At 42.4% G+C, this 122,955-nt stretch overlaps 1 protein-coding gene across 1 annotated transcript; it reads left to right on the forward strand.

Moving 5' to 3' along the window:
* Positions 1-23,244: 23,244 nt before the first annotated feature.
* On the forward strand, positions 23,245-121,514 carry GPD2 (glycerol-3-phosphate dehydrogenase 2). The gene is made up of 17 exons (XM_066611997.1): positions 23,245-23,482; positions 41,082-41,193; positions 50,796-50,967; positions 56,062-56,186; positions 58,489-58,586; positions 62,699-62,862; positions 87,880-88,044; positions 88,942-89,086; positions 95,958-96,151; positions 103,971-104,105; positions 104,382-104,557; positions 106,440-106,571; positions 106,911-107,069; positions 108,317-108,429; positions 109,594-109,672; positions 109,788-109,886; positions 117,852-121,514. Exons 2-17 carry the CDS (start codon positions 41,092-41,094, stop codon positions 117,975-117,977), a joined length of 2,184 nt encoding a protein of 727 aa, XP_066468094.1. The 5' UTR covers positions 23,245-23,482; positions 41,082-41,091; the 3' UTR covers positions 117,978-121,514.
* The last annotated feature ends 1,441 nt before the right edge of the window (positions 121,515-122,955 follow it).

Here is a 122,955-nt window from a genome sequence, read left to right on the forward strand (position 1 = left end):
AATAATTAAATAAGCAGAAGCCAGCCCTGTTCCTCCAAGTGAATTTCCTCTGCAGCCTGCTCGCAATAAACCGCCCCCTCCACAATCTGTAAGGTTATTAGTCGTACCCAGTGCCCAGTTCAATTAAGAACTTCTGTTTAAACCAGATCACTATCAGGATCCACCTGGCTTTGCAAGTCTCAAAAATGTTCACCTTATCAGCTGATGCCTCTTTTGATCCTTTTTAGTGGGGGGGGGGGGGAGGCTGCCTTCTGGAGCACTTGTTTAGCTGCAGGTGCATAGGATCAGGACCATTCTGGTAGCCTTGCACTCTCCTTCACCTGATCTTCCACACCAGCCAAGGCACGTTTGCTTACTCATGCGTAAACGTGACCATGAGGCTTAGTTTCGCTTTCCATAGGGCTCAATACCTTCATCTGCTTGGAGGGAGGGACATCCTTCTCAGGTGTTTTTTGGGGCTGATTCATTGGATCAGGACCATTCTGGTATCTTTGGATTCCGCTCAGCCTGCCCTTTCTGACAGACTAAGGCAAGTTTGCCAACTCACGAGTAAAAGCGCGATACAGCTCACTTTCACTTTCCATAGAGATTCATGCATTTTTTGTTCTCCAGTTTTTTGGCCATAACTTTTGACAGAAAGGAGATATTTCACTCTGGTTTTATGAATTGCCTTCTGCTCGAAATTCCACATCCAACAGTATATAATATGATGGGGTTACACCTAACCACCACAATTTTAGCATGTCACCCCCCTGTGCGCGTCACCCGGTGCTGATCGCACCCCCCGCACTGTCCTATCGACTCCACTGCCTCCCAACACTCAATTTTAGTGGATTTCCCCTGGTTCTGAGATGACAAAAGGGACCAGAGGGGAGAGATAGATGAGGGCAGCAAGAAGTGAAGATGGGAAGAAAGAGAAAAGGCAGAAAGAAAGGTGAAGAAGATGATGGAAGAAGGTACATGACAGAAGGTAATGGAGAAGAGATGCCTGGGAGGGCAGAAGAGAAGGAAGGAGAAGAAAGGGGAGGACCAAGAAGACTCCCCAGAGAGAGGAAAGAAAAGAGGAGGTACTGGAGAGAACAGACACAGAGGAAGACTGAAGAACTCTGGGGGGAAAGGAAAGAGTCATCTAGCACCCCAGTCCAGGACAGGAGGTGCCTGATCTAGCCGTCTATATGGTGTATTGCTCCCACTTTGCACAAAGCCTCTCTTCCCCTCCACCTGCATGAATGTAATATCAGGGGAGGGAAACCTTTCTGGACCATAGGGGGTGGATTTTCCTATACTAACCACATCGCTTCTTTTCTATACTTGGAATGGTTCAACCACAGGATCTTACACATTGTGAGAAGGATTAGACAGGCAGCCTCATTACTGAGACAATGGAAATGCCTTTCCTTGGGAGGTGGAGACAACAGGGCATGCACGTTGGCTCACCAGGAATATGATGGTTTTGCTGCCTGTTTGGGCCTATAAACATGGCTTGGAAATTGTTCAGGCCCAGTGTAGGTCTTAATTGAGAGATACACACATACAGCAGAGGGAAGACTGGTATCTTTCTGTGCGCCTAGTCATTCAACAGATGGTTCATATCAGATTTTACTTTATTGATTACCAGTTTGAGAAGAATTTGGCCAGAATCCAAGCCACACAAATCGTATTATGGTTTCTTCCCAATGTGCAGACACATGCAGAAGTGGTGCATGCTCGTTATTAGGTTATGTGTGATTTGGGAAGATTGCTTGCATTATATTCAATTACTAAAACATGCAGAGGCACTGTAAGTAATGTAATTTTGATTCAAAAGCAAATATTACCACCAGCGGGCCATTCTGTGGGCAGTACACTTTTAAACGTGTATACAGAATTAAGCAAGAACTTCATTCCACATCTGTTACACTTCAATTAAATGAGTTCTGGCTATTCGATATGAGAAACCAGATGAGTGATGATATGAAAATTGATTTCTATTTAATATTATTAGTGAAAACAAACATATTGCTCTTCAGACCAAATAACTTTAATAAATGAAAAAAATGAATGACACTAAATCAAAACTGCTTGTTATAGTCATCAGATAATTCAATAGAAAAGCCAACAAAATTAGACTCTATTGATATGATAAGCAAATGTGAATGTATTAGTTTCTCCATCATAAAATTTCAATATTCAAGAAAGATAATTAGAAAACAAAAATCAAAATTGTGTTGCTGTTATTTTTACAGTAGCCAATTACAGTTAGACTAGGATCATATTATTCCTAATTAGGGTCCCATTGACATATTGGAAGTTAAATTCAGATACATTTTCAAATCCCCTAACTTTAAACTAAAAGCAGTACTAACGCAGTAGTACTCATTTCACTGGTATGGGTCTGAGCAGACTCACATTGTGCTGGTTGGGGCTTTCCCTGGGCAAGAGGGCAAATGTCCCCTTACCTTGAGGAGACTTCTAGTGTGCAAAAATACCCCTGTGGGATACAGCACCAGCCACACTGGTGCTGATGCATCAGCATGAGGGTATTTGCCCTGCATTGGGCTGCCTAATATCATATTTGTTCGTGCCTTTAACAAAGCTGAAGCTGCACATTCAGTCATGGCCCAACCCGATGGGCCTGCTGTTCTGCTGGAACTCATGTTCTGGAAGCACAGCACATTCTACAGTATTTTCAAAATGTGACCTGCTTTTCTGTGCAGCCAGATCAGTGCTGCAAGCAGCTGCGGTGGCATGCCACCAACCTCCAGAAAAGCCACGGCACTAGTAAGTTGGCATCAGGGTTGTGGGGGAGGGCAGAATGGGACAAGGATGGGGAGGAATGAGGTGGAGAATGCAGTGTGGAGGGGCATGTATTGTAGCCAGTAAAGGGGCAGTATCAGTGGCAACAGCGCCTCCAATATCCCATCCCCCTTCCCAGTCTCGATCCACTGTCCTGGTACTGGTCTCGGTAGACCCATCACAGCATCAGTGGCCTACCCAGCACAAGGGAACCAATGCTCCATTACCTGGATGAGTGAGGCCTTTCCACCCCTGCAGAATGCAGCTCCATCTTCACTGGCACAGCTGCATTGGTCGGGGTGGTTTACATTGATTTACAGGATTGGGCTGTAAATCTATAAAAATAATAGAACTGCTCATACTTTTGACTTGATTAAACCACTCCAAACAACTAATACACACAACCGATATTTCGCTCCCCCAATATCAAGTCGCTGAATTATAAAAATAATAATTTCAGGAACAATTGTCTGACAAATTGTAGGAGAAAAATATTAATTTAAATTCAGACTAACTAAACATTTCCACATTTACTATTTATTTGTTTTGTGCCATATATGGAGGATGTATTTTTTTTAATTCAGAATATCTACAGCATGCCTTAAAATATTCCTTTTGTTGTGCATGCATTATTGAAGAGATAGAATTTAAGAACATCAATAAAACAAGTTGATGCTTTAAAAAAATATCTACATACTGTAATTAATTGTATATTTCCCTAGAATTTGAGCAAAGTGTACTGCAGAGTATTTTAATTGGGTATTCTCCAATCAAATATGAAATATCTTGTTTAATGATCTATCATAATGCTCTGGAATGCTCTGTTGATTTCTCAGTATGTTTCTGTTTTTGCCTTCACGTGTGGGATTATAAATTAGAGGCCTGTAAAAAGGCAGTATCATTTAACTGTCTGGAAACTTCTGCTTTATAATCTGTGTAAATCTGTGTAACTATCCAAGCCTCCTTATATTTGACTTTTACAGCAGCATTTCTCTTGATAGCAAAGCCTTCAGAAGTGGAATCATACTTTTTATTCTATTGAATAATCAAAAGTTCTTGTCATTCAGCCTTTTAATTGTGTATATTGGATGAATTTTTCCTCTGATTCTTTACAGCAATGGTTTTCAAACTACACAGGGCCAGCCTAAGACCTTCTGGTGCCTGAAGTGGTGCAGCAGATGTTGCCCCCTTTACCTGGTGTATGCCAACTGCTACCTCTGCCACTCCTGCTGCTCTGAGTGTAAAAAGGAGAAGAGAAATGGAGCAGAATAAGTGTGGAGCAAAGGAGAGGCGGGTATGGAGGTGGACATCCCAATACTGTGCCCTGGGGCCACCATGAAGAACAGTAGCGCTGAAATGACTGCTGCTGTATCCTGTGGGGCTGGAGCAACCACAGCAGTCTCTTTGGGGTAAGGAAATAAATGTTTCTTTATCCTGTGTCAAGCCCCAGCAGCCTCAATGGGTCGCCTCAGAGCTGTGCCACCTGGCACAGAACTGAGGAGGCCTGCATAGGGTTCTGTGGCTCAGGAGGGGACACAGGATTTGGCGTCAGACTCTGCTGCCATCTATGCCCCAGTCCTGGGCCTTATTTTCCCTCTGGCCCTGCCTTCACCCCACCTTCCCCCTGCCCTGAAAAGCTTCCCACCACCTGGAGGGGATACTATTGGTCACAGGTCCTCCTGGCACTGAGGTCAAGCAGCAACTGTTGCTGGCCTCAACGCCAACCTAGCCGGCTCACTTCCAGCGCTGGAGTGCCTTATGGCAATTTTGTGATTGTTGGAGCTACCAGAAGCCAAGGAATGCCAGCACTGCAGCCCATACAATTGGGCCCTTAGTAGCTTTTCTTCCCTGGCAATCTCTTTCCAGGATAGCAAGTAGCCCACCCCACCTAACTCTGGAGCCTCTACCCAGCTTCTCTGTTCAGGGATGGTGGGTGTCCTTCACGATCAAAACCCCATTAGCCAAATTTCTAGGCTGGCATGCACAAATTATCTGGTCTTTCACAGAGTTTAGGGAATATGCTAGCTCCTTTTCCATGGGTATTGCAGGGGGCTTATGCCCTGACAACCCTCATGCTCCTTTGTGAGCAAACAACAGCTGGAGAATTGGCTTCAGTTATAGCTGCACCACTTTTTCGTGTGTGCAAGCACTTTTTTTTTGCCTCATGAAAGGGTTGGTACTCTATAAAATTTGCACTGGAAACCTGGCTATGGACTCTGGCCTGTGCGTGATTAGTCCTTGCTGGGTTCGCAGAGCTCTTGTGAGTGATGGGTTTTCTCCCAGGAAACCAAACATGTCCCTTGACATCTGGAAATATTTCTAGGGTCCCAGGAATGAGTTAATGATAGGAAGGAATTGTAAAGAGACACTGCTCTCTTCTGAGGTCAGCATGGAAATCCAAGCTCACACAGTGGTCCATTTAGTCTCACGAGAATGCTGTTGTGAAATCTGAATGTGTCGTTCTCACTGTTACCCAACAATATATATTTTTTTAAGTTGCTCATTCCAATAATACAATGCATTTCCTGTCAGACATCTGGAAGAGGGTGTTGCAGCTTGAGATATTCCAAACAACGATGAACATGGAGCAGGAGAGATGTGTATCACATGAAGGGAGCAACCACACTGGATTTAAGAAACCAGCAAGTTGAGAAATAGTGGGTTTTTAAAAAAAAATTTAAAGTATGTGACATCCATGCAAGATTTACATCTATAAAACATGGGCTGGGACCATCTGTAAACTCATGGGTTAGTTAGAGAGACTGCAGAGATGAGAAGTTCATAAGTGATTTCATGTTTTGTGTGAATCAGTCACCCCTTCCTCCAGTACAATAAACTAGATTGAAGCAAAGATATATAAAAAAGAATGATTGATATAGAAGTGTTCCATATTAGAGAGTAGGAAAAAGAGCAAGGAGGAGCTGTCTTCAATAAACAAAACACTAATCCGTCATCAAATTCGAGTAAAATGCACTGTTGGTTGATGAAATGCAAAAAAAGAAGGAAAAAAAAGGACACGCAAAAAAGACTAGACTGAAATGTCAAAGCAAGGTCAGCTTTAGCATTAAGATAATGTAGACAACTGCTTAGAGTAGCACCAGGAAACAGGGCAGCATTTTTACTGCAAGCAGCAAATGAAAGAGGTGCTCCTTTTCAGTGCTGCTATAGTGGCATGAGTTTCTGCTTCTTATGGACAACAAGGGACAAAAGAAAAATGGAGAGCTTTATGCAAAGGAATGGCTGCCAATACAAAAGGAAGGTCTGGTAGGTCTGTGAGTTAAGGATAAAGCACAGGTGGATGAGTAGCCTAAGGTCCTCATCAAGATACGAGCACGGTTTGACTGGGAGGTATGCATGGATGATGTGAACATGGGAGTGCAACAAGGAATGCCTGTCTGGAATAGGTGGATAACCTGTGAGGAAAGATCACCAAGTTCAGCAGCTTCAGGATAGGGGAGAAGGGGTGCAGGATTGGCCTGGAGTCTCAAGGTGTCTAGTGAAAGCAATTCTGGAGATTTTAACAGGACAGCCACAAGAACTTCCAACAATGCATCATGCTGGGGGGGGGGAGGTATTCAGGAATAGCTTTAGTCACAGTTGGCAACCCTATCTGTAGGCCCATGAGGTTTTCATTACCCTGTTACCTTATAGAATTCATTACCTTATAGAATTCTTTGAAAAGGTCAACAGGCATGTGGATGCGGGAGAACCCGTGGACATTATATATCTGGACTTTCAGAAGGCGTTTGACACGGTCCCTCACCAAAGGCTACTGAAAAAACTCCACAGTCAGGGAATTAGAGGACAGGTCCTCTCCTGGATTGAGAACTGGTTGGAGGCCAGGAAGCAGAGAGTGGGTGTCAATGGGCAATTTTCACAATGGAGAGAGGTGAAAAGCGGTGTGCCCCAAGGATCTGTCCTGGGACCGGTGCTTTTCAACCTCTTCGTAAATGACCTGGAGACAGGGTTGAGCAGTGAAGTGGCTAAGTTTGCAGATGACACCAAACTTTTCCGAGTGGTAAAGACCAGAAGTGATTGTGAGGAGCTCCAGAAGGATCTCTCCAGACTGGCAGAATGGGCAGCAAAATGGCAGATGCGCTTCAATGTCAGTAAGTGTAAAGTCATGCACATTGGGGCAAAAAATCAAAACTTTAGATATAGGCTGATGGGTTCTGAGCTGTCTGTGACAGATCAGGAGAGAGATCTTGGGGTGGTGGTGGACAGGTCGATGAAAGTGTCGACCCAATGTGCGGCAGCAGTGAAGAAGGCCAATTCTATGCTTGGGATCATTAGGAAGGGTATTGAGAACAAAACGGTTAGTATTATAATGCCGTTGTACAAATCTATGGTAAGGCCACACCTGGAGTATTGTGTCCAGTTCTGGTTGCCGCATCTCAAAAAAGACATAGTGGAAATGGAAAAGGTGCAAAAGAGAGCGACTAAGATGATTACGGGGCTGGGGCACCTTCCTTATGAGGAAAGGCTACGGCGTTTGGGCCTCTTCAGCCTAGAAAAGAGACGCCTGAGGGGGGACATGATTGAGACATACAAAATTATGCAGGGGATGGACAGAGTGGATAGGGAGATGCTCTTTACACTCTCACATAATACCAGAACCAGGGGACATCCACTAAAATTGAGTGTTGGGCGGGTTAGGACAGACAAAAGAAAATATTTCTTTACTCAGCGCGTGGTCGGTCTGTGGAACTCCTTGCCACAGGATGTGGTGATGGTGTCTAGCCTAGACGCCTTTAAAAGGGGATTGGACGAGTTTCTGGAGGAAAAATCCATTATGGGGTACAAGCCATGATGTGTATGCGCAACCTCCTGATTTTAGGAATGGGTTAAGTCAGAATGCCAGATGTAGGGGAGAGCACCAGGATGAGGTCTCTTGTTATCTGGTGTGCTCCCTGGGGCATTTGGTGGGCCGCTGTGAGATTCAGGAAGCTGGACTAGATGGGCCTATGGCCTGATCCAGTGGGGCTGTTCTTATGTTCTTATGTTCTTATGTTCTTATGTTCATGTTTGTAATCGGGGCAGCTTATCTTACAAAACAGGAAGCAGCAGTATCCCTTCTTTTTAACCATTTAAAATTAAAAGGAGTGGCAGAACGTCTTTTGTTGGCAACTGTAGATGGTGGCATCTACAGAATGGAGCAGTGATGGGATAGTGACTCATGCTGAATCCCAAACGTCTTCTAGGGCCTAATCCACCTTCCCAGGTCAACATGGACTTGCTCCAGCAATTGAGCTGGTGCAGGTCCAAGCTGACCCATAGCGGCTGCAGGGACTCACCCTAGGGCAAGGGGACGAATGTCCCCTTATCCTGAGGAGACCTCCAGCAGCTGAAAATACCCCACAGGATACAACAGTATCCATGCAAGGGCTGCTGCAATGCCACATGGAGATTTAAATAGGATTGGGCTGTGTGTCATATAACGCTAATAAAGTGGACTACATTAGAATAAAATCTGACCGAAATGACATGCAGGTCAGGAAAACATTTAACAAGTGGATCATTGTTTACAAATGAGAGGAATGGATACCAATCATATATCACAGACTATGCCAGTCGAACAGTTGGTAAAAATCAACAATGTGTAATTTATGCTACTGTTACTTGTAATACTTTCCAACAGTGTGGAAAGCAGAGTTAATTTTGTGCTCCATATTTGTGTTCTTTAACCCAATGGGGTTGCAAAGCCTCAGTTGTGGGGTTGTGGCAACTTATGGGAGCAAAAAAGGTTGAAGACCACTGGACTAGAGCATCACCAGGTAGAGGGGGAGACATCTGGTGTACCTCTTCAGATACCAGAAGACATCTGTGTCCCAGTCCTGATCAGGTTCTTAGCAATTCTGCTAAAATAGCTTTCACTAGTGCCAGGCTTCATGGTAACTTTTTCTGCTCTCTCCAGTAAGAATATTTGGTTACACAGAACAGTGCTGGGAGGGCATTACAGGGGTGGGAATGGGTGTTGACGGGTGCAGGGAGTAGGCGAAGAGGGTTCCAGGAGGGGGATGGGACCAAAGGCTGGTCCCCAGTCTCACACTTTATTTATTGGGGTTGTGGCATAAAAAGGTTGAAGACTGTTGCTCCATAGGATTTTGAATTTTCTATCAAGCTAGGATCATGACAGTCATGTTCTGCCACACATTACATATCAAGGAGCCACGGTAGTGCTCCAATTTTTCAGAACAAAATTTATATACAGAAAATCAAAGAAATAAATTACATTTTAAAGGTGTTTGTCACAGACTACAAAGTGTTTTTTTTCCACAGACAAATGTTCAGGTACCTCTGTTACCTGAGGGTTTTCAATGTGGACTGGGACCAGGCCCTAGTCTACAGTTCATGCAGTATTAGGATTAAGATTAAGGGCCCAATCCTATCCAATTTTGCAGCGCTGATGCAGCTACAATGCAGCCTTGAGGTAAGGGAACAATGCCTCCATGTAAGGGATGGAGCCTCCACGACTGCCCCCCATGGCAGGATGCAGCACATGCACCATTGTCATGGTTGCATCAGCACTGAAAAGTTGGATAGGATTGGGCCCTGACAGCACAATCCTATCTTGCGCTGGATCAGGAAGGCCAGGAGGCCTGAGCTGTACCCAGCGCAAGAATGGGGCCAGAAGTGGCTCAGCTGGAGGCAAGGGGAAACTCTTCCCCTTTTCCCCGGGTAAGCCACCACAGCCCCAATGGGTCTCCTCAAACTGGAGGTGGCGTAAGCCCGAGGAGAATGGAGCCACTTGTAGCCGCTCCGTGCTGCTTGGGAAACAGGGTTGGGATCCGGCATAACAGCCAGGTCCCAGCCCCACCTTGCGCTCCCGGCTCGCCCACCCCTGGGACCGCCCTCCCCCGCCCCGTAAAGCCTCCTCCCTGCCCTCCAAACATCCCTGCTCGGCCGATGCAACCATCCCTTCCCAAGTTGATGTGGAGGCTGGATACAGCCTTTGTGGGCCAGTCCATGCCCCTGCGCCAGCCCAGCAGACTCTTGAGGGGGCAAAGCGCTTTACGGCATGTTTGCAACCTTCCTGGGCTAGTGCAAGGGACTTGTGCCGGCCTAGGGCGCAGTAAGGATTGCCCCCTCAGTCACTTAAAGGTCTTCTGTATTTGACATGATACTAGCAGTAGAGCTATGGGGGGGTGGGTTTGTGGGTAGTACTGTACATGATTTTATTGGTTCAACTTGAAACCGTTATAAGATACCTCCAGTTTAGGAAAGGCAAGGTAGAATGTTTCAAATCAATAAAAGTGATGCATTGTAGTAGTTAAGGAAGTGAACATTGAGGCAAGAAGTATCTGGCTTAAATCTCATATCAACTATGAACCCATTCGACTGCTTATAGGGAAACTGCTATAGCTGAGTTTCTCCATATCACAATATAGAGATAATAATATTAACCTACCTTTTAGGGCTGTAGCAAGGACTATTGAGATAAAGTATTTATGTGCTTTGAACACTGGAAAATACTATAGAAATGCTAAGTCTAACTTGAACTAGTTAGGTCTGAGGAACGTGGGGGGCAGGGAGGCAAAATCTATGGGGCCCAGGCTTCTATGACAAAACAAACTACTGTATATAGCGCAAAACAAATTTGCTACAAAATACATTCTGATAAATGTTTTCATTTAGTTTCAATTTAGTTAGTTGTGATTATCCTTAAATACTCTTTGCATTTGTCTGTAAGTAAGGTTTTGTCTTTCCAATAATCTATTTTTATTGTACGCACCGCTGAAGTAGAAATGGGCCCTGTGCCAATAAGATGGGATAGATAAATGGAAAGAAACAATCTGATATTATTTTGTACAAACCAAACACTACACTCTTAACAGAATTTTTTTTTTAATCATACATAATGGTTGCTTAAATATGAGGCTTTTTGTAATACCAAACCACAGGGTAAAGAGTCATCTAATAAGAATAAATCTTATTCAGTCTGATTTTTGTCCTATCTAAATCACACAGTGAACAGACAACCTCTTGTGAGATAAGGCATTACAACGTCAGATCACGCTGCATTATAATGGAGCAGGATGCTTTCCCCCCAGTTCAACTTCTTGCTGAAGATGTATTAATTTCCTTTTACAACAAAAGAGCTATGCTACTTGCTTAAATGAAGTCTGGCCTGGTAGCTTTTCCTTCATGAAGATAACGAGAAGAAAAATTACCACAGATGGATGATGAGAAGCAACGGAAGCGAACCTCCTACAAGCCTAGTAATACAAGTTGGATAGCTATTGGAAAAAATGTGTTAAGGTGACAGATGAAAGTCAGAGAATGGTAAAGACACACCATTGAAGGGGCTTTGGTGGGGGTAACAATACGGGTGTTTAATACTGTGGCCTGCATACGAAGAACCCTGCAACTGGTTTCATGTGCTGAAGGAAGCTTCATGCTGCCTTGGTTATTTGCTTTTGAAATTGAGAAGATTGCTGAGATGGGTCTTGTTTTACTCTGGTAGGTGAAGCACTAGACCAGCAAAAGGGACACATAATCAAATGAACACCATGATTATAGAAACATGAAAAGACAGTCTATTGAGACACAACTCCTGAGACACAGAGGGCGCAATCCTAACCAGCTTCCCAGCACTGACATAGCTGTGCCAATGTGGCATACACTGCATCTTACAGTGGGGAGGCAGTCAAGGAGGCCTTCTCAAGGTAAAGGCATGTTTGTTACCTTACCTTGAAGCTGCACTGTGGCTAGGTCAGTGCCGGAAAGTTGGTTAGGACTGCGCCCCGAATGAAGCGGATATGGGTTAAATAGGCCTTCCACAAATAAATGACCGCTACAGTTTAAAGGCACAGCTTGCCAAATAAAGTATACAGAGAGCACAGGAACAGTGGAGAAATGAATTTCTAAGATGCTCAGGGACTGAGATGCCTTGAAGTACAAAGCAATCTTTAACAGCTATACAGTATATGCAAAAAAGAGCAACTAACAGCCCAATCCTATGCACACTTTCCTGGGGGTAAGCCCCATTGATTCTAATGGGACTTACTTCTGAGTAGACATGCATAGGATTGGGCTCTAAGGCTGCAATCCTAACCACACTTTCCTGAGAGTAAGCCCCACTGAACAAAATAGGACTTACTTCTGAGTAGACCTGGTTAGGATTGTGCCCTAAAATGATTACTGGGCTGGGGCACTTTCCTTACGAGGAAAGGCTACAGTGTTTGGGGCACTTCAGTCTAGAAAAAGGTGCCTGAGGGAGAACATGATTGGGACATACAACATTATGCAGGGGATGGATAAAGTGGATATATTTTTCCCCCCTCTCACATAACACCAGAACCAGGGGACATCAACTAAAATTGAGTGTTGGAAGAGTTAGGACAGACAAAAGAAAAATTTCTTTACTCAGCGTGTAGTTAGGTAGCATGTAGTTAGTCTGTGGAACTCCTTGCCACATGGTGTGGTGAAGGCATATGCCTTTAAAAGGAGATTGGACAAATTTCTGGAGGAAAAGTCCATCACAGGTTACAAGCCATGATACATATGTGCAACCTGCTGAATTTAGAAGTGGGTTACCTCAGAATGCCAGATGCAAGGGATGGCAACCAGATGCAAGTCTCTTGTTGTCTTGTGTGCTCCCTGAGGCATTTGGTGGGCCACTGTGAGATACAGGAAGCTGGACTAGATGGGCCGATGGCCTGATCCAGCAGGGCTCTTCTTATGTTCTTGTGACACTCTTAATTTCCAGCATACTGTTTTATCTCTATGCTTCTTATCCAAGGATATCAACTCAAATCTTGAGGCTCACTCCCAGGTTGGATTTAAATCCTGTCAGAGACTTGGACTTGACTTGGGACTTTTTTTGTCCAGGTTCCTATATGTGTGTGCATTCTTGCTTACCGCTGTTCATAGAATCCAGCATTTTTGGCTCATCCCAGCTGTGCCTTGATTCACAGAACTCCATGTTTGGTGTCTTATTTCTGAATTAGCAGTTCTCAAACAGGCCTTCTCAAGAGCCCACAAAACCATAGATTCCTATGCCTCAGTTAAGACAGACTTTATAAAACAGTTAAAATGGCATGGAGGATCAGCTGTTAAAAAGAAACGGCAACTGAGCATGTCTGAAGTAGCTCTTTGGATCCCAGCATTTGTATATAACATACAATTTAAGGTATGTCTTTTTGTGTAAATAATTGAAAAATACATATCAACAAGCTGATCTTTAGATCAAGGCCTTAAATCTTAGATGGAAGTGACTTTGGCTAGAGGTACCATGTCAAGATTTTCATGCATTTATAAAAATGTCATATACCTTGAGAACCCACTCATTTCATGTATAGTTTATTTATATCCATTATTTTGTGTAACTTCACAACACCTACTTAAAACCATCCCAGCAGCTAGAATATAGAAGTGAGTGAGAAGGTGGTGAACAAAAGTTGAGAGAGAGGAATTGAATAGCTGAGGTCAAGAAGAAGCAGTGAAATGGAGAAGGACGCATGGAACATGGAAGAGCAAAGGAAGGTGAGATGACAGAGAGAAGGGCTGAAAGGTTTAAGCATGTCTGAGGGGCTTCTCTTGATGAGATGCAAAGGGCACTTTGTTCGATTTGTATGCATTTGTTTCAAAGACATGTGGAATGAATTACATGTTTAATGTCACACTTTCTACCTGATTAATAACTACTTTTAATCAACAGAGCCCTTGGTGATTAAACATGTGGGTCCCTGAGGTGAGAGAAGTTGTCAGTCTTGAGACAGATGACCCTATATAGCCTGCAAAAAGCGAAAAATAAGGACAATGTTTTGAGTTTTTTTATTTTTTATTAATTTTTATTATTTATTTATAAGTGATTATTTTTATGATCACTGGGTGTGCTTATCACAGCCACGCAAACACAAGAATTATGAAAATAGCCCTTTGTGCCCTGCTTGCATATCTCCCAGAGGCATCCAGATAACCATCACGGGGCACAGGGTGCTTGGCTAGATGCACCTTTGATCTGATGTTGTTATTGTGTGCTTCTCACTTATGCCCTTTGTAGGACAACATGCTGTTTAATATTATTAAGCAGTCATTCGTTTATAGTTATGTTGGCATCCTTCAGTCTCGGAAGACTATGGTATCACGCTCTGAATGGTGGTTCTGGAACAGAGTGTCCTCTCCAGTGCGCGAAGCCTGGGTAAAGTAGGTATGGAGGATAGGCTGTTACCCATGCAGCAAATCCCCCCTCTCCATGTTGCTGAAATGGTCCAATGGAAAGGCAGAGGCCAATACGGTTGGTTCCAGCGGCGTCGCAGGAGTTGCCAGAACGTGACTGTGTTCAGCCATGAACTGCCTCAGGGACTCCGGCTCCGGATTTTGCCTCAAGGTTGACTCCTGAAGACTTTTCCATAACTGGATGTAGCCACAAGGCAGTGGAGGTTTGGGATCAGAGTTTTCCTTCTCTCAGATGAGCTGCCTTCCCAGGCTGACGAGTCCCATCTACCCGGTGGCTGTTTAGTCGCCTCTTAAGACAAGTACAGCCAAACTGAGGGCCTATTCTTAGCCCCAGCCCCCAGGGAATTTAGAGAGCATGTTATGTACACTGTACTTGTAAGCCTTTTTCTTCACAATAACCTATCATAGATTTTACAGTGGGAAACTGTGGTCCACTTTTGTAGACACACAAACAGCAGTGTAATGGTCACTTCATGCAGGCGCATCGAGGGTGGCAGCATACTGAGGGTGAACAGCATTCCAAATCCACCACCCCTGCAATCTGCTGCTGGTGCAAGTCACATCAGGTGGCCTCACGGGTGGGCTAGCAGTGATAATGAGGCTTAAAAAAAAAGAAGCAAGGGGCAAGCATTGGAGGCAGCAAAGATCTGAGAAACAACAGAGGAGACAACAAAGAATGTGTTGCAGCAGATGATGACTGATAAGCAGGGACTGAGAGAAAGAAAGGCAGAGAAAATCCAACTAGGAACAAGGAAAAAAAAACCCTTGAAACATGCATTCTCTTTACAGCTATGCTTCCTTAAACAACGCCACTATTTTGTGGGCTTCTTTCAAGCTTCTAATTATGTTTTACTGCTATTGAAAACAATATCGGAGTGCCAGGGGTTTGGTAAGTCTAGCTTAATTATCTGTTGTTTTTGTTTAATTCTCCTGCCTCACACTTGAGTCCGACACAAATTACAAAGCTTGAGCAGCCAGGTACTCGATAAAAATCTTTTAACAAGATGAAACAGATGTTTTGCGACAATTAGATTTATTCAAAGTCTGCGTTAGAATCGCATATTGACACGGTTTCCTGGATATCACAAATATCAGCTACAACGTAACATCTCTCCTGCACAGGTATAGCCATTGTGCGTTTTAACAACTCCTAGAGTGGCTTTTAGGCTCTTCGAGGTATCTATCTGGGTAGACAAACAAAATAAACAGATGCTGCAGAGCCTGTAGCAAAGTCTAGTTTATATAGGAAACCAGCAAAACAATTGTTTATGGTAAAATTTGTCATGTAGAACAACTTGTCAGTGTGGCTTAAAGTTTTTAAGCCCTACCTATTCTGACGGTGTCCCTTGAAGCACAGCGAGAGCGTAGTGGCTTATGAAACAGTAAAGGTCACAAACACCCCAATCCCAGATACACTTACTTAGAAGCAACTCCTTTTGATTTCAGTTCAACTTAGTTCCAACTAAATATGCTCCAGATCCAAACGTATTATTTGCAAGCAAGTCCTAAGGAAATTAAAGAAGTGAAATTTTATTGAAACCAACATGTTTGGGACGCAAGGCTAGAGGTGTATCTTGTCTGTAGCACATTTTAATGTCAATTTAGTCTGTCCCAGTTAGTAATGAGAATACATAATAAAAATAGTAACAGGCACTATTGAGAGCAAAAAGGCATATGGTGCTAAGAATAAAATCAAAGGAGAACTATCTACCTTGAGCATTGTTTAAAATTATGTTACTATCCGTATTTTACATGTAAAAACAATTTTATCCCTTTCAGAAACACAGATAGAAAATCAAGTGAAAAGACACTGGGATCTTCTTATTCTGTTTTATTTTTAGCTGCATTGGGCTGTAAAGCTAAAGGTCATCAAAAATCGTCAAGAAGCATAAAACATTTGTTTTAGGTAGGCTGTGTATTTTTTTGTGCTAAAAAAAATCAAAATTCTGTGCTGAGATATGTTATATTCTATGACTGAGAATATGGGTAGAGTGGCCAGATGCAAAGGAAGATTTGTTGCATGTGCCTTTAACGGTTGAGCAGAAGCAGGAATTTTGACAGGTGCAACTTGTGATGCAAGGTTGTGAAAAGCTGGACTGCCAGCATTCCGTCTTGCACACAGCTCTCAAAGTTACAGGGTCTGTGTCATATCACTCTTCTTTAAAAGTCAGTATTGTTCCTTCATCACTAACTCCAGTGAGAAGAACACAAAGAGTGGCAAGGTGTTAAAATGCATTTTTAAAACTGAAACAGTCTTTGTATGGGCAAGACTACATAGCCCTGGTTCATTGGCCAAGAACAGATCAAGGAGCAGGAATGATACAAGTACCTGTGGACTTGCTGCCACCACCTCTGCCAAGAAGGAATATGAAAGGTAGCTGTGGGAGACAGATAAGGGGGCAGAAGGCTGCTCTAAAACCCTTGAGTGGTGGTTGCATGTAGTCCTTGGACTGCCAAGTGAAAATAAATGAGAACGCAAAAAGAAAAAAACCAAAGCCAGTTTTAACAGAAGGCATTCCAGTTACATAATGAGCTATCAACAAGGCAGTAGAGCTTTATCTCCCTCTCTTTCTCCTGATTTTATTCCAATACAAAAGCATCTCCTTGACTGCTGGTTGGATCCAATTTTACAATTCAGGGATGAAGAGGAAGAATCACAAACAAAATGAGTATAATGGTGGAAAAGGAAGGGAAATTTTTGACAAAGTTACCATTCCACAAAATGCTGTTGCTTAATGTCTTGCACTCAAAAAATAATTTTTCCAAAAGCTCAACAGGAAAGTATGGCTGGATGTTGCTCTGGTGTGGCCATATTTTAAACAGGACATGGTTGCAGGCTTGTCAGCTGAGAAGTACTTCAAAGAGACCTAGTTGTTAGAACAGAAGAATGCAAACCCAGCAAAAAAGGAAGTCTGCTTGTTCCTAATTCACTCTGCATTTTGCTTAATGTGGTTAAAATGAAAATACTGACCACTGTGTTCATATCTTGCACTCTGAAATAATCCTATGCAGGACAAAGAGACAACTGGAGCACACTGTGTTCCAGCAAGATGCCGAGATCATAAAGGCCTTGCATAAAAAAGACTATGTTGACAAGGCTTTCCTCCTTCCTCAATTCTCTGACATGATGTTGAAGGGTACATTACAGTTACTTTTTACTCAAGGCTGGCCTCTGTTACACAGAAGAAATGATATTTTGGGCAATTAGAAAAGATGAACTCTAGGTTTCATATTAGATCACATCATATAATATCATATTGTAGCAAGAAGAAAAATTGATGGCAGTCTCAAATTATTTGAGAATATACCAGTCAAACAAATACTGGTGCTGATTAAACAAGTTCAGTCTAAGGTGAGTGGAAGAGTATGAAATAATTTCCTACAAAAATTTCCTGCTCTGTAAAAGCCTTTGAAAGTTAGCACTGATGGGCGTGGTTTCTGGAAGGGGAGAAGAGAGAGAAATCAGAGTGAAGGGTAGATAGGTGCTGAATCAGGGAGAGAAAAAGAGACGCAGTGGACACTGGAGGAAGATGAGAGGAGACTATGGGAAAGAGAGGTCAGAGTGAAGGCTGGATGGATGCGGGTTTCAGGAAAAGAGGGAAAGAGTCCTGGTGAAGACTGGAGGGAGATGGGAGAGCGGAGACAAGAAAAGAGGGAAGGGAGACGTATGTTGCATTGATGGAGGGGAAGGAAAGAGAAGTGGTGGAGGACCCTAGCAGCAGAAAGTATACTTGCTGGTGCACCCTAATCATGCTGCTGTGCCACTGCAGCCTTCATGTAACACATGCAGTCTGGGTAAGAGCCCTGCTGCCCTAATTGACTCAGAGCACCTGATTGGAGGCTGTGTTGTGGCAGGGAAGCAGGACTGGAGTGACTTGGTGGAGCAGTTCCAGCCCACAGCCTATAGCTGGCCCTCTGCACTAATGGGAAACATCCCTTTCATGCCTTTGTTGGATGGAAGAGTTGTAGATACTGGAGTTTTTAGGCACAAGTGTATATATGTATGTATGTATGTATAAGCGTGACTTATCCTATATTGACTTAACTGATTTTTGTTATTTGTTACCATAAACTGTTTCATATTCACTGTATTGTATCATAACCAAGTAAGTGCTATCTAATTTTCAGTAATGATGCTCTAATGAACTGCAGCAATGGGCTACATGATCCTATTCATTCTAATCTGGAAGTAAGTTCCCACTATGTTCAGGGGGGCTTAATTCCAAGTTTGGGATGGCAGGCTTAGTGTCATCAGATGCTATGTGATGTAGTGGGTAGCACATGCTGGGCTTAGACCCAGGAGGACTGAGTTCAAATCCTTGCTCAGTCATGAAATACATCAGAGTAACCCTTGGCTAATCATTTGCTCACACTGATTTTTATCCCGACAATAGGCTTGTTATGAGAATAAAATGGAATACCCTTATGTACACCTCCCTTGAAGAAGGGAACTGTTTATATAAATGCATAATTACAAGCTTCCCCCGCCCATTAAAGTCTCAGACCCATCCTCCACAGGTCAGACTCTGGAACTGCTAGGAGACTTTGCCTGGTCTGACTCTGGAGTTGCTAGGAGAGTTTGACAGAAACATTTTGAATTTTCTTGTGAAGACAGCCAATTAGGTTTAGGGACTTCTGACCTGAAATTGCTTTGGGAATGACACTGCCTATGATTGCCTGCAGCTGTGCTCCCAGGATACCTGCTCGACCTGTACGCTTGTTTTAAAAACACACACCCCTACAGATTGTAAGAAAGACATCAGAAGTCTCCAGGGCTTTCTCCTCCAAAGGGAACTGGCCTTTTAAAGGCTGCCTTGAACATCCCACCGCTCTTGGAAGAAGGACTATGAGACAGTAATTTCTTGAACTTGACTTGCTCTTGAATTTTTCTTGCACTCTGAAGACCGCTGTGTTTGGTTTTTTTGCTGCTCCATGTGGCTCTGGAGAGTTTGCAAAGAAAAAAATTGAAAGAACATGCATTAATAAAACACCCAACTTCTAAAGAGTACATTCAATATCCTATATAAAGAAGTGTTCTGCCAAATTCTCGACTCCTGCCGACCACGGCAATTTGTCCCGTTCAAATATCCCAACTCCCTTTTAATGCCCACTTTTTGGCTAATTAACACCCTCCTTTTCCAGGAACAACAGCTGCAGTGTGCAATGGAATGAACACAGAACTCCTTATCCATAGCAAATAACAAGAATTTATTGCTACAAACACAGCCACTCCCTGCAAGTCCCCTTGTCCAGAGGCTTTCCCTCCCCAAAACTCCACTTAACTCCGGGGGTAATGTCTGAAGCCTCCAAGTCCAATCCGTCTCCAAAACACAGTCCAGTCTTCTGCAGTAGAGTTCCTCCTCTCCAGCAGTGTGTCTCCTCCAGCAGAGTCCTCTCTTCCTGTAGGTCTGGGTCAGGTAGCCCTCTTGGTCGGCTTCCGGCTGGGTCAGCGTCCTGCTTGGCCAGCCCTTTGCTCCTTCTTCAGCTGCCTTTTATCCTGCAGCCCCTTGTTAAGTCCAACTTCAGCTCAGCTGTGAGCTACCTTGTTAAGTCCAAGTTAGGCTCAGCTGAGCCATCTCTTCAGTCCATGAGTCCATGTCCATTCAAAGTCTCATCAAGGTCAAATGAAGCTCAGGTGTCCATCAGAGTCTCCATTGGCCTTGATTGATTACAGCTGTGGAGGCAGCCCTGCCCTTCCCAGAGCTGTCAAACAGCTGTCAAAACATGGGATCACTGTCAACACCACATCATCCACCTGATGATCTTCTGATCTTCCATTACAAGAAGCGAGTGTCCTGGCTATGAACCAATGGCAAAAGCATGGAGGACTTCTTCTCCCAAATATTCTTCTTTTCCACACACAGTGGATTTTGTGCATTTATAAAATGAAGACTGAACTGCAATGTCACACTCAAATCCTCAGAAGTCAGTTACACTGAGATCTGAGAAATAAAGAGCAGAAGAGTAGCCCTGCAGGACCAGGCCAAGAATCCATCCTAGTGCAGCATTCAGTTCCTGACAATGGCCAGTCAAATGTCTCTCTGAAGTTTACCAACAGGACCCAAAAGCAGCAGCTTTCTCTTGTTATTTGTTTCCAGTGTTTGGTATTCAGAGGCATTCTGTGCAAAGGCTGAAATCCAAAACAGGTCCATTCAATGCAAAAGGACTTCCTCTAAGCAAACAGGCATAGGATTGCATTGTAAGCAGATGTATTTAGAAACCAATACAAGACCTTCATTATAATATCCACAAAATGTGGGGATATTCAGGTTTGACTTTTTAAGTTTAGAGCAAAAATAAGTGGTGAGCAGTGGTATACTTATTTCAAAGATTTACACCTCCCCATTAATGGGATGCCTGGAGCAGCTTATAAGGTTCATTCAAATACAAAGGTAAATTGATAAGTATACAAAAAAAACCCCACCCTTGTACACTGCTTTCTCCATGGAAATTGTGTACAAAAGCACACAACCAATTTCAAAAGAAAACAAACCCACAACTCAGTGTGACAGTAAACCAGCAGAGCAGAACTTCAAACCAACCATCAAAAGCAGAATGAAATCAAATGCCCTTAACTCTCCTTTGTAAAGATAGCATCCAGGAGGGCTCTCTGACTCTTTCCCCCAAGGCAGAAGGTCCTCCTCTCAGGATTCTTCCCCCCCCATCCAACTGCTCTACAAGAAAGGTAACTATATCGCGTCTGGAACTCTTTCCCTTCTCCCCCCCCCTTTTCCTCCCCTTCTCTCCCCTTTAGTTAGCAACTGGGATTGGCAGATCAGGAACCCCTAAAATCCTTCCCTACAATCTTTCCCTTTTTCTAATCTTCTCGGATGCACCAAATACTTTTCACATGCAACCACCATAAGCTAGGTACACTAAATGCAAGTACTAGAAATATATACTTATCATTTTCCATGTGCATTATGTTTACTTGTGTGCTTTTGTAATAAAAATATAATCTTTTATTGAAAGTTATCTTTCTCTCAGTCTCCTCATTAACCTAAAGGGAATTTCTCCGCATTACGCCATCTTGTTATCCAGCCTGCAATCCTGAAGTTCCAAAAAGGGTAGTATATGAATTCTCTTAACCCTGGGGTGTCAAACATAAGGGCCAGGGGCCAGATGTGGCCCACTGAAGCTTTTTATCTGATCCTTGAGCTCTCTACTGCTGAAAGGGTGGCTTGCATAATTGGGCTCTCCCATATCTTGAAATATGATCAAGATTTGTGTATTTTCTCTTTTGTCATTTGCAGCTAATGAGTTCCTAAGTGAGGAAAAAGTGCTTATTTCTGGTCATGACCTGCTTATTTACATCACTTCCTGCCTAACCTCTGGCTCTCAGCAGGTATCATAAAGACTATTCCACCGATGTATGAAATGAGTTTGACATCCCTGTCTTAATCCATTTTTGCCCAGCCCACAGGTGTACACATTTGGTCCCTGTGCATATATTCCATGTTGGGTAGAAATGGCTTAAGCCAGGGGTGTCAAACCCATTTCATACAGAGGGCAGAAGAGCATTCATTATGCCTGCTGAGGGCCAGAAGTGATGTCACTAGGCAGTAAGTGATGTCATTAAACAGATCATAACAAAAAATAAGCACTTTTTCTTACTTAGGAACTCATTGTGTTCCATTAGGAACACAAATGACAGAAGAGAAAATATGCAAATCTTGAACATATTTCAAGATATGAGATAGCCTAATTTTCATGTGTTCTTCCTTTTTAGCAGTAACACCTCAGCACTGCTCAGTCACTGAGAGCCTGAGGGCCAGATAAAAAGCTTCTGCGGGCCGCTTCCAGCCCCCGGGCCTTATGTTTGACACCCCTGGCTTAAGCAGTATTTCTCAAACTGTGGGTTGGGACCCACTTGGTGAGCTGTGACCCAATTTGGTGGGTTCCACAGAGCCTCCAGTTAAGACACCAGTGATGGTGATGGAAAGATCAGAAGACTAAAGCCCTGAGGTTATATAAAAATCAGATAGCAGCTAGCTACCCTACAAAGAGCTGAGCTCCTGCAGTTTGCAAGCCTGTGTAAATGTAGGGAGATAAAAATCTGAGTGTCTTTCTTCTGGTGTGGCTTTTTTTCCATCAGTGACAGGTGGTGGGGCAGCTGAACGCTGGGTCACATAACTGAGCCCCTCAAGCCCTGACGTTATTCATTAGGGCTGTCTCATTATGAGAAATGGATTAAGCTTCTGCAAATAAATAAATAAAATATTACTTGCAAATTAATTAAATAAATAAATAATTTCTTTCCAGATTTTTAAAGGTTTCATAAAGCTAGGGGGATCCCCATAGAGTTTCATTTTAAAAAGTGGGAACAGGTGCTAAAAAATTTGAAAACCACTGCCCTAGAAACTGCTGCAATCCTATGTGTGTTTATTCAAAAGCAAGTCACTCTGACTTTCAGTGAATTTAGGCTACCATCCTATGCACACTTTCCTGGGAACCAGCCCCATTGAATATAATAGGACTTACTTTTGAGTAGACCCACTTAGGATTGGGCTGTGAGTCCCTAGTTAACAGCCCAATCCTATGCACATCTATTCAGAAGTAAGTCCCATTTGTGTCAAAGGGGCTTACTCCCAGGACAGTGTGGCTAGGATTGGGCTGTAAGCGTGCAAAGGATTGCAACTGTACACCTTGTTTTCAGTTACCTGCCCCAATCCTCAGAGAGAGTGGGCTAAAAACCCTAGTAAATACACTGATGTGCATATAGCTCCTGGAAAAAACAAACATGTTTGCCTGTGTTCCCACTTTGTTCCCCCCCTCCAGAAGCCCCTGTGATTGGGCCATCTTTGTCCCCCCACCTCCAGAAGCCCCTGTGATTGGGCCATCTTCTTTTCTCAAGTTACTGCAAAGAAAAGTTGTTGGCAACCTTCAGTCTCAAAAGACTATGGTACCGTGCTCTGACTGTATGGCAAAAAGTCAAATAAAACCACACACTTCACACACACAGGCTGCAATCCTAACCTCACTTTCCTGGGAGCAAGTCCCATTGAACGCCATAGGGCTTACTTCTGAGTAGACCTGGTTAGGATTGTGCCCCCGTTCCTGATTTGGAGCTGCAGAGCTGGGCTGGAGGAAAGAAAGCCCCCTCTTACCTCTGCGCCTGGTCCCTTCCCAAACCCCCCGCCTCCAGCCTGTCCTTTTCAGGGTGGCTCCTCTTCTTGGCAGGAGGGCTGTTTACACCCAGCCTCCCGAGGGCGAGCCAGGGGAGCTCCCCACCCCAGCGCGCCTGGGATGCCCTCCCCGGTGCTCTGCAGCGCCAACACGTGCGTGGAAAGGGTGGGACCGCGGGGAGGCTTCGCCCTCCTCCAGCCAGCCAGACGGGGCATTACGGGCATCGGCTCGCCTGCCGGGTAGTGGCGACACGCCTCAAGGAAACGGGAAGGAGCGTGCTGGGTCCCATCGCCGCTCATTTGTGAGCTCCAGCAGGCGACTGCGCTGTGCGTCTTGCACTGCAAAGCAAAAAGCCCCTGCATGGGGACTAACTAGGAGGTCCCGGGCAGCGAGGAGCCAGGTAAGGGGAGAGCTTGCCTGCAAGTGGGGTGGCTGGCCGGGGGAGGAGATCGCCCTGGGGCTACACACGCCCCAGATAGGCCGGTGGTGCGGAAATAGCAACACTCCCCCCCATTGCAGCTGCATCTGGGCCTAGTAGGCTCCTTCCTGGCTCTCCACCTTGCACAGGCCCCCGTGCAAGCGCAGTGGTTCAAGCCCCCTTGCAGTGGTGCAAGCCCTTGCTCCGAAGCTCAGGCTTCTCCAGCGGTCGGGCCCGGAGCGATCAGGCGTCTCCGAGCTGCCCTGCTCGCACTTCCGCGTCGGCTGTCTGCCAGCGCCCGGGAAGCCCGTGGGTAGTTGCGTGCCAGCCAGCCAGGGGGCGAGGGAACCGGTCCAGCTCGCAGGGGGATGCTGCCTGCCTGCCGCACTGGCTCCTCCTCTCCCTCCCAGCCCAGGCGACCTGGGACTCTCCTCCTCGGACAGCAGCACCGGCGTGGCTGAGCGGGATTCCTGCCTGGAGGGAGAGCTTCTTCTCCAGCCGGGGGTTGGGTAAGTGTGTCGCTTGCGCAGCCATCTCGCTACTGGCTGAACTTCTCTTGTGGGCCTGTTGAGATGCACCTCCTTGGGTGGTCACGATGGGCAGCTGGAGAGAGCTTTCAGCAAAGCCTGTAGGGAATGCCAGATCCCATGGAGAGGGTGCCTCTGCCCATGTGCAGAGCGTGCCTTCTTTCTCACTTCGGAACCCCACTCAGCCTGGCCACATCTCAGTTAGGTTGTGTCCAGGGAAGCTTCAGCCTCTCATTGATTTGGTTTGGAAAGTGATCACTGGTTTTGCTTTGTGTCTTTTGTTCTTGGAGGGGTCGGGATGTGAGAGCAACAGGCCTTCCTCCAGTGCTGAGTGAAACAAAAATGCATTTTTCCTCCCTGGTGAATATTATTTTGCACTTCTCCTGTTGTTTACACTCTGTGTGTAATCTTGGATTTGACCAGGGCAAAATTCTCATTGGGTTTCAGATTCCTAGTTTATAGCTCTTGATAGACTATAGTTAATGTTATCAAATGGTTAGATTACCCCTTATCCCAGTGATTTTCAACCTTTTTCATTTTGTGGCACACTGAAAAGGCACTAAAATTGTCAAGGCACACTATCAGGTTTTTGACAATTGACTAGGCACACCATGCTGCCAGTGGGGGCTCACATCCCCATTGGCCCTACTAATAAATTATCTTCCCCCAAATTCCTGTGGCACACCTGTGGACCACTCGCAGCACACTAGTGTGCCACGGCACAGTGGTTGCAAACGGCCGCCTTATCCGAACATCCATAATCCAGACTATTTCAAAATGCAAGCATTTTTTCTAAGACTGATTTTCTGTCCTGTGAACACTACAAGGTCTTGTGCTCATTTCCATGTACAGTGCAGGTACAGGCTGTAAGTTGGATTCTCTGTTCTTTGCTGTGTACCTGTACAGACATTGTTGAAAAATGTTAGGGGCCAGTATGGGTAACAGTGAAAAAAGCAAGCTTTTTTCATTATATTTATGCAATTTCTGTATTCTGAAATCCAGACAACTCCAAAATCCAAAAACCTTCCCATCCCATGCAGTCCAGATAAGGGATACACAACCTATGTTGTGTACAGTAAGACTATCTCCTTCCCCTCCCCAGTTACTCTCTTTAGCTGCAGTACTTTCCACACTTGTCTGGGGAATAAGTTCCATTGAACTCAGTGAATCTTATTTCTGAGTAGACATGTATTGCACTGGGTGTCGGAGTGTTCCATGGGCTCTGGTTAAGTCAAAAAGGCCTAAAATTAAACTGTAAAAAAAGAAGTGTCCACCTGAAAGTCCATTACACTTGCCCAACTCTTCCCCTCCCCCTACTAGAGTCTGATCTCTCAAAATCTGCTCAGATAGGGAGGAATCTTACTTTGCTTCCAGAAGATAGCTAGGTTTGAATTTTGGCAAGTTACGACTTCCGCACCTGAGAGTCAGGAGCAATCCAGAGATCTGGTTTTATCACAAAGAGGGCATGGCTGAGCTGGTGCATTGTGATTGCACAGAGATAATTCAAAATCCTCTGATATTGTCTGAATTAATAGCAGGTAGGAATCTTTTTAATTATAACTTTGGTACTTGTAGCTTCAGTTTAAAATGTTTGTACAGTGAATGCTTCTTAAATACTTATAATTAACTCACTTTTGCCCAGCCCACATGCGCGCACATTTGATTCTTGTTGGGCAACAGTGGGCAGAAATGGCTTAAGTTATGACCCATTAAGGGTGACCCATTAAGTTATGACCCATTAAGGGTGCAGCCCTAACCAACTTTCCCGCACTGACCTAGCTGCAATGTAGCCCCAAGGTCAGGTAACAAACATGCCCTTACCTTGAGGAGACCCCCTTGACTGCCTCCCCACTGCAGGATGCAGTGCACGCCACATTGGCACAGCTATGTCAGTGCTGGAGAGTTGGTTAGGATTGTGCTCTTAATTGATCACATTGACATGGTCTCATGAGCTTTAGTTGAAGTACATTGGTGTAAAGCAGTGGTTTTCAGACTGGGGCCTCACGACTTTTTCGGCAGCATTCCCACTGCCATTGTAACATGGGCAACATCCTTTACGCCAGTGGTTCTCAAACTCTCAAGGAGAGTTTGAGAGCCACTAAGTCTTTGCTGCAGGCAGCAGGGATGGGGGAAGCCTCTTATCTGGGCACAGGGGTGCGCTGCCACTCACCCCTGCCTGCAGCAGCCTCCTCGGGGTTGGGGGAGCCCAGTGCCAGCCTCAGCAGGGCTCCCCACGCAACACAGAGCCCTCCAGAAGACGACCACCAGAAGTGGTGAGAGTTCAAACTCTCTCCTTGAGAGTTTGAGAACCACTGGCTTAAAGGATGTTGCCCATGTTACAGTGGCAGTGGGAATGCTGCCGAAAAAGTCTTCCCATGACAATTGAACGGATCTGTGCATTGATCCAGTAATGTATATTACTTGCCTCCTCAGTCACGGCCATCCCACTGTGAGTTTCTCTGTCCCTTGGACTAGTGGCTTTCAGGAACAGGGAGGGCAAGAAGATTTGCAGCATGATGAGTGCAGTTCATGAGGTCAGTAGTGAAGTCATAGCCAGTGCAGGGGCTGCACACCACAGGGTGGTTACTTTCAGTGAAATTCCTTTGGAAAATGTCACATGTTCTCTAAATAATAGTATTTCATTCATTCATTCATTCCACCTTTATTGGCATAAACAATTCAACAAGAAAACAAAATTAAAACATTCAGGGTAGCCACCAATCACTTATCAGGCAAAGAAATACAGAGGAATTTACACCTCGAATAAATAATAGTATAAGTGCTATGTTTTTGATTACAGGTGTGCATCACTTTGTGACGGGGATACATTCTCCAAACCGCGTTATGCGATTAGGTTGTTATGTGAACATTCAGCCCGGTCTAGTGCTCTTGTCGTGTAAACAGACACTCCCTGCCAGATACTAGCTGGCTGCACAGACTACTGGAGATAGATTGCCTCTTCTTTGCATTAAGAGCCTCTTTGTTGTGTAAACAGACACTCTGCTGCAGGCTGTGGGAGACCTGACTCCATTAAGAGCCTCTTTGTTGTGCTTCGTAAATGTGGTCCGTCCTTAAGCGGGCAGTTGTTAAGCGACGCACGCCTGCCTTTATACCTGGGCAGGGTCCAAGCCCAGGCTTTTCTAGGAAACAGAGGCCGCACCTGCAGATCAAATGCAGGGCTGCTGGCAGAAGAGCTGCTGCACCTCCTGTTGCCATGGTAATGATGGGTGAGGTCTGTGAAACTGGTGGGCAAGAGCAACATAGCCATGGCAACAAGAACATGTGTGCTGGCCCTCCTCCACAGGAACCCTTAAGGGAGACAGGACAGGAAGAGGAAGGATGTAAGTCTTGCTTTCTTTTATTTCATGGCAGGCAAGTTGGAGCTGTGGGGGGACCCCGTATGGTGCTTGGTGTGCTCTGGAAGCTGCAGGAAGAATATGATGAATCAACTCCCCCTTTGCCAAGAGTTGAGGCCTTGGGAAGCAAGGGGTTGGTACCAGACCCAGAGGTCACAACAGGACCAGATATGTTGCTCTTTGGGGTGGGGTTGGATGCCCGATTACCACGTAAAGGCCACTTAAACTTATCCTGTGGCATACTCAGACTGTATGTAGGGCCAGTCATGAACATCTCTAGCCAGGTGATCAGCAGAAAGTACTGTGCTCTCACAACCTCGTAAAAGTCTGAAGGTTGCAGTACATGACCAGGGGTACAGGTGACTTTTTTTAAAACACAGAGCCAGCATTGGAGAAGTTTTCAGACAGCTATCATGTGATGATTGGTTATCATAGTCATTGACATGGTAGGTTTCCAAATAACATCTCATCTTGGTTTTCACTTTCCAAATTGGCAAATTTGTGTTCACATAGCAACTGTGTTCACATAATTTTTTTAAAATGAATGTTTGAATCTGTGCCCGTGTGTCTTTGCAGAACTAGACCTCGTGTTATGGTTGGAGCAGAAAGTTTTATATTACAGCAAATATAACTTGATTGCTTAACAGCTGCCTCTTTTTGCCTTGTGTCCTTAACCGCTCCAGATCTCCAGTTTCAGGACACTGTGATTTTCTGATGTACTGATACTCTTCAGGCAGCTGTGAAGATAATGTGGAATCCTTAATTAAGTTTTCTAGGTGTGTGAAAAATTTCACTCTTTGTAGCTGTTTGTCAACCTCGATATAATTTTTTTTGAGGGGGGGGGGAGATAATGTCACCAACATACAGAATGAACACTCTATTGATAATTGGATATCAATTATTGGAACTTGTTGGATAATTTATTATTGGGATTTGGCTTCATATCGGTTTCTGGGGGAGTCGTTTGCTCATTAACAATCGATGCTGGCAACAGATGTCCATGTACTATACCTGTTAATATGGATTTTTTTTAGTGAATGCAAGCTGCAGGGCTTAGTTTTTGGGTTGATGGATTTTTGATTTCACACAGTAATTGTCCAGCTAATTTTTTCTTTTTCGTTGCCCTCACAGAAGGAGATTACATTCTACACAACTTAATGTTTACATAGAGTGAGGGACAGTGACTCTTCAGCAGTGCTGTCCAAATTTTATAGTACTCTCCATTGAACTGAACTTGACACTGAAAGTGTGCTGAAGCCACCTACTAGGAAGGGCATACGCACGCTTTTATAGAAGCTTCCTCTTGTTGGAGCCAACAGAGGGCCCAATCCTAGCCATCTTTCTAGCACCGGTGCAGCAGCAATGCAACCTGGAGATAAGGGATCAAATGTTCCCTTACTTTGAGGAGGTCTCCCAGACTGCCTCCCCTACACAGGAAGCAGTGCATACCCCATGGGCACAGCAGCACTGGCACTGGAAAATTGGACAGGATTGGGTCCTCAGACATTCAGAAGAACAACAACTGAGAATACAAATGGTGGATAGCAAGTCTGACAGTTCTCCTATGGAAATGGGAATATATCTCCATGGGAAATATATCACTGTACTGTTCAGTCAGCACTTTAAGAAGTGTTCAGACGTGAACATTTGCTTCCTTTGGAAATATATTTCTGTTGTGACTTTAGGATGGGTTAGTTTCCATGAGTCTCCTAAAAGGTGTACTGTCAGTTTTATAATTTCATTTTGCCAAATATTTTCAAGGTGATCCTTGTCACGTAGATTCAGGTTGCACTTTTGTGCCCTATTTGTTGTGGCTCCTGCCTGTGGCCTCCCCCCCCCCCCATTCCATTTTAATCACCAGTGGTTGTAAGGTTGAGGTTGTTCATGCATCTTTCTGAGTTATGTGTAGTTTCCCTGATCTTCCTTATGTTTGCCTCTGATAGAGTTGTAGGGGCACTATGCTGTTTGGGTGCCTTTCCTTACTCCAACACTTTGGTTGTTCTTTTTTTTTTGTTTTTAAGTTCACCTACAGCACAATAGATGAAAAATGGATGTTTACACTATTTTTGGCACTCCTAGGCTGCAATCCTACCCACACTTACCCAGGAGTAAGTCCCGTTTACTATCATTGTTCAAAGCATATACATAGTAGTCTGTTAAAAGTACAGATCCGTAACATTTCCCCAAATGCAGTCACACACTATGGTAGCATCAAATCTACTATATTAAAAATGAAATAATGAAATGAATGGGGACCCACCTGAAATTGACTTGCGACCCACCTAGTGGGTCCCAACCCACAGTTTGAAAAACACTGGTGTATAGGATTGCAGCCCTATACTTTTTAGTTACAACAGCATAGCTAGGTAGTGCAGTGTAAATGTTTATGGAACCCTTGAATACATGTGAATGATGTGCCACTAGAGTTCTGCTATAGCTGCATGAAGCAAGCAGCATGAAAGCACATTGTATTACTCTGTGTATACACCCTGAAATTCTCTTCTAACTTTCTGCCCTTGTTGAAAAATCTTGACATACCTGCATCTTATTAGGCTCAAGCTCTGATCCTGTACACAGTAACCTAGGAATAAGTCTCATTGAACTAAAAGGGGTTTACTTTTGAGTAGACATGCATAGGATTGTGCTCTCAGTGCAGGGAGGTAGATTTATGTAAAATAGTACTGTGAAGCTCTTCTTAATGAAATAATTTGCTAAGGGGGAAAATGTATAAACATTTGGGCTTTCTGAGGCTATTATATTATTTACTTAAGTGGGTTGTATTGTGCCTTGTTTTCATGCACCATATGTTTAGCTGAAGTCTCTGAAGCCCCTAATAGAAGCTATCTGAATTGAATGCTTGTGACATCACACCTTATGCATTCTTATGTATTGGAAGGTATGTTACTAGTTTTTCTAGGTTTGCCATGGAACAGGAAGGAGAATTCTAGGAGCAAAGAAGCAACTTCACCTAAACCCTCACATGAGTGCAAGCAAAGAGTTGCTTTGGGTGTGAGGTGGGTGTGTTGCCGATACTGTTAAGATTGCCCTCATTGGTGACCTTAAGATATATGTAGGTAGTCATCAGCAGATCTGATTATAACTTGGCAAGAGGCACTTTATCACATGGTATTCTTCTTATATTTAGCAGGGAGTGAAAAACGGTCCCTTTTCACCCCAGCACTGTGCCTTTATCGTTTCAGGACTAAGGCAGCTTATTGCAGGGGAAAAAAAAAATCTTTTATTAGTCCATTTTGAGCTTGTGAGAGCAACTGAAAGCCATGGCAACCCAACATTAATGGAAACAACAGACCTCGCAATATTTCTTGAAAATCAGTATGGAGGCGTGCTTGGGTGTCTTAAAAGGAAGCGCACCCCATCATCTTAGGGCAATGGCTAGGAAGACCCTTTCCCATCTTTGCAGAAGTTTTTATGCTTCTTCGCTGGCCAGACTTTCCTTAGAGTCTCCTCCCTAGATCTAAACCATAGTAATAGTGGTCCCTGGAGGAAAAAGTGGTGTTGACACCTCCTTCATGTCCCTCCTCAGTCACTCATTTAATTTGGGTGAAGCAATCTTTTTAAGAAACACTTGCAGCCAATCTTATTTCTGGTTGTAACAATGGAGGGGACAAAATAGGCCAATATCATTGGGTGGGGGGTTTAGTACTTCTACAGTTTCACTCCTAATTGTGGTCTGCTCTGTGCTCTGTTTTTAATGGGAGAGGGAAAGCTTCCATTGAAAGCCAATGGAAGATTTTTTTCTCCAGTTTAAAAATGTGTGTGATCAGATCAGAACTATGGTGTAGGCAGCATTCGAAGCTCTTCCTATCCAGCTACAGTTTGTCATACATGCCCTGCATGATGTTTACTGGAGGAGGTCGCTGCTGGAAGATATATCTGTGTGTTTAGGGTCACATCTAGTTTGTCCCTAAGAACTTTTGGTCACAACACAATTTATTAAAAGATTAGAATCAAAAGTTGGTATTCTATAACTGCAGCAGTTTGTTATCTCACTTCTGTTTTTGGATGCAGCCAAATCAGGAAGTTGCTTTACCCTACATGGATGCAGTTACACTAATGCTGTGCTCTGATGGTGACAGATGCTCTGAAAGTGAAATACTGGGTCTGGGTGGATTTGTCTTGAGATGACATGGAACCCTTGCTGTTACCAATGTATTGGTCCTTAGTCTGCAGCATTTTAAAAATTTGTATACAGAAATAATTGTTTGCAAAGGAGAGGTGAAGTTGTATCGTAACCCAGTATCAGAGACTTGGGGTGCATGGAAGAGGCTGTCCGTCAGGGCTGTTGGCTTTTGCAGTGTCTTTCCGCTGGGGAGGGTCAATTCCATGAAACTGCATTGACTGTGGAAACCTGTGCTTATTGGAAGCTATGTTTCTCAAGCGATGCTATGGTAAATATCAAAGTCTGTATTTTGTGAGAGCTGTGATATATGTTGGAGCACAATTAAACTTTGAATCGAGGGTTCTATATGTTAGGAAATTATATTTTGGGGTACATAGTAATGACAGTTGAGCAGCTTAATGAGGAATTCTGTGTGCCCCCAAAAACTGCATATGTGCCATTACAAACACAAGTTGTTAAAGTAGTAGGAAGTGATTTCATCCAAGATATTCTGTTTTGCTGATCTCCCCCCCCCCCCTTCTGTCTTTCATTCTTTGGGACTGATGTGGCAGCACAAGTTTGCATCAAGCCCCTTTTTGAAAATCATGTGATTGATGCTAAAGGAAATAAGTTCAGACTTTGTCCTTCATTTACAATCAGTACTGTTACCTTTTAGTTTGCTTATGATAGATTGTTAACTAAGGGGCAAAGTTAAGTAATCTCCCTCTATGACTTTCATTATATTACACTTGCAATTCTGCAGACACTTACTTGGGAGTTCTGTTACACAGGTTTACTTCTGAGTACACATGCATAGGATTACACCAGGGCTGTCCAAACGTTTTGTCGGGAGTGCCACATCATCTCTCTGACACTGTGTCGGGGGCCAAGGAAAAAGAATTAATTTACATTTCAAATTTGAATAAATTTACTTAAATTTACATAAATGAATATATTAGAGATGGAACTCATATGAATGAATGATGGTCTTGCAATATTTTATGGTCTATAAAAGGCCTTACACAAAGCAAGGCCGACCTTTCCTTCACTGCTGTTGCTGCATCACAGATGTGAAACAACAAGCAGTGGAGGGAGCCCTTGTCCCACAGCTCACGCAAGAGGTTGAACAGTCACCCTCACGCTGAGAGCAGTTGCGTCAGGCTAGTGGGGGCTCTAGCAAATCTTCGGAGAGCCAGAGGCTCTTTGGAGACTGGGGGCTCCCTGCGGGCCGGATTGGGAGTCCTTGAGGGCCACAAGTGGCCCCCGGGCTGGGGTTTGGGCACCCTTGGATTACACTATCAGTTCATATCTGCAGAATTGAGGTCCAGCTAGAATCCTTTTGTTGGCTGTCTTCATATTTGGATCTGTGCAAGGTGCTCATTGTGTTAAGGATGAGTGTGATAACTGCGCGTGTCATGAATATTCTGTATAGTCCCTTGAGATGCTTGCGCTAATGGTACTTTCATTCATTTGCTTGTTTGAAGTCTGACTGTCATGACCAGAAACATAGAAATGATAGAAGAAATGGAAAGCAGTCTGGCCTACTGCTGTTAGATCGCTGTCCTCAATGACAGCGTTTGGAGTCTTCTATTCATAACCTAATGCCTGTTGATGCAACATTTTTGTCCTTGTCTGTTTTACAAACCCTCTTGCAACAGTGCAGTCTTAATGCTGGTTTTCCTGCTTCAGTTAATGGCACCTTGTGTGTGGAATTGTTGGGGTAGAGCCACACAGCTCAGCTGCATTTGTTGGAAAATAATGTTTGAAACCCAAGGATACTGTTGCACACATTTGTGATCTTGGAATAAGAACGTAAGAAGAACCTTGCTGGATCAGGCAAAAGGACCATTTAGTCCGTCTTCCTGTATCTCACAGTGGCCCACCCAGTGCTTCTGGGAGCACACAGACAGCCAGATATCCTGTTGCCACTCTGTATCTAGCATTCAGAGATAGGCTACCTTTGAAAGCCAGAGGTTGCCTGCAATCATCATGACTTGCAACCTGTGATTGACTTTTCCTCCATAAATCAGTCCAATCCCCTCTTAAAGGCATTTAGGAACACACCCTGTTGTATTCCAGGCATTCTACATATTAATTACATGCTGGATACTCCTATTCCCTTCCTGCTTTGAATAAGGACTCAGTGCTGCATACCTGCTGAGGTGGGGCTATGTTGTTAAGGTAGCCATTTTCAACCAGTGTGCTATGGCACACTGGTGTGCCGCGAATGGTCTGCAGGTGTGCGGCGGGAGTTTGGAGGAGGGTCATTTATGAGTAGGGCCATTGGGGGATGTGAGCCCCCACCAACAGTATGGTGTGCCTTGTCATTTGTCCAAAAACTGATGGTGTGCCTTGTTTGTTTTACCATGTCAGTGTGCCATGAGACAAAGGTTGAAAATCACTGTGTTATGGTATCGGCAGTGATGGTGGTTCTCATGATTTTACAGTTCACATTGAATTTTCATGCGAGAGATGTACATTTGCTCTGTTTTAACAGAGTTAAAGCTCTGTTTTTCAGTCCTGATAGCTACAGTGTCATTTTAGTGGCTCATGCAGTCAGACTTCTGCTCCTCTGGCCATCCAACATTCTAGTTGTAAGTATCAAGACTTTTTCAAAACCAAAGCTCCAAGCTGACTTATGGTTTAAATTGGACCTTCTAACTTGTTACTGCCAAGGCATTTGTGGCGCACCAGCCATGCACGGAGGCTCAGCAGGAGCTTCCTGCTCTTTGGGATTTCAACATGGTAGGAGTAGGTGTGAGATGGAAGGGAGAAAGATGCCACAGACCTGGCAGGACCCAACGTATGGCTGCGTTCAGGCTGATTGATCACAAGCTGGTGCGGGTCAAGTTTAAATCTATTGAATTCTGATGTTGTAAGGAAGGTGCAGTCTTCTATCCACAGCCATGAGGCCATGTGTTCTTTCCTTGAAAGGAAAACTTGAATGCACAGCAAAAATGCCCAAAAGTGGTGTCGTGAAGATACAGTGTAAAGAAGCGAGAAAGGTAGTGGATAGTAAAAAATGATATATTGATGCAAGTAACTTTTTAGCTTTACAGGAGCTGGCTTTCAGTTAAATAGTCTCCATATTATGACTTGTTAAACATTCCCTGCTATATCAGACATTATCCATTGCTGAGGGAGGGGGGAAAGTAGGGGGGAAAAAAATCTAAAAATCTGAACCTGATCCTTTTCTTTTAGAGTCAGATGTCAAGCTGCTTCCTTCCCTGGTGTCCAAATGCAATCTCTTTTTAATTAAAAGGAGGGGAAAAGCCAATTGCCTGACTTGTGCCCTTGGTTGATAGGAACGAAGAATACAACTTGACTCCCTGCAAACAATTCATTTTCAAGAAAATTCCAAATGGCATTGGCTTGCAGAAAAGACATTTTAGTCATTATGGTTAAGCAGTTGTCTGTGTAGATACCTAACCTTCTTTTCTTTTAACTCACTAGACGTTTTGCTTTCTTACGAAAGCATCTCAAACATTCTTCCCAGCTTGCATCTATCACAGCCCTTTCATTTTTGCAGCCAGGAAGTTTGAAACAGTAAAGGACATGGCTTGCTTTATATAATTTTTAGAGATATGTCCACCTGTTTAATCCACTCTTGTGCTTCTTTCCTTAAAGTTGGCTTGTCAGTGAATTAGGGCAGTTAGTTTTAGTGTGACATTGAAGCACTTACTTATTGCCTGTTGTTTTGTTAGGCATGGAGGCTCAATCAGTGGTGGGACTATGCTGTGAAAAATGTGACCAATAAACTGCTAATATAAAATTGCATCAGTAATTTGACTCATAAGCAAACAGTTGTAGTACTTTAGTTTATCTGAAGTATAGTGAGTTGGAAAAAAGAGCTCTTAATAACGTAAAAAGAGACCTGCTGGATCAGACTCAGGGCCCATCTAGTCCAGATTCCTGTATCTCACAGTGGCTTACCAGATGCCTTAGGGAGCACACAAGACTTCAAGATACTTGCATCTCGCTGCCACTCCCCTGCATCTGGCATTCTATTTACCCTCACGCACGCCCCAGCGAAGACACCACAGCGATCAATTTTTAATGCATGAAGCCTACTGTGAATATCCCTCCCTTGCCAGTCTGGGGTAGGCAGAAAAACTGCCATCCACATCCAATTCGGATGACAGAAAAATATTCCTTCTCTGCACTCATGATGAGTGACTAGCTAATCTCAGACTGTACATGCCCATCATGGCTTGTAACCTGTGATGGAATTTTCCTCCAAAAATCTGTCCAATCTCCTTTTAAAGGCATCCAGGCCAGATGCCATCATCACATTCTCCGACTCTCCGTGAATCTATTAAGATGAGCATCTCTTGTAGCTGCCAAGTGTATGTTTGTTGCAGGGCGGTAGATAAATATTTTGCACTGTAGACACTAGCAGTAAACTTTTATGTAGGTACTAGCCTTGTGCAGGATTTGAGAAAAAAAATATTCAGTTTTTTAAGCCATCTGGCATCCAGAATCTAGTTCTGCTGTTGGATTTGTAATATATAGTTCAACTTGACTTGATAGAGGTTTTAACGATGTGGTTTATTTTATTACTGTGCTAAGTTTGTATTAGCTTGGAGCACACAAGACTTCACGATACTGCAGTTTCAAGCAGCTTATGAGGGTAATGAGTGAGAGATGTTGGTTGCTCAGTAGTAGAGAGCATGTTCTAACTGGGTTCAATGTCTGGGAGCAAGCCTGGGAAAGACCTGTGTCTGACACTATTCATAGGAGCTTGCCGAACAGCACTGACTGGGTAATGTAATTCAGCTCCTTTTAAAAATACAGGTAGCTGGAACATTTCATATTTGAATGAAGTGGGATGATGAAGATGCTTGCATTCTTGGGAGGTATTTACATCTTCTATGGATGTATCCATGGCCTTTTCTCACTGTTAAAATATTTTATGCAATATTTAAGTAAGGTGTTCTTACTTGTTACTCCCTCATCCCAAACATGGCAGTATTAGGGTTTGTATGTATATCTAATTTCAAAGGATATGGGGATGCTGAGCTGCTAGATGTGGGGATACTGTGCCCCTAGATCTGTGGCACAGAGGTCTTCCTGGGAGACAAGCATGTATAAAAACCATTTTTGTGCAGTGGTTTCAGATATGACTTAAGTGAAACATAGGGAAATTTTTGAGAGGGGAATCTCTGTTTGGAAAGCAAGGGTAATTTAAAGCCAGTATTTAAAGTTAGAATAATAATGATCCATAGTTTGAGCTCCTGCCTTGGCAAATAGAATTTTTTTTTCCTTTTGCATATTCTATGGGAAGTCTAATTTTTTTCTTAGCAAGGTTCAACTGACATGTGTAGGTGTTGCTTCTGTAGACGGTTCCCCTCTGTTGAGTAGGAATAGTTTCCAGGCAACCAAGCAGATAAACTTTTTGAAATTGGAAGAGGAGTTTGGGGGAGGGGCCTTCAGGCTGACATATGACATATGTATGAGTTGGCAGGTAGACTGATATACATTCTTGTGAGCTAGTAAGTTGTGGACTCTTTACAAATGAGGCTATTCTATAGCTCCAATAAGCTGCAAGAAAAGGAAAGACTATCTTTACAAGAAGTCTGTACGGTCTATCTCGAAGCATGAAAAATGTGTTCTATAACTTTTTGTATTGATCTTTAACTTTAGAAATGGTAGTGCTTACAGTATAACCCTGAAAGCTCTTCAGAGAGATTCTCTAATGCAGGGGTGTCCAAAGTTTTTGGCAGGAGGGCCACATCAGTTCTCTGACACTGTGTCGGGGGCTGGGGGGGGAAAGAATTAATTTACATTTAAAATTTGAATAAATTTGCATAACTTTACATAAATGAATATATTAAAGATGAACCTATATGAATGAATGAGGGTCTTGCAATAGCTCAATGCCTATAAAAGGCCTTGCACAAAGCAAGGCTGGCCTTTCCTTTGCTGCCACTGCTGCATCACAGATGTGAAAGAGCAAGCAGTGGAGGGAGCTCTCATCCCACAGCTCACACGAGAGGTCAAACAGTCGCCCTCACGCTGAGAGAAGTTGCATTGGGCCAGTGTGGGCTTCAACAAATCTCCGGAGGGCCAGAGGCTCATTGGAGACTGGGGGCTCCCTGAGGGCCGCATTGAGAGGCCTCAAGGGCCACAAGTGGCCCCCGGGCCGGGGTTTGGGCACCCCTGCTCTAATGTATAATACAGTCTTTCTCAAACTGTGGGTTGGGACCCACTAGGTGGATTGTGAGCCAAGTTCAAGTGGGTCTCCATTTCAATATTTTATTTTTAATATATTAGACTTGATGCTACCCTGGTATGCGACTGCATGTATGTAGAAGTTAACTATACCCAATATATAAGCGCACATTTGTATGTATCTGGAAATTTATTTTTATTGTTCCAACATTTCTGCCTTAACTGTATATAAAAATATTCAAGACAGTGTACAAATAGCACAAAATTAAGTAACATAGTTTAATTAAGTAAAGTTGTTTGAAATTAAAGTGGTTCAAAGCAGCAGTTTTTAAAATCCTGTCAGACTAATAATTTATGAATAAATAGATCATTATCTAGTAAAAGTAGGTCTTTCTTTGCAGAATTTAGTTGCAGAGGCAAGAGGAAGAGACATGTGCAGCTCTTGTTGGTGTTTGACAGTGTTTTGAAGTGTGCATGAAATAAAATTGTGGCTTGTGGTGGGGGAGAGGGTAATTCTGGAGTTTTACAAACCCCGCCTTGGAGACATTTGTTTGCATTGGAACACATGTGAAGAGCAATGCTAATATATCTTGTTAAAATAGAAGCACTGATTGGAAGCAGCATTACCTCCTCCTGCATGTAGTTAAACATCTGTATGAAGTCTAATTTATTCTGGTGGGATTAGGGAGATGGATGTGTTAGAAATGGGCTAGGTGATTATAGCTATATCTGACTACAGAAAAATCAACGCAAAATAATTTTCTTGTTGCTTTTGATACTTGTGTAGATGTTCCATCAAATTCTGCCTACACCCCACAGAGCAAGATAGTTAGAAGCATAACATTTGGTGCTGTATTTACTCACAGAATGAGTAGATTTGACATGAAAATTAATATGCTCACTGGTGAATTATTTTGTTCCATCAACATGAAACCTGAGGGAGGAACTCTTGAAGTATTCCAATTACTGTATTGTGTCCCAATTATTATTCATCTCCTGGTAACTACCGAAGCAGGATATTTTGGGGCTGAAGTACGGTTTTGGATGTTTTCTTGTTAAATAATTTGGCATCTGAATTTGGGCTGTTCAATAGTCTGATCTCTAGCCCTTTTCTTTCTTCCAAGCGACCAAACTGATTTTGCTGCCTTCAGCAGCAGGTTACGCAGAAGCCGTTTCTTTCCTTGTCATCAGTAATTTTCCTCAGTAGTGGTGTTAAATGGTACAAGTCAAGATTTCATCATTGTTACCTGCCGTGTGAGGCAGTATGGGCTACTGGTCAGCGAGAGGTGGAGCAGTTCACAACCCACATCAAAACTAATGCATTGCCAACGAAAGCACCCAGCTTAATCTGCTGAACCACACTTCCTGCTTCAAGTTCACAACATGACATCACAACATGTTTGCTGCTATGTTAAGAAGGGTGTTGCAAGATGCTATGATAGCTCAAAAGTTTAGGACAGTGTTTTTCAACCAGGATTCCATAGGAAGCTCCTAGGGGTTCTGTGACCACCTGGAATTCTCGTGCTCTGTCCTTGTCTGTCCACAGGGCAAAGTGCTGGTCTTGGAATGGAAGAAGAAAGCAGAGTAGTAAAGACTAGAGTTTGTGGTCTGTCTAGCCTGCCACTTTTCCTTGTTACCTTTTCTTCTTGTGCCTGCTTTGCCTTTTCAAAAGGCCTCTCTCCCAGGAAGGAACCAGCCTGATGAAGGAGCAGCAGTTGCAGCCACTGCATGCAATAAAAAAGAGCTGGCTCAGAAGGGAGAGGGAAGAGCCGTTACCCAAAGTAAGATGCCCAAGCAAGTGAAAGGTTGGGAGAGGTAGAACAGAAGTTTGAGAGGAGTGGAAAGCTGTGGTGCGGAGGGGAGAGAGAAAAAGATAGGGAAGGGATGGGGGAAGGAGATGAAATACCAGCGCAGGGAGAATAATGTTTGCAAGGTACTATGAACATCTGACGGTGTTTAAATAGGTTTTAATGAGCATATGAGTCTACCTTGTAGTGTCAGAGCATTAGTCCAGCATTGTCTGTACTGGTTAGAAGCAGCTCTCCAGGATTTCAGATCGATGTGGAGACTTCCAACCCAGAGATGGGGGTAGGGAGAAGAGTGCTTCTTTATGGGAAAACACCTTCAATAAAGTGGGGCAAAGAAGGAGAGGAGACACAGAACCAGAAATAAAAGCAGCAATGGGGAAAACTAAAACTTGGCATGAGTTGTGTTTGAAAGAATATGTCCTCTGTGTGCACTATAGTGTGCTAAATTAAACACCAGTTATTAGCAATCCAACCTCAAAACAATGAAGCATGGGATGGGCTTTCTCAAATGGGTAAAGAGGAAGGGACTTAACTTTCAAATTCAGTTTCTTTCTAACTAAAACTTATATTCTAGTTTCTTCTTGGCTTGTTTGTGAAGGACATGGTTTGGCTGTGGGGGTGTGGTTTGGTAGTGGAGTCGAGGCAGTTCCTCACGATGTTGCAATATGTTATAGGGGTTCTTAAAAATAAAAAAAGTTGGAAAACATCAGTTTAGGATAAGTGGAGACACTAACAACCATGTCAATCTCCTATATTTTATGGGCATTTGGTCTCAAGATTATATAGCACTGCACGTAAAGAAGTAGTGTGCCCCGATTGGACTGAGAGCATTCAGCTGTGGGTACCTGAAGGCAGGGAGCTTCCAACTGCACTCCAGGATGCTGATAAGATCAGCATAGTGGTAGACCCTGGACTGTCTTGATCCATTCACTACCAACAGCCTGAAGCCATGGGCATGTAAGATCGTTCCCACTCCTCCAGGAGAGGGAAACTGGGTCACACCCTCTCCCCAGCATCATGACAATGGCTTGGTGCCCTGGGCCTCACAGGTTATGTAGTAAAGCTACCTGGCTGAGACTAAGCAGGTCTAGAACCAGTCAGTTCCTGGGTTTGTGACCACCTGCTCATTCTGTGTATGATGGATTGAGTGCCATGAAAGAAGAAAATCCAGATATGACTGTAAAAAAACATTCTTAAGACTGGGGCAACACATTTGCATGGTGTTTTTTTTAACCTGCAATTTTACCATGATCAAAATTTTAGCTGTCTGTGAGCCTTGCTAATCATTACTCAAACATTAACTATGTAAGCAAGTTACACAAGCTTCTTCGTTGTAACAGCTTTGATGTGAGGTTAAGAAACTTCTTGGTTGGCAGAGTGGAGTATTCTTTCCTGAGCTTCTTGGAAGAAGGGTAGGATACAGGTAAGGTAAAATAAGGGATTTTCACAGCATCAAATGGTGTGGACAACCAAAAAAAATCTTTCTCCCCTTTTTGTATTTTTTCTTTGCACATTTTTCTCAGGTTTCATATTTCTGGTTTGAATGAGTTTCCTTTCCTGACTTCTAACATGAAGAATTCTCCAATTTTTCTTTTCTAGAATTTAAAATATGGCATTTCAAAAGGCACTGAAAGGAACTATCCTCATTGGAGGAGGTGCTGTGGCAACAGTTTTTGGCCTCTCGCAGTTTTCTCAGTATAAAAAGAAGCATGTAAGTATTGGTGATTTTTTAAATATGTGCTAAATCTTTGATCAGACTGCTTAGCTTTCTTGTTCCAAAATGGTGTAAGATGTTATAGAGCAGCGTTCTTCAGCCTTGGGGTCAGAACCCCAATGGGGGTCACAAAGCTTCGGTTGTGGGGTCCCAGCAACTTATGGGAATGAAAAACATTGAAGATCACTGGATAGAGCACCACCAGGTAAAGGGGAAGGCATCTGGTATACCCTTTCAGGTCCCAGAAGATTGTGACCCAGTTCTGGAAAATGGAAGTGAAATGATGTGAAGGTTATCTTCAGAGTGCATAATTTGTTAAAAGTCTCAGGTAGTCACAGGCAGCATTTAGAAGTTATTTACTAGACAAGTGCAAGTGATAAGTACTTGAGGAAGGAGTTTGGTGTATCTGCAGGAAATTGAATGTTTAACACACTTTCTCTTATACTGCATTATAATTATAAGTATGCCAGATGCCTTAGGGAGCACAGAAGACTTTGAGATACTTGCATCTCGCTGCCACTCCCCTCCATCTGGCATTCTATTTAGCCTCACGCACCCCCTAGTGAAGACATCACAGTGATCAATTTTTAATGCACGAAACCTATTGTGAACATCCCTCCCTTGCCTCCCTCCCTTGTCTGGGGTATGCAAAAAAACTGCCATCCACATCCAATTCAGATGACAGAAAAATATTCCTTCTCAGCACTCATGATGAGCAGGGACCAGCTAATCTCAGACTATACATACCCATCAGGACTTGTAACCTGTGATAGAATTTTCCTCCAAAAATCTGTCCAATCTCCTTTTAAAGGCATCCAGGCCAGATGCCATCACTACATTCTCCGACTCTCTGTGAATCTATTAAGATGAGCGCCTCTCTTGTAGCTGCCAAGTGTATTTGTTGCAGGGAGGGTAGATAAATATTTTGCACTGTAGACACCAGCAGCAAACTTTTATGTAGGTACTAGCCTTGTGCAGGATCGGAGAAAAAAAATTCAGTTTTTTAAGTCATCTGGCATCCAGAATCTAGTTCTGCTGTTGGATTTGTAGTATATAGTTCAATTTGTCTTGATAGAGGTTTTAATGATGTGGATTATTTTATTACTGTGATAAGTTTGTATTAGCTTGGAAGGGCCTGTATTGCAGTTTCAAGCAGCTTATGAGGGTAATGAGTGAGAGATGTTGATTGCTCAGTGGTAGAGAGTATGCTCTACCTGGGTTCAATCTCTGGGAGCAAGACTGGGAAAGACCCGTGACTGACACTATCTAGAGGAGCTTGCCAAAACAGCACTGATTGGGTAATGTAATTCAGCTCCTTGTAAAAAATACAGGTGGCTGGAACATTTCATATTTGGATGATGAAGAAGCTTGGAAGGAGGTGTTGTGCATTCTCGGGAGGTATTTTTGTCTTTCTATGGGCACAATCCATGGCCTTTTCTCACTATTGAAACATTTTATGCCAACCAAGAAGTATCTGCAGGAAATTGCATGTTTAACACACTTTCTCTTACACTGCATTATAAATTGGTTTTGTTAGCTGGCCATCTGAGAACTTACTAAATGGGTCTTTTGCCTGATCCAGCAGGGCTTTTCTTATGTTTTTAAGACGTCCCATCACTCTTGGGTCCTGCTCCGAAAATCTGTGTGAATATAGGTTGTTTTGTGGGAATGGACTCTATAAGATTATCTTGGAGTTTCAGTTGGTGATTAGGGAGGGGCCATAACTCAGTGGAAGAGCAGCTACTTTGCATGCAGAAGATCTGGTTGGCATCTCCTGGTAGGGCAGATAAAGATTTCAGTTGTGAAACCTTGGAAAGCCAATTCCTATCTGTGTTGACGATACTAAGTTAGATGCTCTGACTTTGTAGAAGGCAGGTTCCTGTGTTCTTCCTATGACTGGAAGTGTGCCTCATGCTCCCTCTCTTATCCTCCTTGCCACAAAGGTAACAGATAAACCAAGAGACTCCTGTGTTTAACTGAATATAGAAATACTCTTGCCCTGTGGGACAGACTCTTTTTTGCAGCCACAATGGACATGGCTGTTCTTCTGAATTGTATATCCACATTTGCAACTGAGACTTCGGAAGCTTATTCTAATTTGCTTAGTAGTACTAGGTTAAAATATGACTTCTTCTGCAGTTGCTATATACTAACGCTTCACCAGTTTCAACAAAATTATCAGATGGGCTTAATAAAATGAATATATATGGTACCTGTCATCCTTTGAATGATGCACAAACACTCCCTCATCTGCTGGAAATGTGTGTTTATTGTGTCTTGGGGGGCAGTTCCTGCCAGCATAGGTTATAACACATAGTTTGAAACTTTCTCACATGTTCCTAGTGTTTGAACCAGGAAGATATGAGGCATTGGGTGCCCCCTGAGCTGCCTTTGAGTCTGGAGAGACCCACTGCAGCCCATCTTCTTCAGCTGGGCACTTCCAGGTTGAAGCAGAGGGCCTGAAGCAACTTTCCTCAGAGCTTGTTGTGTGGTTATGGGGCTATCAGGACTTTCCCTGCCCCCTCTGCTCCACCATCAGTAGTTTGGTTTTGCAGGTTTACATTTGTGAGGCTTATTAAGAATCTCAGGCTGCAATTCTAACCACACTTTCCTGAGAGTAAAACATAAGAACAGCCCCACTGGATCAGGCCATAGGCCCATCTAGTCCAGCTTCCTGTATCTCACAGCGGCCCACCAAATGCCCCAGGGAGCACACCAGATAACAAGAGACTTCATTCTGGTGCCCTTCCTTGCATCTGGCATAGCCCATTTCTAAAATCAGGAGGCTGCACAGAGACCCATTGAACAAAATAGGACTTACTGCTGAGTAGACCTGGTTAGGATTGTGCCCACAGACTCTTAAGTCTCTGACATCAGATGAGTAGAACCAGCATCTCTGGTTCTGCTTGCAGCATATAGAGACAAAAGGCCTGACAAAAGCATGTGATTCGTATACTCCCACATGTTTCTGACTTGCACATTCATTTTGCAGCATTGTCCCCGTATAGCTACTGCCTCCGCACACCCAATCTAGGACAGCAGGTGGAATATAACTGCAGGGACTGACACAAAGCAGGACAACCCATTTACAGTGTTGACATATCTAAGCTGTGGGCATGTCTGGCAGCCAAACTGTCCTCTTTTTAATAATGCCTGCCAATCACACAGTTGATGGGGAGAAAGACCTTCGCATCTGCAAGATGCAAGAAGGGATGTTGCCCCAAGATGCACTCTAATTGGCTACTCAGTGCATGAGGTCCGTGGCTTTTTCTAAATGAGTCTTTTCAACACACACTGGCACCAAGAGAAGACATAATTCAATTAGCATGCACACAGATTGTTTCCCATATCCCCTAGAAACATCTCATTTACTCTGTAACAAGCTGGCTTTCAGCAGTATGCCATTCACCCCTCTTTTTCAGAAATCAGGCTAGTTTCATTGCTGATGCAGCCCTGTTAACTTGAAAATGGAGCTTTGTGGAACTGTGTACCAACACACTTTTTGGGTACAGAATTCTGGAAATTGGAATAGTAAAATGCTTGCGAACCACGTCTTGCACAGGTTGACTAAAAGTCCTGGATGAATCTGTTTGTAAGGATTCTGCTTATCTCTGACCATGCCATCCTAGCTTCTTTTGCCACAGACCAGACCCTTGGGAACAATCCAGCAAATCTTACCATTACTTACCATGGCAAATTTAACTTTGACAATTCAGTTCACCCTCACGTTACCTGCCATTTGTCCTGCTTGGATGCCGGCTCACAGCTTCATGACTGGATTTGTATTTCTTGTTCCTCACCTCTTTATACTTTTCCTGTTTTTACCGCGTAACTCCATTCCAACTATCTAGTTCAAGACCTTGAGCTTAAGGAACCCTTTCCTCTGCCCCTCCCCCAAAAGGCAAACAAATTAAGCAAGTTTAAGCAGAATATACTGGTTTCATCAAACTGTCATGATTTTCAGTGATTGTGTATTTTTATTTTGGCTGGATAGAGGGAAAAGACTTTTTTTTCTGTGTTGGTGAAATGTGATAGTTATTGAATCTTTCGAGTTGGGGAGCCACGTGAACACCCTATACTAGACATAAAATGTATCTCCTTACTTTGGAGTTGTGAGCGTGCTTTTTCTGATATGAAGTCTTGCTGCTTCAGTTAGCACCTGTGTATTTATAGGCTTGTTTAGGAATAGGAGAAGTCAAGTATTGACACGCATAGTGCTGAGATGGCATAGCAAATGGGGATAGCGGACCCCACCATCATACAGGACAAGTGCTGAAGAAAAAGAAGGCATAGCAAATAGGGGACAGCTGTAGCCGCCCTGGGTCCCTTTAGGGAGAAGGGCGCGATAGAAATAAAGTTTATTATTATTATTATTAGTGAGTAGGTAGCAGCAGGAAATATTTCATAGTGGATTGATTTTTTGGGGTTAAGTTACAGGGCTGCCATCCTATTTGTCTGGCTTATTGGTCGAAGTGTGTGATTCTTGCTTAGGGCGCAAGAGGGCTTGGGTACGTATCCAGTGTAAGTCCTCCTGGGGATGTAGAGAGGATTTTACGTTTATGGGACGGGCCATAACTACATAGAAGAGCATCTGTTTTTCACACAGGTTCAATTGCCGGTATCACGCAGGTTCAATTCTCAAGTTCAATTGCTGGTATCTCCAGGTAGGGCTGGGAGAGTTTCTGTCAACCAGACTCGATATAAGGCAGCTTCTTATATTTCTGTGGTAGTGATGACCAACAATAGTATTTCATCTTTTACTTCCAGAAACTTTTGGACTTCTCATATTTCTTGTGGATTGTTTCGTAAGACAGAAACATTTTATAATTTGCTGGTTTCCCCCTACCCTTTTAATCTAGGATATGGAATCTAGGATAATCATTGTAATGGAGCTAAGATTTTGGCCCAGTTCAGGCATGGTTAAATTTTCCACACTGAGCATTCTTAAGGATATAACAGTGTGGAAGCAATAATGTATGGCAATGATGCTGCTATCCCAGTATCTGCTGTAAAAGGAAGATGGTTTTCTTTGCAGGCATTGCCACTCTAGTTCCCTATGTGTATGTAGGAACATAGCATAGAATACCCTGCCCTACAGACCTGTCGAGGTAATGCTAATTGGAACTTCAGGTAGTTTTCTTTGATCTCCTTCTCCGAATAAGTGAATATGTGAACTTATTAAATGTGAACTTATTATTAAATTATTAAATATTAAATGTGATAATGCATCAGAAATTTTTTCCCCCTGCAAGTGGAGTTGCGGTAGAGTGGATCCCTTTAAGGCTGTTGTTTGCCACCTGTCCCCCATGTCTGTCTTTTCGTATCATCTTACTGAACTAGTTTATATTTGTACATAGCTTATTCAGTATACACAGACATGACTTTTCAAAAGTCCCTCGTGTCTATGACTTGGCATGGAATTGGCAGAGCTGCAGCTTCTGAACAGGAAATCAAGTTTGAAAGATGTATCAATCAAGTTTGAAAGATGTATCACAGAATGCAGTTTAATAGAATCAGATATCCCTGTTTACCATTGTGAAATAACATGGCAAAAATTCAAATTAACCTGTAGGGTTAATTAAAAACCCCATCAATTACAGGGCATTATTATAGTGAAGGGTGTGGTTAGTTTTATGTTGGTCATAGATTCTGGAGTGCCATGTTACCACCCCCTCCCCTTGGGGTGGGTAAAAAGGAAGGTCATAGTTCTGTCTCAGAATGCAGAGAGAATTTAGGAAGTGTGATTTAAAAAGTAGAGGATAAGCAGTTGGGTTTTTTTTGGGGGGGGGGGGGTCCTGACCATTTCCAGATTTCTTTCCCTTGTGTATGATTTCCACATTAATGTATCAAGATCAAAGGCTGATCTGACACATAAGTACATTTTAGGACAAATGAAGTTCATCCTTCAGCTTTAGATTGATATCCATCAGACGCATGAAAATGATGTACTGGCCTTTGTGGTTTTTGATCATATTGGGAAATGTACAACAGGCCAGTATCAGTACTGCAATATAGTGGGGTGCATGGCTTTGAGTCCCTGGCTTTTCTAAGGTCACCTAAGGGCTATTTGCACATTAAACTACCCGAGTACAAACATAGTTAGACTGTACTTGGGTACAATTATTCACATCTTCCATTCAATACAGGTTGTTATTGCCACTTGGACACTTTGTTTAATGGAGAGACCATTCACAAATGCCATATACGTATACCTATTACAGGTATCCCCCACTCATTTGAAGGTTGAGGAACTGGAGCCCAGGTGAAAAGTGGAAACAGTTGAAAAGCAGAACCTGGTCTTTTTTTAGTTTACAAATGCTGCTTCCAATGCAAGAAAATTGCAAAAGCCTTTTTTATCTTGCAAATTCCTGCTGTCACACAAAGATTTCTGCAAATAGACCCTCATTAATGCCTTCAGGAATGAGAATGGAATGAAGTTGGTGCACTCTCTCTCTCACACTCGCATACCAAAACAGTTTGAATCACCATGTCATATGCAGATCAACATAGGGGAGGGCAAGTTTAGTATTTAGAACAGCAGAGAGAGGTTGAAACTGCTGAGCATCCCTTGAATGAATGACTTTGGGGTATAATTGAAATATGTTGAAAGAGCAGATCTTCAAAAATGAGCCATCAGAAAGAGAGGGATACCTGTATTAACTGTACACATACAAAATCTTTGGAAGCTTTAATCCCATTTTTTGTTGTCAGAGTCCTATCCTTTTGCATTGCTTGTATAAATTTTGCTAGGATGGTTTTTCTTTCATACTTCCATAGCAAGCATAGGTTGATCAGCTACAAAGTCAGGATTGGAGAAAGCCTGATATGCTGGCTGGTTGTGAATAGCTTTTATGATAGTGAGTGAGTGAGTGTGAGAGGGATGCTGAGATGGGGCTCAAGCCCTTGGAGATGGAGACGCAAGCACATGTTATTTTGTGGCCTTGCATTTTAAATAACTCTCAGAATAATTAAGGTACTTGGCAACAACCCATTGTACATAAGCTAATTAGTATAAGTATCAGAGGTAGATTAGAACCCATAATGATGGCACTTGTAACGTAGATTATGTGGTACATAACCAGTATTTTTTATTTAACTCAAAGTAGATTCCTAGAAAAGGCCTTTAAAAAGCTTTAGAAAAGACCTGGGTGTATACAGACATAGAGTGGTTGCATTGGCTGATTCCAACTTAAAAAAGGAAAAAAGTAAGCATTTGTATAGCACTTTTAAGTTCCTCTCTTTATACTATTTCAGTTATCCTTACAACACTCCTGTACACAGTACACCAGTATCAATATCACCATATAGTGGAGTGGAGGGCTTGCAGTGAGTGGCTTGTCTAAGGCCACCTAAGGACTATTCACACATTAAACTGCCAGAGTATAAATACTTGGCAGCCCAATCCTGAGCTGCCCAGGTTGCGGGGCTGCAGCGGTACCGAAAAAGGCTGCTGCCACATCCTATGCACTCTGGACAGCCACCGGCGGCCTTTCGTCCCCTTCTCCTCCGTAAAGCGAGTAGACACGCAATGGTGCTACTCGGTTCTCCACCAACCTAAAGGTTGGCGGTGAATCAAGAGCCTCTGTGTTGAGCAGAGAGCCCAACATGGAGACTCTGGATCCAGTGAAACAAAGCTCCAGCTGTCCCGCCTCCCTCCCCGAAATGCCTCCGTCCACGCCTCCGTCCACTTACCTCTCTGCTGCTCGGCAGTACACGTGACTGCTGAGTGGTGGAGCTCCGGTGGCCACCTGGCACTAGCCCAGCACCGGCCAGAGCTGGGCTACCACTGGTGCTCGCCCGGTGGTAGGGCCCGAAAATGTGCCTTGCGGCATGTTTGCGACAGTGTTTACTGGCTGTAAACCGTCGCACACTGTTCAGGATTGGGGCAGTTAGTTTGTACTTGGGAATGGTGCGCCTACTGTTCAATGCAGGTATAAGTATTTTTAACAATACTGTTTTTAACAAAACAGTTACAAAGCACTTTACAGATACAATCAGTATGCAGGTTTCTAGATTGTTGATCTGTAAAACTAAACCTAGGTACAGTCATTCACACAGCTTATGTATACCTGGGGCAGTGTAACTTGTGAACCGTCCCCTAGTGACCTCAAGGCTGAGACAAAGTTTGAACCAAGGTCTTCTTTATTAACAGCTTAGTCTTCTGGCTACTGAACTACATCAGTTCTTCAGAACATAGCACATTTACTTGTAAATAAATTTGACTTGTAATTGGAATTCTGCTGATGTAAGTGCATTCTGACTGAAGTGTAAGGATGAGTATTGCTTCACTTTCTTTTAATTTAGAAAAGTATCAGTCACTTGAATGACATTAGGTTTAAACAAGCCATGTGTAAAATGACATTTTCACAATTATTACAGCTTGCAATTATTTGATGGAGTATGGAGTCATACCTGAACCTTGGGTAGATTGCCCTTTGTTACTGACCTCTGCAGCAGGTTGCAAACTGTGCTAGTTGCCTTTTTTGTTCACATGCAACTGACTATCTGCTCCAAGTTTATGCATGTGAGGGAACATTCAGTGTTTCCCCACCTGTGATAGGATCCATTGTACATTTGCATATTGTCAAAGTCTTCATCACATGCATAACTCGGTCTCTGGTTTGGTGACTTCATATGAGATGGCAGCAGCACGTTCAGTTTAAGGCATTTTGGCTCTGCAGGTATTAAAGCTATTTTACACTTTCTGTGGAAAAACTGAGGGTCGCTTCAGATGCATGATGTTGTTTTTTTGAGATTGTTTCTTCCATATTGTGTGTCTCCACTCAGTTACTTGTGAGAAGTGTGAGTTTCCCTCTTTAGATGCACAATAGGAATAAAATGGATTGCACCTAACTGTTCTGAAAAGACATTGTAATATGGCACTGTCTTTTGTGGCTGTGAATCTAATCTGTTGGAAAAGGAGTTTGTGTATGCCTACACTTAGATGATGGACTTAAAAAATATGTACAATTTAGAGCGAATTCAGACTACATCTTAAAACCCAGATACAAATGCATCAGATTTTAGATAAGTTGGACTGCCAGTTTTGAATGGTGCACATGAATTTACATGGTTAGCTTTTCCTTCAAAAAATGAAAGGGTCAACCAAGAAAGGATCCTCTTTGCCCTATGCTTTCTCTGCTTGTGGTAGAGAAACCTGGTTATCTGAGAATGCATGTGCCATTCACGTTTGGCAGCATTCTTTATTATGCAATTTTAATTAATTATACCAGAGTGTGAAATGTAAAATGTGAATTAGGTCACTCCTTATACAACACATAGGTCTTGTATTAATCTATAATAATTTAATTAATATGTCTGATTTTTTTTTTTCTTGGCCACCTTTCAGATTTAGTTCAGCCCGGCATTTTACATGTAACTTTTTAAGGTATGATTTTAGAAATCCTTTCAACAACCCTATTAATAGGCCAGATTTATTATCATATGTATGGGAATGAGCTCAGAAACTAGTAGGTTGCATACCTACCTAGTGAGTTTGTGTTGAGATTTGAACCCGGAATTTTATAGCTCTTGGAACTATGCAATCTCAGTTTCACTCTTGAAAATTTCCTTGACATTTTGGTTTTTTATGCTTACAGAATAATCTTGTATCTGTTGAAGCTTCAGAATGCAAGACCCTACACATGCAATCTCAGCTTCCCACCAGAGACAATCAACTTGAGGTCCTGCGCAACACCTGTGAATTTGACATTCTTATTATAGGTGGGGGCGCCACAGGAAGTGGTTGTGCCTTAGATGCTGTTACGAGAGGTGAGTTTTGCAGTATGGAAGGCAGCTCTGTGTTGTAAGCATTGCTTTTCCTTCTGAAATCTGAATAAGTGTTGCAGAATCAGTTAAGACCGTCAAATCAATTGTGTCTTTGAGGAAATGAAGAACATCAAACCAATTGTGTCTTTGAAGAAGTGAGGACAATACTTCATGAATCTGAAGTGGGCTCCAGCCCACAGATGTTTGTGCTGAAATAAATGACTTTGTCTTTAAGGTGCTACAAGATTCTTTACACCAAGAAAGTGACCACTTTAAAAGTTAAGCAGGCTTGTGTCTTGCTGGCCGCCCACAGCCATATTTTCTAGACATAGGATGCAGCAAAGTGTCTATTGACAACATGAGATCACAGGGTGGAAAGGCTGTTATATGCTATGGAACATTTTTCTGTTTCTACAAACTTGAAGTCATTTCCTGTTGCTAAAGCAATTCTTTTAATTAAAACAAAACAAAAAAGAGCCTGAGATTAGTAAAAGAAAATCTGGTTGCTACCTACAGCAGCACCTCGATTTTTGTTGCCTTGACTTTTGTTTCTTCTTTCAACTTTGCTGAGTATCTGGAAGTGACCATTGTTGAAAGGGGCCGGGTGTTTAATGTTGCAGACTGAAAGGGGCTGGGTGATTAGTAGAGATTTTTACGTATTTTTTCACAGATTTCATTTTTTCCCCCAAGTTAAAAGTGCAGAAAGTGGTGGATGTGTTTTTATTCCAAGGTCACATTTTTATAAATTATAATAGATTTAAAAGTGTATTAGGTAGGTGATATAGCTGGCATACTGTCAGTAGGTACAGCCACATTACATAGTCAATTTGGTATTATAAAATGATTTTTTGTTTTTTTGTTTAACAAAAATGAGAAGTGCAATAAACGGTGTTACATGTTTATGTTCATCAGCTCTGAAAAACCACACCTCTAAGGATTAGGGAATTTGGTCCAACTATGTTGGTATCACAGGCAACTATGGAGTGGATTTATAAATATTTAGGATTGAGATGTTTCTGCCCTTTTTGGTAGAACAGGACACAAATAAAAGGTGATGTTAATCTATATCCCTCCTTTTTTACCGTATATGTTGATTGTATCAGTAACTTTCTGAAGTGTGAAATGATCATAGGAATTTGGTTAATGAATTGTATATTGTTTTTCTTCATTCATGGGAATTTGCTCTCATATTAAGTTTGATGCTTCACTTAACAAATTCGGCTTCCTCTGTGTTTGATAATGTTTTTGCCAAATTATTCCTGATTGTATCCATTAATCTTCAGTCACATTTGACAAAAATAAATTGCTCTGATCTTCTAAAGTTACTAGGAATAATTAGATTTTTGAGGACATGAAAGTTTAGGGAGACCAAGAGAGAGGCTAATGTGCCTGTTTAGATTTTTATGATAAAGCACTTAAAATCCTTAATGTAATGCAAGCTAAGGGAGAGTGGGGGGTGTTGATCTGCGTTTCTTCCTTGGATATGCGCAGTCATGTTGCTTTTCTCAACAGCCTTGGTGAGAATCTTGCTGTACCTGTTCTTATGGTTCTTTTATTCCTGATTTGTGCTTTCACTTGAGAAATTGCTTCATGGAAAGAACTGGCTGTGAATAGTTGCAACGCTAGTGGGGCTTACTACTTTATTTAGTTTAAAGATTGCTGTATTACTTTAGAGGTTACCACATAGCTATGATTTACCTTCCCTCCCTCAAGAAAGACTGCATTTCCAGTCCTCTAGGTGTTTATCTTAATTGGATTTATTTTGTGAATTACTTCATTTTATGAATCTGGCAAATAATGGTTTGTTTTTGTCAGCCTGTGGCTGATCATCATCTCCTGATAATTCAGTTATTTCACACTGCAGTTACTAATGGTTGTGCTATTGTGTGTGGGTGGCTTTTCCTTTTTTAAAAAGAGTTTAAAAGACACTTCTTTTAACAATTTGGTATGAATTGTTACGGTTAAACGCACATCTTTCCCACCATTTTTGTTTAAGTCTAGCCTATTTAATGTGCTTTGGACACACTCTGGAAGTTAGTGATAGACAGGGAGGCATGGCGTGCTGCGGTCCATGGGATCACGAAGAGTCGGGCACAACTTAACGATTGAACAACAAAAATTTAATATGCAAAATATCCTTAATGGACCTGGGAGGCTAAGAACTGTTAGAATTGCCTTATTGGGGCTTTGGTCCAATCCTTCCAGTCTAGCATTCAGTCTCCAACTGGATGCCCAGGAAAGCTCACAGAGAAGTGCATGATGGGAGTTTCTTGGAACATATGATCTAGTAAAGTCAATTAAGAGATACTGTCTCTGAATATGAAAAGCTCAATATTCACTAATCCACATTTTGCTAATTAATGCAGCACGTTGAAGGCACATTTCAGATTTCAGTAGAATGCTTATCGTTTTCTTTGGCCTTTGGGATCTTTTGGGGACCAACCGGGCATGACATGGCAGATCCATGATCAAAGGTCACAATGTGTTTTTTCTTTATTTAAAAGGGGGTGTGCATGCATACGCAGGTGTTCATTCCCAGTTTGGATGGAGCTGCAGTACTAGAGTAGGGTATTCTCTTCTTCTAGGTCTGTTTCCTGGTTTTAAATCCAGCTCGTTGAAGCTGTTATTAGCTGCGATAGCAAGGAGTAGAAAAGAGAGAGATTCAGTTTTCTTTCCCTCTGTAACTAATATCAGTTTTGTGAACTTGGGGAACTGTTGTGAGGGAAAGAGTTCTGGTCCAGATCTTTTCCTCTCTTCTCCCCCCCCCCCCAATGAATACTTCAAAGCAGTTGTGAGATCTTACCAGATATTTCCCATGTTTAGCCCTTAGAATTCTAGGAATTTGACCATTCATTTTAATTCTTTCATTCAGATGAAAGTGCCATAGAAGTGTCTATGTCATAAAGTTTAAGCCAGTGGTGTCAAGCTCATTTCATTCAGCGGGCTGAATAGCTTTTGTGGTGCCTGCTGAGGACTGGGAGTGATGTCATTAAGCAGGAAGTGATGTCATTAAGCAGGTGATGCCCAGAAATAAGCACTTTTTTTCTGGCTTAGGAACTCTTTTGTTGCAAAAGAGAAAATATTCAATACTTGATAGTATTTTGCAGGGCTCAGCAGTTGAGTGATGCTCTGCAAAGTGTTGCTTTGGCAGAAGTGGCACTTCTGAAAGGGTAGCCCATGTGTTAATTGGACTTTCCCTTTGCCTTAGCAGTTCCTTCCTTCTCCCCCTTCTTAATCTACCCTTTCCCATGTATGCATTTTCAGAATTTTCCTTCCATCACTCCTTCCCAGAACCTCTGCAAAAGCAGCACTTCTGAAAGCCCAGTTATCACTTGGGCTATTGGTTCAGATGCGACACCTCCCTAGAAGTGATGCTGCTGAAAGGATCTTGCATGATAATTGGGCTCTCCAAACACCACTCTTTTAGAAGTGTTGCTTCTACCAGTGTGTCACTTTGAAGCTCAGCAGCTGAAGAACAGCTGATGGTAGTCTGGGAGAGCCTAATTATCATGGAGAGCGGGGTGGGTGGATAAAGAGCTTCCAGGGATCATATCTGGTCTGTGGGCCTTGGGTTTGTCACCCCTGTTCTAAACACATATGCATATGACAGTATAAAGACCAAAGAAAGTATTCCAGCAATACATCTCAATGACAACTGTGATGACCGTGTGCATGGAAGATGCTTGCGGGAGCATGGAGACATGCAGTGATCTGGTTCTGAATATAAAGGAGTGATGCAAGGAAGATCTACATGTGGAAGTCCCTTTGGTGGCATCCTTATCGGGTGTGTGCCTCTGCCCTAAATGGTGTACCCAATTTATGGTGTGTTTTTTTTTTAAATTTGTGCTTTCTCATAAGTTCTCAAACCTTTTTGTCACTCCTGAAGTGAAACTGAAAATTCCAAGATAGAGAAATACAGAATAGGTCTACTCTTTTGAGGAAAAAGCAGTGTGAAGCCTTTTCAAGAAATCTCTGAGGAAAGGATCTTTGAATGTAGTGGAAGGAGAATGTTCTTCACCCAGACCATCCCAATTGCCATCATATCTGCTCCAGCAGGGTTTCTGGAAGCTGCTGGAAAATACATAGAGCCTCTGGCTCTTTGCACCGACAGCTCCTAAGCTAATGGCAGCCGTATGGCTTTCTTGCCACTGGAAAGGGGCTTATGGCCATGGATTGTGAGATCTCTTGCCGGAGGCCATCAGTAGGGTTGGGTTGTCAGTCTATTTTTAATACTCTTCTGTGTACAAAAAATACGTTGCAGGATAACTATCTGTGTTCTGTTCCTGTCACCAAATAAAAAGATTTTGCTGACTCTAAGTAGTTGCCCAATTAATTGATCAAAATTTTAAATACATGTTCATGTTACTAAAACGATGAAATAGTTACTCTTTGATACATTCAGAAAAAAGCATAACAGCTTTTGTCTATTAAATTATAAAATTATTGCTTATTGTTAAACAGAGGCCATCTAATAATGTTTTCTTTTCCATTCCGTATTGTAGTAATAGCATCAAAAAACGCAAACTAGTGTGTCCCTAGTTTGTTGCCCTGCTGATTAAAATCTGCCCTCACCAATTAATCAGCTAAAGCTGTAGTTGATTGCTGATTAAACCAATTAAAGCTGGCTGCCCTAGCATTTAGTGACTTCAAGGATGTGAACTCAATGTGACAAACTGGGGCTCTGGTTGAACTATCTTCTTTCTTGCACCCATCCAACTTTAATCTCATTTTATATTGTGTGTGTAAAGTGCTTCATTGTTCTTGTTATTAAGGAAGTGAGAAACAGGTCAGAGCTTGCTTACAGAATTCTAACTGCTTTTCGTACATTTCTTCCAACTCTATAGTGCTTGAATATATTCTTACACCCTCTGGCTATAGTCATTTTCATGTGTCACATATTTTGCAAATATATAGATTTCCCTGAAGAAGCTGCTACTCTTCATTGCCAACAAGATGGTGCCATGCACTTTGAATACAAATTCATCCATGTTCAGAGTAATTTTTCTTGTGACTGTCTCTACCCTAGAGAAGTGTCTTTAATGAATTACATACAAATTGTGTAATTTAAGAAGTTAATTTGGCTTTCTGGTTACGCAGGCCTAAAAACAGCCCTTGTAGAAAGAGATGATTTCTCATCAGGGACCAGCAGCAGAAGCACTAAATTGATCCATGGCGGAGTGAGATATCTTCAGACGGCCATCATGCAGTTGGATTTTGAACAGGTAATTGTCTTATGATGGAAACTGTAAAGCAAAAATGTCTAACCGACCCCCCTCCTTCAGTTCTAATTACATTTGTTATCACATTTGTGGTTTTGAATGTATTCCTCAGTGGCTTGCCATAGACATTCTGCATACCAAAGGGCTGACTCAGTGAGTTCAGAAAGAAGTGGCAGTAGTTAATATTTAAATTATGATAAATTGTAATAGTACAATTTTACAATAGTCCAATATATATAATATTGCAGTACTGATCAGGGTTCAGGGTTCCTTTTGAATGGAGCTTGAGGAAAATTTTTTAAGGTTTAAGAGTATATGACCCAGTTCAGAACTGCATTCCCAGTCTAACAATCATGTTTCTTAGATGGGGAATGTACCATATTCTGCCTCCTTCCCTCTGCCACTTGCACATCTGGTTTAATACAAGATGACGGTTTGCTATGTCATTGATCCTAGGAAATTGTGATTTGAACACTCTTTACAATCCATGGCTTTCATTCCTGTGTTATATATCTAGATGCCATGATAAACTGTGGTTGGCAAAGTCTTATATTAAGTCAGGTGTGCAGGGGGAGAAAAAAGTGTACGACATCTGAACTGTGCCCGTGCATGATTTTTTTGCCCCACAATTTAAATATTTTTTTTCAAAAAACAAAACTTGCACTGTAAACATTTCTACAGTAAACTTCAGTTTCTTGTCTTCTGGATTTCACAACATTCAGTGCATTCCACAACCTAAATACTCTGTATCCTTGGGCTAATGATAGGTTTAGAACCCTTCTTCCCATTGGGCTAGAATTTCACATGCAGAAAGTCATGATAAAGGAGAGCTTTCAAGTTAGGTGCTATCTGCCATCTGCATTCAAACTTGGTACAGTTTTCAGAGGGGCTGTGAAGCTTGTGCTTTGCATGTGGAAGGTCCTGGGTCCCTTGGCATCTCTTTGCAAGGTTGGGGAAAAATCCCTTTTCTGAAACCCTGGCCGCTATAGACATTACCAACCTAGATGGATCAATGGTCTGACTTGGCAGAACATGGCTGCCGATGTTTTGACTATGTGTTTTTCCTGCTGAATGTGTAAATCAATTCTTGCATGGAAAATTACAAAGTTTCAGTAGCACCAAGGGTTGAAAGGCAGAAGTAAGAATGCCATATGGGTGGCCATTTACTTAGCAGATTTTAAAACTATACCTTGATTACTATATCTTGGTAGTGTTAAAATGGCTTCATGCCCTGAGGATTATAGTTACAAATGTAATACCTTGATTCAGAAGGGGAATTGTTGTTATTAGTACCGGGCATCTCTGTGTTACCTGCGGAGGATCCATTCCAGCCCCCTCCAAAAATAGAAAGTCAGAATACAGGCTTACATTTTGCGGCAATCACATGTCCTCCTCCTACACCCTCCCCCATTATTTTCTATATCATTATTTTTGATGTCTTTGTCAATGTACAACCAGCTAGCAGCCTGAACCAACTTTATTTGGCTTTAGTGGCGCTCCTAAAAATGTAACTGAGGTGTGGTAAAAAAATGTTTTGCTCTGTGCCACTTGTGGAGAAAAGGATCAATGAGTCAGTGTATATCTTTCATTGCTAGTCCACCTCTTCAGAGGATCTTTTCAGAAGTCCAGTTGTTTTCAGCCCCCCAGTTGATGCACTCATCCCATCTGAGTGTGCCCGCTCCATACTTGTTACGTTCTTGCTGTGCAGTAATGCCAACTTTATTTATAGAACATAGCCATCTATGAGGAGGTCAGATTGCTCCCTCCCTCAGGCTAGCGTCTGGAGAATATAGAGGCTGCTGAGAAAGGAAAGTTGGCTATCTGTGACATACAGGGTAGGGTGGGGGACAGTTTGGCTGCACCCGTACAGCACATCTTCAAAATCAACTAAGGGCAAGCATACACTGTGTTTTCTTTCCAATGTATGGAGTGACAGTTTTCATTTTAAGAGAATTGCACCCATGATTCATCTGAGCTGTGTGCTTTTGAGTACAGGAAATAGAATTAATCTCCTTTTGAAGTGCCAATCTTTTTTTTAAGTCAATGCCCTCTTGTAGAGATCTTAATGGGAATTTTTTGAAAGCTTGGTTTAATAAGATGCTGAAAACACAAGGACCATGAAATTTGTTTTGTATGTTCAAGTCAAGAGAAAAAAGTTCAGTACTGTGAGTTCTAAATTTGACAAGACTGGAGGTATGATAAGAGGGTAGAGTGTAAAGAAGGGGCTGTCCCCAACACTTTGCATAGCATTGTTTTTTGGAATTTTACTGAGACTGGGTTTTGTAAATCCTCTATTGTGTTTTAGTACAAAATGGTGCAAGAAGCCCTCCATGAACGTGCCAACTTGCTTGAAATTGCGCCTCATTTATCTGCTCCCCTGCCTATAATGCTTCCTGTTTACAAGTAAGTCATCCAGTGTTTGTTCTGTGTTAGCTGCTGATGGGGTTATTTTTAGTGTCACCAAGGGTGTAGTTAATTTGCCTTATGTTTTTAAGCATGGGACATGCTTTATTCTTGATTATGAAGGTGAGAATTGTACCATTACATTGTGAAAATGTGATTTGCCAAGTTTTGAATATGAGTTCCAGAGCCCGTAGCTGCTTGTTCTGTTACAGCAAACAGGCAGTCGAGTCGTGTGGCACTAAAGGCTCACCTATCACCTTTTTTTGAAGGAGGGACTGTAAATAAGAGGTAGAGCCCTTGCTTTGCATGTAGAAGATCCTGTAACATATTCAGGCAGGGCTGGGGGGGGGGGGAACTGTCTGAAACCCTGGAGATCTGCTGCCTTTCAGTGTTGATGTTACTGGCCTAAGTAAACCAATGGTCTGACTCTGTAGATATGACTCTGTAATGTCATATGTTTTGAACATAACTGCAACACTTAGTGATTCAAACATACTTGATGGAGCTTTGACTTGGCTGCCACGTTCTGGACTGAAGATGATTTCTGCATGGTCACAACGCAGATAACTGTAATAAAGTATTTTATTTGTGGTGCATACACATTTGTGTTCAGGCATGATTTATGCATTTTGAAATGTGGAAAGAGCTATGGACAATATTTAGAGGTACTAAAATGGATGCACAAGCTCATTGTTGTTTTTCCATTGCACAAAGCACATTTGGTCCTCCTTGCTATGCCAGTAGTAGCACTCCCTTGCAGAGATGGGCAGCTGAGCCAAGACCCAGGGCTTTTCCTAAGGTTTGTTTAGCACATTCATGACTGAGATGAGACTCGAAGGCACATCTAGCTTAGATTTTTAACTATTATGCAGTAACTTACTATCCTATGTCTACGTCAGTGGTTTGCAGACTGGGGCGTCGCGATGCCCCAGCCTGAAGGCCCTTGCCTCTTTCCCCTTAAGGGGCGGGGGCAGGGGGGAGGTAGCGACGTGGCAGCAGTGTGTTCCCCAGGGCTGCAGGAACTGGGATGCACTCACCAGTCCTTGCAGCAGCCATCCTGGGTTGCGGGGAGCCCTGCTTGAGCACCTGCAGGGCTCCCCAGCTCGTTAGAAGTGAAAGTGGAGCAATCGCTTCCGCAAAACGAAGCAGGGCTCCCTGCGCCCCTGAGAGGCTGCTACAGGAGCTGGTGAGTGCATCCCAGTCCCTGAGGCCCCCTTGAGCAGCGCAATCCTGGGGATCACGTCGCTGCCTTTCCCCCTGCCCCCGCAAGGACTTACAGCGGTGCAAACTCTCCAAGAGAGTTTGAAAACCGCTGGTCTACGTGAAGATGAAGATTAGCTTAGTAAAAGAGTGAAAAGTAAGCTTAGTAAAAGAGTGAATAGAGGAAGATGATTTGTTATTCCTTTCACGGATACACTTGAATCTTGCTTGCCCTTTGTAAGAATAGTACTGAAGCCTTCCAGTGATCCTGGGAAAAAAGTTAGACTGAGAAATAGAGTTTTGTCCAAAGCTACAATTTGAACTTGAGCCAAGAAAGTATTTGAGCCTGGGTCTTCCCTGTTCAGACCCAGGCATTCCACCACATTCACTTTCAAGTAAGGAAGTGTACAGGGAAAAAGGAGGGCAGGAAACAAAAGATGAAGAACTGCATTCAAGTAAAGGGGATGGTCCTGTCAGCCAAGAAAAATCCTTTGATGCTCTAAGACAGTGGTTCTCACACATTTAGCACCAGGACCCACTTTTTAGAATGAGAATCTGTCAGGACCCACCAGAAGTGATAGCATGACCAGAAGTGATATCATCAAGCAGGAAAATATTTAACAATCCTAGGCTGCAATCCTACCCACACTTACCCAGGAGCAAGTCCCATTTACTATCGTTAAAAGTATGTATGTAGTAGCTTGTTAAAAGTACAGATCTATAACATTTCTCCAAATGCAGTCACAAACCATGGGAGCATCAAGTCTAAAAGATTAAAAATAAAATTATTGAAATGAATGGGGACCCACCTGAAATTGGCTTGTGATCCACCTAGTGGGTCCTGACTTACAGTTTGAGAAAACATTGCTCTAAGATGTTTTCAGGGTAACTTCATACCATTCCTTTCTGGTCCTTAATGTTTCTGGTGAGTGAGTTTCTAAATCATTGCAGTGTAAATGAACGACTTTTTGCTCATTTACAGTTGCCTGCTTTGGCCTCTGCAAAGTTGCCTGCTTTGGCCTCCCACAGTTCAGATGGCTTATGGTTCAGGCTTAAGTAACCTGAGAGTGTTGCGCTGTGTCATTTTAATTCTTTTATAACATCTACCTTTTTCTTTTAAAAAAATAAAAAAATTAATGATTCTTTCCCCATCAGGAATGCTTAGTCACAATTTGGTTTTTCATGTGAGTGTGCTTTTCTGGCCTGGCGAGTCACTTCAAACTCTCCTTTAGGCTGAGTACATTGAAGCCAGTGCTTGTGGGATATTGAAGATGCATTAGAGTATATGAGTGTGTTAAGTGTTTTGAAGAGTGAAAATATGATTGCTTAAGCAGCAGGTGTCACTGTACATGGGCAAGCACCTATCGTTCTTTGCAAGAATGAAAATTAAACGGAACAGTCCATTGAAACCCACTTATCTGGGCAATTTGGGGGCCATCCAGAACACTTAGATAATCTAGACTTCACATAAACAAGATAGTTCTTTCCAAATAGACACATGGAGTATATAGAAGACAGATGGTGTACTCACTAAGTAGGAGTTCTGGATAACGTAGGTTCTGTAAATGATGGTAGTCTACTGAGTACTCTAGTGCTGCAGTAGTGCAGGTGCCGGAATCTTTTGCTTGCCATAGAATGGCTGTGATGCTTTCCCAGGAGTAGGCAGTAGTGGGTGCTAATGTTCAGGTGCCACAGCATGATGATCTGCGAACTACACATGAAGCTGCCTTTCCCTGAGTCAGACTATTGATCTGTCTAGCTCAGTATTGTCAACAGTGACTCACATCAGTTTTCCAGGGTTTTGGACAGAAGTCTTTCCCTACCTAACTAGAGATGCCATAAATTGATTATGGGTCCTTCTGCATGCAGAGCAGGTGCTCAACTATTAAGCTATGGCTCCTCCCTATAATAATAAATAATAACCACTACTAATACTATTATTAATATTCTGAGCCCTTTTTAATGAAAACAGACTAGTTTGTTTTCAGTCCAGAGGGCTTGGGAGGGTTGTATGATTACATCTTGAATTTATCTAATGCACGGCTCACCAGACACTGGCCTGCAGGCCAGATCTGGCATTTGCTCAAAACCCTCCCCTCCATGAGCAGCACTTACTGGTCCGCTGCTCTGCCGCTGCATTCATCACCCATCTGGGCATAGGGGCACTCTGCGCAGTCGTGCCTGTGGCCCATGTACCAGCAGGCTTTTCACCAGGATGTCTGGGCCATAGACAGGACTGCCTGGAGTGTTCCTATGCCCAGATGGGTGATGAACAAAGTGGCAGAGCAACAAAACAGTAGGTGCTGCTCAGGATGGGGAAGGAGTGTTCGTTGTGCAGCAGTCTCCAGTTTGGAGAGGACTGATCTAATGCATTTCAATGTACTTGTAATTGCCCTGCAAGGCAGACCAGTTTAACCCCCCTTTTGCAAGCATTGGTATGTTGGCATTGAGAATGAAAGAATAGTGGCTTTCATTGGACCCCCTTCTATGTTTGTGGCCGAAGTGAGATTTGAAATGGGAACCTTCTAACTTACAACCCGCATTCTCAGTACATATGGAATTATGTATGACAAAATAGTGCTGTGCTCATATTGTAGTACTACTTTAGGTAAGTGTGACTGATGTATTGACTTGCAAAAGTCATCCACTGAACTTCACAGAAGAGCGGGTCTGAAAACCAGCATTCCCCATGCAGCCTGACCAGTGCTGGCTTTCTTGATACTTCAGAAATAGTGATGCAGGATGTAGGATTCTTGAAAAGAAGATACTAAAATGATGGCACCATTATGCAGCAAGTGTGGCTTAATGTGAGATTGTGTTTAACAGTGTTCTGTGGAAATGGAAGTGTGGCACATAAAATGGTAATGATTTTTTTCTCTAACCTCTTTCTCTGCCCTTTGTTTCTATTGTAGGTGGTGGCAGCTGCCATATTACTGGGTGGGAATTAAGCTCTATGACCTTGTAGCAGGAAGCCAGTGTCTGAAAAGCAGCTATGTGCTTAGCAGATCAAAAGCCCTGGAACTCTTTCCTATGTTGAGGAAGGAAAAACTCGTAGGTGCCATTGTCTACTATGATGGTATGTTCTTTTGCTACTCAAAATATTTTTTTTAAAGTTGAAACATTATGCATATTGCTGTCTGTGCTCATTAGAAGTATGAAATGCCAGACATCGGTATCTTTATAACTGTACTGCGTCTTGTTTCAGTCTGTTTTGTTCTACAGATACAGGTCAGGCGCATACCTGCTCTGCTTTGTCTCTTTGATTCATGTATGGCTGATGGATAGATGGTCTTTCATTGTCCAAAAGGGCTTGTGTAAAGGACTTGGACTGAGTGATGGTTCTTGGCTTGTTTTCAGTCCTCATGCATTGCTCCTTGACTGTAGCATCAAGTTCACTGCTCATTGACTGTAGCATCAAGTGACAAATTTGCATGAGTGAATATGCCACCACATATCTAATATCTTGGGTTGAACTGTCAATTGCTTGATGTCAAATCTAAAGCAATACTTTCATGCAGACAGTTCCAGTCATCGGTTATTGAGGAATGAAGTTGCGTGCAATTCCGTATGAACCATCCCTGCAGTTCTGATAAACAACTCCAAAATTATTTGCTTTTGAATTGTCCATTTAGTAAACATGCGATGCTCCTTTGTGGGCTCGGTGCAGTCACACATAGTGGCTTTCTGCGCATTCGCAGAGCCAACTTCAAAAACTTCCAAGCTATCTTGAGTGTTCTGCATCTGTTCTCTTATGGGGAAAACATTGTGTACATTGTGTGGCCTGAGGGCAGAAAAACACTCAATCCCTCACTTCCTTTTCAGCCATCTCTTCAGCAGCATCATGAAAGGATCACTTCTGCCTCTTCCCCCATTGTTTTAAAGCAGGGGTGGGAAAACTTTTGACTTGAGGGATCCTGGACCTTTAACAGTTGTGTAGGAGAGGAAATTTCAGAAGGTGCAGCTTGTCATCTGTGAGATGACAGGCTGCACCTGCTGAAATTCCCTCTTCTATACAATTGTTAAAGGTCCAGGATCCCTCAAGTTAAAAGTTTTCCCACCTCTGTTCTAAAGCAAAGACACTTTTATTTTGGTTCTTAGACTTATTTTCATTGCTTAGAATCAGTACTTGTTAGTTGTTTTTTGAAGGAGAAGGAAAGAGACTTAGAGACCTGTGGGACACTCCTGTGGGGCTAAGCTCCACCCCAATAGGCATGACTTCTGACCACTGTGTCTTGCAGGGGAATTCTATGTATTAATAATAATAATAATAATGAATTAGCTTTGCCTGGAGCCACACTGTGACAGTAGCCACTCACCTCCTCTCTCACAGTGAAATTCACCACTCCAACGTCATTTTTTTTTTTGCCCTCCAACATCATTGTGAACTTCAAAGTGAATGACCAAGATTTCCCCTAGATAAGGAGAGAGACTAAGGCCGCAGTCCTGACCAACTTTCCAATACTGACATAACGGAAGTGCAACTCTAAGGTAAGGGAATGAACATTGCCTTGCCTTGAGGAGTCCTCCGTGACTGCCCCCCAACTGCAGGTTGCAGCACATGCCCCACTGGCACAGCTATGCCAGTGCTGGAAAGTTGGCTAGGATTTGGACCTAAATTAGTTTTAACCTAATTTTTTAGTTTTATGGTTTTTACTATACTTTATCCCAGAAGCCTGGATAGGGACATCCGACACCTGGACAAGTCTTCTAAGTTGAGTTTGCTTTGGTGGGCTCCATCCTGAGAAGGACAGTGGCTTCCAGTTTCATGTGGGAAGCATGAAGCTGAGGCATGGAGTTCCTCCTGAAAAGGATTCTTGCTCTCACACTTGTATGAGCTGTCAGTCAGCCGTGAGTTAGTCACTATGGTGTCCCAATGTGAAACCAGTGCACCCTGGTGTTTCTCCTTCTCAGCACAACTGTGAAGTCATCTTCAGTGCCATCTTCACTGAGAAGGTGAACTTTAGCAATGTAAAACGATCAGGAGGACATTGATTCTATTCTCTTTTTTTCATCTGAAGCGAAACTTCCTCATATTGAAGCATACCTTTACCAACAAAAAGAAAACCCATTTTATCTCCCACAGATGGTGGGAGAGGGTGGATGCTATGGTAAGGACGTTTTACACCAGAGCTGCTATGAGCATCAAGATAACCAGTTTTCTTTGCTGTGTGACTGGGTAAATGTAGGAGAGAACATCTGAATAAGCTGAAACAAGCCGTTAGAGGTTCAATGCAAACTTGCCAGCACCTTCTAGTTTGAGACATCTGCAAATAGCTGATGCCTCAACAGTCCATATTAATCAAGGCATTGCCTGTGATTTTCAAAACCCACCTTCAGAGGGGGAAAGAGCTCTGCACACACTGGATGTTCCTGAAAGGAACTGAGGGACTGGATTTTTTTCCGCTCTTGAGGTGCATGGTGTGCACAGGGTTTTCTACCAAGCTCTGGACACTTTTAAGGGCAATTATGCACATGCACTGAGCTCCACTATGTGTGTCTGCATAGATGATCACTCGAAGAACTATAACTACAAGTAAATAACTTCTCTTTTCTGAGCGTTTTGGTTTTCATGTCACCCCACAATTTCTCAGCTTACGTTTCCCGCCACTAGGCCTTTGCGTAGCCAACATGGTAGTTACCAATCAAATCCTTGGAATTTAGAGGGTATGGTTTGCCATGAGTGAGCTTTTGAGCAAATAACTCTTCAATAGCGTCTCTCACTAAACTTGGATGTATTTTCAAGAGCATCGCATCTGCATTTGTGGGCACAAAGTGTTATATTATTGAATTCACCTTGAAATTGAGGTGAAACTGCATAAATTTAAATAAGTGATGGGGAATGCAGCCTACTAAAATGCGTTCAGAAATTATTAGAAGCCAAGAAATTCAGACTGAGTTGCATTTCAACGTCGAGTTGCGCAGCAGGGTGTCCACTTAACAACTTTCTTGTAGCTCCCTGCCATGCCTACATACTAAAGGCCAGCTTTAAATGTGAATTTATCTTTATGTTAGACTCCATAAAATGCTTTTATTGTCTATTTTTCCCAATTGGGTGACTTATAGGGGCCATATCCTTCTGTTACAGGTAAGATTGTCTAGAATGTAATGTAGCCAAGAAGCCAGTTTTGCACTACTAAGAGGGTGCCTCTGAATGTTGTTTTTTTTTAAACCACCCTAGACATTTAAGCACGAAGGCTGCTTCCCTGCATATTCAGATGAAAGATATTTCCACAATCTGGAAATATGTGTTGTCAGCCCCCTTTTTTGAACAGTGTTGCAGTAGCCTTCTAAATGTGATTTGGTTGCACAGTGAAACTGGAGGTGCTTTGTTCATACAACACATAAGAAGTCTGTGGAATTGGTTATCACACAATGTGGTATGTCCCTACCTTGGATGGCTTTGAAAGGGGATTAAACAGCTTCGTGGAGGACAGTTCTATCAGTGACTTCTAGCTGTGATGGCTATGTGCTGTCTTCAAGTTCTGCAGCACTGCATCTCTGAATACCAGTTGCAGGGCATCAGCGATGGAAAACAAGTATGCCTTTCTCTCCTGCTTTTCTAGAGGCACCTGGTGGATCACTTTGGGAAATGAGATGCTCTAGATGGGTGTTTGGCCTGATCCAGAGTGTTCTTTGTTTTTGTTTTGTTTTTGTTCTTATGTCATATAATCACTTCATTATGGGCTGAACAGAAATGCAAATTGGGTAAATCTGTGCTGCATTCCCTTCAACTCAAATAAGTATCCTAGACGGTAGAGATGACCTTGTGAGTCCCTTCCAATTCTGTGATTCTATAATTGATGCTAGTGCTTCTGAATGAGGAGAGTTATTTGCAGTAACCTAGAATAAACAGTAAAATTCCTTGATTGGCTCCTCCCCTCTTGTCCCACCCTTTGATTAGTTCTCTGTTGACTCCATCAGAATAACTTTGGGATTAGGAACAAACACCCAGCCTCCTGTCCCTCTAGGCAACCTTAGAGCTCCTAGGCAGGGAGCTCTCAGCCTTATATTCAAACTTGAATACTTTCCCCCCTTACCTAGAATAGTCTGTGCCAAATCTCATTTCTCAAATGCTTAAAAAGAATCTACAGTAAAGAATTTGGGCATTGGCTGCTGTATTCTTTTCTTGTGCAGTCAGTTGGAGACCTTGTAGGATTATGATCATGCCAGTAATGAGCAAGGGAAAAACATTTGAAAATATATTTTTAATCAAATAGTTGGAAACTCAGTCCAACTAAATTCTACTGATATGCAGGCAACTGTGGTGGTTGGGGGAGAGAAGAGATGAGATTTATTATTGCACCCCTTAATTTCATAGCTGTTGCCTGATACTTCAGAAGGTAAAAAGGCTGACTTGTGCTTGCTTGGTAAGGTGAATATACTAGGGCAGGGGTCGGCAACCTTAAACACTCAAAGAGCCATTTGGACCTGTTTTCCGGAGGAAAAAAAACCTCAGGAGCCACAAAACCCTTTTGACATCTAAAATGAAGATAATACTGTATGTATAGTTTTTTTTACCTTTATGCTCTTATAGGTCCCATTTTTATAATGTAGCCCCTTCTTGTAGCTTTTAGTTAGTTTTGTCATACATTCTTGTCCTGTGTTTTCAGACGCCTGGTCCTCTATGGTGTTTTGCCTGATTCCAAGGCCATTCTCTGCCTGGAGAATTATGCCCACTTTAAGCAAATTAGCTCCCCTTCTTTCCCCCAACAAATGACCCTGGTTCTGCCCTGCAGTCCTGCTGGACCCCACCTCCAGGGTAGCTCGCCTGTTCAACCTGCAGAGGTCCTCTCTCCTGCCAGCAGCCTCCCACCACTACAGCAGACCCTGGGTCCTCAGCAGGTCTTGGGCACAGCAGCAACACTTCAAACTCCAGTGTCTCCAGCAGTCCATTAGTCACAAAGTCAGTCAGAGCATCCAGGGCAGACTCCAAAGTCAATAAGCCAAGTCACAGTCCAAGGTCAGATTCCAAAGTAAGTCAGTCAAATCAGTCAGAGTGTCAAAGTCAATAAGCCCAGTCAGTCTCCTCTCCTACCTCCAACCCACACCCCCTTCCTGCCTCAGGTGCTCCTTATATCCCTGAGGGCCCTATTGCCTTCAAGTGGCTGCAGCTGTGCAGCACACTCTGCTGGATGCCCAGGCCTTACCCTTAAAGGGCCCACTGCTGACACCACATCTACCTCCTCACCAGATCTTCCAGGATTCCAATACATATGTTGGTTATGACATCTGCTTATCATACATGGATACTAAAGAACTCCCCCCACCTTCCAGAGGCACCCTGCTGGAAGGAAAAAAGGACACAGACTCCAGAGGTGGGGAAGAGAAGAGGGGGGGGCAGCCACAGGCCTGCCCTCCCTCCCTCACTCAGGCTGCAACCCTCTCCACACTATCCTGGGAGTAAGCCCCATTGGCTACAATGGGACTTCTGAGCAGACAAGTTGGTTGGAGCTCTCAGGTTGCAGTCCTCTCCACACTTTCCTGGGAGGAAGCCTCGCTGACTACTTGTGAGTAGACCTGCATAGGAGGGGGCTGAGGCTGTAGCCCTCCACACCTTCCTGGGAGGAAGCCCCACTGACTACAGAGGGGCTTACTTGTGAGTAGACCTGCACAGGAGGAGGCTGAGGCTACAGCCCTCCACACCTTCCTGGGAGTAGCCCAGGGACTACATTGGGGCTTACTCTCGAACAGACCTGCGCGGGCTCCCACTCACCTGTCCTTGCTCTTGGTCTTGAGCAGGCTCCAAGGCTGCCATCCCAGGCACCCTTTCCTGGGAGTAAGCTTCATCTGCTGTACTGGGGCTTACTACTGAGTAGACACACAGGATGTCTCCTCAGCTGTGGAGGAAAAGCCTCTCCTTGCACTGAGTGGGGACCTGCTCAGGGAAAGGTGGGCTGCAAGGGCTTGCAATGGCTGAGGAAGGGGGCATCCTGCTGGAGAGTTGGGGAAGGGAAAAACAGGGAGCTTAAGCCTGCAGAGTGGGCAAAATTGAAAAGGGAAACCAATGCGGGGCAGGTGGGGGTGAAGGGAGAGGAGGGCAGTGAGCTCAGGAGGCGGAGGGAAGCAGCCTGCGCTCCCAACACAGGTGCCTCCTGTTACCCCCTTTGCCACTTTCACCGGGAGGAGCTGCAGCAGACGGCTGAAAGAGCCACATGCGGCTCTAGAGCCGCAGGTTGCTGACCCCTGTACTAGGGAGAGGCCATGCTGCTCCTAATAGTCATCCCCTAATATTCATCAACAGTAGGGGACATGCTTGGCACACATAAGGGTTTGAGTTGAATCTGTAGCATTTCCAATTAGAAGGATCTCATATCGTGGCAAGATTGAAAATGGCTGCTCTAGACAGTCTCAACCTAGACAAGATACATACTAGACAGTAGATACTGTATTATCTTTACAAGAAAATTTTCCAATCACTGTGCTGTGGCACACTGGTGTGCTGCAGATGGTCTGCAGGTGTGCCATGAGAGTTTGGGGGAGGGTCATTTGTTAGTAGGGTCCCTGGGGGATGCGCACCTCTTCTGTCAGTGGGCTGTGCCTTGTCAATTGTCAAAAAACTCTTGGTGTGCCTTGGCAATTTTAGTGCCTTTTAGTGCCAAATTTAGTGCCCAAGTCAGTGTGCCATGAGATGAAAAAGGTTGACAATTACTGGTCTAGAGCAACAGTTCTCAAATTTCTCAGTTTTCAGAGCCGTTTACAATCCTAAAAGGAGACTTGGGTAGCCTTGCTGGGGCATGTGAAGAATCTTGGAGTTCCAGAGCACTGGTGCATGTGCAGAGTGGCACAGTGCCAAGACCAATGCTGAGTACAAGCAGAACAGGAGGGGAGTGAGGCTTTAGATTGGAGAGAAGGACTTTGTAAACAAGTTGTGGAAGAGATAGGGGCTATAAGCCTCCAGGACCCTGCAGGAGGCCAGCACTACCCCCCCCCCATAAGTAAAAGAAGCCCATTGGTGGGCAGCGCTGTGATCTCTGCAGCACTGTCACTGCCTTCGGAGCAGGCCACTCCCCTTAAAGGGGAAAGCCCTGCTTCCAGTTCCCCTGGTGGGTCCCAATCCACCTGTTTGGAAACCACTGATCTAGGCTGGGGCTATGATCTCAGGATAATGATTTTTGAGGGAATAACATCTCTGTATCCCGAGATTATGAGCAAGACCTGCTTCCACTGCAGCTGGCTGAAATGTATCCCATCGTGCTTTAATTCCACCTCCTTTGAAATCCTTTTCAAAAAAAACCTCTTCCTCTTACCAGTTTCCCTTGTAGTCTTGCTTCTACAACTCCTTGCTTGCCTGCCTGTCTTTGGCGCTTTTTGCTGCATCTTGTCTTTTGTATCAGTTGCCATCTGAAAACGTTGACAATGATGAGTTTATTTCTCCATGTTCCTTCTCCTGAGCTGGAAAATCTAGTCCAAATCATGTGTTTGACCTGTGAGTGATCGGTCACCCTCCTGACCTCCGTCCCCACAGCCCATCTCCCCACCCTGGATTGTGGCAGATTGTGGGCATAGTAAATGGGGCATATAAATAGTTCATTTTGGGTGCAAATTGCTGGAGCAGAGTTTCTTCATGGGGTTGGGTACTGGCACCATTACCATTTGGTGTGCCAAGTGAAGGATTTAGTCAACCTGCTGACCCCATGCCCAAGCTGAGAAAAGAAGTCACGTGCCTTTGCATCTTCTTAAAATTGTTGAGAACTGTTTTGGAAACTTTTGATGAAGGGCAGGGTGAAATTGGATGACTGTTTGCCGATTGATATACTGACAAAGGGAGAGATGGCTCTGTGCTGGTGCCTGCATTTAGCATGAAGGCTCAATTAATATCTCAATTTGATACTGAGAACTAGATGCTTGTTCAAATAAAATGTGAGATGGGGATTTGAACCCAGGTCTCCTTGTCCAAAGTTCAACTTGTGAACCATCATGCTGAAGCCATACTAATTCTGGATTGGAACATATGGAGTTGGGAATCTGCTATCTGGTGGGTTGGTATGGCATAGGTTGCCATGAAGTCATTGGGGAAAAGGGCTGCTGCCTGTGACCACACCCACTCCAAGTAGTTGGAGTTCGCCTTAGGGGAGTCCGTCCCAGGCAGTAGAGGCCTCTGGGGCATTTGGCTGTGAGATACAGGAAGCTGGACTAGATGGGCCTATGGCCTGATCCAGTGGGGCTGTTCTTATGTTCTTATGACCAGGACCGGGGTAGGGGGTTCAGGCACCTGGTGTCTTCTCCCTTGTATGTTACTCCTAAAAGGGGGCTCATAGGCACCTGCTTCCACTCAGCCAGGCAGCCTTTCCATCCTTGAGAGTGTCATCATTGGTCCCACTGGCATTTTTTTTTTAAATAAAATGTGTCTCCTTGTTCGTGCCCACCCCCTTAGACCTACTGGGCTGATTAAGCTAGTCTCTTGTCCCCCATCTCTCCCCTTGTCCCCTTTCCCTGCTTTGAGTACCTCCTTCCTCCCTGCTGTTCCCACAGCTGCCAATCCTGGTGCTGAATCCCCTGGCCTGCTACCACCCAAGTGGTGGCAGATGCACTGCTCGCTTGGAGGTGAGGTCAAAAGGGATGGGTGGCTAGCCTCCAACATTGGGTCCAGAAGTCGCCCAGGAGGCTATGCAGCACAGCTGCCACCTCTGGCTCTGTGCAACCTGTGACATCGCTTGGTGAGCCAGGTTTCACAGGCCTTGGAGATCGGGTTTTTGGTGCGCTGGAGAGGAGAGGAATTGGTGCACCAGTGGAGGCGTGCGGTAAGTTTGGTGTCCGGCCAGGACCCAGACATCTAGATTTGGCTCAGGGAACCTACGGTTTCTGATCTCTGAAATATGAAATTTTTATATGAAAGAAAACATTTTTACGCCTCCTATCTGCTCTTTTGGTTAATTACAAGAAATTAGCATTTACACTGTTAGTAAAATCTGCTGGCTGTAGAGAATAGTGCCCAACAACAGCTGTATTTTGCTCCCCCAAAATGCCACAGTCAAACTGGTCTCCAGAGTCCTCTTTCTTTCAGAATTATCTGTTCAATTATTTCAATGTCTACTTTTAAAACAAAATAAAAAGATACAAATGCTGATATGAAATTGAATGTTTCTCCATTTCTTCCTCTTTTTGTCCCCCCTCTAATTTCCTAATTATCAAATGAGTGACCTATCAGGCTGCCATATATCTCAGTTTGTTTTGCTCTAGCCTTAATTGCATTTTAAATTTGTTTATGCAGGCAAAAAAAAGATGGTACAACCAACATTTATAATGTACTAGCAAATCATAAACTTGTCCAGGGGCTATTCTTGCTCTGTCACAGCATCAGGAAACTAAAGCATATGTTGGATGTTAGCCTGGGTGTACACAATGTGTCCTATTTATTCAAGGTTTCCTTTGAAGCCACAACTTACAAGTTTGTTTCTTAGGGGTACATGTCAGACTTCATTTAGCATTTGTTGGTATTCGGATACTCTTGAATAGCAAAAAGGCAACATTTTGGGGGAGGAATGTGGCTGCTATCTGAGCAGTGATCTGTCAGTTTCGTTTATGTAGCTCAAGGAAAATTAGAAAAGAGGCACTATGGAAAAACCAATGCTGAGGCTCTAAGCTCTTAGAGAAAATTTTAAAGCACTTTGAAAAGGAGAATTTAATTTCCATTTTTTTTAAAAAAATTGTCATATGCAGTGTTAGGAAAAAATAAATAACTTTGATACTAGATAAAGATTTTTTTTTTAAAAAAAAGAAAAAGCATGTGCTGAATAAAATAGAAGTCTTTATTGTGTTTTTAGCTGCCTCATGTCCTTTTTGTTTTTGTTTGATGATTCAACTCAAAGCTTAAAATGTTAGCAAATAGTAGATCTTGAAATATCTGATTCTGAGCATAAGCCTATTAGAAAATTTCAAGACATTAATTTTAAAAAATGGGTCTTTCCCAGCTTTGTGTTTGGGTATTTGTGACATAACATGAGTTGCTAAAGATTATCTTTAAGATTTTATTTTTTTTTAATCTTGGAGGAATCTCCTAAAAGTTCAGTTTGCTAAACTGAGAGATGCCTCTTAAATACATTCTCTCATTTGTTCTGCAAATAAGTGTCATTGGAAAGCTTATATTCAAAGTTTCTTCCATGATTTTAGCACATGATTAGGAATATACATGAATATATTTTACATGTGTCTGTTTAGAATTGAAGAAAGATGCTTGTGGAATGTGAAAAGTAGTAGTGACTTCTTTTTTTTAAGAATTGTAACTTTGTTCATTGGAAACCTAATGTGATTTTTTTTAATGCAAGGTAAAAAAAGGAAAAAATCAGTGGAAAAAACTGTAGAATGTTTATTAAGCTGTCAGCAATAGAATAGGTGCTCTTAATCTTTTTGCCTCCTATGGCTGTCTTTCCAATGTGTGTGCTGAATTATGAAAAGTTATAGGTTTATAATTTTTTTGACTAATTTATAATTTTGAGACTATGAAGGTATATAATTGGGGCACAGCCCAGTAGAAAACTTGGACAGTTGTAAAACTTCATGCACTTATTTCGAGTGTCGTTCTCACTGGGAAATGAAAACAATGTGACAACCTGCCATTGAAAAGGTTTCTTGCCGGTGAAGTCCAGCACAATAGAGAGGTGACAACCACTTATACGACACAAATCCCATGCCAGGGAAGAAGCAAAGCAAGGAGACTGTTATGGGTAGTTAAAGGTAGTGCTGAGTCTCTTAACGATTTTGAATGACTCCTATAAACTGAAAATCTGTAGGGGAAACTGGCACTTTTCCTGCCGTGAGAGTGGCTGTAATATAGAAGGTTGATTTACCGCTTGTAGTGGAATATATGGGAAATGAATCATTAGTGTTGGATGGAAACATCTTTATTTTTAATTGAAGGGTTCTTGTTACTGTGATTTAATGAAAATGGTATACAAAGGAAGGAAGCCTGAATCTCAAGTATCCTGATGATTTGCTGGTGGTGTCTTACTTATCAGCCTTCAGTGCACTGTCTGTGCAACGAGATCCCTGTTCTGTGCCATCGCTTTCAGTACCTTTTAGTGCCCGCTAGAACAGTGGTGGCAAACTTTTCGGGCTTGGCGTGTCAAAAATTCGGAAAATGCATAACTTGACTCTGCTGGCGGGTCACCCCCCCCCCCACAAACAAAAGAGAAACAATGCGTGTTTTTTTTAAAAAAAGCACACACAGTCCAATAAAGTGTGGTGCTATATACTATATAAAGAAATGTCTAATTTCAAAATTGAAACTCAGTTGTTGTCCGGTGTTGGTGATGTTGGCGTGATGCCAGAAATGTTGTTGTGGTGTGTCATCTTTGACATGCATGTCATAGGTTCGCCATCACTGAATTAGGGTATCGCCCATCAAGAATTTCCTGACATATATTTTAAAAATTTTGGCCAATGGTGCCGTTTTAAAGTGACTTGTGTTTTTTTCCCGAACCCCCAATCCTCCCCACCCCACCATTGAGGGGGCAGCAGCAGCACACAAGCACACCTACCGGACTCCTAGTTGGTTGGCAACAAAAGGCAGGCTGCGCATTCCATAGCACTTCTGTAACTGGAGGCGCGGTTCCCAAAAGCATGCAGATGATAACTGCATCTCCTGCTGTACCTGTAACAATTTAATTGTATAAGTCAGCCCAGTCAAGCATCCCCAGCTCATGACTGGGAGACATGAAATTCATTGTCATTATTGTCCCTGTCATTTTGGATCATTATATCCTGCTGCAGAATTTTCCTCACTTCAGTGCTTTTTTTACCTCCAGGAACCAGGGATTATGGCTGAGGTTGGGGTGGGGGCAGGACTGTGAACTACATTTACCTCAGGGGAGCCACAGATTAAATTGGCTTTGCTCTCTGACTTGCTGGATTCATCTATTTGTATGCTGTGAGTTTAAGGCTGGAAATTTATGAGCATCTGAGTGAATTTCCATGGGTCTTGCTTTATTTTATTTTTGGGTGGAGAACCAAATAGTGATTTTGTTTCAAGAAGGAAACATGGATTGATTCTTCTGCTCCCATGCTACTTTTTTTTAAAGACGTAGGATTATTCTCCAGCAAAGTGACATTATTTGCACATTATAGCACAAACACGTTAGTATTCCCCAGTGTGTCATGGCTTTTCAGAGGAGAGATTCCACTGAAGCATGTAATTTATATGTGTGTGTTTTATGTGAACTTAATGGTAGGCCATTAGTTAATATGTACCTTGTTCCATAACGTAGTGATGGTGGTGCCATGGATACTGCTAAGAAGAAGGGAGGGGGAATATTGTTGTGGGCAGATTTTTTTTTTCCCCTTTTTCTGCTTGAAATTTAAAAACATATATGCATTCAGTGTCTTCAATAACCAAGTAAAAAGCCAGTTTGATAGCTTTCACAACTTGTGCTACCATATGATAGAAATGATGAATTGGGGAGACAGGGAGATTAGCATGCTGAACTGACATTCCCCATTTTTCCTCCTCTGTGCCTTTGCCCCCACCAACATACATGCTAAAACGTTCATGGCCGGCATTCACAAAATGGTTTAAATTATTCAGGTTTGAAGGCCTCGGTCTACAAAAAACACTTTTACTTACCATATAGGTTCTGAGAGCCAGGGGTATCAGCAGTTGCACTGAAGTGTTCAATGGATTATTTGGTATATGCTGCGTGCTTTAGAAGCAGATGAAACATTAGAGCGGAGCTTACTGTTCTGCACAGCTCTGTGTTATCTAACCTTCTTATCTCTGCACAAAGTTGCTCTGGGCAGTCGATTCTTGTAGCCCCAGCAGGCTTTATGCCCCAATTTCGGGACAGAATCAGCTGGTTGGGACAACTTTGTGCAAAGATCAGAAGGGAAGATAACAAGAGCTGCGTGGAACAGTAAGCTCAGCTCATGACATGAACACGCACATTCTTTGTGCTGGATCTGGCCCTCAGGTTGTAGTTTGAAGCAATCTACCTTAGCTAATACAGTAAGTCCTCACTTAAAGTTGGTTTCATTCAACTTCGTTTTATTTTAAGATGGTCAGCAGTTCGCAATCTTCTTACCTTTGCGTCCTTTGCAGCTGCAATTGTAGGACTACCGGAAGCAGTTTCCAGATTGCACCAGGCCCGCTACCCACTTCCTTGGCCTTGCTGCACCCCAGAATGCTTTGTGGTAGCTTCTGCAAGGCTTTCTGGGGCATGATAGTGCTTTGCGGCATGTTAGAAAAGCACTCGGTGAGTCCAGCACTTGAGATAGTGTTATTTTGCCTTTCTTCGGTAAGATTGGTTTTGTTATAAGTTGTTTTGAAGTTGCTGATCTCTTGACTAAAATATGCAACTTGTCCCTCAAAACTGCTACTGTGCCAGAAGATTGGAGGATAGCAAATGTCACGCCTATCTTTAAAAAGGGAAAGAGGGGGGACCGGGAACCTTTAGGCCGGTCAGCCTAACATCTATACCGGGTAAGATGGTGGAATGCCTCATCAAAGATAGAATCTCAAAACACATAGATGAACAGGCCTTGGTGAGGGAGAATCAGCATGGCTTCTGTAAGGGTAAGTCTTGCCTCACGAACCTTATAGAATTCTTTGAAAAGGTCAACAGGCATGTGGATGCGGGAGAACCCGTGGACATTATATATCTGGACTTTCAGAAGGCGTTCAACACGGTCCCTCACCAAAGGCTACTAAAAAAAATTCCACAGTCAGGGAATTAGAGGACAGGTCCTCTCATAGATTGAGAACTGGTTGAAGGCCAGGAAACAGAGAGTGGGTGTCAATGGGCAATTTTCACAATTGTATTGGCAACCTTCAGTCTCGAAAGACTATGGTATCGCGCTCTGAAAGGTGGTTCTGGCACAGCGTCTAGTGTGGCTGAAAAGGCCAATCCGAGAGTGACAATCCCTTCCACACCGGGAGCAAGTGCAGTCTGTCCCTGGTCTGTCTCCCTGGCTATGGGCCTTCCTTCTTTGCCTCTTAGCCTCAGACTGTTGGCAAAGTGTCTCTTCAAACTGGGAAAGGCCATGCTGCACAGCCTGCCTCCAAGCGGGCCGCTCAGAGGCCAGGGTTTCCCACTTGTTGAGGTCCATCCCTAAGGCCTTCAGATCCCTCTTGCAGATGTCCTTGTATCGCAGCTGTGGTCTACCTGTAGGGCGCTTTCCTTGCACGAGTTCTCCATAGAGGAGATCCTTTGGGATCCGGCCATCATCCATTCTCACGACATGACCAAGCCAACGCAGGCGTCTCTGTTTCAGCAGTGAATACATGCTAGGGATTCCAGCACGTTCCAGGACTGTGTTGTTTGGAACTTTGTCCTGCCAGGTGATGCCGAGGATGCGTCGGAGGCAGCGCATGTGGAAAGCGCTCAGTTTCCTCTCCTGTTGTGAGCGAAGAGTCCATGACTCGCTGCAGTACAGAAGTGTACTCAGGACGCAAGCTCTGTAGACCTGGATCTTGGTATGTTCCGTCAGCTTCTTGTTGGACCAGACTCTCTTTGTGAGTCTGGAAAACGTGGTAGCTGCTTTACCGATGCGCTTGTTTAGCTCAGTATCGAGAGAATGAGTATCGGAGATCGTTGAGCCAAGGTACACAAAGTCATGGACAACCTCCAGTTCATGCTCAGAGATTGTAATGCAGGGAGGTGAGTCCACATCCTGAACCATGACCTGTGTTTTCTTCAGGCTGATTGTCAGTCCAAAATCTTGGCAGGCCTTGCTAAAACGATCCATGAGCTGCTGGAGATCTTTGGCAGAGTGGGTAGTGACAGCTGCATCGTCGGCAAAGAGGAAGTCACGCAGACATTTCAGCTGGACTTTGGATTTTGCTCTCAGTCTGGAGAGGTTGAAGAGCTTTCCGTCTGATCTGGTCCGGAGATAGATGCCTTCTGTTGCAGTTCCAAAGGCCTGCTTCAGCAGGACAGCGAAGAAAATCCCAAACAAGGTTGGTGCAAGAACACAGCCCTGCTTCACTCCGCTTCGGATGTCAAAAGGGTCTGATGTGGAGCCATCGAAGACAACAGTGCCCTTCATGTCCTTGTGGAAAGATCTGATGATGCTGAGGAGCCTGGGTGGACATCCAATCTTGGGGAGAATCTTGAAGAGGCCGTCTCTGCTGACCAGGTCGAAAGCCTTTGTGAGATCTATGAAGGCTATAAAGAGTGGCTGTCGTTGTTCCCTGCATTTCTCCTGCAGTTGTCTAAGGGAGAATACCATATCAGTGGTGGACCTGTTGGCTCGGAATCCACACTGCGATTCTGGATAGACGCTCTCTGCAAGTACCTGGAGCCTCTTTAGTACAACTCGGGCAAACAGCTTTCCTACAACGCTAAGGAGAGAGATGCCGCGGTAGTTGTTGCAGTCACCCCTGTCACCTTTGTTCTTGTACAGCGTGATGATGTTTGCATCCCTCATGTCTTGAGGTACTCCAATGGAGAGAAGTGAAAAGCGGTGTGCCCCAAGGATCTGTCCTGGGACCGGTGCTTTTCAACCTCTTCATAAATGACCTGGAGACGGGTGAGCAGTGAGGTGGCTAAGTTTGTAGATGACACCAAAGTTTTCCGAGTGGTGAAGACCAGAAGTGATTGTGAGGAGCTCCAGAAGGATCTCTCCAAACTGGCAGAATGGGCAGCAAAATGGCAGATGCACTTCAATGTCAGTAAGTGTAAAGTCATGCACATTGGGGCAAAAAATCAAAACTTTAGATATCGGCTGATGGATTCTGAGTTGTCTGTGACAGATTAGGAGAGAGATCTTCGGGTGGTGGTGGACAGGTCGATGAAAGTGTCGACTCGATGTGCGGCGGCAGTAAAGAAGGCCAATTCTATGCTTGGGATCATTAGAAAAAGTACTGAGAACAAAACGGCTAACATTATATTGCCGTTGTACAAATCGATGGTAAGGCCACACCTGGAGTATTGTGTCCAGTTCTGGTCGCTGCATCTCAAAAAAGACATAGTGGAAATGGAAAAGGTGCAAAAGAGAGCGACTAAGATGATTACTGGGCTGGGGCACCTTCCTTATGAGGAAAGGCTACGGCGTTCGGGTCTCTTTGGCCTAGAAAAGAGGCGCCTGGGGGGGGGGACATGATTGAGACATACAAAATTGTGCAGGAGATAGACAAGAGTGGATAGAGAGATCCTCTTTACACTCTCACATAACACCAGAACCAGGGGACATCCACTAAAATTGAGTGTTGGGAGAGTTAGAACAGACAAAAGAAAATATTTCTTTACTGAGCGTGTGATTGGTCTGTGGAACTCCTTGCCACAGGATGTGGTGATGGTGTCTGGCCTGGACGCCTTTAAAAGGGGATTGGACAAGTTTCTGGAGGAAAAATCCATTATGGGTTACAAGCCATGATGTACATGTGCAACCTCCTGATTTTAGAAATGGCTATGTCAGAATGTCAGATGCAAGGGAGGGCACCAGGATGAGGTCTCTTGTTATCTGGTGTGCTCCCTGGGGCATTTGGTGGGCCGCTGTGAGATACAGGAAGCTGGACTAGATGGGCCTATGGCCTGATCCAGTGGGCTGTTCTTATGTTCTTATGTTTTGTTTAAAGTTGCAGTTTCCAAGAGCCCATCGACAACTTTAAGTGAGGATTTGCTGTATATACATGAATGAAGCTTTGATATTTTGTTGCCTAGTTGAACAGGGAGAGGGGGAAGAGTATAAATGCTCCCTTTAAACTCGTCTAGACTCATTTTCCCTCTTTCTGGTGTAGACTTTGCAAAGAGTTTGACATCAGAGAGTAGGTGTTTGTGGTCATCTTGGCCATGGTCCCTAGCAATGGGTAATGGTCAGCATATTTTTGTCCAGCCACAGGTGTGCGCATTTGGTCCCTGTTGCATATTTGCAATGTTGGGCAGAAATGGCTTAAGGTCCCACATGTTTTCTTGAACCCTGCACACAGTAAACTTGTCTTTGGAACATTTCTTTAAGCATTTTTACATGTTCTCTCTTCCCACACGCTAACCAAAATTCTATGTAACAGTGGCAGTTTATTTAAAGACTATTTTTTTACTCACCTGTAAGTTTAGTTCAGTTTAGTTTTTTTAGTTTTAGTTTAGTTTTTTTTACCCTTGAGAAGCTGACAAGATTTGAAGGACTTCCTTGCCACTTTATGTAGCAATTGAGTTTCCTGTGGGTACTTGGGGGTTACACAGAAGTTAACAAACAGCCATCAAATAAAATCTGAATGACAGACCTGTGCCAAGAACTAGACTTGCAAATGATCCTCGGAAAACCTCATTGGACTGGGGCTCCCTGATGTGGGTATACATCATGTGGGATTAAGGATGCATGGCTGTTGGCAAGACATATGTGATTCTTGCAGAAACCCCCAAGTAGTATCATTTAATTGCACTGTTGCAATGTAACTTGTGAAGCAGCTCTTAGCTCCAGTTGCATGGGGATGCTGTGATTAACTTTATTAAGCAGTGAGAGAAATATTTCTACTACAGTAAGGACTCCCATCAGAGAGAGAGAGACAGCATCACTTCAGCCTACATTTTAGTTATTGTTTTCACCTTAGGTGTGTGTGTGTTTTTGAGGGGGGCAATGGATAATTATGAATATAATAAATGTATGTGTTGTTGCTTCCTCTCTACAGTGAATAGGAATTCCTCATTATTTATTTAGAAACCACCACATGTCTCTAGTGAGTGATGGAGTCACCCTGCTTCATGAAGAGTAATTCTGCATCTTCCATTTATCTCTGACATATTATCTCTTGTCTCTTTTTATACCCTTAGATCATAACTCTGGCTGTAGATGGTTTAGACAAGGTCACATAAGAGGAAGTAATTTCCTTGATGACCTATGAAGTGGGCAATAGTTCATAAAACTACTGACTAGTCTCCACTTGACTTAGATGAAATATGAAATATAAAACTACTGACCAGTTCTAAAATAAACTGTTAGAGTGTGTCTGCCTTACTGTCTGTCTTGGAGATGATTTGGTTCTCACGGAGGTGTCAGAATTGGTAAGTACCTCCATGACATGAGAAAGCTGAAGTTTAGTACACGTGTAGTCCAAGATAACATATTAATAGAAAAGACTGCAAGTGGAACACTAAAACTGCAATCCTATACATCAGTGTTTCTCAAACAGTGGGTCAGGACCCACTAGGTGGATCGCGAGCCAATTTCACATGGGTCCTCATTCATTTCAATATTTTATATTTAATATATTAGACTTGATGCTACCATGGTATGTAACTGCATTTGGGGAAATGTTACACATCTGTACTTTTAACAGGCTACTATGTATATACTTTTACCAATAATAATAAATTGGGCTTACTCCTGGGAAAGTGTGGGTAGGATTGTTAAAAATTTCCCTGCTTGATGATGTAGCTTCGGTCATGACATCACTTCCAGTGCGTTCCATGACATCACTTTTTAGAATGTGAGACAAATTCACATTCTAAAAAGTGGGTCCTGATGCTAAAAGTTTGAGAACTACTGCTATACAAGATAGCCTGAGAGAAAGCCCTTTTGAACTCATTGAGACTTACTTCTAAGTAGACATGCCTAGGATTGGCAAAAATGTACCTCATAATAGCTAGCACTCTAGCACAGAACAGCCAAAATCATGGACTGAATTCAAGTATGTGGGGGTTTACATGGGGGAGAAGGCAGAGAGAGATTTCTTAGAAGCACCCAGGAGTAAATCTTCTCTTGAGGCAAGCTACGCATGCACAGTAGAATTAAAGAGGACAAAACTTCCCTTTTCACACATTTTAACAATCTTTGGATTGTGTCAGAGTAGGTGCCTCATAGCAACCAGGAACATACCTATTGCCATAGAATGCAAGCTGCTGTGTTTGACTTGTCTGTCTGCACACACGTGTAATATATCAAAATTATACACAAAGAAGATGTGTTAATTGTCCTCTGTTTAATAATGTGCATTGACATTGTTGCATTTGTCCAGCAATTGTAGCATGACCACAGAAGGGCTGTCAAGACATTTTTCATTGTGACATTTTAGCGTGGCTTCCATAAACTGGCACTGACAACGTTTTGCTTTCATTTTAACACTATGCATTTACTTACCCTGACATTGCAATAAGATGTCTTTGACAAGTTGAAGGCTGATACAAAAGAAGTGGGGTAACAACATAATTAAAAGCCAACACCACCAAGTAAATCCTAATTCTGATCTGCCCCTCAGCACCCATTCTCTCCCTTCCCCTCGCCTCCCCCCCCAGCAGAAATTCATTATCTGAGAAGGCCTCTGGCACTACACTTCTAAGTGCCTGAGCAGTGATTCACACCTGGTGTCATACTGTTCCTTTCTCTCTCTCTGACTAGATACTGGCTTATTTAGAAGAATATTATTATTTTACCTTTGATACCAGCTTGGAGAATAGCCTTTTCACTGAAGCAGTTGCTAGTTATGCAAGCTTTCAAAGTACAGGGAACTTGTCCATAAATCAAAAGCCTAATTTTTAAAGCTTGCCCGTGATCTTATTCTCTCATTATGCGCTATAAATCCTGTTTGATATAGAACTGCCTTAGCTGCACTGAAGAACTCTCAAAACTCCCTAAAATGCTTCTTCACAAATGTGTTCTCATTTTTGTAGTTCTTTGTGCATTTTAACAGTTGAGGCTTTCAAATCTTGTTTTAAAAAAACTATTTAACTGTATGTTTCCTCTCAGCTATAATCTTATATCTTGTGTTTGGAAAAAGAAAATGTTGAGTACACTTCATGTTAAAACGGCCTTGTCATTAATCCCCCCAAATCTACCTGCTGGCAAAAATTCTGAGGTAAGACTATTTGTTTTTAAAGGCAGTTTTTATAGCTGGGTCGGGCAGGGCAAGAATAAACCAGAGTGTCAGTGGTTGGTATATTCTTGCATTCCCTTTGTATGGAATCTTGGGAAGAATGGAGCCCATAGGTATTTGACTGTCCTTATCTCTGGAATGGAATAGTGTATAAACGAGCCGTGGTAGAAAGTGGGGCTTTGGTTGGTCAACTGACTGCTAACCTCAGTGTGTTTGCACAGTCAACCCCACATTCTTCTTCCACTGTTACAAAACAGAATCCAGAACCCTCCAACATGGAAAAAAGGAGAGAACCTGTTCTGGAGAACATTGAGTAGTAGGGCATGGCCATACTTTGGACGTTTTGCTTCCCCTGTGAATTCATTTCTTCCTCACGGCAATCTCCTTTGCCATTCCTCCTTCATTTTCATCACTTCAGTATCCTCTGACCCAGCACTGTCAGTAATGCCATCTGGATGTACCGGTGGTTTAGGTGCATCTAAGAATGGTTTTGAATGTCCAGATTTTTAAAAAAGGAGCAAATAAATAAATTAGGAAACCGGTATTTGTTTTTGCGTGGCATCTTTGTACAGATGACTTTCCTTACAATTCTTTTAGCTTATGCATGTGATATTGCTCCTCTGCACTTCTCAGCCAATTGGAGCTATTGCTCATTTGCTTTTGGACCAGTGAGGTCCTTGCTGGTTTGCCATGATTTTTGATGTAACCTTTCCAGCAAGGTTGGAGGTGTAGAAAAATAAAAAAAAAGTAGTAACCAGTACAGAGCAAAGTATTAAGTGGACATGTATGCAGGGAAGGTATTGTGCTTTAGGATTCCAACTGCATTCACCACAGGTTAATTGTAAGCTTGAAGATAGCTGACTCAGCTCTTTCCTGTGAAAGAGCACCACATTACTTTGAACAGGCCATCTTTCAGACACATTGATAAACAGAAAGATCGTCTGAATATAATGTATATGTCTCTACAGAAGGTAAACATATGACTCCCTGCTTCCCCCCCCACCCCCGTTCTGGTGCTTATCACCCTCATCTTTCCCCATCATAGTGAAGGACCAATTTATACTTATGGATGATTTTTCTAGTTTTCTCTGTTTGTATGTTTTGAATTTGATAGATGTGCAGATATCAATGTGTTGCATCTTTTTTTGAGATAGCTAAATGGGGAAGGATTAAACTTTGGGGTGGGATTAAACTTTGGGATCACAAACAGAGGTGCCACTTAACAAAAACTGGGAGTGGAGTGATGGCAGCACCTCCTTGCATTTCACATCTCATGTGATTGTTCCTCAGCAAACGTATATTTCTGACCACCTGGAGTAAATGCCATTGAACTCTGTGTGACTTGCTACCAAGTAAACAACTATAGGATCAAGCTGTTGATGAGGTTTATAACTTCTCCAGCTTTAGCTAGAACTGTACTTCACCTTGGGAGGCCTGCAGGAGGGCCCATGTGCTGTGGTGTGCTGTGGTCAGGTAAATCAGGGCCCTGATAGCCCCTGCGCCTCCTGCTTGAGTCCATGCCACCTTCTGGGCTGCCTAACTTCAGGGTCACAACATAGTTGGTTTGCGAAGCTGAGTGGGTGGCTCAGGGGCCTTCTCCAGAGGACGGACTGGAAGTGACATGCTGAAGAGGCTGGAATGGGCAGGGAGTGGCAGCCCCAGACACTGTACTATATGGGTAGTGGCAGAAGAATGGTTGAAGACCACTGTTGTAGCAGATTCAGAGATGCATTTTGAGCTCACAGAGGGTATCATTCAGTCCTAGAGTATGCCTAGTATTCTCTTTTTAAAGTTCAGTATTGCAGAGAGAGACTAGTCATATTTTAGAGAAGGTTGTTTGCCAATCCTGGTCTTCTAATTCAGAAAAATCAGTGATGCTTCCAGGGAAGTAATAAAGTCCTAAAGACAGAGGGTGAAAACTCTTGTTTGAAACTATGAAGGGGCCATCCATGTTCTAGATATGCATGCTGAAACGACTTGCATTGACTGACTTAAAGGTACACAAGGTAGCAGCAGCAAACAGGTCATCTTTTGATAATGCTGCTGCTGCCGCCTTTAAAATGAAGTGTAGCATAACCACAACAAATGCTCTTAAAACACACACATATTTTGCCTTTTTAATTGTAGATATATCTAAGTGGAGGCCTTTAAACCTTGCCCCACCATAATGGTGCCTCTGCCCCTCCCATGCAGAAATGACATTCTGAGTTGTCCGTGTTCAGATGTAAGAGCTCCTGATTATATGAGTAGCTGTGAATGGAAGAGGCCAAGGGAGGTATTTAAAAGTTCCTGATTAAATCAAGTCATGGAGAGAAATGTGGATTAACTAAAACAAACCATGGCTCCTTTAGTACTTGGACAATGAACCTTTATTGTGTGTTTAGATCTAAGGGTACATCTCTGGTGGTATAACGAGAACGCTTCAATTTCTTAATAGCAATTTAAAATTGGTGTGTGCCCTAAACTTCTAGTAAGAGTTTGCATATATCTAATTGTGTTCTGATGTCATGTTGTGTTTGCCTCAGGACTTGTGACTAAATTGCTCTCAAGTCGTATTCATCCTGTCTTCCAGCAGAATCCCTTTTATCCTTTTTGCTTTTTAACCAGCTTGTCAATCTACCAAAAGGAAACTGCTCTTTTTTCCCCCCTCTGTCAAGTTGATCATCCATGAACAAAGGTTGAAGAGGCTCCTGCCTTACAGGGCTTATTCTCTCTAAGAATAGCTCCTGGATAACCGATTTGATAGTATAAGAAGTTGCTGACCAACCAGACCTCTAGAGGGCACCCATGACAGGCAGAAGGAAACCCTGCCAAAGAACGCAAATAGTTGCTTTTGCCTACGTCCCCAGCATTGGTATTCCTACAGATTTGTTTTAGTAATGAATAAACAAACTGCTGTCTTTTTATCTGCCACCACACCAGTTCCATAGTGGGTGCCATTCATATGTGAAAAAACCAGTAGTTCTCAATGTTCATTTTTTTGATAGCTGGACTTGTTTTGCTAAAAAAACAAACAAACATAAAATTAGGGTAGCTCTTGAGATTGAAGAGCATCTGCAAACCCTATACAGCTGATTTTACTGTTCTCTGCTGAATATAAGATGGGTGGGACATTTTTGTCATAATGGTTTTTACTTTCGTAAGTTTCAAATCTGTGCGGGTCTCACTGAAGTTGGTGGCACAAGAGTCTTCTCATTGTGGGGGACATGTAGTGAGAATCCCCTGGTGATGATGATAACTTATATTGCTATCAGACTTTTGAACACAGCTATGATGATCAGTTTCCCAACTGTATTCTCTTTTTGTGTTGGTGTGGATCTTATTCATAGTGAAAACATAAGTTTTATGGTACGTACAATGTTTGTACCAAAAACCCCAGTTGTAGTAAGAAACAAAATTCATAAGATTGATTCCATTATACTCAAGCCTTTTTGCTTTTTAAAGTCTGTACTGTATTTTCACTAAATGAGCTGTAGCTCCTTGTTAAATAATATTTCACCAGTACGAATATAACCATAGCACTCCATCACTGTCATTCACCATCACTGAAGTGTCCTCCACCAATCTTAGAAATCCCTCTGCACGTGGAAGATTTGTTTCGTCAACTATGTGCCTGTGTGGTGAAGAGGGGGAAGGTTTTTCTAGAATTTAGCTTTCAAGAGAAGTAAAGAGCAGAGATCTATTGTTTCTAATTGTCTCTAATTAGCAGGTTCAGATAACATTCTTCATTTTTCAATGGAGAATTTTAGCCAAATGAAAAAATGTTGCAGATGGAGAGCTTGTACATTCTTCTAGATACTTTTTGCCTAACTACGTTGTCGTCCTCCATATTAATTGAAATTTGTGATTTTCTTTGCTTTTTTTCTTTTTTTTTTTGATGATGAGTCTCCCTTTATTTAATTCTATGTTACGTACATTTAAAAATATCATTCTCTACCTGCAGGCAGTAAAGCATCTTAAGCAATTTAAATGTGCTAGTAAAAAATTTTAAAATATTGTGAATTGAGTCAAAACTGTCTGGCTTCTGAAGAAGCTATTGCTCCCAGTTCTTTGATTTCTTATGCATTTAGGTTTGTCCCCTCCCCCCAGGGCCTAGCACCTATTTTACTCAAGCTTCACTCACTTTACTCCAACTGCTCGGAATAGGAAGTTCTGAAGTGGGGGGTGGGGGTGGGTTGTAGAGTTCTGAGAGCCATTGATCCTCTTTCTACGTTTGTGCCCTTTTGGTTTTGAAACGGATTACTTGCAAAGAGGCTGGGTGTTGCTCAGACAGAATCGGAAGGGGCCGAACTTTACATAAATCATTTATAGTGAGCGTTTGGTATGCAGGCAACATAAATCAACAACAGTATCCATTACCACTCATTCTCTCTCCCCCCCCCCATTGGTATTGTCTTGATATAACCAATGCCAACATGTGGGCATGCTGAACCCTGCCTTCTGAAGTCTAGCCCTCTGTAATTAATTATTCTGGGCACACAGAGCTTGGCCCTTGCTACGCAGAATAATTGCTCCCAGCCAACATCCAGGGTTTTAACTTCAGTGGCAATAATAAATAGAAAGTCTCAGGTGATGCCACTATTTTAAAGTAATTAATCATCTCCACTCTTTTCTCTCCCCCCTTCTGCTCTCTCTTCCATGTTGATTTTTTCCCCAACTAAGGAGATTCAGTAATAAATCTTTAATGATATATATGTTAAGACTGATCCATTAACTAAACCTCATTCTTGTTTTTTGCGTGTTCCAGATTAAAAAAAAAATACTAATTGTGGCTCTTTGTGAACTTAAAATCTGCATAAAATAAATGTCTGTTTATAGGCAACTGACAGCCTAGCAATGGAATCTCTGAAAGATCATTGCTTGGATTTCTTTTTTTAATGTCATGCAGTGCATGTGCTAATAGAGATTGTTAATTAACACCAGTGGGGCCGTCAAAAATAAATTCTCCAAAGATGCTGCATTACTGCTGGATGGGGGATTTGAGAATCCTACTCTAAAACGGAAAGTGGTAGCCTGTTCTTCTGTAAGGTTCTTGACTGAACAAAACTAAATAATTGAACTGCAGCTTGTAAACATGTTCTTTGGACAGTAATCCTGGGCATTTGCAAATGTTTGTGCTTTGTGTGTGTGTGTGTGTGTGCATTTTCTTAATGCTGTTTAAAACGGGAGGTGAATGTTCTGACCTAAGGAGAGACAATGTTTCTCTAAATAATTCCTGTTAGACCTGACCAGCCATCATGTATATTCAGTGTGACAGGGACAGATGTGACAGATCGGTTCTGACACACTTCCATACCACAAGTCAGTGGCTTGAGGTGACTCATGTCCTTCCTTTGATTCTGCCCCCTGCTGCAGGACAACACAACGATGCACGGATGAACCTTGCCATTGCCCTCACTGCTGCCAGGTATGGTGCTGCCATAGCCAATTACACTGAAGTGCTGTGCTTGCTGAAGAAGGCAGATCCAAAGAGCGGGAAGGACCGTGTCTGTGGCGCAAGGTGCAGGGATGTTCTAACAGGTACGTAGCTTTCACTCACTGAGATATTTATAGTCTCTTGCTTCCCCTTTACCTAACAGGTAACTTGTATTGGTCTTTATGTGCCCACACACACATACTTTGGCTGTAGTTCAGTTTTCCAAAGATTATATTTCTTGCATTTGCTGTCTGGTGAATGCTGAAATTCTACAGCCCAGCCTCCCGCCCCCCCGCCCCCCACAAATACTTATACTGTTAGTACTTCGGCATTTGACTGGAGAGAATACAGCTCTGCACAAATGCATCTTGCTTTTCTGTTTAAAGAAACAGAATTAAATTTTTTTTTTCTGAAGGTGGAAAGAGGAGGGTGAGTAGAAGTGCAACCGGAGGTTGGAGTTTGTAAATATCACTTAACTGACAAAGAAGGCATATTTCCAAAGTGCAGTGGCATGTCATTAATGCCAATCATCTTTAACTTCTGTCAGGTTTTCATTCAAATCGTAGTGCTTTGGCAAGTGAAGCCGGGCTTTACATCCAAGCCCTTCTGTCAGGAAAAGCTGACGTTGTAAAATACCGTGTGGTGTACACTCCGTAATAGTACCATTTAACAAATTTCAGGGTTTAAGAATGTCATTAAATATAGAACTCAGTAAATAAAGCACAAATGGGGGGGCTGCTGCTGCCACTCTTGATTTTTATTTAAATTTGTTTCTGTGTCTTGCTTTAAAAAAGGAAAGAGAACGCCCAAACCACACATTCTCTGCTCATCTGTTCTTAAAAAAAGCAAGGTGTATTCTCATTTTTACAGTTGCTCAGTTCCTGTAGAGTGCTGTACACATACTTCACAATAGGTTAACTTCATAGATAAATTAATAATCCAGAGAGTCAGTGAACAGGGAAACAAATGGAGTATGTGATTGATGCTGTTTTCTTTCACAGGGCAGGAATTTGATGTTAAAGCCAAATGTGTTATCAATGCTACAGGACCTTTCACAGACTCTGTGCGGAAAATGGATGAGAAGAAAGTACCAAACATCTGTCAGCCAAGTGCAGGTGTTCATATTGTGATGCCTGGCTATTACAGGTAACGATATTCAAAACCGGGATCATTTATAACTACCTCAAATTGTGTGCTGAATGAAAAGAAAGAGTTGAGAGATACTTGCTGGTTTTTATGGCACAGGTTGGATGCAAGCCTCTGCGGGGCAGGGGGTGTCTATATGTTTTTCTGTATAGAAGCTATTTTGCCCAAGGAGGCAGATAGAAGTTCTTGCTTGGAATGTATGCGTGTAAGGCAGGAAGAGAGAGGCCATGTGGTACAGTCCTCTTTGTAATTGTATGCCTTGACATCTCATAGATTTGCTTCTTTAAAAGAAAAAATATCTCACTGCAAGCAGAATGCTTTCATATTAAGGAGAAGTCCTGAATTCATTAAGACAAAAGCAATAGCCTTAACTGAAGTAGGTAAGAGTTTGGTCTTTGTTTAGTTGAAATCTCCCTTGTTGTAATTTACACCCATTTGTCCTGGTCCCAACCTCCAAAGCCATCAAGAAAAGATCTGTTCTTTCTTCATGTGACAGGCCCTCAGATATTTATAGTTATCATGTCACTCCTTTAAACATCTTTTCTCCACAACATCAAATTCCTTCAATCTGCCCCCATAGGACAGGGGTGTCCAAGCTTTTTGGCAGGAGGCCCACATCATCTCTCTGACACTTTGTTGGGGGCTGGGAAAAATAATTAATTTACATTTAAAATTTGAATAAATTTACATAAATGAGTATTTTAGAGATGTAACTTATATGAATGAATGAAGGTTTCGTGATAAATAAAAGACCTTGTGCAAAGCAAGGCCGGCCTTTCCTTTGCTGCCACTGCTGCTTCTCAGATGTGAAACAGCAAGCCGCAGAGAGAGCCCTCGGCCTGCAGCTCATGCGAGAGGTCAAACAGTCGGGCCTTCGTGCTGAGAGTAGTCACGTCAGGTACGTGCGGGCTCCAGCAAGTCTCTGGAGGGCCAGAGGCTCGTGGGAGACTGGAAGCTCACATTGGGCTGGAATGGGGAATCCCAGAAGGCCACAAATGGCCCATGGGCCGGGGTTTGGGCACCCCTGCCATAGGACATAGTCTCCAGCCCTTTCACTTATCTTAGCTGCCCTTCACTGGACCTGCTCCAGTTTGTCAATATCCCTCTTCATCTCTAACACCCAGAACTGGACACAGTATTCAAAGTGGGGTCTGACTAAAGAAGAACACAGCAGGACCATTACTGTCTGGATACTAAAATTATGGTGATGTGGCCTAGAATTGCATTTACCTTCTGCTGACTGATGTTTAGCCTGTTGTCTGCTAAAATGCTTGGATCTTTTTTGCGTGTGCTACTACTCATGCAGTTATCCCCAATTTAATATATATGCTTCTAGTTTTTCCTATCCAGATGCAGAAGTTTGCATTTATCTGTGTTTTAAGCTCATTTTGTTTCCATTTGCCCAGTTTTGAATCCTGTTTTTGGCCTGTGGTGCACCCTATGATCACTTCCGGGCACAAGGGTACCAAAGCCTTATCATTTTGGTGCAAAGCGACCTGTTTTTGCACTGTGAATTTGCAGAGGATTCTGCTGCTGCCCCCAGGAGGCTTTGTGCTTTGATTTTCCAGTGGAATTGTTTCACCAGGGCAAGGCTCTGTAAAATCATGGTGTGAAAATGGGTAGCTTTGCACTGGAATGGTAAGGCTTTGGCACCGTGTGCCCAGACACAGTCATCTGGCACCCCAGATCTGGCCTTACAGGCTGGAGTTTGGAGTTCCCTGCTATAGGGTGTTAGCTAGCCTTCCCAGTTTGTCTTCTGCAAATTTGATGAGCATTCCTCATTCCCTGAACCTCCAAAAACTGCTCATAAGGGCCAGGGGTCCCTTTGCAGCCTTGTAAAATGTGGTGGGGAGACTTCAGCAGGAGGGGGAATGTGCAGAAATTTGGGAGGGGGTACCTTGTGCAAGTGGACAGGCCTTGTGCACATGCTCAAGGAACACTCTGGATCCCAGCCGTAATATGTTCCACTGCCTAAAGTTAATTGCATCTAACGGAAACAAAATACATTGTTCAAATATGATATTAATAACTACAAAAGACAGGGTCATTTTGCATCCTTTCCCACTTTTATATGTAGGAGAACTCAGATGGGCCTAAGATGGACTTTCCTCATTGCAGATCAGCCTATCTGGAATACAGGAATCAGCTAGTCATTGTCCATAGCTGTTGCTAATTGCTCCTGCTCTGGTGTGGGTTAGGAGCTAGGCTGCTGTACCTATTATGGCATTCTTTATGTTGTTAGACATGATAAAATCCTGGTGCTTGATCCAAATCCTAGGGTGAGACTTACAGAATCCCAGATCAGGAATGAATTCTTTAGGCCATATAGCAACAAATCTATAGGTCAAGGTTATCATTTTTACGCTGTGCACTTCTACGTGCTTTAAACTGGAATGGTGGGACAATTACTGGAACTACTTGAATGGTTGCCGGGGCTACTGCCCACATTATCAATCTATTATATAGACAAAATGAGTTCACTCAAAAGCATTCCCTATCAGAGGAGTACACTTTAGTTGTTGAAAAGCCAATTTTGGGCATTTAATTTCTTTATCAAAAGAGAGACAGGAAGTGATTAACGCTGATTATAATGACCTGGATAAAATCTTCAGACTGGGGTGGGAGACAACGCTCTTCATGCAGCAGTCATGTGGTTTATTCCTGTTAATACACTTACACCCCAATCCTATCAAGTGCTGGCACAGCGGGGTCGCACAGTCCACACTGTATCCGGTGCTGGGATTAAACCAGCTGGAGGTCTACTTGGGGTAACAAAGGGACGATTTGTTCCAGCTTACTCATTGGGGCTACTCAGATCTGCACCAGTGAAACAGCTGGTGCAAGTCCAAGAAGCCCCATGTAGGGCTTATTATCCCGGGAGGGATACACCAGAGCCCCTGATCCTGCCTCCTCCTTTGTCTGAACTGTCTCCTCTCCACCCTCCCTCTGCTCCCTTACACCCTCCCTTCCCCTGTTTTGCCCCTGCACTACTGGGCTGGAGCTTACCTGCTCTGTCAATCGGTGCTCCAGAATTCAGGCCTGTCCTGCAGGCCTTCCCGCCAGTGCTGCTTGCTTGTGAGGTGCCGCAAATGTGCTTTGCAGCATGTTTGCGACACCCTATGTTGGTAATTAGAGTTGAGCTGTTAGTGTCAGTCTGAAATTTAGATAGCTGCCTCCTTTTCCGTATTTCTCACCATCTTTCAATATTCAACTTGTTACTTTCTTTCGAAAGGATTTACTTTCTACCTATCTAATTCACTATGAAATGCAGAGGATTTCATCCTAGAATTGGATGAAATCCTAGACATAGATAAGCCAAGTAATTTTTCGGTGCAATAAATATATGCATCCTACTGAAACTGAAATGTATGTATTAATTTAGCAACAAATTTCTACTCCTGGTGCTGGTTGAATCCTGTTTAGCAGAAAAAATGTGTGTCATTTCATGACAATTATTTGTCTCTTTGGGAAAGCACTTTGAAGCAATCTTGGAAAAATTGTAAATAGTTAAAAAGCTTTTTATGTGTAAATGTAGATAAGATTTAATTAATTTAATGTTAATACAATGCAAGCATTTCCCTATGGGTTCTTACATTTTTATATTCGTTAATAGTCCCTGTGTTCTTTACTCTCATTAATTCTGTTCTTCAAATACATGCACTCACTTAGGTAGGTACCTCATCACTTTCTCACACCCATGATTATATAAGTGTGATTTAAGTCCTCATGTAAGCTTTAATCATTAATTGAATTGATGTTGCTTGTTGATTGGGCCATGTTACAGTATATAGTCTGCAGCACTTCATTCTGTGAAAGTTTTGTTTCTGCCTTTGAAAGGTGTAAAAACAAAGAGCCGATCTGAAGATGTTTTTAAAACAGGGATATACACTGGTACTTTCTCTCCCAGGTAATGGGAAGACCCAGAGTAACTTGGTCCCCTGAACAGAAGGTAGTTGGAAATGCATTTTAGTGGGTGGAATATACCATTTGGAAGAGAGTTTTTGGGTTCTGAGTACCATCCAGCTGGTGGTGCAGACATTCATCATGGGATCTTCTATAGAGTTTCCTGTTCTTAGGGGATTTAGTTTCCTCACCACTTCTTTCCTTGCTCTTCTCTCAGAGTCCTGTGCCAACACTAGGCTCTGTGGAGACCCAGGTGCCATGTGCGATAGTAGTATTTTATTACGTAGCTTCAAAAACATAGCATTTGATCCAATTCAAAAGTTTATCATGTTTTGAGAGCTGGTACAGCATAACAGCCAAAAGACTGTAGATTCTACAACCAAAAGACTGTAGAATCACCAGTTTGACTCCTGTTTTGCTATGAATTTGCCAGGTGGTCCTCTCTCCATCCCCCATCTGCTATGTGGGAATAATCATTCTGATCTGCTGTACAGCGTTGATGTTCTGAAGGCCGTGAAGTACTGTATAAATCCTAAGCATTATTATTGCGTCTTAGAACATCATCCTAATTGCATTCTAGAGACTTTGCTATTATTTGCCAGTCTAAATCTTGAAAGAAAATCAAATGAATATGATAGGAATGAACAAGATAGTGAGATTTCAAATAGTTTGCCATTTTTCCCATTTTAGGTTTCTCTAGTTCACTGGTTCCCAAAGTCCTATAGAAGAGTTGGGAACCATGTAAGTAGTTGTGGGGGAGGGCTAAGGCAGTGCCATGATCCCCAGGATCATATCGATGCCTGGGATGGAAGGGAGTGTTTGACATCTCTGCCAGAGCCGGCCTCCAGGGGGCGTGGGGAGCCCCACAGACACCTCTGCAGGGTTTCCCAAGGCTCCTAAAGGTAAAAGTCGCAATTGGAAACCACTTCTGGTTTTGCAATTGAAAACCAGAAGTCATGATTTTGACCTTTTTGGAACCTTGGCTTCCATGGGGCTCCCCGCACCCCCTGTAGGCTGGCACTGGCAGAAGTGTCAAACACTCTCTTCTGTCCTTGGCAGCAGCATGATCCTGGGGATCATGTCTCTGCCTTTCCCTCATTCCCCGCCCCTTAAAGGGTTAGACACTAATTTTTCCCATGCTGGTGGATTGCAACCCACCAATTTTGACTATTGCTCTAGTTAGTTCAGTAACATTAAAAATGAAGGCAAAATTATCTCCACGCAGTCTCTACCAAAAATGCACCTAATATCTCTGCTGTTCTGCTTATTTTAAGCCAGTTTAAGAATACTATTTGCAAACTTGCCAAAGGTTTTTTAAAAAAATATCCTTAGTCTGTATATTAAATTTTTAAGTTTTCCTGCTGCTGTAAATCAATAGTGATTTTCTTGGAAAAATAAATACTTGTCTGCCATGGTTTATCTTGCACAAGTCCATGTTGGCACCCACTTTTTAAGCTGCCCTTCTCCAAATGTATGCTTAAGTCATTTCAAAGACTTCTTAGTGTAAAACTTAGACTTCAAGTATGTATAATTGTCATCTTTTCTTGGAGGGGTATTTAATACCTGATACTACTTGTTCACTGAGATAATATCTTTGCAGAAAAATTCAGATACACAGTTATGTACAGTGTTGAAAGAGTTTTCAATCAGTAATTGATGGTGGTTCCCAATAGTACAGATGCTGCAAGTGCTGTACCTCCCACGTCATTCTACCCATAGAGCCTAATGGGTCTGGAGGCAGAACCCAGAGAAATCTAAGACATATAGTATTTGCACGTGCTTGCAAACCCTCTTCCACCAAGCAACACCATATCTAGATTATGTTGGATCCACCCAAATCAGCAGGTTACAATGATGTCAGAAATAAAAAAATCAGGATTTAATCTACCATAGACACTCAAGAAAGTGAGCCACGCCACAGACTACAAGTTACTTCTCACCAAGGAATCATGCAAATAGCAGGCTTTCTGAAAAAAAAACACAAAAACTTATTTTAGAGATGTGAAGCATAGGACAAGCATACACAAGCTTTTTCTTATGTATACACAGATCCCTTTCAAGCAGCCCCACACCTACTCACCTCCCTCACTCCGACATGTGCTGTTGTGAAGAGGACCAGCAAGGGGGCTTTGTTGCTCTCTCCTTCCAACCATACTGGTTGCTGTTACAAACAAATTGCTATGACTTGCCCAAGGGCACAAAATGAGTACCAGTCAGAAGGGAGGGGGATGCCTAAAATGCCAACATTGACCCCCAAGTTTACTGCTGCAGCAAAAAATGCTTGCTCCAGAGAAGACAAATAGGTTCATTTCCCATCTAGATCCTGCCCCAAATAAACTCCCTTTCAGTTATTTTCCTTCTTTGATTCATTATCCACCCAGATAAATTTATCTTCAGCGCATCCCCAACACATTTGTTTGCCCTCTAATCTTCTCTCAAAGAAAGACAAATCCCTGTCTTTTTCTTACCTCCTGCACAACCAATAAAGTTTATTCCCCTCTTCTCCCTGCTTTCCACTGAAAGGGAGGAAGGTTTTGGAAGAGAAAGCAGATGTTTGCTAGAAGGACAGATGCTGTCTAGTTGGTGCTTTGATGGAGTGCCTGTTCTGCCTCCAGCACCACCCACTTCCACCTTGTTGTACTTCAGGCAGTCTATGCTTAACTAAAAGGGTAGATACGAGAGGATCCTGTGAACCCTAATGCCAGTTTGCTGGCTCCAGGCAGAATCTCAAAAATAGTTTTTACATTGTGTTTTTCTCTTTTCAAGGTGGTGGGTGTCAGTGGTCTCTCCATTGTGAATCGTGAGCTACCCCAAATTACAATGTCGTCTATGCAGAGTCCTTCTTCATATGTCCCCTATCCATGTGTGTGTTTGTGCTGGATTTGTGGTTGTCTTGTTTTGAAAACCCATAAAAGCTTAATACTAATTTTTTAAGGAGAACTAAAAAAAAGTAAAATCTGTGTTCCAGTCCTGATAACATGGGACTCCTTGACCCAGCCACTAGCGACGGACGAGTGATTTTTTTCTTACCGTGGCAAAAGATGACTATTGCTGGGACTACGGACACTCCAACCAATGTCACACATCATCCAATCCCTACAGAAGAAGATATCAACTTCATTTTGACGGAAGTGCGGAACTATCTCAGCTGTGATGTGGAAGGTAATTTCAGCCACATTGGGGATTGCCCTTTGTGCTGCTTACAAGCCTGTATTGTGTTTTCATTATTGCTTTCAGACTCATGTATGGCATTTCTTCCATCTGGTGCTTGGGGGATTTCTGTGGGTGGAAATGCCACATTTTCAGGCCTGTCCAAATGTTGTTTTAGTGCCCATAGTATGACAATAAATACATAGCTGATTTATCTGTTACATTTGCAGTCCACCCTTCCTCCTTCAGAGTGGCATTTTAGTGTCATAACTATTTGATGGTGGGTTAAGCTTAGAAACAGGACCACCTCAGTGGACAGTTCACACTCTGCATCTGAATTCCACAGATATCTCACTGGGGTTTTCCACAGCAAGCACATATTGGACCGCCTCTTTCTAAATGATTCTGCCCTTTCACTAGAGAGACCCTTCTGTATATCCTGCCACTTCTGAGCTGTGATTAGTGAGACACAGAAGAGGGCCTTCCCTGGCGCATAACAGGTTATGGAACTTCCTGGGAGATCCACCTGGCCCCCCTTTGATGATTTCCTGTAGGCAAACTGAAGACTTTTTGTTTTGTTAGTGCCAGAGGTCTTCAGCTGGTCTGGTGGCTGACTTTGTTTTAGTTGATTCTCTGTGCATTGATTGATGATTTTTATCTGTCTCCTGCCTGTATTGTGTTTGTTGCTGCTTGTGGGTGCTAGGTTTGTTTTTCTTGTAGATTGATTGATTGTGTGTGTTTCCTTGTCTGGCAAATGTATTCAGGACTATGCAGTTCTCTTGTTCCTCATACATGATTTTTGCTCTAGGAGTTAGATGAATCTAATGTCGCATCACTGTTACTTGTAGTTCTGCACAAGCACAGATTATGTAATTTAGAACTGCATTTGACTAATAAATAAGGAATTCTAACTACGAAAACACTATTTAATGCTTATTACATGATCTCAGACTTAACAAGAACTGAGTGTAGCTGCTAGCTTTGAGACAAACGTAAGACATTACAAAAGACAACTCATCAGTTGTGTCCTATCTTGCATTCTGCATAGCTTCATTATTTATAACTTTTTTAAAAAATAAAACTGCTTTCAGTTTATAGAACAACAAAGGGAAAGTTATTCCCACCCATTCCCAATAAGGGAAGTGTTGGGAACTTGAAATGGCACATAGTTTGGTGATAGCAGCCACTGAAGAGCCTTCTGATAACTGTCCAACCACATTCAGATTTCAGTATTAAAAGACTTAAAAAGATTCAGCATTCATTACCAAACATCAGCATCACTGGGTCACTTTAAAATGATTCTATAAAAAGGCATGAACTCCAAGTTGCCCTTTTGTAGGTGTTGACAGAGGCTGAATATTCATATTCAGAAACCTCCTCTTCACACACTGAAAATTCTAGATTGCTTGTTTGTTCTTCCTTGAAATGGGTAATTGATAGTTCTGTTATTGTTGGAGCCATTAAAGAAAAATGGTCTACAGGAGAAGGAAAAAAAAACCTATCATTAGGTCCCTCGTGCAGAAATTAATAAAAGCCGTGGCTTGTCAGGCAGGGTGGTTGGTTACACGAAGCTACGGCTTGGAGAATTGATTAAGACAGAATTTTTGCAGAGCTGTTCTGCAAAAGTTAGTTTCTTTGAGCATTTTAATGCTTTTGAAAGTAAGCAACCTGGCTTGCACACTGTTTTCCACATGTGTAATTAGTCGTGTTTATAGATTGTCTGTTAGAGAATTAACAATTGTGCTGGTCATATCAACTCACTGCAGACCTGCCTTTTTGCTGCCAAAGACAGTGGCAGGGTTATCAACTTACACAGGCTTGGATGTGTTCCAGCTGTTTAATTATAGTGTCACATATGCTGCTTTTTCTAGTTTCATTAATTTATAAATGTAATATGGTATCTTATTTCTGTGATTAGCACTTCATTTTGGTGGGTTAAACATGCTGGCAGAACAACATTGATTTCCCAGATCTATTCTCTATCCTTGCAGGATATTTTTACAAGGCACTATTGATTTTTCTGTTAACACTTTCGTAAAAGCAGTATCTTAAAGCGTATACCCCCCAAAAGCTTTTGTGTGAGGTGGTTTTTCTCCACTGTTAAGAAGAGCCCCCAAATTAGTTTATAGGCATCCTTAACAGGGCTTTCATTTAAGAGAGGAATATAGTAAAATACCTTCTTAGTGGGTAGGGAAGAAGTGTAGAGATTGTATCCTGAGGCAGAGTTCTTCCACAGTGGATTTTTGCCAATTCTTTCCTTCTCTTAGCAGCCCCTTACTCCCTCCCCCATTGGTTCCTGAGAATGGAGGAACCCTTCAAAGCAAGATGGTATGTGGTATTGGGGGGACTACATCAGGAAGGAAGGGTCAGTGATAATGCCATATAATCACCCATGTGGATTTTTTTTCACAGTACAACCCAATGAAGTAAAGGTTTGTATGTTCATTTCTTTTTAAAAGTTGCTTAAGTATTGAATGAGCACTCCCTGTTTCACTGATTAAAAAGAAATAATTCTGAGCAAACTTTAAAAACAGTTCCAAAATAATTTAAGTGTGTGCCACTGATCATGGATACTGTCTAAGAAAGTGTTCTCAATGGTTGCACAAAAATAGATCTACTGTAGTAATAATAGCCTGTTTTCTGAGGCCCTAATGGTCCTTTTAGGACCTTCCCAGCACATAGCTTGAAGGCCTCTGAAAACCTGCAAATCTGGTTTGACCTGTCCAGGATGAAATAGCTACAACAATAGTTGTAGCTGTGAATTTCTGTTCTGTTCAGTGGGGAAACGTACATCATTCTGAAGGCCATGGCCATGCAAATTAAGAGTACTTTAATCACACCAGATTAATCAACCAGACTATGTAGTCTTGATCACTATCTTAAAAGCACAAAGTCCATTTCAAAAGACATACCTATGGGTTGTTTGATAAAACTTTTATTTCATATTGTGAGATTTAACCACTCGGGGTCTGCCTGCTGACTTTAATGATCGAGAACAAAAGATTTCTTGTTATCCATTTGGAGATGGAAGCTGTGATATAGGAATATCAATATTTGAATGAACATCCATTGTGAAGCACGAAAGAATTATTGTCCAGCTAGCAGTTGTGGTTTGTTATCTGAAATCTGAATGTTTTGTTCCCACTAGCCAGTCAAACAGTGTCCCTCCCCCCTTTTTAAATTCATGAATGTAAAGTTAGCCCATTCCTCAGGACTCCTGTGACCGAGAGTATTCAAGGCCACTGAATATAGGCTGAGCATATATCTGAAAATCCCAGCCAGTACACTCCACATAAAACTGATAAAAAATGTATTCCACAAACTGCATAAAGGTTCTTAGTAACTAAGTATAAAAATAGACACAGAACCAGTAAAAAGAAAAAGCATCTCTAAAACCAACTCCCTTCTAGCAGAATGCCACGAAAGAATGGGGAGCAACCCAAGTAGAACAGGCCAGCTCTAGCTCCCAGGCCCTTCCTTTTATAACTCTTTTCTTTCTCCTGAAAAGCTTACCGTAACTTCATGACTCAAGTTGACAACAGTCACCTTCCCTACAAAACAGCAAGACAGCAAGAGGGCACTGATCCTAGAAACATACTGCTCTTGAATCTTCTTTATCCCCTTCCACATGATCTTGCTTACCAACCCTATACCTGGTTCCTGTATCTTTACAGTGAAGGTCTTTCCTCATTAGTTATTTACTGCATCTTTATCCACCATATATACTCATGTATAAGTTGAGAAATTTATGCCTGAAAATTGGCCCTGAAAACATTGGTTGACTTATGCATGGGTGAATAGAGCTTCTAAGAGCGGCTGCTTGGTGAAGTGGGGGTGGAACTGGACTGAGAAGCAGGATGCAGGGAGGTGGGGGGAAGGAGCAATTTTACTTACTAGTAATTGTTCAGAGACAGTGAAAGAAAGCAAACAAAAAACAGTAGCCATTTTAGCTTCTCTGCCAAACAGGAAGAGAAATGAAGGCGCTTATGGGAATTGTAATCCACATGAGGGCTGCTGCTGTGGAAGTGCAGCACTGTACTCCTTGCAACTCCCATAAGTACCTTCATCTCCTTCCTGTTTGGAGAAGAATGTAAAACGACTAATTTTTTTCTGCCTCAGAACATTTTCTGGTAAGTCATTTTCAAGGAATTTCACATATCCCTCAGTTTTACCCCTGACTTATCAGAGGGTCATAGAAACTTCCATGACTTTTGGCTCAAAAGCTGCCCTCAACTTATTTCTATGGTGCCTTCCTCCAAGCAGATCAGCATACAGTTCATCCACATGCCCATTTTATCCATATAACAATCATGTGAGAGAGGCTGAAAGAGGGGTTATCCACTCAGCTTCATGGCAGAGCAGGCATTTGAACTAGTGTCTCCTTGTCCAACATACTTATCCAATAATACTACATTGGCTTGGGTGTAATTTTGGCTTCAGTCTCCTACAGCCCAGTTCTATGCAGGGCTTATGTTGGTGAATCATGAGATCTGCCACTGCAAACCTTGGGCAGTGGTGGGAAAATCGCAGTCCAGCAGGCAGCAGCCAACCACACAAATGGCCATAGACTGTGCACAGGTGACAGCAACCTGCAAACCCCCACCATTGCCAGTAAGTTAGTGGTAAGGGTAGTTCAGGGGAGGATTGGGGCAGTGAGCAGGCCAGCCTGGGGACAGAAGGGAAAGGATCTCAGCAGCAGCTACACATGCCCGGAGTCTGTCTCCTCAGACTTAGCATGTAGTGCCCCCCCCAATAGCATGCAGAACAAACTTTGTCAGTGGCATCACAGGCTTTGGGCTGGAGGGGGATAAGATTGGGCTGTCAGAGTTGGTGTAGACCAGGAACATGTGGTCAGGGGAGGTGGAGCCTCCCCTGTAATTGCGCATACACTCCACCCTGTTTCTGAGTGGTTGCGTGATCACCGGGGAGGTTGAGCCACCACAAGCTCTAATCTCTCCCAGAGAGACTAGAGCTTGCGGAAGCTCAGCCTCCACTGTGGTTGCTCAGGCACTAGGACTTCTAGGTAACCCCCATAATTATTGTTCTTCATGTCAGATAAAGCCCTTTAATGACGGAATCTTTACTAACAACAATTGAAACATGAAGTGCTTGAGTACTGGCTGCAGTGACATCTCCCTGACCCCTTGAGGTGGCCCAAAGAAGACTGGGTAATTTGAGAACTCCAGAAAATCCAAACAGAGAGGTTTAGGTGTGAAAACAGAGACATTTAAAATGTCGTTGAAGTCCCTCACCTAAGAAGATCCCCTGACCAATTCTAGCTCCTGTAAAAAACCTGCAGCAAATGGAAGCTGTGTTCTCCCCAAAGGTTTGACTAGAGAAGACACTGAGCCTCTCAAGGCCATTTTCCACTGCCATGCTCTGTATAGCCAGCCAAGCCCAGATTGCACCATGTGTTTTGCATGTTGGCACTTAAGCCACAGTACAATGATTTGCAGTATTGTGCAAAATTGAGATTTGATCTTGCTTAGTAACATAGCGCATAGGTGGCCTGCTCATGGACTAAGAGACACCTCAAGTAGTGGTTCTCTTGAGTTTACCTGGAAGAGAGCAACTATTATTATTAATTATTAGTAACAGTATTTATATATCGCTTTTCAACAAAAAGTTCACAAAGTGGTTTACAGAGAAAAATCAAATAACTAATGGCTCCCTGTCCCCATAGGGCTCACAATCTAAAAAGATGCAAAAGAACACCAGCAGGCAGCCACTAGAAAAGACACTGTTGGGGTGAGGAGGGCCAGTTACTCTCCCCCTGCTAAAAAAGAGGAGCACCCACTTGAAAAAGTGCCTCTTACTCAGTTAGCAGAGGTTTCCCCAGAACTATCCCTATTTATCCAAGCATAGCATCTTTTTCAGGGGCTGTTGCTGGTGTCTCCCTTGTTATTTTTAGATTGTGAGCCCCCTGGGACAGGGCATGAGCTTTCGTTTAATTTGCTTTTTAATCTACTAAATAATGCTACTATTACTCTACTACAAAGTGCTAAATACATATTTTTAAAAATAATATAATCTGAAAAATTAGTACATGCAGCTCTTAATTTACGGGATCTTAATTAGCATGTTTTTGAAATGTGATTTTACAAACTAATGCTGGAAGTGTGGTTTGTGTGTGCTCTTTTTTGAAATAGCGCAGTCACCTAGCAACTAATTTAGCAATGCTAATACTGGCACCTTCCTGGCAGGGGAGTCTCCTCTAAAGCCAGAAGCTAAAAAAGAGACACCAAGAAAATGCATTCATTTTCAGGAAACTGAAAGTTGCATTCTTTCTGCTCTTGGAGCCAGTTGAAGCCCGCAGAGGCATCTGGCGAACGCATGCTGCTTCTGTGGGCTTCAAAAGTCCTTTGGAGGGGTCTGGAGCAAAGTCTTTCAGGGGGGCTGAGTCTGGCCCAACGCAGGTCTGGTGGACCTGCATTGAGCCAGATTTGTGGATGTAAAATTTGTGGATAATCAGGCTGCACATGTATGGACAATTTTTACACTGGGAATGTAACCCCTGTAATTGAGCTGCCTGTAGTTGATTACTTAGAGTAGCAACATGAACTTGTTCTCAGCTGCCAATATCCTTACTGTGCCACCAAAAAGCTAGAGGCAGGAAGATTGCCTTGAAAGGTTATTGTTCTTCGTTCTACTCATAGTAAACTAAGTACTCTTTCAGCACCTGATAGTTCCAAATGTTTACCTGCTAGTCAGCAATGTGAAGGATTCCTTTTGTTGATCAGAACTCTTATCCCTACAGGAAGCTAGAGATCTCTGATCAATGAGAGAATTTGCCAAAAATTTGCCTAAATTGGCAGTCCTACAATTATGGTTCTTTGGAAGTACCGTAAGTTGAGTTGAATTCAATGGCATTCACTTGCAAGTAAATGTGAATTGAAGTGGAAATCTAACCTGGATGAACATCGTAATTGCACCTACGTTTTCCAGAGCAGTATTCTTTGTTATGGCAGTATTTTAGTCTGCAATAGCCATTTTAAATGGGGATATAATACTGTATATCATTTTCTTTGAAACCACAAATTACATTAATTTGTGTTTTAGTTGACAATCATTTCAGTTTCACAAACTACAGCTTGTAGGGATGTTGTTTTATTTTTAAATTGTGTTTATATGTCAGAGAAAAGGGGAGTCGTTTGGTCCTTCAAAAATAGCTAAATTGAAATTAGAAAAGGGCATAATGAATTTGAGTGTATTTTTTTTGTTTGCATATATTTCCACTATAAATTATCATAGCATTGTATATATCACATCTATCTCGCAGTAAGGATGACTTGAAACTTAAAATGATAATGAGCTTTAAGTAGTTTATTTACTGAGAAGCAAAAATAAGACAAGAGCGGAATGTTGATGTGCCCTGCTGTGAAGTTTACTTTTTGATGTCCATTAGTATTTGTATGTGACTATTAAGAGCTATACCTGAGATTATTGAAGATTAAAGAATAGCTCAACATCAACTAAAATTATACTTTGACTGGAGTGAGTATAGTGATACAAGGCAATTCATACCTTAAATGCTATGAAAATATATACTGCTTCTGAGCAAAAGATTTAAAAATCTATCAGTGATCAGGAGGCGTAGCATGGAATCCTCAGGTGGTTGTCAGAGTTGGACATCCAGGAAATGTTGGTTTCTTTCTCCTGATACAGGAGCTTCTCATTTTGGGTAGCCACTCTATCCTTCATTTTGATTTTCAACGCTTTCCAAAGTTTTTATTACATTGGTGGGGTGATTTTTCTTATTCTGGTGAAGTGTTAGGCTTTGTTTCATGAGAAAGCGTTTGTGATACATTTTTTTTTTCCTTTTCAACAATAGTGAGGAGAGGGGACGTCCTGGCAGCATGGAGTGGAATTCGCCCCCTTGTGTCCGATCCCAATTCTAAAGACACCCAGTCTTTATCTCGGAATCACGTGGTGCATGTTAGTGACAGTGGCCTTGTGACAATAGCAGGTACTTAAACTTCATTTTGTGCACATGTGCTCTTGCTCAATCAATACATTATTTAAATCTTTTATTTGTTCTGTGTTTTATGTTCTAATGTCTGATTCTGAAGGAAGCCAGTAAAATATTTAGGCTGAAATTTTGAAGTGGTAGCTAATTTTGATGTGAGTGGCCTAAAGAGTACCACTTTCATAGCTAGTTTATTGGTATTTTCAAGGTCAAATATTGTTGTGGTAGGAGTTGAAATGGTGGACCTATAATATCCCTGTTTGTTAATGCTTTCAGGTGGGAAATGGACAACCTATCGCTCAATGGCACAAGATACCATTGACGCTGCTGTAAAAAGTCATAACCTTCAAGCAGGTCTCTGTAAGACATCTGGTCTCTTACTACAGGGGGCTGAAGGTTGGAGCCCTACCCTATATATCAGACTGGTTCAAGATTATGGACTTGAATGTGAGGTGAGACTTGAGATGCGACTCTTTTAGTATTTTGAAATGCCAGTACATCCTAAATGTATTTTCACTCTGTCCACTGGATCTGGACTGTGGCACGTAGAAACTGGTGGTGGTAGTGAGTGCACGGAACTGTTTGAGTGGCTCCCTCTTTTCACTCCTTCCAACTGTAGAGCATATCTCTCAAGGAGGGACAGAGCAGGGTGAGTTTGAGGCTGGAGAAAAGGAGAGAGGTGAATAAGTGAGGAAGGAGGCTGGAGCAGGAGGGGATAGAATAAGGTGGAGCAATAGGAGTTACTGGAGCAACACTTTTCCCTCGAGCTTTCAAAACATCCAGTGTCTTGCCTGTTAAATCAACAGGCCCTAACCTCATTCAGTATAGATGAGAGATGTCAAACACATTTCATACAGTGGATTGAATAGTATTCATGGCACCTGCTGAGGGCCGGAAGTGATATTATTATTATTATTATTATTATTATTATTATTATTATTATTATTATTATTATTATTATTATTATTATTATTATTATCAACAGTATTTATATACCGCTTTTCAACTAAAAGTTCACAAAGCGGTTTACAGAGAAAAATCAAATAACTAAATGGCTCCCTGTCCCAAAAGGGCTCACAATCTAAAAAGATGCAAATGAATACCAGCAGACAGCCACTAGAACAGACAGTGCTGGGGTGAGGTGGGCCAGTTACTCTCCCCCTGCTAAAAAAAGGAGCACCCACTTGAAAAAGTGCCTCTTACCCATATTAAGTAGAGACTGACATCATGAAGCAGGTGATACCCAGAAATAAGCACTTGTTCCTCACTTAGGAACTCCTCAACTGCAAATGAGGAGAAAATGTGCAAATCATGACCAGATTTTCAAGGTATTGCAGAGCCCAATTATCACAGGGGCCACTGTTTCAGCTGCACTGCTTCTTCCGATGCAGCTCAGCTGCTGAGTGGAACTTTGCAAAGTGACACCTTAGCAGAAGTGGTGCTGCCGAAAGGGTGACCTGCATGATAACTGGGCTCTCCCAATGACTCAGCAATTTCTCCTTTTCTTTACCCCTCTTGGTCTGTCTCTTCCCTCATACCATTCCTCATGTTCTGAGGCTTCCTTCCATCTCTCCCTTGTAGTGCTTCGGCAGAAGTGGTGCTGAATGATGGCACAGGGAGAGTGCAATTATCAGGCAGGCCACACTTTCAGCTGTGCCACTTTTGCCAATGTGTCACTTTGCAACTCAGTAGCTCATGGTGGTGCTAGGAGAGCTCGGTTACCATGGGGGCTGGATGAAGAGCTTTCATGAAGATGAAGAGCTTTCATGAGCCGTATCTGGCCCACATGTTTGACACCCCTGGTATATAGATCGTAGCTTGGGGTGGTTGTTTAAAAGATGGATCTAGGCTGGCTGTATATCATGTGGTTAGACCACCGGGGGGGGGGGGGGTTTGAACCTAATCCATTGTTGCCTTCTTTACTACAAAGAATGGCATGTTCATTATTCTAACTATTTAATAAACCTAATTTATGTAACTCCAATTTTTGGGGGGGGTGTCTGTGTGTGTGGTATATGTATGTGTATGTCTTTGTAGCTGTGAAAGCCTAAGTTCTTTGGTTTTCTGTCCCAAATAAATATATTCTCCAGATGTGATCACAGTAGCAGAAACCAACATCATTAGTCACTGTTCCATTGATACATGCATAGCAGTCCTAGCACTGGCCTAAGCATTCCCAGTGTGAAGAGTTGCCTCCCACACAATCCAGTCGTCAGGCTATTCGTTAACAGGCAGCAGAAGAACTGACAAGATCAGTTCATGCCTAGACTGATCAACCAGCATTTTCCAGAACACGGCTCAAACAGTTGCTTTCATGTGTTCTCAATTCTGTAGGTGGCGCAACACCTTGCAAATACATATGGGGACAAGGCTCTCGAAGTGGCAAAGTTGGCCCAGGTTACTGGAAAGAGGTGGCCTATTGTTGGCAAACGCCTTGTATCAGAGTTCCCTTACATTGAGTCTGAGGTATGACAGTGAGAACTTTGAAATTTTTCTCTTTTGCTTTCTTATTTTGTTCTAAATGTGCTGTTTTCTTGTCATCAGAACTGCTGTAACATAGCTTTAGCTTTGTTTACTAGCTAGTCTGTCTTTAGAAGGCTGCAGCAGGAAGTCATGATTTTGTTGAAACTGCTACGGGGAGTAGAACTTGTGAATAAGGTCTCCCTCATCTGTCCTCCCTCCCATTTGAGCATTTATTGTCATCAGTATATACATTACATTTTGCCTTTTAGTGTTAATTCCTCTGTTCTGTACCAACCTCTCAAACGGGATTTGATCTGCAATTTATCTATTCAAATATTATAGGTTGAGTATTCAATCCAAGAGTATGCCTGCACTGCAGTGGATATGATTGCCCGTCGAACACGCTTGGCTTTCTTGAATGTGCAAGCTGCGGAGGAAGCTTTACCAAAAGTCATTGAGATAATGGGGAAGAAGCTCAAGTGGAGTGAACAGAAGAAAAAGGTATAAAGGAGGGGGTCACTTGTTTTACAACTTAGAAGTTTATGAGATCCTTTCCAAAGACATTAAATGTCCTGGAGTGGAGAGATATGGTCTGAGTCACTAACTTCATGTATTCCTTTTCTTATCACTCTCCCTGCTGTAACATTTGGACGTGCTTGTTTTGTGTGTGTGTGTGTGTGTGTGTGTGTGTGTGTGTGTTGGGGGGGGTATGATTATCCCATGTTCTTGAAAATCATGGGTGGAGGTTCACAGCAGTCTCAGTCCATGAGGCAAGCACTGTCCGTTCCCCCTCCTCCACTTTGTCTAAATGGCCATTTGAACTGAATGTCACATATATAGTTCGTACTCTGGTACTTAACTTCCATATTGCAAAAACTATGTACAGTATCTCGCAAATCTTTGAATAGAGTGTTTTCATTTGCTGCCCCAGTTAGATGCTCCAAGAAGTCAATTAATGTGACAACATGTGTTCAGGTGTTCTTGGGTCTTTAAAGCTAAAATATGCAATTAAATAGAGCTCATTTGCTATGGATTAATAGCAGAGTCCACTCGCTCTTGAAAGGCTTACTTTGTCAAAGCGGGGTTGCTGACTTCAGCTACTGATCCTTGCTCTCAAATGAGCAGAGCCTAGAAAAAGCTTATGGATGGTCAGGGATGTAAAGCAACTGGAGTAGGATAGTCAGTGACAAAAAGAAGGCCTCAGAACAGAAGAGAGGATTGAAAGATTACAAACTATGGGCATCTTTGTTGTCCTGTTGCCTAAAGAGATTAATTGGCAAATACCAGAACCCTAAAAAATTAGACACATTCAAGCCTGTAACTTGCCACTTAGGGTACTTAGTGTAGTTATAAGATACCAGCATTAAATTAAAGGCCAACTCTCTTGGCCCTTTGCCTGCAAGCTCAGCTCTTGCTGTTATCTCTGCGAGCTGTGCGTATGGATTGAGGGCATGTTACAGCCCTAAAAATCTTTACATTGCACGTCTCTCGAAGTAATTATCGCTTGATAATCAACACTTGTACAACCAAACCAGTGATCTAGCTGAAGCATGAAATGCTGCCTAATCTTAATTACCTTGTTCACCTTTAAGCACTTTTTGGTCATCAACTGCTGATATTCCTCTAAGGACCAGCAATTATAATTAAGTGAAAGGAGCCAATAAAACATTACAGCAAAGAAGAAATTCAGAATGTAAATATTTGCTGTTACCCTAGAGCTGAGGCTATGTACCGCTCTCCCTGTTTAGGAGGAGCTTGCGACAGCGAAGAAGTTCCTGTATTATGAAATGGGCTACAAGGCACGGTCAGAGCAACTGACAGATCATAGTGAAATCACTCTGACTGCAGGAGATCTTGAGAGGTAAGTATGGTAAAAGCAAGTCATTCATCTCAGGGGTCTGAATATGATATACAGTAGGCTGTGGGGACTGTACAGTACAGTCCCCCCAGTACAGTATATCCACAGTACAGTACAGTAGACTGGTGCTGGCAGCCATGCAAGCTAGGTTGTTGTCTCTTTATTGCCTTCTTCCTTCTCAATGTGGTATGTACTTGATAAGCTGAGGGGAGGCATGCATCATTGCATCTATATCCTGGCCTATATCTGGATTAATGTATCTGTATTATTATCTATCTTTCTGACAAGGCTTTCAGAATGGTTTACATTTAACCAAAGTTGCCAAAGACAAAATGATAAAAAGAGTAGACTTGTCTCGGACCTTTGGTGGTCTCTTCAGAAGCTCAGGGCTGAGCTCTTTGGTCTGAGCATCTACTATTCTGCTTTCCTCTTGGGGCAAACAAGTGCACTGAAGGAGAGACTGCTCAACAGTTTTCTCAGGCTGCTTGCACTTTCTTCAGGAGCTGATGGCAGGAGCTCTGTGGCCTGGGAGATGACTGAGTGATCCCTGTAGCCCAGTGGTATTCTAACTGGGGCGTTGTGACGCGACGCTTTTGCGGAGGCAGAGCAGATCCTCCCACTCTCCCTTTCCCTGACCTGGGGTGCCCTGCAGGCGCTCGCACAGGCTCCCCGCACACAGGGATGGCTGCTGCAGGGATTGGTGAGTGCATCCCAGTCCCGGCAGCCCCCCCTGCCCCTGCTGCCTCCCCGCCAAGACTTACTGCGGGTTTCAAACTCCTGGAGAGTTTGAAAACCGCAGCTGTAGCCCAATACTGTTGCTGCTTCAACTGGGAGTGGCTTTTCTGGGCTTTAGGTTCTTTCCTAGCACCTTGAATCTATTAACTGGAGATGCCAGGGGTTGAACCCTGAGGCTGTGTGAGCTGCTGCTCAGCTGTGGCGCCTCCTACTTGGGACCAGTAGCCTGGGGCAGGTGATATCAAGATGAGAACTATGGGATGACCAAGTTCTGTGTAGGGGGAATAAACCTGACACTGTAGCTGGATTAAATAGGAACAGTTGTCAGCTTGTGGAGGTAAGGGAGAGAGCATCTCTTAGGCTGCATTAAAACCCCTGATTAGAACTGCTTTTTGTCAGTGTCTTTTTCTCATGAGTAATCCCATCTTGCAGGTATAAAAGGAGATTTCACATGTTTGATAAAGAAGGCAAAGGTTTTATTACCGTATTGGATGTGCAGCGTGTGTTAGAGGTAACACCTTATTTCTCGTTCCTTTTTTTTAAATTGTATCAAAATTGCCTAGCATGATATTAATAGTGTTTTGTTAATTCAGGCATGTGGGCTTTTCCTTCTATATTCTTTATAGAGCATCAACCTTCAAATTAATGAAAGTGCACTCCATGAGATTTTGAATGAAGTGGATTTGAACAAAAACGGGCAGGTTGAATTCAATGAGTTTTTGCAGGTGAGCAAATTTTTTTTGATTTAAAAAAATATAGTGGAAGAAAACCCAGAGGTCTACTTTGTAGATGCCATAATATAGGTTACTCACAACACTTACTTCAATAATATTGGGAAATGTTATTGGAAGATGATATATACATTTCTTGTAGCTCTGATGCTAAAGTGGCAATTATATGAGAGTATGATTTTGTCTTTTGTAACACTACATCAAAGGAAGGCACAAAATATTCACTGGCTAAGTTACAAAAAAATACATTAAGAGTTACCACTGTACAGAAAATAATTAAGACAAAGTTAAGGAGCATTATTCAATCTATACATTTCCTATACATATAACCCTGAAGACGGTTCAGAAACTACAATTAGTACAGAATGCGGTGGCCCGTGTAGTCACCGGAGCCAGGCGGTTTAACTCTTTCAGCCTGCTTCTCCGGGGGCTACATTGGCTGCCCATTCGTTTCCGGGCCCAATTCAAGGTGCTGGTTTTGACCTTTAAAGCCCTATACTGCTCTGGGCCAGGATATCTTAGAGACCGCCTACTCCCGTACAATCCGGCTCGCCATCTCAGGTCATCAGAGAAGGCCTTTTTGCAAGTGCCGCCACCCAAGGAGGTCCGGGGGGCGGCTGCAAGAAATAGGGCCTTCTCGGTAGTGGCACCAACATTATGGAACTCCCTTCCCCTTGACTTGAGAATGGCTCCCTCTCTTGAGAGCTTTCGGCGAGGCCTGAAAACACTGTTGTTTAAACAAGCCTTCTGATTTCTGGCCTTCTTAACTTTTTTATACATCTTTTAGTTTTACAGGCTTGATTCCTCGGTGATCTGCTCTTTTACTCTTTTAATCTGACTACTGTTTTTATGGCCCTGTAGTGTGTTTTTAAATGTTTTTATCTGCTTGTATTAATGTTTTTAAAATCTATTGTTTTTTTTAATATGTTGTTAGCCGCCCTGGGTCCCGTTAGGGAGAAGGGCGGGATAAAAATAAAGTTTTATTATTATTATTATTATTATTATTATTATTATTATTATTATTATTATTTTACATTTCATTTTTGTATTGTTTCTGAAAGTGAGGTAACATTGCAGTGTCTTTTGTTGAGTGAAGCTCCAGACTCTGGGTGGGAGGTAGGCTGGTTCACAAATTTGAGTGGCAGCAGGCTTTGTGTGACGAATGAGCATGCATAGTCACCATTCTCTTCTTCTAAGCTCCTACAGTGTATGGTGTTCCTTTTTGTCTTTTCTCAAAAAGGGAAAAGGATGAGGCATCTTTTCATAAGGGCCTCTGTGTGGCACATCTATCTCATGTGACTTTAGGTTTGTTGTGGGAGGAAGGGAACCCAAACTATTTATTCATCTTGCAATGCCTGTTGCTACCTGGTAAATATTTGAACCTAAGCAGAGAGTTCAGTGTGATTGTCACCTCTAGTCTGAAAGGCAGAAAGTGCAGGTGGGGAGGCTCCGAAGGCAAGGTCCTTGAAGAGAGCTTAATATCTGAGTTTCTTTTTTCCTCCTTGAGATTGAATCCTCTCAGGGTTTCTTTGTCAATAATTGCCAATCAGAATGTTGCTGGCGGGTTGCACAAAACATACAAGGTTCTTTGTTCCACAGCCAGAAACTCTGTTACATCAACGCCTTCGCCATTTACTCTTCACTTTCCCCCTTTTAAAACTCCAGCTCCAGCCTTCATTCTGACTTAGTGCCACTAAATCTAATAGGTGTGTCTTAAATCTAAGCAGGCAAGTGCTCATTCACTGTTAATCCCTTCAGTACTCATTACACAGTCATGTAGGGGAAGTGCAATATAAACTGATTACCCAAAGTACTGAGCTTTACTTAATACTTTTTAAAAATTCATAATTTCATAGAAAGTTGTACTATTCTGCATAAGGGCAGCCCATCAGTTGACACTGAAACCATCCATTCTGATTCTACCAAGGATCAGAATAGAGTTGTGTACACAGTCCATAACAAGCCATGACCTGGCACATGATTTCTTGTTAATGATACGATGCTAAATACGTTTAAATTTGCATTCAGATACTTTGTGCTCTTTTCAGAAGTAAACTGCATTTGTGATCTCTGTAACTGTTTAGAATGGATCAGACAGGAATTTGCCACACTTTGATTGGAGCTAACAGATCCCTGTATTAAACAGATGTATTCTTTATTCTCCAAACACAGATGCTTTTTCTGGCTCAGTATTGGGAATACAATATTTTGCAATCTCTCTTTATACCCCCCTATTTATAAATTGAAATTCAGAAGGTAAAAGAAGCATAATAATACACTCTCCTTCCCCCTCCTATGACAAAAATACTACATTTGCACAGCTGAGTGGTGAAAAGGGGGGTGTCTATAAATTGCAATTAACTTGACAGCTTCTTGACACCGGAATTACCCCAGGGTCACTTCCGTGCTTCATGTGTTCCTGAAACATGTCTTTTATTTATTTAAATTGGTATACCTCCACCTTTTCATCTGTGTGCAGTTTCTCAACATGGTTTAAGTGTGGGTGGTTTAAGGCAGAGTGAGATGGCTCATATGGGGTGGCTGGAGGGAATCCAGTTTTCACCTTCCCCCAACTTTCATCTGGCTGCTTGTTTCTGATTTAGTTGTTGAATCCTTTAAGCTCAGAACCAAGTTCTGTGCTACTCTTATATTTTAGCAACATTGTCACTGGTTTTGTTTTGTGCCAGTAACAGGAGACACAGACACACACACACACACACACTCCCCTTTGTGCAAATGCCCCCTTTCCATATGAAGAAGAGAGAAGGCCAATACCCTGTGCTCTCTAGAGAATACATTTCCTCACATAGGCATAGAAAACCAGTGTAAAACCAGGCCACTGTTCATCATTTCACCTCCAATTACGATTACACCTTTTTCAGGAAGTTGCAGCCATTAGGTGGTGGCCACACTAATAACAAACTGCAGATGAATTACTTTCAGAACATAATGCAAAAATAATGCATGAGCTGGCAGCATCTGAAATTCCCCATGGAAGAATTCCAGAGAATCTACATAAGTAACTATATTCCTCCTGTGGAAGAACAGAGATGGTTTGGGCCTGAACAGAGTATAATGCATGTTCCCTTTCAATGCCTGAGACTGAATTATCTTTCAGGATTCTTTCAGAATGCCACCGTCTGCTTTCCAAAAAATTTGACCCACACCTCTTCTGTTTCAATGACAGGCTCTTGGGTATTGTGATCCAAATGTTAATGGTCATGAGAATTCTTGAGCTCTTCTCTCCTGTCCCACTCCTAACAGCTTTTCTGTGTTGAGACATGTTTACATAATTAAGACATAATTCATGTTTGTTTTCTGAGGCATGAGAATCTTCATACAGTTACCTTTCCATATCAAGGCATGGTGTGATATTTGCCTGCAGAGGTTTAAAACAAAAGAACTCAAGATTACTATTGTTTAAATGTACGTATGTGTACATTTTACAAGTACAATAGGCTCAATTCTCTGTGAAGTATATAGTAGCTGTTATCTAAATGGTTAAGAACATAAGAACAGCCCCACTGGATCAGGCCATAGGCCCATCTAGTCCAGCTTCCTGTAACTCACAGCGGCCCACCAAATGCCCCAGGGAGCACACCAGATAACCTCCCTTCTTTTTCACTTTCAAGATTTCCCCCCCCCCTTCTTTTATAATTTCACTATCAAATTTGTAGCTAACACAGTTTTCCATCATGCATCAATTCTTCATGTTACCACAGTCAGCCGTGGGTTTGTGCGTACAGATTCCTTCCTCCAGTTCTCAATTAGTGGTAACTATTTGCTTTCCAATGAAATTGTAAACTGCTGTTTGGTGGGTTCTGATTCTGAAGCCGTAACTATTGTTTGCTCAACTCAGATGTCATGACAAACTGTGGTTACTACAAACCAGGAAAAATAGGAGAGAATCTTCATATGTGAGTCTGCAGTACATTCTTGACCATGGTTTGGTCTCAAGATCTGAACTGAGACACTGTATAACATTTGATCAGTGAATTGCTCTCTTTATAAACCTAGAGATAAGATTTTGTGGGTGCAAAACTGGTTGCGAATGTTAGTCTCTCTTAATGTGTACATGTAGAAATGCAAAATTTAAGACTCTAAAGATCCTTCTGAAATGTACCTAGACATCCATTTGACTTCTTTCAGGCAAGCAGCCCCTTATTTGTTTTTTATTGCTAGCCAGGTTTGTTTTTGTAAGAGCCTTTCTTGGTCAGATATTTCAAATGACTGCCAGATCCTTCCTGCAGTGTGGCAATGATGAATGCAGAACATGAGATAAATTAATGCTGGGGATTTTGGTCAATGTCAGCCTTTTCTTCACTGTGTCTAGTTAAACAAACAAGATCAAGGCAAAGGAAAATGGTAATTGTCTCTCTTGAGATGGGCTGCAGATAAGAGCACTGTTGAATCTAAATGCAGAAATTTTCACTGGTTTTGTCTAGCGTGTATTTATATATACATAGAAGAATACATATTCTCTTACACCTTGGGCACAATCACTCAGGTGATGTGAATAAATGATTTTTTAGAAGAATTTTTTAAAAACTGTCTTGTGACTTAAGTCATGCTAAATGTGTTTTTAACCAGCATTTTTTTCTTGCCAATTGTAAACTTTCTCTCATCCTCAGTCTCGCATTAATGAGATTTAATTTTAGATTTTGAAAAGTGGATTTATTGTTTAACAGTTGCCCTCTCATTTCATATTTGTATTTGTTAAAATTGGTTTGTTTGGTCAAGGTATTTTCTAAGAAGTTGAACAGGGACGGGGACAGGGAGCCATTTTTGGGACAGGGAGCCATTTAGTTATTTGATTTTTCTCTGTAAACTGCCTTGTGAACTTTTAGTTGAAAAGTAGTATATCAATACGGTTGATAATAATAATAATAATAATAATAATGTTCTTCTGAACCTTAATAGTGATTTGTATTTTTTTAAAGTCTATATTGTGTTTTTTTTGCATTCTTCTAACATGTAGGAGTGGATTCCTTAGGAGTAGAAATCATTTAACAGAAATAGACTGCTACTTGGTATTTTTCATTTTCATAAATTTCATTTTTCATAAATTTCTGATTACTTTAGTACAAGTACACGGGCAGGTTACAGCATCAAATAACAATCCAGTAAAGCCAATAAATAAATCATACCTATGGAAATACAGGTGTGCGCCATTTAATGACGGGTAGGTTCTCCTATCCCTGTTGTTATGCAATTAGGTTGTTAAGTGACATTCTGTCCAGTCTATTGCCTTTGTTGTCTAAACGGACACCCCCTGTCAGACATTAACTGGCTGCACAGGCTACTGGAGATAGATTGCCTCTGCTTTGCATTAAGAGCCTCTGTTGTATAAACAGACACTCTACTGCAGGCTATGGGAGACGCAATTGTCTCATTAAGAACATCTTTATTGTGCTTTGACCACCGTCATATATACTTAATGAATGGTTAAGTGGCGCACACCTGTACAATATTGAATTACCATTCAGAGTCGGTATGAACAAAATCTTGCACCGTTTCTGGAAAATGTTTGTATTCAATCTTTTAGTCAAATACTCGTATGTGCCAGTGGAGTCCTCTTGCAGGATTTTACCACTTCAGAATGCCTGCTACAGGATTGCTTGTTTGCAAATACCCTGTGGTCAAAATTTTCTTGAATTTGTTGGAAAGAATTTTTCTAGATGAGTCATCTCTCGACTCTGCTAGCTTTCAGCATGCTGGAAGATCTTTGATACAAGGACACTCCTTAAACATGTGCTTTTTCTAACACACAAGCATTTCTGAGGTGGCATTGGCCTGTGAAGACTGTGCTGTGTGCACTTTAATTACTTGTTTGTTAAGATTTATTGTTAGCCCAAAGATAACATCCAAAGGTCGCCAGTTTGAGGCCACTGGCACCTTGAATGGTGAGACCTTGAAGCAGCTGACAAGCCGAGCTGAGTGATTCCACCTGCTCTTGGTGTGAGCAAGAAGCGTCTTGGCTGCCCTCCATGTGAGAGATGGAGCTACTTGTCAGCCTATGTGGGAGAACTGGAGGCCAGAAGTGAGACCAAACCAGGAAGATCCATTCTGAAAAGTTGTTGGTTCTTGAAAGAGAGAACTTCTGTGATTGTAAAAATCCCCTTGAGGGATTTAGAAACACCTGCCTGTGTAAACCGCCTTGAATAAAGTCAGAGGAGTAATCCGATGACCAGAAAGGTGGTATATAAATACCTTGTTGTTGTTGTTGTTGTTGCAAGCAGGATAGCAACAAGAGTAACTTTAGAATAGGAGGGGAAAAAAGTTTGTTTCCTTATTTAGGTATGATTCGGGGCTAATTGAAAATTGCTTGAATAATTGTAGAAGAGCTATGTAGATCAGTGGTTCTCAAACTTTGAGGGAGCTTTACTTCCTCAGTAAGTTCTTACGGGGAAGGGCTAGTAATTGCATCGCTAAGGGGGGTGAGGGGGGTGCTTTGCACTTACTTCAAGAAGGCAGGGCTGCAGCAAGTTGCAGGAGGTGCAGGGAGCCCTGCGCAGCCCTGCACAGTGCTCCCCGAGGCTTGGAACGTTTGCTAAAAGTGGGCACAAAGCACCTCCTGCAAAACGGAAGTGCTTGCGCCCGCTTTTAGTGAAGCTTGTATTTAAAATTTTTGAATTCTAGTCTTCCAGATGGAGCAGATGCACTTGCTTGAATGTCCTGGCTTATCATAAATACCCAGAAGCGTTCAAGTAAATACTTGACAGTGGATTTTCTAGACAAACCCACTGAGTTAACATAAAAGTCAGAAATAACCAAATAAAAAAAAATATATCCTGGAGGAATTCCTGATTGCTCACAAACAGAAAAAGAGACAAAATTTGTAAGCTAAATAATGCATTGCAAATTGTTCACTCTTCTCTGTGTTGGCCCTTAAGAAAGATGTCAGGGGAGTAAAATGAGAATGTGGCTTGTAGCATTCGCTGTCATGTTGATATTGCACAATTCAGCCCCAGAGTGGAGGAGATTTCTAGGATGGAAAATTCAGAGTGTTCTGGTTGCTCTGCATATTTCTGGCATTTTTTCCTGGAGAAGTGAAGAGTGAACTCTTGCGTAACATCAAGTGTCCTAATAATAAAGTGTGTAAATACCTACAGTCGGCTGTGAAACAAACTAGTGCACAAACACACATAATGCAGGAACCGGAGTCAAAATTTTCAAAGTGGAAAATAAGCACCCCCTAATTAAGTCAGCTATTCAACAGTTAAAATATTAGTGTTTTTTTTCCTCAAGCTGTTCACATGGTACACACAAATTAAGGAGGCCTTCCCTGAGGCCATGTTGGGCAAGATCTGAAAGAGCTATACTTTTGTGTGCTAAGTAAAAAATAGTTTTTGGGGGGGATATTCTTACGTGAGGTCAGCTTCTGAATATGATTTACATAAGGATCTATATGTCAGCACTGAAAAAAAAAAGCTGTATCTTATTTCCCACAGACACACCTTTTTACCAGTTTTGTTTCAGGAGTATGGAAATTTCTGAAGAATATTTTAAAGGCATTTCCTTCTTTTTGGAGGTCCACTGAGACTGTTGCCAAAATGCACCTTTGACAATTGTGTAGTAACCCAACCTCGGTAGGAAATGGGTTTTAAAGGTTTTTTGGGTGGTGACCTGCACATGGACAGATTCCAAGCTGTTTTGAGCAAGTTGACTGGCCCCATCTTGTCACCCCCACTCATTTTTTAATTTATTATTTTTTACTTTTACATCTTTTTTTGGCCTACCACTATTGCACACTTAATAAATGATGGTGTAAGTATGGCTTTAGGTTTTTATATGCTCTGGCAAGCTTTTGGAAAAGGCTGTGATTCGCTTTAAGGCAATATTCATTTGCAGCAGGAGTCTGGAACCTTACTCCCCATGTTAGCAAGGTATGCATGTACAATGACTGTGGCAAATATAATTAGAAGTGATATTAATGTTTTCTCAATCTTGTTTCTGTAGCTCATGAGTGCAATTCAGAAAGGATATGTTTCTGGAAGTCGTCTAGCTGTACTTATGAAAACTGCTGAAGAGAACATCAGTCAGCGTAACGTAATTTCAGTGGATCGGAGTGGAGGTGGACTGTGAGTTTGTGGAGCAGAGAGCTGCAAAATTGTGGGTATCATGTAGCTGCCTCTAGTGATGCTGAGAAACATTCCAGTGCTTTCAGAAGTCTCTGCTTCCTCTACATGATCTGTCTACTGCTGAGCAACTATACAGAAAAATGCATAGGTGCAGGTGTTTGTTTTAATGAAGTTTTCTGTGAGGGTATTACTGCTCTAATTTGTGGCCTGCTGAACTGGGTGGATGTATCTCTTTTCTGCCAAATGAATGATGGGCAAGAATTTTGAAGTTGAGTTAGGGAACTTTGTCCCAGGTACTTTTCCTCTGGTCAATACTGGGTTTTTACACTGCACTCTGGAGCTCTGGCAGGTCGTCTAGGTGGCAATCCAGCAAGAATGTGGGTGCAGCAGCACTTTGCCATTCATACTGTAGCAAGAACAGTGTCTCCTGTGCAGCTGGAAGCTGTTCCTAGCCTTTCATCTTGCACTTGCTGCACTGAATTGGCAGAAAGGGGAAGTGCCAGTGTGCCTTTCATGTCATGCACATGGGCTTGTACATTCAATCTCTGGATTCCTTTTTCCCTTCAAGAAGTGTGTTGTGCTAAATATTCACCCTTTGCCTAAAACTGTTGAAACACTCATGTCATTAAAGGGGGGGGGGGATTTTGTCATGAGAATTAGAAGGTCCACATCTAGGATTGTCATATAATGGCTCTCAAAATGCAGGCCTATGTTCTGCAAGGGAATTGCAGTGATATTTCATTGTGATTGGATAAGAGGACATGTTGAGCACAATTCAGCCAAAAGTTAAACATGGTTCAATCTTACTGAAATCAATAGGATTTAACTGCACATGGTTCATGTACAAGTGACTATATCCTGTACAGCAGCTATGATTTGCAGATGGATTTCTGAAAAGCACACAAAATCAGCGTGAGATTAGAAGCACGTCACCAGGATACCTTTAACAAAACCTGTACGCGTTATCCCACCATGGAAAAATCAAACAATGTGGGTGGGATTTCCTTCCCTGTACATCCCTCTATAACAGCATGTTTGATATAGCAAGTGGTAAGGTTAGTAATGCATATAGATGTTTTTCCTTTCCTGTGCAATTTCTGTAGAGGTTTTAACAAATATTTGTGAATTGATTATTTGTCTGTTGGGTTTATTTTTGTGTATCTTGCACAAACTAAGAACTTGGAAACTTCTTTAGGATCTAAAATGTTTTGTAGGAGAAACACTGAACTGAACTTCATTACATATATACTGTCCAGTTTGGGACAGTTCTCAAAAACAGGCTTTACTGTCTTTTGCCCTAAAATACTTGCTATTAAGCTGGATAACTTTGCTAAGATTAGATGAAAGCTTTCTTCCTGGTGTATGGACAATAAAGTGTTAACATGAAGCAAAGAGAAAGGACTTCAGGTTACTGGTGAATCTTTGTCACCCTCTTGATTGCTTAAGGGCTTTTACCTGCATTTTGCATTTTTGCTACTATTGTTTAAGGGAATGCTCCTGCAATCCATAATGTGGGAAACATATACACCATTCTTGTGGGTCAAAATCCTTCCCTCCGATATTATTTTAATCTCTTTAGTGATGATTATTGCAAGTGGGAGAGTGTTCCTTAGATAAAAATGGGAGAGCCATTCCCTAGTAGTATCTGGTTACAAAAGTGGACTACAATGTATTTCTGCTCATAAAGGCTCTGCATTATGTGTTCACATGCACTGCAGGACCATTCTAATGGACCATAATACCACTTTAATGTACATCAGGCAATGTGGCCAAACAGATAACTTGACATGCACATTTTGAAGATGTTGAGGACTTCTGCTGCTAGAAATAGCTGTTAGTGACTTTGGGCTCTTTTCTTCACAATGACTTAGAAAAAAAAGAAGCACCCCAAACCCAGCAGTTAAACCTGAAAAGTTAGGAATTCACGTTTATAGGTAGGATTTTCAGCTTCTGTCCTAGTTGGATCTAAGGACCCAAATCTTGGTAAGTGGTCTGAGAAGGCAACAGTATTCTAAAATGTCTCTAGTGAAATTGTTTGCAGGCTTTTTCCTCGTTAGCTTTTTGCTATTACCAAGATGCCTCATACCTTCCTGTCTATATGGTGGCAGCAAAGGGGGGAGGCCAGCTTCCTCTTGCTTTTAGACTTGAAATATATGACTAAAACCTAATGTGCACTTGACAGTTCGAGGTCTCTTTGTGAGCACAAAAGGTGGTTTTGTGCTGTAGGTCCTGTTGATTGCTTGCTCTTAGATTGCCACCTCATATTAGACTGTTTTACATATCACTTTCCATCTCTGTTTGATCTGGATTTTTCTGCTCCCAATAAGGAGTAGACAAAAACCCATTTTTGAGTTCTTACATAGTCCAAATATGGGAAAAAGAATAAATGCTTCCTATATTTATACCCTCCCAAAGTGTGATAGTGCCAATATACCTTTTATTAGAACTTGTGGCATTTCTATATCTGCCACACACCCCCTTTAAGTAAAAGATAATATCAGCAATCCAGAGATGTGTGCATGTACTTCAACCACGTGTGCTTCAGGATTTAGTAAGGCCTTTCTCCTGGAGACCTGAGATTGGGGGAGAAGGTGCAGTTGTAAGTGCTGAAGAGCGAACAGTCCAGTATTTATGTTCAGCATAAATACTGAGGGGGAAAATCTGAATAATTCACATTTTTGGATGCACCTTTTCAAATAGATTCTCTCTCCATGCTGCCGTAAAGGGTTTTCAATAAAGTCTGCTTCTGCCTATCTCTAACCTTGCTCAGTCCCTGCTGTTTTAATCGTTTGCTACCAATGCATTCATTCCATTAACTTGATTTTCTTCCTTTTTTGTGTTTTATACGCATGCTGTCTGGTTTGCTCACTTGCAATTTTAGACAAAGTTTTCCTTGCACTCTTTCTGTAGGGTAAAAATATACGGTGCTGCTTTTTATGAAAAGTCAAAGGCGTAAAGTGGGCATCAGCTTTCATTGGCAGTAACATGAAAAGTCAGTAACAGTAACATTCATTCAGTAACATGAGAAAGTCCAAGTTATTTGATTACACAACACCCCCCCTTTTTTACATGTTTGAAAGATTGTGCTACAAATGTCCAGTGACTATAATGCACTTGCAGAATTTTACCCTTTTGCATTGTGTGAATCTCTATGTGATAGTACTGTGTTTAAAAAAATGAAAAGAAAAAGAATTAACAGCAAGGAGTCCTATAGTGGGTTGTCTTTGTGTACGTACATACATACATACATATGCATATATGCACACTGCATGTTTGTACATCTGGCACTTTTATGCATTGGGTTATTGTTCTAGATTGGACTGTTTAAATACTGTTTTTGAGGCTGGGTTGTCATTTTTATAACTGTCTCGGTGTTTTATTGCCATTATTTATTACTTTTGATATACCGAATGAGCTGCATGCATTTATAGAGCAATAAGAGGATGTATTTAATGTGCCTTGTTTTTAACTGAAAAAGAACTGAAAGCATGAATCAATAAAACTGATTAAAATGGTCCACTTGCTGGCATTTTGATGTTACCGTCTCTTACTGAAATAAAGCTGATTAGCCTTGAACTATTTTTTCCCCCCTTTTCTGTGGTAAAAAAAGTTGAAAACTTGAGACTTCTTAAGGCTCAGTTTTAAGAGATAATATAAATTGCTTGTCTTAACTCTCTATCCGTGTTTGGGGCAATTAAGAGTTAAAATACAGAGAAGCTTGTCATGAGGCATTAACGGTGAACATTCTTGATGGAATGTAGTGGAATATATTCATTGCCACCTTTTTATTTTAGTTTTTGCTGTGGAAGTAACAAATGATAATGTCCAACAAATTGTTAACCAGGACAGGCTTTTATTTATTTATTTTCCAGTCAGCAAACCCTCTTTGGAGGCAATGGTCCCAGCCCACACTGATGAATTTTATCATGACCAAAATCAATAGGAATAAATGGAAAAGATTACATAATCCATTTTGATCATCTTGCATGTCAGGTTAGTCCAGAGTTGCCAAGTGCTGATAAATGTTCTGACGGGGTGTGTGTGTGTGTGTGTGTGTGTGTGTGTGTGTGTGTGTGTGTGTGTGTGATATATTTTCATTGTCAGTAAATCAGAAAAGCTGTTTATACATTTTTAGTGCATACTTTTTTTTTGAAAATATGGGTTGTAATCTTTTAACAGTCCTAATTTTGCACATGAAACAGGATTATTATGTCTTTGGAAAGTGGAGTTTTTTTGCATTTGCTATTTTACATATGTATGCTACCAGCATATGTGACTGATATGTGAGAATTGACAGAATGTATAGCATTGATGCATTCCAAGAACAGAACTATAAAGAAGGAATCCTTCATATATATTCTCCCCTTTATCAGAACTCTTCAGAGATTGCTCCCCTCCTTTAACCAAATAGCATAAATGTTTTTCTTGCATACGCTTTTCAGGAATAGTTTACTTTCTCCACATGGGTAAGTAATGCGCAAGCCTGAATTCAGAATAAACCTTTTGAAAATGATTGTGTGGATCTTTGGTTGAGATTTTAGTCTCCAAACATGTAGGAAAAGCACACATCAGTCTTAGCAGTGAGCCTGGAATATCAAAGCACTGTTAGTATTTCAGCAGCAGTGCTTAGGCTGAATTCCCACATCAAATTTGAACTGATTGCATTTGATTGGGGAAGATTATAAAGAGAGCAGCGTCTTCAGTGATGTGCATTTGCTACTAAATGAGTTCTGTTTCTCACCCACTGAAAAATGAAGGGCTTCTCAGGCTTACCCGTCCCCAGCCTTTTAGTCTTTTTCCTCCCCACCCCTCAATTAGCTACTGGAGGTATGGAATGTATATAGAGGGACAAGAGCATTCATGCTGTACAATATTTGCACAGGTGCTGTGATCAGAAGGCTGGAGGCTTCTGTCCAGAATCAATACTTGACTCAATCTGTGTGCGAGACGCAACTAATTTAGGAGAATTCCAGCCCTTGTCT

Source organism: Tiliqua scincoides, chromosome 1 (genome assembly GCF_035046505.1).
Source record: "Tiliqua scincoides isolate rTilSci1 chromosome 1, rTilSci1.hap2, whole genome shotgun sequence".
NCBI classification, from domain to species: domain Eukaryota; kingdom Metazoa; phylum Chordata; class Lepidosauria; order Squamata; family Scincidae; genus Tiliqua; species Tiliqua scincoides.

Coding starts and splice junctions, on each gene's coding strand:
- GPD2 (XM_066611997.1), top strand. CDS start 41,092: ATGGCATTTCAAAAGGCACTGAAAGGAACTATCCTCATTGGAGGAGGT. Junction 88,045..88,941: donor GTGCAGGGATGTTCTAACAG/GTACGTAGCTTT, acceptor TTTCTTTCACAG/GGCAGGAATTTGATGTTAAA. Junction 109,887..117,851: donor AATTCAATGAGTTTTTGCAG/GTGAGCAAATTT, acceptor TTGTTTCTGTAG/CTCATGAGTGCAATTCAGAA.